A 144,179-nucleotide genomic window follows, 5' to 3' on the forward strand; every position below is an offset into this window, starting at 1 on the left:
CTTACATAAAATTCAAAGACGCTTTCTTGTCCCAGATTTTTTTTAATGCTGAAGAGATGGCAATTAGTAATTGAAGGCATAACGGTCCTATAGGATATTTACCTATATGACTGGTGGACATTATTTCATCCATCCATGTCCCTAAAGCACATTTCATTGGAAATATTATCCAAGGATACATACTGTAAATTCACAACTGATTCATAGCTCCCTGTAAGTTTCATTCTGACCTTGTCACATATGTGTCATCAAAGATATATTAGTGACTTTTCAGATAAGCTCTTCACATCAAGATGGTGATGTTAGAAAATCTGGTATAAATGGAATTTCACAAATTCCAAATTAGGAATGATTTTTCATTTTTAATGTTTCTTTTTTCTTTTTTTGAGAGAGCCCGAGCTGGGGAGGGGGGAGAGAGTGGGAGATACTGAAACTAAGGCAGGCTCGAGGCTCTGAGCTCTCAGGACAGAGCCTGACGCAGGGCTCAAACTCATGGACTGCAAGATCACGACTTGCGTCAAAGTCGGACGCTTAACCGACTAAGCCACCCAAACGCCCCAGGAATTATAGTTGATTGGCAAAGAAGGAGAAAGTAAAAATAGTGTAAAGGATGTCTATTTTTAATTGAAATATTGTTCACACATTTGTTGTATGAGTTTTAGGCATACATTGTAGTCATTCCATATGTCTATAAATTATATTGTACTTAAGCACAAGTGTAGCTATCCTGTGAAAGCCTGCAACACTACTATTACAGGATTGACTCCATTGCATTGGCTGTCCCTTGTATCCCTAGGACTCATTCATTCCATAGCTGATGCCGGTATCTCTCTCAAAGGTGTTCATTTTTATCTAACCTAAGTATTTTGGTGGTAAACACAATTACCACTTGCTCAGCAAGTGTAAATTGGCGGTCTATTTTTCTGTGAACATTGCTTAAAACACTACAAATGATGTCATTACGTTAATAAATTCGGTTTCATTCTTCACTCACAAGAAAGGAGTAGGAAAGATTTCTTTGTGTCCCAGGCCCTGTCATTAAAACCTTTCCCAATGGGGAGAACAGGTTTAGTTGCCCAGGCACCTTCAGTGTCTCAGCTGAGTGACCAGGGCCTTCCACATTGCAAAAATGCCCATGATGGCCAACAGAGAGAGCTCGAGCACCGCAGACCCGGAGAGGCGGGTTTCTCTGCCCAGGCAGTGACGGCCAGCAGAGGGCGCAACATCGGCTTTTCTGACCCAGAGCACCTCAGAGCAGGAAGGGCGTTGATTGCTCCCAGAGTACTCAGGGCCTCTGCCACTGCCTCAGTACAGAGAGCAGAGCTGCATTTCCAGCAGGTTGTGCCGCCCGCCCCAGGGGAGATCTTGGGAGCTTTGTAGCAACTTGGCATCTCCTGAGTCGCCAGAGAGAATTTGCCTTATTGTACTGAGTGCTGAGGAGTGGGCGCTGGGTGGCTTCCCTGGGCAAGCTGGTTGCTGAGCTGCACAGGCCCTTGCATTTTCTGGGCTGTTCCCGTGTTTCATTCCTCCCCTTCCCGGACAGTATTTGAACAAGACATATTTTACTAAAGGTCTCGTGGATTGCGGAGCCCCACGACATCACCTCATCGATGCAGTCGATGGTTTGTTCCAGATTCAGGCTTGTTTCCGGGAAGAAACCCTGACAGAAATTCAGAAGAATGGGAGCTGCATTCCGTTAGGACATGAATACATGAAATGCTCGTCTTGGGAACTCCTAGAAGAATGAGCTGGGACCCACTTTCCGAGTCCTGCTAGAACCAGTGACCGAGGTAAGGGCACAAACTGTCCCCCACATCATACATGCCTTTTAAAAAGTTTCATGGTTATTTTTCCAACCTAATTAAGTGATTGCAAACTACAGAAAACCTGGTAGGTACCTGTCATTAACGTACGTTACCTTTATTTTAAATTGCAGTGAGTAAAGTTACAGTGTAATATTAGTTTCAGGTGTAAAATATAGAGCAACCCTTCCACACGTCATCCGGTGCTCATCCCAGGTGTACTTCTTAATCCCCAGCAGCTGTTTCACCCATTCCCCACCTTGCTCTGGAAGCCCTGTTTGTTTCCTAGTTAAGAGTCTGTTTGTCACTGTCTCCTCCCCGCCCCCCCCCCCCCGCGCTTTGTTTTGTTTTATTTCCATGTGTTAGTGAAATCATCTGATATTTGTCTTTGTCTGAAAGGCTTATTTCACTCAGGGTAACATTCTCTTGCTCCATCCAGCTCACGGCAAATGGCAAGATTTCATGTTTTTACGGCCTAGTAATATTACATTCCATATACCACATCTCAATTTATTCATCAATTGATGGATACTTGGATAGTTTCTGTAATTTGGATGTTGTAGGAAATGCTGCTGTAAACATCATGGTGCATGTATCCCTTTGAAGATTTTGTATTCTTTGTGGAAATACCTTGGAGTGAAATTGCTGGATCGTAAGGTACTTCCTTTTCCAGTTTTTTTTTTTTTTTTGAGAAATCTCCATAATGTTTTCCATACTGGCTGCACCAGTTTGCATTCTTACCCACAGTGCAAGAGGGTTATTCTTTCCCCACATCCTTGGCAACACCTGCTGTTTCATCCTTCATTGATTTTCGTCATTGTGACAGATGTGATGTGTTATCTCATTGTACTTTTGAATTGTATTTCCCTGAAGATCAGTATTGTTGAGTATTTTTTCATGTGTCTCTTGGCCATGTATATGTCTTCCTTCGGGAAATGTCCATTTTTGTCTTCTTCCCATTTTTAATCAGATTTCTCATTTTTTGGGTGCTGTATAACTGTATATATTTTGGGCACTAACCCTTTATCTGATGTCGTTTGCAAATATCATTCTGTAGGTGTTTTAGTTTTGTTGATTATTTCCTAGGTGACGGAAGGTTTTAATTTTTATGAAGTCTCATTATTTTTGCTTGTGTTTCCCTTACCTCTAGAGATATATCTACAAAGACGTTTGTACAGGCAATGTCAAATAAGATACTACCCGTGTTATCCTCTGGGATTTTTATGGTTTCGTGTTTCACATATAGGTCTTTATCCATGTTGGATTTATTTTTGTGTATGTTGTAAGAAAGTGGTCCATTGTTGTTTTTGTTTTGTTTTGCAGGATGCTGTCCAGTTTTTCCAAAACCATATGTTGAGGAGCCTTTTTTTAAGTTTATTTACTTATTTTTGATAGAGAGAGCATGAAGAAGAGGGGCAGAGAGAAATGGAGACAGAGAATCCCACGCATGCTCTGCACTGCCCTGAGATCATAACCTGAGCTGAATTCACAATCACACGCTTTGTTGACTGAGCCACCCCTGTGCCCAAGACTATCTTTTTTTCCATTGGATGTTCTTTCCTGCTTTGTTGAGAATTAATTGACCATATAGGTGTGAGTTCATTTCTGCATTTCTATTCTATTGATCTATGCCTCTTTGTGGTGGTGTTGTGGTTGTTGTTGTTGTTGTTTTGCCAGTTCCATACTGTTTTGATCAGTATAGCTTTGTAATAGAACCTAAAGTCTGGAATTGTGATGTCTCCAGCTTTGCTTTTCTTCTTCAAGTTTGTTTTGGCTGTATGGGGACTTTTGTTATTCCATACAAATTTTGAGATTATTTGTTCTTGTTCTGTCACAAATGTTTTTGTTACTGTGATAGGGATTTCATTATATGTGTAGATTGTTTTGAGGAGTGTAGACATTTTAACAGTATTTTGTACTTCCCATCCATGAACATGAAATGTATGTCCATTTCTTTGTGTCTTCTTCCATTTATTTCATCAATGTTTCATAGACTTTAGAGTACAGGTCTTTCAACTCTTTGGTTAGGTTTATTCCTGGTTTCTTGTGGCATTTGTGAGCCTGTCAATGGGATTGATCCCTTACTTTCTCTCTGTGTTAATTCATGATTTGTGTTAGAAATGCAATACATTTATGTAGCTTGATTTCTGTATATTGTGACTTGTGGAATTCATATATCAATTCTAGCAAGTTTTAAGGGAATCTTTCATGTTTTTTATAGAACACATCATGTCAGTTCCAAATAGCGAAAGTGCTACATCTTCCTTGCCGATTTGGATGGCTCTTATTTCTTTTTGTTGTCTGAGTGCTGTGGTTAGGGTTTCCAGTACTATGTGGAATAACAGTGGTGAGAGGGGTCATCCCTGTTTTGTCCCTGACCTTGGAGGAAAAATTTTCAATTTTTCCCCATTGAGGTGAGATGAGCTGTGGGTTTTTCCTAGATGACCTTTATTATGTGCAGGTAGGTTGAGTCTCAATGTACTTTGCTGAGGGGTTTTATCATGAATGGATGTGACATTTTGTCAAATAGTTTTCCTGCATCTGTTGAAAGCATCGTATTGTTCTTATCCTTTCTTCTATTACTGTGGTGCATCATGTTGATTGATCTGTGAATGTGGAACCACCCTTGCAGCCCAGGAATATATCCCACTTGATTATGGTAAATGATTCTATTAATGTATTGGTGACTTTAATTTGAAGGTATTTTAATAAGAATTTCTGCATACATAGTCGTCAGGCTATCGGGCTGCAGTTTTATTTAAAAATTTTTTAAACATTTTTTAAATGTTTATTTCTTTCCTTTGAGTACATAAAAGTGAGGGAGGGGCTCAGAGATAGGGAGAGAGAGAATCCTGGTCATGCCCTACACTGTCATGGCAGGGTCCAACATGGGACTCAAACCCACGCACCGCAAGATAATGTCCTAATCCGAAATTAAGAGTTGAACAGTAAACAGCCCGAGTCACACAGGCGCCACACCAGTTTTCGGTTTTAGTGGAGGCTTTATCTGGTTTTGGTATCAGGGTAATGATGGCCTCTTAAGATGAAATTATAAGTTTTCCTTCTTTTTTATTTTTCGTAATAATTCGAGGAGAATACATATTACCTCTTTCTTAAATGGATGGTAGAATTCATTAGTTAAACCATCTGGCCCAGAACTCTTGTGTTGGGGGAGATTTTTTTATTACTGATTTGATTTCTTTCTGTTTTCAGATTTTATGTATCTTCCTGTTTCAGTTTTGGTAGTTTGTGTGTTTATAGGAATTTGTCCATTTTTCTCAGAATTTCCAATTTGTTGCATATAGTTGTTCATAATATTAACTTCTAACTGTATTTTTGTGGTGTGGACTGTTATTTCTCCTTTCTTATTTGTGATTTTATTTATTTGAGTCCTTTCTCTCTTCTTACTCAAAAGTCTGCCTAGAAGTTTTCATGTTGATTACTGTTTTCAAAGAACCAGCCCCTGGTTTCATTGATTTTGTCTAGTGTCTTTTTGGTTTGAATATCCCTTATTTCCCTGTGAATCTCTATTACTTCCTTCCTTCTGCTGTTCTTCTTCTGATATGTGACCTAGAATATGATCAATTCTGGAGAATGTCCCATGTGCGCTTGAAAAGAATATGTACTCTGCCATTTTAGTATGGAGTGTTCTAAATATATCTGTTAAACCCATCAGGTCCAGTGTGTCATTCAAAGCCATTGTTTCCTTGTTGATTTTCTGTTAACAGCTTCTGTCCATTGATGTGAGTGATGTGCTAAAGTCCTCTACTATCGTTATATTATAAAAAATGAGTTCCTTTATGGTGGTTGTTAAATATTTTATATACTTAGTGATCGCATGTTGGGTGCATCAAAATTTACAATCATTGGATCTTCTTGTTTCATTGTCCCCTTTAGTATGAGATAGCGTCCGTCTTCATCTCTTGTTATGGCTTTATTTATTTATTTATTTATTTATTTACTTATTCATTTATTTATTTATTTCTTTTAATTTAAGTCATAGTTGACATACAGTGCATTCTCGGATTCGGGAGCAGAATTTGGTGATTCATCCCTTACATACAATACCCAGTGCTCATCACAACAAGTGCTCTCCTTAATACTCATCTGACATCTAGCCCAGCGCTGACCCATTTCCCTCCATCAACCTTCGTTTTTTTTCTCTAACATTAAGAGACTCATGTGGTTTGTTACCACTCTTCTTGTTTCCTTCCCCCTTCTCATGTTTTCATCTGTTTTGTTTCTTCAATTCCACATGAGTGAAATCCTATATTTGTCTTTCTCTGATTGACATATTTCACTTAGCATAATACATTCTAGCTCCATCCACATCATTGCAAATGGCAAGATTTCATTCTTCTTGAAGTTGAGTTATATTTCTTTGTATATACATGTTTGTATATATGAACGTACACATATGTGTGTATATATATATATATATATATATATATATATATATATATATATATGCGTATACATACATACACACACACACACACACACAAACCGCTTCTTTATACCTTCATCAGTTGATGGATACTTGGGCTTTCTCTGTAGTTTGGCTACTGTTGATAATGCTGCTATAAATACTGGGTTCATGAAATGTCACTATTAGGTATTTACCCAAAGTGTACCAAAATAGAGTCTCGGTTTTTAAGGTTATTTTGCCTGATATAAGTATTGCTACTGGCTTTCTTTTGACATTATTGGCATAATAAATGTTTCTTTATTCCCTCACTTTAAATCTGAAGGTGACTTAAGTCCAAATAAATCTTTGTAGACAGCATCTAGATAGGTGTTGTTTTTGTTTGTTTGGTTTGTTTTGTCCATTCTGACGCCCTATCCAATGTCTTATGATTGGAGCATTTAGTCCATGTACATTTAGAGTGGTTATTAATAGGTATATATTTAGTGCCATTCTTCTAGTTGTTTTGCCATTGTTTCTTGGTGTTTTCTCTGATCCTTTCTTGTCTGTAACACTTTTAGTCCTAGATATCCACTCAAAGAGCCCGATTTAAATATTCTTTTCTTTTGACTGGTAGTACATTTCTTTACTTCTTTTTAATATCTCTCTTTTTTTTAATTTAAGCTCAAGTTAGTTACTTTATAGTGGAATACTGTTTCAGCAGTAGAATTTAGTGATCCATCAAGTACAAAATATACGCAATACTCATCCCAAGTGCGCCCGTAATGCCCGTCACCCATTTAGCCCATACCCCTATTCAATAACCCTCCTGGAACCCTGAGTTTCTTCTCTGTATTTAAGAGTCTCTTATCGTTTGACTCCCTCTCTGTTTGTATCTTATTTTTGCTTTCCTTTCACTACGTTCATCAGTTGTATTAAATTCCACAGATGAGAGAAATCATATGATGTGTGTCTTTCTCTGACATATTTTGCTTAGCATAATCAAGTCGGGTTCCACCCATGTTGTTTCAAAGAGTAAGATTTCATTCTTTTTGATCGCCGAGTAATATTCCATTGTATGAATATACCACATCTTCTTTATCCATTCATCTGTCAATGGTCATTTGGGCTCTTTGCATAGTTTAGCTATTGTTGATAATGTTGCTATAAACATTGCAGTGCATGTGCCACTTCGACTCAGCGTTAGTGTATCCTTTGGATAAACACGTGGTAGTGCAATTGCTGGGGCCTAGTGTAGTTCTATTTTTAGTTTTTCTGACAAATCTCCATACTATTTCCAGAGTGGCTACACCACTTTGCATTTCCACCAGCATTTCAAAAGCGTTCCCTTTCTCTGCATCCTTGCCAAATCTGTCTTTTTCGGAGATGTTAATTTTAGCCATTCTGATAGGTGTGAGGGGATATCTCATTGTGGTTTCGATTTGTATTTCAGTGATAACGAGTGAGATTGAGCATCTTTTCATGTGTGACCAATCTGAATGTCATCTTTCTTAAAGTGTCTCTTCACGTCTTTTGCCCATTTCTTCACCGGATTATTTGGTTTTTGGGCGTTGAGTGTGATGATTTTTTATAGATTTTGGATACTAATCCTTTATCTGATATGTCACCTGCAAATATCTTCTCCCATTTCATTCAGTGGCCTTTCAGTTTTGCTGATTGTGTCCTCTGCTGTGCAGATGCTTTTTATCTTGAGGTCCCAAGAGTTCATTTTGGTTTTTATTGCCCTTGCTTTGGAGACATGACAAGCAAGAAGTTGTTGTGGCCAGTATCAAGGAGGTAGATTGCCTGATTTCTCCTCTAGGATTTTGATGGTCCCTTTCTTACATTTATATCTTTCATCCATTTTGAGTTGTGTGTGTGTGTGTGTGTGTGTGTGTGTGTGTGGTTTAAGAACATATTCCAGGTCCAGTCTTCTCACTGTCCAGTTTTCCCAGTACCATTTGCTGAAGAGACTTTTGTTTTTCCATTGGATACTCTTTCCAGTGTTATCAAAGATTACTCGGCCATATGTTTGAGGGTCCATTTATGGGTTCCCTATTCCATTCCATTGATGTCTGTATCCGTTTTTGTGCCCGTACCATACTGTCTTGATGATTGCGGTTTTCTAATACAACATAAAGTCCAGATTTTAATGCCTCCAGCTTTGTTTTCTTTTTCAACATGACTTTGGCGATTTGGGGTCTTTTCTGGCTCCCTACAAATTTTAGGGTTGTTTGTTCTAGTTCTGTGAGAAATGCTGTTGTTATTTTGATAGGCATTGCATTGAATGTGTCGATTGCTTTGGGTGGTATTGACATTTTAATAATATTTGTTCTTCTCATCCATGAGCATGGAATGTTTTTCCATTTCTTTGTGTTTCTTGCATTTCTTTCATAGATGTTGTATGGTTTGTTCCTTTATTTTTTTAATGTTTGTTTATTTTTGAGAGAGAGAGAGAAAGTGAGAGCACATGAGCAGGGGAGGGGCAGAAAGAGAGAGAGAGAGGGAGACACAGACTCTGAAGCAGGCTCCAGACTCCGAGCGGTCAGCACAGTGCCCATCACGGGACTCAGACCCACAAATGAGGGATCATGTCCTGAACCGAAGTTGGCACTTAACCGACTGAACCACCCAGGCGCCCCTCTATTGTTTAAGTGTACTGATCTTTTACCTCTTTGGTTATGTTTACCCCTGGGTATTTGATGGTTTTCAGTGCAGTTGTAAAGTACATCAATCCTTGATTTCTCTCTGCTGACTCATTATTGGTGTATAGAAATGCAGTCAACTTCTGTATATTGATTTTATATCCTGAGACTTTCCTGAATTCCAGTATCAGTCCTAACAGTTTTTCCATGGAGTCTTTTGGATTTCCTTGGAAACTATCATGTCTGTGAAGAGGGAAAGTTTGACCCTCCTTGCCAATTTGAACGCCTTGTATTTCTTTTTGTTGTCTGCTCGCTGAGGTTAAGACTTCCAACAGTTTGTGGAATAATAGTGGTGAGAGTGGACATCCCAGTCGTGTTCCTGACCTTAGGGGGAAAGCTCTCAGTTTTTCCTCAATGAAGATGATATTAGCTGTGGGACTTTTGTATCTGGACATACTGATATTCAGACAAGATCTTTCTATCCTTCCTTTCATGAGTACTTTTTTTTTCATCAAGAAAGGAAGCTGCATTGTGTCAAATGCTCTTTCTGCATCTATTGAGAGGATCATATGGTTGTTATCCTTTCTTTTATCAATGTGATGTATCACATCAGTTGATTTGCAGATATTGAATTCGTGGTGCATCCCAGGAATAAATCCAATTCATTGTGGTGAATAATTATTTGTATGTATTGTTGGATCCGGTTCACTACTTTTTGTTGAGAATTTTTGCATCCAGGTTCATCAGGGAAATTGGTCCATAGTTTTCTTTTCTGGTGGGGTCTTTGTCCAGTTTGGACTCACGGCCAAGAAGGCCTCATAGAATGAGTTTGGACGTGTTCCTTCCATTTCTCTGGCCATGACCGTATCTTTTTCTTTCATTTGGGATGCATTCCTCTTTTCTTGGCATCTTGGCTGAGTATTTGCCTTCTCTGTGTTACAAAAGCTCATTATGTTAGCTGCCTGTGAGATGAATGGCTTTATGAAAAGGAGGTCATCTAGTGTCCAGGGCCTGACCATCAGGGAGTGTCCGTGGTGTGTGTTGCATACACTGTTTTGTGTTCTGGCTGCACTGTCCTTCAGGCCAGTTGTATGGACAATGTATGGTCCTTGGCCAGAATGTGCTGAGTTTTATCTAGGTCAGCTCCGATCTGCTTCTTAAGTGAGACTTGAAATGACTGCCACTCGAAGTGAAGCTCTGCAGAACTGTCTGGTCAAGAGAGGTGATGTGGTCATGGGCTTCCGCTGGTCTCCTGGGGGAAGGGATCACCTACATTGGGACTGAAGCAAGCCTGATTGACCTAGAAGGCCAGTCTCACCAGAGCACAGGAATGTGGGGTTGATGTAAGGATGTTAGGCAGCCAGTGTGGGGATGACATTGTTTCCAGCAGATGGCTCTGTGTTTATGCTGTGGGGAAGAGGAGGAAAATGGTCCCACACACCTCCTCTGTCCTAGCTCCTTTGTCCCCTTGTTGTGAACACTGCCTCTCAGGGATGCTCTCCATGATGAGTGTATAATCGCCCCACTGCATGCACCAGGCGATGTACAGGTCACTGTTTCCATACCATCTGCCTGTAAGTAGCTTGCTGCCTTCTCTCAAGGATTAGGCCAGTGCCCTCAGGGCTGTATCCCAGCCAAGCCTGCTAACCTTTGAACCTCCACATTCTCGGGGTCTGGATCGCTTGGTTAAGTGTCTGAGTCTTGATCCTGGCTCAGATCATGACCTCGTGGTCATGGGCTTCTCTCTCTCCCTCTATTCCTGCCCCTCCCTTGCATGTGCTCTCTTTCTCTCTCTCTTTCTCTCTCTCTCTCTCTCAAAATAAATAAACTTAAAACAAATTTAGTGGCATGGAATACTTTATTTAGGCGAGATTTCCTCCCTGAGGGAATGGCGGGGGTCTGTCAGTTAAATTTCCAGCAATGACTAGGAATTTCATTGCTGACTGGTTAAAGGTTACATTCCTACAGGAATGAATTTAGGGATAGTGACATGAGGCCTTAACGTAAGTAACTCCATGATGGTCCTGTGAGTTTTCTTTACATTCCAAACCCATATTTTTGCACATCAATTTTTTTTATTAAAAACATAACCCTAAATCATATTTTAGCCATCTACTGCCAGCCCGATGATCATATCCTGTAAAACTGTGACCATCTCCTAATCATAGATGAAGATCAACTCTGTGGCTCTAAGATTTTTTGACTCTAAATTACATTGATGTATGTTACTTAGATCTTTGTGAGTCTAAGTTACCGCTGGCCTCCTGAAATCTTTGACCCAGGGACACCCAGCCAGGTTTCTGAGCCATCACTTAGGCACAGAAGCACCCTTTCCAAGTCACCTCTTCCTAAAGTGTGTCTTTCCCTCTGGTACTTCTGGGTCTTACCCTTTTGCAGATCACATGCTGTGATGGACATCCCCTCATGAAAACCTGTCAAAGTGGGTGAGAAAAACCTGCTTGCCTGTGACTGCCACTTCATGGTCACATCTTTTCCTTCTGAAACCCCTTGAACACCCTATCATTCTTCCAGACTTTGAACATCTCTTTGATTTGGAAATATTTCATTCTCTTGTATTCCTGCTAAAAATATGCGTGAAAATATTAAAGCAAGGATTCTTTACAATAAGTGAGCCAGTCACAGTGATCCATCTGGCCGTGTGTACGTATGTTTTCTTTTTTGGACACTCTTCAGGCATGATGTGAAGTACATCCTGTAAAATCTGAGTATCCTTCATTATCTAGGATAACCGCCTTTATGGAAAGCCATTTAATGACATGTTCATTCAAGATCCGAAAAACACTTAATTGACATACCACATAATACAGTGGTGTCTACATACGTTATTATCTTAAAATATGTAAAGTGGATGTTTCTATGAAGCGTATATCATGCATTCAGTTTTCTGTACCATGAATGCTATTATTTAAATTACACAATAGTAAGAACAACAAGACTAGGTACATGGCCATCACTAGTAACTAATACTAGAACTAGTCATATAATATTAGGTGTGAAAACATAAAACCATGATTACTACTAATATTTTCAACCGTGGTGGGCTTCTAGTTACCAGAAAAATGGGGAAGATATTATTGAGTCTCCACACACATCAGAGTGTTTTCTGACTATTGATGTCCTCTAAGTCGATACATGATCACAATCAATATCCCAAAGAGATATGGTAGTATTAACTAACTTTATATTTGTATTCAGATTGCTTCAGTTTTAACCTCTTCTGTCCCAGACTCATCCCAGCTGGCACATTACAGTCATCCTGTCTCCTTCGGCTCCACTTGGCCATGACAATTTTTAGATTTTTCCATATTTTTCATGATCTGCAAAGTTTTGAGGGTACGTTTGTAGAATGTATTTTGTAGAATGATCTTTGGTTGGGATATGTCTAACGTTTGTTCAAATGCTTAGGCTGACTACTGTGTTTTGGAGCAGAAGATCCAGAGGCATAGTTCCATCCATAATTATCACTTCACATAAAGGTTGTTTACTCTGAAGATTTGGGTCTTTTGTGGTTCTGTACAAATTTTAGGACTGTTCTAGTTCTATGAAAAATGTTGTTGCTATTTTGAAGGCGATTGCATTAATTGTGTCAGTTGCTTTGGGAAGTATAGACATTTCCATGAAATTTGTACTTCCGATCCATGAGTATGGAATATCCTTCCACTTTTTTGTGTCATCTTGTATTTCTTTCATCACTTTTTTATAATTTTCAGAGTATAGGTCGCTCACCACCTTGGATAGATTTATTCATAGATACCTTATTATTTGGTGTACAACTGTAAATGGGACTGTTTTCTTAATTTCTCTCTCTACTGATTCGTTATTGTCTAGAAATGCAACAGATTTCTGTGCAATGATTTTGTATCCGGTGACACTGCTGTATTCATTTATCACTTCTAGCAGTTATTGGGTGGACTCTTTGGGGTTTTCTATATATAGTGTCATGTAATCGGCAAAGGGTGAAAGATTCACTTCTTCCAGATTTGGATTAGTTTTTCTTTTCTTCTTTTCTTTTCTTTTCTTTTCTTTTCTTTTCTTTTCTTTTCTTTTCTTTTCTTTTGTCTTTTCTTTTCTTGTCTTTTACTTTACGTTGTTTTGTTTCGTTTCGTTTTGTTTAGTTTCATTTCATTTGATTTATCTGCTGCCTGTAGCTTGGACTTCCAGTGCTATGTTTATTAAAAGTGGTAAGAGTAAACATCCTTGTGTTTTCCCTGACCTTATAGGAAAAGCTCTCAGATTTTCTCCATTAAGGTTGATTATAGCTTCAGGGTTTTCATAGAAAACATTTATTGCATTGATGTATGTTCTCTGTAAACCTACTTTAGGGGGTTATAATCATGAATGGATGTTGTAGTATGTCAAATGCTTTTTCTTCATGTATTGAAATGACCGTATGGTTCTTTTCTTTTAATGTTTATTACTTTTGAGAGAGACAGAGTGTGAGCAGGGAAGGGGCAGAAAGAGAGTGGGAGACACAGACTTCGATGGAGGCTCTTGGCTCTGAGCTTTCAGCACAGAGTCTGATGTGGGACTTGAACTCCCGAATCATGGGGTCATGACCTGAGCTGATGTCAGACTGCTAAAGGATTGAGCCACCCAGGTGCCCAGATCATATGGTTTTTATCCTTTCTCCTGTTGATATATTGTATCACATTGATTTGCAAATACGGAACCACCCTTGCAGCTTGGAAATAAATCCCACTTAATTGTGGGATATATTTACAGTTGTTATATCTCCTTTTGGACTGTACCCTTTACTGTTCTATAACGTCCTCCTCTGTCTCTTGTTATGTACTTTGTTTTAAGTGTATTTTTTCTGATACAAGTATTGCTACTCTAATTTTTTTTTTCATCCGTTCTTACACCCTATGTCTCTAGATTGGAGCATTCATTCCATTTACCTTCAAAGAAATGGTTGCTATGTATGTATGTATGTATTGCCATTATATTACCTGTTTTCTTGTGGTTTCTAATGATTTTCTCCGATCCTTTCTTGTCTGTCTTTCATGTTTTGCTTATTTTCTTTAGTGAAGTATTTTAATTTATTTATCTTTATTCTTAGCATATTTGTGACTGGTTTTTGATATATGGTTACTGCTGGGTTATTTACATAACCTCTTCTGCGTTTAGCAGTTTGTACTAAGCTGATGGTCATTTACCTTGAAACCCATTATGTTCTTCTCCCTAGGTTTTTGGTAGATGTTATTATATTTCAAATCCATATCTCTGAGTTCCTTAACAATTTTTTACAAAAATATTCATGTTTTACTTGATTTGTGTCTTTTACCTCTATAGTGTCACTTTTGGTCTCTCCTTTCCACTCAAAGAGTCCCTCTTCATATTTCTTGCAGGACTGATTTAGTGGTACAAACACCTTTAGTTTTTGTTTGGGAAAGTCTGTGTCTCCTTCCATTCTGAATGATAGACTTGCTGGATAGAGTATTCTTGGCTGCTGATTTTTCCATTCAGCACTTTGAATATGTGATGTCACTTGCTTCTCGCTTGCCAAGTATCTGTTCAGAAATCTGGTAGCTAGCCTTCTAAGTGAAGGTCTCTTTGTGTTGCTGCATTTAAGAGTTTTTCTTTATTGTCACTGTAATTTGCAAGTTTGCTTACAATATGTCTGGATGTTGGCCTGATTTTGTTCGTTTCGATGTGAATTCTCTAGCCTCCCGCATGGGGATGTTTGTTTCCTCCCCCAATTAGGGCATTTTTCAGCTATTGTTTCCACAAATAAATTTTCTGCCGCCTTTTCTCTTTCTTCTGAGACTCCTACAATATCAATATTGTTATCTTTGCTGTAGTCACTGAGGTCCCTTAGTCTCATCTCACGTTGCAGAATTCTGTTCTCTCTCTTTGGTTCAATGTGATTAATTTCCATTACTCAGTCTTCGAGGACACTGGTTTGCTCCTCTGCTTCTTCCATCCCTTTGTTAGTTCCAGCAAGCATGTCTCTCCTTTATCGTGTCCTCAATGTCTACTGTACTATTTCTTATCTCTAGTCAGTCTCACTCTTCTACTCATTTCACAACTCTAATGAGTACCCTTATGATCATTGCTTTCAAATCTGTATCAGGTATGTTACCTACATCTCTTTGGCTTAGATCTCTGGCTGTGACTTTGACTAGGTCTTTCATTGTGGATAAACATCTCTGTGTGTCCATTTTGTCTGTCTCTCTGTCTCTATTTGTCTGTGTTAAGAAAGTCAGCTGTACCTTCTGCTCTTGAAACTAATAACGTGATGAAGAAGAGGTCCTGGAGAACTCAGCAGTGCACATCTCCGTTTATAGGACCTGGACCTTCAGGAGGCTATCGTATAGGTACTGTTCACAGCCTGCTGCTGTGTCTGGGTTACTTTTCCTGTCAGTGCAGGTGTCTGCACTGACTGCGTGCTGTTTTGGGCTGTGCTTTGTCTCAGTGGTGTTAGTGGGACCCAGGCAGGCCAGCTGTGGGGTGGTATGTCCGCTGGATAACTTGGGCACACGGCAGGAGTGTTAGCAAAATTTCACAGGGCTACAAGTCCTATGCCAGATTTCCCGATGTCCTTTGGTGTCTGGGGGCTGTGGCCCAGCGGTGGAAGCTAGGGGCTTGAGGATATGCACAGAGCATGTCTGTGCCTGGGGACATGTGGCTTAGTGAGACAGATGAGGGTGCCTGGATATGTACAGCTGGGTGAGGTGCAGATGCGCACAGCATGTTGTGGCAGCTATGCATGCAGCTTGTCAGACAGGGTGCCCTTGTGGTTTGAAAAATGTTTGCCCTGAGACCAGCAGGCTTGGTTTGGTGCGTCCCCTAGTGAACCCTTGGGCCTGGTGCGCTGCTAATGGGTTAGTTAGCAAGTGTCTGTGCAGCCTCACCCTCTTGTGGGTGCTTCTATGCTTATTCTGGGAGGCTGGGGGAGAAGAGTGGTGCCTGTGAGCTCCTTCATTGTTGGAGAAGTCCTCCAACACACTCCAGAATCAGCATGAATACATCTGTCTCCTGTTTCCTCGGCATTGTGTAAAATGCCATGTTTACATTGCCTCTCTACACATGCAGGGATATGGCTATCACTCATCCTCCTGGATCTCCAAGTGCTGGGTCAGCTGACCTCCAAACCTCCTGTATCTGAACACAAAGGCATTCAGCCACTCTAAGTTTTAATGCCCAATGTTATGGAGATTAGTCTTCCCTGTATGACCTCCCTGGTGTGAGGGCTCACTTTTTCTGCCCCTTCTGCAGGCAGACAGCCTCCACCTTTCTGACATTCCTAACCTTTCTGATGCAGCTTCTCTCTACTTCGGTGTGGAGTTTGTTCTGCCAGTCTTTGGGTCGCTCTTTGGTTCATGGACTTGAATGTGGATGTTATGCAGTTGAAAATATGGGACAGGGTGAGCTCAGGGTCCTCTTACTTTGCTATTATTAATTTTTTAAATGTCTTATTATTTTGGATTTTTGAGACATGGGAAGACAAACTCATATCACACATGCACTTCAGGATTGGAAAGGAACTTTCCCACATTTGCTTCTATTATTTTATGTTTTGAAACTCTCTTTAATGAGATATGATTACATATAACGAACCTCAAGTTAAAGGGTATACTTTGATGAGATTGAGGGTACAGGACCATGGGTACAGCACCATGAAATCATATGGTTTCTCCCTAAACCTTCCATCATGATCCCTTTGTGTCTAATGCTAATGTTGCTTTTGAAGTAAGGACTACTTTTTTTTCCACGTTTTCACATATTGCCCAGGTGTCTGAAAGCTGGCATTGGGGTATCTCCTTTTCCGATAGTCTATATTCCCATAAGTTTTGAAGTCGGTTTACCTTTGGACTTTTACTTCTATTGTATCTCTCTGTATGTTCACATGCTCTCGTTGCAATACTTTAATGATGAGGTCTTCATCATCGCTTTAATTTTCACTAAATGGTATGAGCTGCATTTCCACTTATGACAGAAGGCACAGGCTTCCTGTGATATGTATTCAAGAGCAAGGCAGATATCCTGAGCACTTGAGCTGAGAATGTCACCCTGTCTTTTTGCCAGCCCTCTTCCCTTCCCTGCGAGACAAGAATCTCCTTTTGTTCACACAGAAATGTGGGTGAAGTCAGTAGAAAACGTTGCCTTCTCTCCTCTTCCCTTTATATCTCAAAATCCTTGCCACTATCTTCTGCCTTTCCCTTTCTCTGACTCATTCTCTCAGGCCCACTGTTCCACTCCAGCCATGATCAGGGTGTCCTCCAGCTGCTGGCCTCTGCCCTGTCCATCCCTCAGTGAGAAATCTGGAGTAGGATTATGCATTTCACAGGACTGATCAAGAAATATGTGATCCTCAGAGCCCTCCTGCACAAGGTTGCTGTCGTGGAGACATGGCATCCTGGGTGAGGATCTGACGCCATGTGTGGCCCCCTCACTCATCTCCCACAGTCACTGCTGGTCCCTGATCCTTACCCACCATTAGAAATCAGCCATATGCTAGGGTCAGGTACCTGTCTATCTGACCCCAAGCACCAGGAGTCAGTGAATATTTCTAAAATAAATGAGCACAAGCACCCCATGCATCTAGATATAGGAAGTTACCATCACCCCAGAAAACTTCTCGGGCTCCTCTGCAAAAAGGGCGATCTTGCTACTATCCTCCATCACTGCAATTTCTGCTAGTTTGTTACCTGTGTGTATAGGAACCGCACTGTGTGCATTCGAAGGGGGGTGAGAGTAGGTCCTCCTAGAAGCAAACACTGAAACAGAGACAGAACAGTAAAAGTACTATTAAGGGATACTAAGAAAAACAAAGTGGAGAGCGCAGGGTGAGCAGAGAAAGCATGCGGGCAGATCTGACACATTTTTAAGATATATAATCACCATACTCTGTCACCTCACACAGTCCTCTTCAAATTTCAAAATAGTTGTCGTATAAGACAGTGAGATTTACGAGATTTGGGGTTATTTCCCTATGGTCTTATGTTTTCCTATATGCATTCCCTCTTCGGTACTTAATCTGTGGCCTCAGATGAACACTTTAGTGTGTGGATGCATCTGCAAGTCTATATGTAATGGAATATGATTGTCTTCAGATCTCAGATGTAGAACTCTGATATACACATTCTCATAATTATCTTTTTCTTTCTTTGCCTGGTAAGGCCTGAATCTTAATAGAATAAGTGTGCCGTTGTCTTCTTTAAAGTGGCGATCCCCAATCCCTGGGCTGAGGCATTAACCGTCTTAGTTTAATGAACTTCTGTGACCATCTTTTTTTGATGATCATTTGTGTGGAGATATCTTTTTTTTTTTTTTTTTTTTAAATTTTTTTTAACGTTTATTTATTTTTGAGACAGAGAGAGACAGAGCATGAACGGGGGAGGGGCAGAGAGAGAGGGAGACACAGAATCGGAAGCGGGCTCCAGGCTCTGAGCCATCAGCCCAGAGCCCCACGCGGGGCTCGAACTCACGGACTGTGAGATCGTGACCTGAGCTGAAGTCGGACGCTCAACCGACTGAGCCACCCAGGCGCCCCTGTGTGGAGATATCTTAATTGAAACTGTGAGAAGGGTGAGTGGACATTTCCCAGACATTTTGCAGATGCATTCTGTATTCAATGTCTTCTTTTCATTATGTCCTTAGAAACAAATATTACCCCTCTTTCACAGATAACCCATCTCAGGCTCTGTGTAGGTCCCACTGATAATTGGTGTTCTGGCTGAGATAACAGGAACACAGGGAAACCCTCGGGATATTGTGAAAGAAGTTTAAGGAGATAGATGCAAAGCCGTAGTCAGGTTATGTCAGGGGTCCAGCAGGGGTGGCATCTGGGCATCCCTGAATTGTAGGTTTACCCAGGCTAAAGGCCAATGCAGGCACTCAGCTGATCTAGATCCTGTCTTCACTTTTAGTCTCACTGAAGGATATGAACTTAGGCAGACAAGCATTTCCTTAAGACCAAGTTAAATTTCCTATATATCCAGGGCATTTTTTCACCCATAAATATCCAGAACCTTCAGACAACGCAGGGAGACAACAACCTTTTTAGATGATCACCTGGGTGCACTTTGACAAATATGACATTTTGTAGAGGAATCTTGCATTGTGCACTGAGAGTGATCCCACATAGTAGCTCCGTGTGGAACTCATGCTCCCTGCTCAGGCTGTGGTCAGGAATGGCCTGCAACTGCATCTCACTGAATCCAGTACCCTCCCCTCTGCACTTCCTCAAACTCTGCTTACTGTCCTCTAATTTCTCAATTTTCTATTCCTGTGTGATTCAAGTTTCTCCCACTCCTTCACTGGTGCTTCCATTATGGTGACTGCAAGGTCTGTGTCATATAATGCATGTGCCCCATTTCACACAGGACACCTAAGGCACCTACACTTAGTGGTGCATCTCATCCTTTGCAGAACTCAAAATATTGTGTCTGTAAAATATGCACCAGTACGCCCGATACATCTGTCTTTGTGTAAAAATCCTCTTTTTTTTTGACAGGAGAAACCTATAGCTGACCTCATTACGGGGAAATGATACAGTCCATTGAACATATGTCCTGAGAAACTTGAGATATGTTACAAAGTCCTCAGGCAGTTTTGCAGTTGAATTTCCAAGCCCTAACAACCATCTCTACATTTTTCCCACAAAGTGTTTCACGAAGTAGATGAATATGCTTTAGAAATCCCTAACCACTTCAGTTTATCTACCCAAATAGAGGAGGCAGAGGATGGGGGGGGGGTAGTTCATAGCCCATGACTGGTGATGAAGGACTTTCCATGGGGTTAGGGTTAGGGGTTAGGGTTAGCGGTTCGGGGTTAGGGTGAGGATTAGGATTAGATGGTTAGATTTAAATGTTAGGATTAGGGTGAAAGTTAGGTTTAGGGTTTAGGGGCTAGGGTTGGGGTGATGGTTAGTGTTAGGGTAGGGCTTAGGTGTTAGTGTTAGTATCAGCATTAGCTTCAGGGTTAGGGTCAAGGTCAGGGTAGTGTCAGGGTCAGGGGATAGGGGTTAGGATTTAGGTTTTATTGTTTAGAGTTTAGGTTTTAGGTATTGGGTTAGGTTTTAGGTTTTCGTGGTTATGTGTTAGTGGTTAGGTTTTAGGGTTATGGTCAGGGTCAGTGTTTGGTTTAGGGTTAGTGTTTAGGATTTATGGTTTACGGATTAGGGTTAGAGTTTAGTGTTCAGGTCTAGGGTTTAAGTTTATGGTTACAGTTAGGATTTGGATTAGGATTTGGGGTTTAGGGTTCAGCGTTTCGGTGTAGGGTTTAGAGTTAGTATCATTGTTGCGGTTCGGGTTAGGGTAGGTCAGTGCCATGGTTTGTGTTAGGGATAGGATTTAGGGCTATGATTCAGGTTAGGGTTTGTGTTTGGGTTAGGGTTAGGAATAGTAGTTAGGATTAGGTCCTAGCACATTGCAGGGACTTATCCCACAGCATTGCAGTTGTCTCCCCAAAGGGCTGAGTAGAGGTTCCAAGGTCAGTTTCCTGTCAGGATTAGTCTTTTGGTTCCAATCCAGACAACTGTATGGGAGAATGTTCTAGCAGGCCTCAGGAATATTCTCAGGCAGCTGCAGCCAGCTTTTGCAAATGACATGGTGATGTTCCAGGTTCTAAGCCAAGTGATCCTGCACCACTCCTGTACCTAGGGCGTGGTTTTGTCATACTTTGTTATTGGGTCTGCATGGGTAGAGAGCCTTAACTAGGGTTATGGTTTGTTACACGGACGCCGCCAGGGCGTAAGCGACTCTAGTTTCGTGATCTCCCTCTAGGGCTGAATTGCGGACCCATGCGACGTTGCTTCTCAACTGTAGGGTTAGGGTTGAGATAGTGTTAGGATTCGGTTGAGGGTTCTGTTAGGTTTAGGCATAGGTTTAGGGTTATGTTCCAGGAGATCTAGTCGCTGATACCAGAGCAGTGCAGTTGTTTCCCTGAAAGTCTAATTTGAAGGAACAATGGAGGGTGCCGATTAGGATTAGTCTTTGAGTTCCAAGGCTAGACAACTGTATGGGCCACCAGTCAGGTAGGCCTCTGGAAATCTCTCTGGAGCTCCAACCGGTCCTTCAAAAGGACATAGTATATTATGTGTCCTATGCGGAGTGATGCTGCACCGCTTGTGTTCCCCAGGCATGTGGTGTTGTCATACGTTGTTATTGGGTCTAATAGCGAGAGAGCCTTATCTAGGGTTAGGGTTGGGACCAGTGACGTTTCCAGCTCCAAGTGAAACCAGTCTTGTCATCTCCCTCGAGGTCTGAAGTGAGGGCCAATATGACGATGCAGAGCTATTGTAGGGTTTGGGCTCGAGTTAGGTTCGGTTTCAGTTGAGGTTTCTGATTAGGGTTAGAAGTAGGGTTCGGGGTTTGTTCCCAGGAGGTTCAAGGCGCTAAACACATAGCAGTGCACTTGTCTCCCTGAAGGGCTGAGTTGAGGGCACAAGGGAGGGTGCCGGTCAGGATTTGTCTTTGGGTTCCAAGGCCAGACAATTCCATGGGCCACTGGTCGGTTAGGCCTCAGGAATACTTTCGAGCACCTGAATCCCAGCCTTGGAAATGACATGGTGATGTTCCAGGTTCTATGTGGAGTGATCCTGCACCGCTTCTGGACCCCAGGCACGTGGTGTTGTCAGATTTTGGTATTCGGTCCCCATGGGAAGAGAGCCTTAGCTAGGGTTAGGGTTTGGTCCAGGGACATCACCAGAGCTGAAGCAACTCCCGTCTCGTGATCTTCCTCGAGGGCTGAAGTGAGAGCCTAGGTGATGGTACGGGTCAAGTGTACGGTTAGGGTTCGAGACTAGGTTAGGTTTTGGTTGGCAGTTCTGGTTGGGGTTAGGGTTATGGTTAGGTCCCAAGAGGCTCCAGGCACTGAACCTACAGCAGTGTGGTTGTCTACCCAATGGGCTGAGTTGAGGGCTCAAGGGAGGGTGCTGGTCAGGATTAGTCTTTGGGTTCCTATTCCAGATATCTCTATGGGCCACTTGTTGGGTAGGCATCAGGATTCCTCTCAGATAGCTGAAGCCGGGTTTTGGAAACGACATGGTGATGATCCAGAGTATATGTTGAGTGATCCTGCACCATTTCTGCACCCCAGGCGCTTGGTGTTGTCAGACTTTGGTATGAGGTCCCCACTGGGAAAGAATCTTAGCTTGTGATAGGTTTCGGTCTAGGGACGTCGCCAAGGCCAAAGCCACTCCAGTCTTGTGATCTCCCTCGAGGGCTGAAGTGAGAGCCCATGTGACGGTGTGCTCAATGTAGGGTTAGTTTTCGAGTTAGGGTTAGGTTTTGCTTGAGAGTTCTGGTTAGCATTAGGTCCCAATAGGCTCTAGGCGCTGAAGCCACAGCAGTGCAATTGACTCCCCGAAGGGCTGAATTGAGTGCACAAGGGAGGGTGCCCTCAGGGTGAGTCTTTGGATTCCAAGGCCAGACAACACTGTGGGCCAGTGTTCGGGTAGGCCTCAGGAATACTCTTGGACAGCTGCCACCGGGACTTGGAAATGACATGGTGATGTTCCAGATTCTATGCTGAGTGATCCTGCACCGCTTCTGGACCATAGGCGCGTGGTGTTGTCACTTTGGTATTGGGTCCTTATGGGAAGAGAGCCTTAACTAGTGTTAAGGTTCGGTCCAGAGACAACACCAGGGCCAAAGCGACTCCAGTCTCGTGATCTCCCTCAATGGCTGAATTGAGGGTCCATGCAACAGTGTGAGTCATGGGTTTGGGTCGAGATACCATTAGGTTTCTGTTGAGGGTTCTGGTTAGGGTTAGGGTTAGGTCCCAGGATTCTCCCTACACTGAACCCACAGCAGAGCAGTTGTCTCCCTGAAAGGCTGAGTTGAGAGCACAAGGGAGGGTGCCGCTCAGGATTAGTCTTTGGTCCCAGACCATACAATTCTATGGACCACTCATCAGTTAGGACTCAGGAATGCTCTTGTGCACCTGTACTCAGGCCTTGGAAATGACTCGGTGATGTTCCAGTTTCTATGCCGAATGATCCTACATCGCTTTGGCCCCCAAGCACATGCTGTTGCGAGATGTTGGTGGGTCCCCATGGGGAGAGAGCCCTAGCTAGGGTTAGGGTTCAGTCCAGGGATGTCCCCAGATGCAAAGCGACTCAAGTCACGTGATCTCCCTCGAGGGCTGAAGTGAGGGCCCATGTGACGGTGCGGGTCAAGTGTAGCATTAGGTTTCAGTTGAGGGTTCTGGTTAGGAATAGTGTTAGGTCCCAGGAAGCTCCTGGCACTCAGTCGACAGCAGTGCAGTTGTCTCCCCGAAGGGCTGGGTTGAGGGCACATGGGAGGATGCTGGTCATTTTTAGTATTTCCGTTCCAATTCCAGACAACTGTATGGACCATTGGTCATGTAGGCCTCAGCAATCCTTTCGGAAAGCTGCAGCCGGGCCTGAGAAACAACATGCTGAGGTTCCAGGTTCTATCCGGAATGATCCTGCACTGCTTCTGGACCCCAGGCGTGTGGTGTTGTCAGACTTTGGTTTTGGGTGCCCATGGGTAAGAGCCTTAGCTAGGGTATGGTTCCATCCAGGGTTGTCGCCAGGCTGAAACAACACCACTGTTGTGAATTCAATGGAGGGCTGATGTGTGGCTGTGAGTCTGCTGCAGAGTTAGTGTGCTAGATACAGTTAGGTTTAGGGTGAGGGTTATGTTTCGGTTCACCGTTAGGGTTAGGTCCCAGGTGAGTGAAGGCAGTGACTCTACAGCAAAGCAGTTGTCTTCCTGAAGGCCTGAGTGCAGTACAGAAGGGAGGGTTTTCGTTAGCATTAATCTTTGGGTTCCAAAGCCAGACAAACATATGGCCCACCCTTCGGTTAGGCCTCAGGATTCTTCTCGTGCAGCTGCTGTCGTGCTTTGCATATGACATGGTGATGTTCCACGTTTCATGCCTAGTATTTATGCACCGATTCTCGATCCCATGTATGTGCTGATGTCAGACTTTGTAAATGAGTCCCCATGGGGATAGACACTTAGCTAGGGTCAGGGTTCAGTATAGGGAAGTCGCCAAGTCTGAAGCGACACCAGTGTTTTGAATTCCATGGAGGGCTGAAGTGAGGGCACATACGCGGCTGTGAATCTGGTTTAGAGTTAGTGTGCTAGATAGGGTTAGGTGTAGGGTGAAGGTTGTGTTTAGGGTTATGATTAGGGTTAGGGTTAGGTCTCAGGAGGCTCTAGGCACTGAACCCACAACAGTGGTGTTGTCTCCACGAAGGGGTGAGTGGTGTCCCCAAGGGAGGGTGTCAGTCAGGACTAGTCTTTGGGTTCCAAGGCCAGACAAATGTAAGGGTCACCCTTCAGGTAGGCCTCAGGATTCGTCTCGTGCAGCTGCAGTCGCGCTTGAAATGAGATAGTGATGTTCCACATTCCATGTCGAGTATTTGTGTACAGATTCTCGAAACCGTGTGCATACTGTTGTCAGACTTGGAATTGGGTTCTGACGGGGAGAGAGCCTTACCTAGGGTTTGTGTTAGGTCCAGGGAAGTCAGCAGGAGTGAATTGACTCCAGTTTCGTGATCTTCCTCGAGGACTGAATTGAGGGCCCATGCGACAGTTCGGGTCAAGTGTAGGATTTGGGTTAATGTTAGGGTTAGGTGTAGGGTGAAGTTTATGGTTAGGGTTACGTTAGGGCTAGGGTTAGGTCCCAGGAGTCTCTAGGCACTGTCCCCACCGCAGAGCAGTTGTCTCCCCGATGGGTTGGGTGGAGTACACAAAGGAAGGTGTCAGTCAGGATTAGTCTTTGGTTTCCAATGCCAAACAAATATTTGTCAAGCTTCATATAGGCCTCAGGAATCCTCTCGTTCAGCTGCAGTTCCGCCTTGAAAATGACATAGTGATTTTCCACGTTCCATGTCAAGTATTTCTGCACTGATACTCGAACCTATGTGCGTGCTCTTGTCAGACTTTGGAATTGGGTCCCCATGGGGACAGAGCCTCAGTTAGGGTTAGGTTTCGGTCCAGGGATGTCACCATGGCAGAAGCCATAGCAGTTTTGTGAATTCCATGGGGGGCTGAAGTGAGGGTACGTGCGTGACTATGGGTCTGGTGTAGCTTATTGAGGTTGATAGGGTTAGGTGTTGGGTAAGGATTATGTTTAGGATTAGGGTTAGTTTTAGGTCCCAGAAGACACCAGACACTGATCCCATAGCAGAGCTGGTGTTAACTCGAAGGGCTGAGTGGAGTACACAAGGGAGGGTGCCGGTCAGGATTAGCCTTTGTCTTCCAAATCCAGAGAAATCTGTGTGTCACCCTTCGTGTAGGACTCAGGAAGCTTCTCGTGCAGCTGCAGTCGCGCTTTGGAAATGACATGGTGATGTTCCACGTTCCATGCCAAGGATTTCTGCACTGATTCTCGAGCCCATTTGTGTACTGTTGTCAGACTTTGGAATTGGGTCCCCGAGCCTTAGCTAGCATTAGGGTTTGGTCCAGGGAAGTTGCCAGTCCTGAAGCAACTCCATTTTCGTGATCTCCCTCGAGGGCTGAATTGAGGGCACATGCGAGGGTGTGGTTCAATGTAGGGTAGGGTTAGATATAGGGGAAGGTGTAGGGTGAGGGTAATTGTTAGGGGTACAGTTAGGGTTATGGTTTGGAAATAACATGGTGATGACATATATTCCATGCCAAGTATTTCTACACCTGTTTTCGAACCTTGTGTGTGCTATTGTCAGATTTTGGACTTGTTTCCCCATGGGAGAGACACTTATATAGGTTTAGGGTTTGGTCCAGGAATGTCACCAGGGCCAAAGCAACTCCAGTGTTGTGAATTCCATGGAGCTCTGAAGTCAGGGCACATGCGCAGCTGTGGGTCTGGTGTAGACTTAATGAGATAGATAGGGTTCGGTGTAGGGTGATATTTATGGTTAGGGGTACTGTTAGTTTTAAGTTTAGGTCCCACGAGACTCCAGACACTGACCCCAAACAGAGCAGGTGTCAACCTGAAGAGCTGAGTGTAGTACACAAGGGAGGGTGCCCGTCACTCTTCGTATTTGGGTTCCAAGACCAAACAAATGTATGGGCCACCCTTTGGGTAGGCCTCAGGATTCCTCCCGTGCAGCTGCAGTTGCACTTTGGAAGTGACATGGTGATGTTCCAAGTTCCATGCCAACTATTTCTGGACCAATTCTTGAACCAGTGTGAGAGCTGTTGTCAGACATTGGAATTGGGTCCCAATGCATACAGAGCCAGAGCTAGGGTTAGAGTTCGTTCCAGCGGTGTGGCCATGGCCGAAGAGACTCCAGTGTCATGATCTCGCTGGAGGGCTGAATTGAGTGTCCATGCGAGTGTGCAGGTCAAGTGTAGTGTTTGGGTTAGAGATAGGGTTAGGTGTAGGTTGAAGTTTACGATTAGGGTTATGATTAGGTCCTAACCCAGCAAGCTCCAGGCACTGAATGCACAACAGAACAATTGTATCCCCGAAGGGCTGAGTGTAGGACACAAGGGAGGGTGCCTGTCAGGATTAGTCTTTGGGTTCCAAGGCCAGGCATATGTATGGGCCACCCTTCGGGTAGGCCTCAGGAATCCTCTTGTGCAACTGCAGTCGTGCTTTTGAAATGACATGGCTATGTTCCATGTTCCATGCTGAGTATTTTTGCACCGATTCTCGAATCCTTGTGGGTGCTGTTGTCAGATTTTAGAATTGGGTCCCCATGGGGAGAAAGCCTTAGCTAGGGTTAGGGTTCAGTCCAAGGAAGTCGACAGGGCTGAAGCGACTCCAGTCTAATGATCTCCCTCGAGGGCTGTGTTGAGGGCCCTAGAGCAGGTGGGGGTCAAGTATAGGGTTCAATTAGAGATAGGGTTAGGTGTAAGTTGAGGGTTATGTTTAGGGTTATGGGTAGGGTTAGTTTTAGGTCCCAGGAGGCTCCAGGCACTGAACCCACAACAGTGCAGTTGTCTCCCCGAAGGGCTGGGTGGAGTACATAAGGGAGCCTGCCGGTCAGTATCAGTTCATTAGATCCAAGACCAGAGAGATGTTTGGGCCACCCTTGGAATAGGCCTCAGGAATCCTGTCGTGCAGCTGCAATCACATCATGCAAAAGAAATGGTGGATGTTCCATATTCAATTCCGGGTATTGTTGCACCGATTCTCGAACCCGTGTGCGTGCTGTTGTCAGACTTTGGAATTGGGTCTCCATGGGGATAGACACTTAGCTAGGGTAAGTGTTCGGTACAGGGAAGTTGTTAAGGCTGAAGCGACACCAATGTTGTTAATTCCATGGAGGTCTGAAATGAGGGCACATGTGCGGCTGTGGATCCGGTTTACTTTTCATGTGCTAGATAGGGTTAAGTGTAGGGTGAAGGTTAGGGTTATGTTTACGGTTAGTGTTAGGTCCCAGGAGGCTCTCCATCCATGTAGTTTCAAATGGCAAGATTTTATTCTTTTTATGGCTAAGTAATATTCCAGGGTGTGTGTATGTATGTATGTATGTATGTGTATACACACACACACGCACACACACACATATACATACCGTGTGTGTGTGTGTGTATGTATGTCTGTATCCATTCATCCATCGATGGACATTTGGGCTTTTTCCATACTTTGGCTATTGTTGATAGTGGTGCTATAATCATGGGGGTGCATGTGTCCCTTCAAAACAGCACACCTGTGTCCCTTAGATAAATGCCTAGTATTGCAATTGCTGTGTCGTAGGATAGTTCTCTTTTTAGGTTTTTGAGGAGCCTCTGTACTGTTTTCCAGAGTGGCTGCAGCAGCTTGCATTCCACTATTCATTGTTCAGTAGGATGTTCTTTATTCTACAAGTATTTGTTATCTTTCCAAATTTTTTCTGGTGGTTGATTTCGAGTTTCATAGCATTGGGGTCTGAAACTGTGCACGGTTTGATCTCTATCTTTTTGTACTTGTTGAGTACAAGTAAACATAAAATTATTTATGTTTACTTATTTTAGAGAGAGAGACAGAGCATGAGCAGGGGAGGGGCGGAGAGAGAGGGAGACAAAGAATCCGAAGCAGGCCTCAGGCTCTGAGCTGTCAGCACAGAGTCCGACACAGGGCTCAAACTCACAAACCATGAGATGACGACCTGAGCTGAAGTCAGATGCTTAACTGAATGAGCCTCCCAGGCACCCACTTTAATGAAATTTTAAATGACACCGTTCAAAGTGCACTTGCTACCTTGCAAACTCAGAGAGAGAGAAAGAAATGTGAAGAATCAGGAAGTGGTTAAGAGTTGGCTGCTGAGTTTTACCGTAATTTGGCTTTGGAGGGTTTTTGTTCATTGGGTGAAGTGAGCACAGCATATTTGCCTGCCATTTACCACAGTAGACAATGGGCCTCTGGGAGCCAAAACTCTTTCTGACCAATGAGTTGGAATTTTAGTAGGACCGCCAAGATGAGATTTGCTATTTCAAGGACTAGGAGTTATCTTTTATTTTCACAACTAGGTAATTATCACATCATTCAACTTTGCCCTCCAAGATATGTAGAAAATACCCAAATATAGTTAAGAGAGAAAGGGTGATAGCCAAAGTGTATAATCCTTTCCCTTTAAAAAATATGTTTAAATTATGCTTTATGATTTTTTTTTAATTTTAGTGAGGGGCATGCAAGTGGGGGAGAGGGGCAGAGGGAAAGAGAGACAATCTTAAGCAGGATTCACACTTAGTGTGGAGCCCAACACAGGTCTGGGTCACATGATCCTACAATCATGACCTGACCAAAATCAAGAATCTGATGCTCAACTGACTGAGCCACCCAGGTGCTCAATAGTCTCTTTCTCTCTCAATGCTGAATAGTAAATTTTCAACGTGAATGGGGATAAACATGCATGCATACATACATACATACATACATACATATGTATACCACTAAGAAAGCCATGAGTTGTTAGACATGAACTATTTTCCATCATCTTTGTCTTCTAGTTATATTCATGCCTCAAGGTGTTTTTTGATTGCAATGCACGATCTTGCTGTGTGAGGTACAAATTGTTGTGTGATCAGTTTTCCGTGAAAGTCTTTCCTCATATCTGTCTTAACCACAAGATGCAAATGTCGAATTCAAGGATGTAGAGCTAAGAGCCTTCAGGTCCAATAACTGTCAACTAGAAGTTATATTTTCTGTTGGGGAGAAATCCCCATATGATGGCAATGACTTTGCATTGGTAAGGGAAAGAATACTTTCATGCCTTCGTGGTTCTTGCCTTTTTTCTGTCTCACCAAAATCAAGACTCAGGTCATGTGCACGTTTATCAAGAAAACACCTTTTTTTTTTCCAGAAAATAAAAACGCCCTGGAAGACAAGTGTGATGCATTGAGGTCTTTGAAAGCCACAAAGGAAGCAAAAGTCAAAAGCTGAAGGAGAAAGCACATAACCTGGAAGAATTCTATGAACAAAGAAAAGTGCCTACAAAAAAGTAACATGGGGGCGCTTGGGTGGCTCAGTCGGTTGAACGTCCAAATTCGGCTCAGGTCATGATCTCACGGTCCATGAGTTCAAGCCCCATGTCGGGCTCTGTGTTGACAGTTCAGAGCCTGGAGCTTGCTTTGGATTCTATATCTTCCTCTGGCCCTACCCAACTCGCACTCTGTCTCTATCAAAAAATGAATAAACGTTAAAAAAAAATTTAGAAAAGTAAGATGTTCATGTGAGAACTGTCACAAGGACCGGATTGTATGGGAGAACATGGCAGCCAGTAGAGATAATTGTATTTCTTTTGGAACTGGGTCCAGAGTATTTTTGCCCAATGCATTCAGTAGTATTGGACCTTCCCTTCCTACCTTGCTTTCTGTAATGTAACCTGCATTTTCCTTTCTGTCCTAAGTGCTTGCCACACATTGTGTCATGTTTTGGGGGTGGAAGAGGGAAGGTACCATCATTAATAACTTTAATACCTGGATCCACTCTGGATCCACCTACACTGTCCTACAGGTTTCAATCGCCTCACACTGTTTTGTCACCCAGCAATTAGGTCATTTTTCTTCAGGACCAGACATGGGTCAAAAATGTGTGGGGAAAAAAATGAATTATCTTGCTGCAGAAACAATGCAAGTTGCTTTCTGGAAAGTGCGTAGGGGTACCAGCAGTACTGGATCCCTGCATCCATTCTGCCAGTGAGATTGCTCACTGCAGACCCAATCCCTAAGAAAGTCAAGTTGTTTCCTGTCCCCTGATTTTTTAAGTGTAACTCTTCTGAGTCTTGGCCAAAGCCCGCAGCTTCACTAGGGCTCATCTTTGCTGGCCGCCCCTGAACTACACTTGTTTACTTCTAAGTCTGTGCCCATAAAGTTGTTCAGCTTCTTTGCCATTCAAATGTATGCCCCCCACCTCAATGATGAGTCCTAGGGAGTTTGGGTCCAACTGCCAGGCTGGCTTTGTCCTGGGCTTCCTTCTTCTCCATCTTGGTCTTGTGTGTCTTTGTGGGGTTGTCAGACACTTGGTGCATTCGGTAACATGTTTCCTCCTTTGTACAGTATTTCCTTTTGTTCTCAGGAGGAGATGCGGGACTTTAAAGTCCCTCACTCGTTTTGGAAAATGAAGTCTTCTCTTCCCTGGAGACTCACCTTATATTTGTCCTTCCCACAGCTGGGGTTGGGGCTTGCTCTGTCTCACTGGCATCTTGGTTTTGTTAACTCGTAAGCACTTTCTGTGAGTGGGTGCAGCACCCTGACCACCTGTCTATCTTCAACCCCTTACAACAGAGCCACTCCATTACAACCACTCCAGCAAGCATTTGCCGAAGGACTGCCTGAGAGGCCAGAAGTAAATGCATGTGCCTTTCTCTGTCTAGTGCTTTTGTGTCATTTTCTAAGAGATTTTCAATTTTGCATGTGATTCTTGAGTACATCAAGTGTCAAGTTGAAACCATCTCAATCAACACCACAAAGAAAATAGTCTGAGGGTAACACAGCAACCCAGCCTTGCCAAGCATTGCCTTTTGCTGCCTTCATTATCAATGGAATGAGTCTTGTTAAAGTAGATTTGGCTCCATGAAGCTGAGAGTTTTCCACCTGAAATCTCTTTCCTGGAAGTAATCCCAGACTGTGTGACAGTTCATATCATGTTGTACGTCAGGAGATGATGTTGTTCTAAGATTGGCCTTTTGAAGGTGGAGGCACGGGTTGCAGTCCTGAACTCTAGCGATGTCTGGGAGTGAGCTGCAATGTTAGTGAAACCATATTCTGGAAGGTCGTCTTTCAGGTGATTGCCTGTGTCATGGTACAACTTTTGGACTGAGAATCAGGGCTCCCCATGGAGGTGTAAGACTAGTGATGATCCCCTGCTTCATCCTAATGGGTACAGTTGGTCAGATATGGTTTTTCACTCACTGATGAAATGAGTCTTCACCATCTCAAACAAAAGACCAACTCTGGGAAGGCACAAAGTACAATGTTATTTGATGACTTTATGATAAAGGAGAGGAAACGAGAACTAGAAAGACAGTTCCAATAGTAGAGACGTGGCAGTAGACAGAAGTTGAATTTTCTTGAACTTAAATGGGGTGTTCACTTCATTTCTCTGATTGGGTTGTCAGTCTGTGCATTTATGGGAGAAGTGGGGGAAGGGATATTTGCATAGGACTTCAAGAGTGCTGGGAGGTAAAAAGGGAGAACCTCTGGACCTTGTTCCTGACTGTGTATGTATCTTTCCCATCATAGGAAGCTGAAAATGACACTGTGAACTGGTGGCAAAGAAGAATCAGCTGGCAGCTGCAGGTAAAATTTGAAAATAGCTACTTAAGGGGCGCCTGGGTGGCTCAGTCGTTTAAGCGTCCAACTTCAGCTCAGGTCATAATTTCACAGTCCGGGAGTTCGAGCCCCGTGTCAGGCTCTGTGCTGACAGATCAGAGCCTGGAGCCTGTTTCAGATTCTGTTACATCTCTCTCTGTCCCTCCCCCGCTCATGCATGTGCTCACTCTCTCTCTGTCTCAAAAATAAACATTAGGAAAAAAAAGAAAATAGCTACAGAAGAAATAAACAAGTGCAAGTGAGTTCAGCTAGTAATTACCAGCAGCTCATGAAACCGCTGTTCATTTTTTGGTTTTTAATCTTTGTGCAGTGTTTAAAGTCAACATATGCATAGAGTATTAACAGATAAAAAAGGTAAGTTTAGAAAGAATAAAACAATTAAGTTTCTAAACATTTGCAGATCTCAAGTAGTGGCCAGACTGTGTGGAAACTTTGTCCATGCTAACATTCCTCGGAGGTGGTGTCAATTGTCATCATATGTAGGAAAGCAGTGTGTCATACAATGAATCATACCCATCAACGTGGTAGTGCCATTTCATGGCCCTCATCTTTGCAACCCTGGGAAACATGGTGAGGATATAAGTTATAGAAGAATAAATCTTTATGATAAAAGACACTTGTCACATGATGAGTTAGAGAAAGATTGAAAATGGGAAGGAATTCTATGAACTGTGAACCCTACAGGCATGGAATAACGAGTAAGGAAAAGATGTAACAATAGCTTTGATCCTACTGGTCATTGATAATCATGTGCAAAGTGTTTCATGTGTAAGAATAAATTGTATCCTGGGACAAATATGAGGTTGTTGGGAACGTGGACAGCTTATTTAAAATCATACCCAATATCGGGCCTTATTTGACAAGAGCAATTGTAACTCACAGGCAACAAATTGAACAAACACGGGAACAGCTGCAGCAGGCAGAGCTCCCCTTTAGATACCAGGTAACCTGAGTTCTGCCTGACATACTGAACCCTTAGCGCCTCACGCGGGTGAGTGTAGTGGCCCTTGGAATCCCTGACCACGGGCTTTTCATTGTTGGCTTTTTCAGCTTGCAGTTCATGAGAAGAATGCTCAGGACAACTAGGTAAGTGTTTTCTTGTTTCCTCCTCTTTCTTTGGTGCATAGTGTGGCACCACCTTCCGACTGAAGGTGGATGTGTTTTTTCTCCCCCAGATCAAGACTCAGATCTGGGACAGGGAGATGGCGGAGCACGGCAGGGAGGTCGCTTACTTGAAATACAGGTGTGGTCATTTGACTTGCGTTTTTATGGGTGTTTCCAGGGATGACGCCTGCACTGTTTGTTGTCTAGTAGACGACGCGGTGTTGCAACTCTTCTAGAAGTCCATTATTTTTCTGTATCCAAGACTGGACGGGATGGAAGCAAAGAGGCTGCCTGAGGGATACATGAGGCAGAAACCAATCACTGCAAGAACCCTCCACGGAGAGGTAAGGAGCACGTTGTGATGTGCCGCAGTCTAATTTCTGCTGTGCAGCCTGTTCCTGTGTGTGATCATCGTGTGGTCTGGAAAGAATCACAAGCAGTCAGGACGGCAGGTGGTCTGAAGGGGTGACAGAAGGGTGTTCTCCTCTGGTGCCGCAGACAGTGAGGCACTTGTCCCTGTGACTGGTGGAGCTCATGCCCCTCCTCTGACGGTGACCCTCCCACCTCCTCTAACATCCCGGTGTCTGAAGAGCCTGGAAACCTTCTTCCCACCCGGACACAATACGAAGACTTTAGTTTATTTGAGGAGAAGGTCATTTATTCACTAGTTTTAACAGTCTTTCTTTTTGTTTGTTTTGCGAACTGTAGCCCTACATCCCTCATTTCAAGTTCCATAAAGCTTAGCTTAGTCCTCTGATGGTATCAGTGCAACTCTGCAGCTTCACTGCTAACTTCTGACAGTTTTCCTTTTCTCGATAGTGTCAAATTAGTCTTTCCTTATATACTAACTGCTCTCATGTGGAAGGCAGCTTGTAGATAAGCTGGGAGATTGAACAATTTGCCTGAAGCCTGAAGAAATGCACCCTTCTTGAGGACTCATTGAGGATATACACCAAACCAGTATTCTCAATGTTATTCTTTTTTGTTAATTTTATTTATTTTGAGAGACGCATAGACAGAATGCCAAGCAGGTGCCACACTGTCAGTGAGGAACCCAATGCTGGGCTTGAATTCACAAGCTGTGAGATCGTGACCTGAGCCAAAATTAAGAGTTGGATGCTGAATCCAAGCATCCTCAGATTAATTCTTGATCTGTAATGGAATCGTGATTTCCCATGATGTATACTGAGAAAACTGTTTTACTGGTGAATTCTAAATTGCTAGTTTGCCTGGCCTGTCCACAGTTATGTGATTAATTATGAAACAACATGAACTAGGGCACCATGAGGCCTTTATCAAGGTGAGGGGACGGTTCTCCCCCTTATCCTTGGGGACCTGACCATAGGGAAAAGTTTAAGATATTTGAGGAATGAGTTGAGGGATTGCTTTCATTCCGCACAGTCCTCTAAAAGCAGAATAAACCTCTGTCCCTTCTAGGGTCTTTAGTAGATCGAGAAACTGCTGAAACCTTTGTGGGTTACAGTGGCTCTGACGGTACCAAGAATGCATACAAGGACAAGGTAAATGCCAGGGCCATTCTCAGTTGTAACTCTTTTGGGAAACCCTCATCTTTATGTACAGCATGCTCCCCGGCCTTGTCTCATTTTGCGTGTTGTGTGATATGTCTGTTTGTACTTTCTTTTCCAAATGCACACTCATAACCCAGGAGCCCACAGGCTTCTCAATTTTTAATCTGTCAGCTTTCTGTGGTAAGTTTAGAAGCCAAAAGCGCTCAGAGACTGAGTACCTTAAGGTTTTTCCATGAGTTTCAGGAAATAATGAGAGGAGGATGACTGCACACTCCAAACAGAGGTCTCCCGGCCTGGGTGATGCCTTCCAGACCTCACCTCTGTGGGAACAGTGTGGCTGCTGTGTCTTCCTTTCTTGATTCTGGCTAGGAGATGAACCGGTTAGAAACGACATCATGACTCCAACTTTTTATTATGTGCCCTGTGCCATTTAGAGTGGTCATAGAGAAAGCCAATGTCATCACCTTTCTGTCTTTGTTGGTAAATGACTTGTCTGGAATCCTCCAGCTATACCTTAGGTAAAAAACAATTTGCACACTGTGTCCTTCAGTTGTGTTTCTATGAGCAGTTTCTGGTTGTGTCCCCAGTCACTGTTAGAGCTGATATAATCTCATGACACATACCAGTTTTATACCAAAACACTTGCATGAAATCTGTTATGTGAATTTCTCCCTCTTTTTTTCCGTTGCACATAACTACTCTGTGTCCTTTAGTATGCTTAAAGTCAGAATTCCCTATGAATTAAGATGAACACATCTGAACTTTGTAGACATTCACCACAAGTAACTCGTTCTTCACAGAAGACTCTCATTCCCCTGCAAGATTCCAGGCATCCTCCACTCCCCAGAGGTCTCCAAGGCCTTTGACAACACTTCAAGAGGGAAGACTCCTTTCTCAGGGAGAGGACCAGAGGAGGCACAGTGAGGGTCCGGCTGCAGAACGTTTTGCCAGGAGTGGCTGTGATTCCATGAGCAGAATATGAGTCGTTTATTCCCAATCATTTTTTTTGTGTTCTTAATATAGCAAAAGCAGAGCATCTGGAGTCGCCGTAGAGGAGGGATGCAGGGTGAACCTGGACATCGATGGCTGCCTGTCGGGAGAATGCTACTTCATTAATCTGTAGTTACTTCTGTTAACCCTCTAGGACAGGACCCTTGCCATTTTACTTCCGCAGACATGGGCAATGATGTGTGGTGGCAATAGGTTAACCTCTTGCATCTACTACCCCAAGCTGTAGGTGGTATCCAGTGGCAGGGACAGACTTTTCAGGTACTGATGCTACTCTCTTGGGTCCTGGTGGTAGAGAGATGGCAGGTGCTGACACCTTCTTCTCTGGGTTACAGCTGCTTTTGGTATTGGTTCTCTTGTCTGGCATATGGATGTAGCTGTCACTTCTGTTCTGCAGGGCAGTCTGGATCCTGGGGACCTCCTCCGTTAACTGGATGATTCTGCATGCCCTACCCTAGACATGCCCCGCCCCCATGGACTATTAGGCACGTCCACCTCCTGAACCTTAGTGGCCCTGAGGCCACCCGGAACCCCTCCACCTGCAACACTTGGTAAGATGATCTAAGCACTAGGATTTGACTCTAAAACACGCTCACCTTATTTTGTTGCTGTTAGGTCTTGGGCCAAGGTGCAGAGGCGGTACCACAGACCATTGTGATGCAAGGGGAATGTGTCTGCTGCCATTACCATATTCCTCAAGTTGCTCAGGATCTCATCTTTGTCCTTTCCCCCACCATGGGTTGGTACAGGCATCTCTTGTGGAAAAGGAATGGGGCCGTATGCAGAAAAGCAGACACAGCGCTTCAGCAGAAATGCCCTGTACACAGTCCACTTGCTGGGATCTGTGAGGCATGAGGCACAATGTAACGTACGTCCATCTAGTTGTGCTCACAGCCATCCATAGTTGTTCTATGAGTGATGAATACATCTGAATCAGGGCTTTTAGGAGTCTTCATCAAGTTATAAGGGATGGTTCTTCAAGTTCTTTTTGGGTATCACCGGAGGCATGTGGGACACCCTGTGCATGTAATTTGGGATCTCACTGGGACAAAGAGTTTAAGTTGACGGAAGTATGAGGGGAGGGTTTTTTGTTTTGTTTTTGACCTCCAAACACTCTACTCAAGTCAGAATAAACCTCCATCCCTTCTAGAGCAGGTCCAGAAGTAGGTGTCACAACCAAGAGTGACATCGACACTGGCTCTGCCAAAACTACCAAGAAGCACAAAGTAAATACTGTGGCCATTTTCAGTTCTAAGTCTTTACGGACCGCCACATCTTTCTGTACAGGACACACTCCTGTCATTGTCTCTGGTTTGTGTGGAGTATGGCCTGTCTGCTGTTTTTGTTTTTTTGTTTTTTTTCCCAAATGCAAAACCTTTATCACCGAGTCTATGGGATTCCCTATTTTCCAGCTGGCATCTCTTTGTGGTAACTTTAGAAGCTAAGCGTGCTTAAGGGTGAGAACCATAGGGCTTTTCCAATGTGTTCCTGGAATAAATCAAGGAGGATGACACCACACTCCACTTGGAAGTCTCCTACCTTGCCTCATTCTTTGTGGATCTCCTCAATGTGGAATCATTGCTCTTGCTGTTTCTTCCTCTCCTGTTTCCTTCTATTGAGGGTTTTAACGTGCTCAGAAAAATCTGTGGGTATCCTTACAATTTGAAAATGCAAACTGCCTTCACTCCAACTTATATTTTTGTATGTGTCATTTACAATGGTCTTAGACAAAGTAAATTTCATACCCATCAGCATTTTGGTAAACATGCTGTCTAGAGTCCCTTCAGGTGTGCCCTGGGCACAAATATCTGAACTATAAGAGGTGGCATATTTGCCATAGAAAACATGCACTGAAACTTAAGTTGTGAAGAGAAAAAATCCAAAATTACCTGTGTGTCAAGTCCCCACGGTGTCCTTCACTTGTGTTCACATGAGCACATTCTCTCGTGTCCTGTGTCACAGGTACAGCTAAAACATGGAAACTTACACCAGACATCAAAGTGCATTTGTGTTAATTTTGTCTTTTAGAATTTCAGCTCATTTTTCCAGAGGACACAATTACCCTGCAGAGTGTACTGCACTTAAGCTGAGAAGTACCTCTGAATTCAAATAAATTACCTGAACCCAACTAACATGTATAGGCTACCTGTTTCTCTAAGAGCATGCTTTCCCAGGTCCTCTACAGGCCCTCACTGTGCCCATGGATAGCACTTCCAGAGAGGAGGAGATCCCATTGTCGGGACAGTAGTTTGGACACAGGCAGGGGCTTAGAGGCAGAACTTTGAGCCACGAGGGCTATGATTCCATGTGTGGACACTGGCTTTGTCATTCCTTCTCATTCTGTAGTTCTTCACATACACAATAAACAGCCTCTGTGGTGGAGGGGATGAAGGGTGGAGTGTGATCCTGGACATAGTTGACTTCCTATCTGGAATATGCTACTTTGTTAATTTAGTATTCAGCCTATAAATCTTCTAGGAAAAGGACGCTTGCTGTTTCTATGTTTCCAGACACGTGGGGACATTAGTTTACCCCAATCACATCCTCTTCCCACCCCAAAGCTGTAAGTGGAACCCAAAGTATGGGTAGAGATTTTGGCACTGATGCTGCCCTCTTGGAACCTGGTGGTGGGGAATCTAGTAGGATATGAGCACCGCTGCTTTGGGTTTCCGCTTTTTGCTGGTGTTGGTGCTCGGTTCTGTCCTATGAACACACCTCTCATTTCTTTTCCGCAGGCTATTTTTTATGCAAGAGTCCTGGTCCTTTCCCAGGATTGCCTTGCAGGCTGTACCCTGTGGACCACCCTTCACCACCAGTCATGGGCTATAGGCCACATCCCCCTCCTCCACCTACTCTCTTTGTTAAGATGACCTGAACTGGATGAGTGGCTGGTAAAGTATATTCATCTTCTTCATGATTGACTTTGTGGCAACGATGTAGAGATGGTTGTGAGTCTTGGCAATCCAACTACAAACTGCCTGAGGACACTGTAGCATATCTCAAGTTTCTCAGGACATACATACAATGGGCAGTGTCATGTCCCTGTAATACAGTGAGCTATACGTTTCTCTTGTCAAATGAAAGAGGATTTTTTACACAAAAGCAGACGTATCAGCAGTACTGGGGCGTATGTTGGAGACACAATGTGTTGGGTTCTCTAACTTTTAGAGCATCAGGTGTCCTGCGTGAAAGAGGGACATTCATTAAACGATGCAGACCTTGTGATCACCATGATGGAAACACCAGTGAAGGATCCAGTGCAAAACCGGGGGAGACTTGAATCATACAGGAATAGAAGGGAAGTTGAGCACAAGAAGCAGAGTTTGAGGAGGTGCAGAGGGGAGGGTGTTGGGGGTCAGTGAGATGCAGCTGGAGGTCATTCCTGGCCACAGCCTGAGCAGGGAGTGTGAGGTCCATACAGAGCTGCTATGTGGGACCGCTCTCAGTGCACAATGCACTGTTCATCTCCAAAATGTCAGTGTGTTGCCAAAGTGCACGCAGGTAATCACCTAAAAAGATTCTTGTCTCCCTGGATTTTCCTGAAGGTTGTACATATTTGTGGGGGGAAAAGAGCCCTGGAGATATGGGGAATTTAACTTGTTCTTATGAAAATGCTGTATGCCCAAGTTCATATCCCTCAGTGAGACTAAAAGTGGAGACAGTTTCTAGATCAGCTGAGTCATCCTACAATTCAGGGCTGGCCAGATGCCACCCCTGCTGGACCCCTGTCATCACCCTGACTACAGCTTTGCATCTCCTCAAACTTCTCTCACAATATCCTGAGGCTTTGCCTGTGTTCCTGCTGTCTCAGCCCTAATAACAGTTCTCAGTGGGACCTACACAGAGCCTCAGCTGTGTTATCTGTGAAAACAGGGGTAATATTTGTTTCTAAGAACAAGAGAAAAAGAAGACATTCAGTGTATAAAGCATCTGCAAAATCTCTGGGAACACGCTTCTCACAGTTTCAGTTAAGATAGCTCCACACAATGATCCTCCAAAAAAGATGGCCACAGGAGTTCATTAAACTAGGACTGTTAACAACTCAGCCCAGGGAGTGGGAATCGCGGTTTTAAAAAATAAGACAATGTCCCTCGTTTTTCTATTAGAATTCGGGCCCTGCCACACAGTGAAAGAAAAGCTAATTATGAGAATGTGTACATTCAGAGACCTAGATCTGAAGACAATCATTTTCTATTACACATAATCTCACAGATGCCGCCACACACTACAGTGTTCGTCTGAGGCCACAGCCACAGATAAACTACAGAAGACAGAATGCATGTAGGAAAACATAAGATCACAGGGAAATAAACCAAAATCTCTTTGCCTTGTAGGACAACTCTTTTGAAATTTGAAGAGGACTGTGCATGGTGACAGACTATCATGTTTGTATATACATTTTAAGAATGTGTCAGATCTACCTGAATGCTTTCCATGCCCATCCTGTCCCCTCCACTTTGTCCTTCCTACTGTCCCCTAATCCACCTTTCATCGTTATGTCTCTGTGTCAGCGTCTGCTTCTAGGACCATCTACTCTCACTCCCCATTGTTGCACACAGTGGGGTTCCTGTACACACAGGTAACAAAGTACCGGAAATGGTGGAGGGAGTTTTCTGGGGTGATGGGACCTTCCTATATCTAGGTGCTTATGCTCATTTATTTTGGAAATATTCCCTGAGTCCATGATGCCTTCGGGTCAGATAGGTATCTGTCCTTAGGAAATGGCTGAGATCTAATGGTGGAGAAGGATGAGGGACCAGCAGTGACTGTGGTAGAGGAGTGAGGGTCAGACCCATGCCCAGGATGCCAGGTGTTCACAGACAGCACCACGTGTAGGAGGACTCTGAGGAGCAGAGATTTCTTGATCAGACCCATGGACTACATAATCATCCTGCAGTTTCCTCACTGAGCGATGGCCAGAGCAGAAGGACAGCAGCTGGAGGACACCCTGATCATGGCTGGAGTGGAGCAGTGGGCCTGGGGGATTGAGTCAGGGAAAGGGACAGGCAGAAGGCAGCAACAGGGAGTTTGAGAGACAAAGGAAAGAGAAGAGAAGGGACCCTTCTCTGCTGACTTCACCTACATTTCTGTGTGACCAAAATGAGACGCTTGTCTCCCAGGGAAGGGAAGAGGGCTGGCAAAAAGACAGAATGACATACTCAGCTCAAGTGCCCAGGGTATCTGCCTTGCTCTTGAGTACCTAACACAGGAAGCACGTGCTTTCTGTCATGATTGGAACTGCAGCTCGTACCATTTAGTGAAAATCTATCCAATTATGCATCCCTCAGCATTAAAGTACTCCAACAAAATTAAGTGAACAGACTGAAAGATACAACACAGGATAAAGTCCAAAGGTAGAATGACTGCAATACTTTCGGGCATACAGTCTATCAGAAAAGGAGGTAGGTACCCTAGTGCAGGCCTTCAGACACCTGGGCAATATGTGAAAATGTAAAAAAAAAAAAAAAAAAAAAAAAAAAAAAAGTCCTTACTCCAAAAGCAACATTAGCTCTAGACACAAAGGGATCATGATTTAAGGTTTAGAGAGAAAGCATGTGACTTCATGGTGCTGTATCCAAGAGATCAATTCTCATCCAATTATACCCTTTAATTTGAGGCTCTTTGTTATATGTAAATTATACCTCATTAAAGAGAGTTTCAAAGCACAAAATACTAGAAGCAATGTGGGAACGTTCCTTTCAAATCCTGAAGTGCATGGGTGAGATGAGTCTGTCTACCCATGTCTCAAAAATCCAAAATAATAAGACACTTAAAAAATTAATAGCAGACTAAGCAGACCCTGAGCTCACATTGTCCCATGTTTTCAACTGCATAACATCCACATCCAAGTCCATGAACCAGAGAACGATCCAAAGACTGGCAGAACAAACTCCACACCTAAATAGAAGCTGCATCAGAAAGGTGGAGTCTGGCTGCCTGCAGAAGGGGCAGAAAAAGTGAGCCCTCACACCAGGGAAGACTTATCTCCATAACATTGGGCATTAAAACCCAGGGGGGCTGAATTCCCTTGAGTTTAGATCCTGGGCTTTGGAGGTCAGCTGACCCAGCACTGGGTGATCCAGGAGGATGAGTGATAGCCAGGTCCCTGCCTGTGTAGAGAGGCAACGTAAACATGGCATTTCACACAATGCTTAGGCCACAGGGGACACATGTATTCATGCTGATCCTTGATTCTTGTCTCAGCTGGCCTGCCTGGGTCCCGCTGACACTACTGACAGCAAGCACAGCCCACAACAGGCACGCATTCAGTGCAGACCTCCGCACTGAAAGGAAAAGTAACCCACCACAACAGCAGGGAGTGAGCAATACCCATACGATATCCTCCTGAAGGTCCAGGTTCTATAAACGGAGATGTGCACTGCTGAGGACTCCAGGACCTCTTCTTCATAACGGCATTAATTTCAAGATCAGAACGCACAGCTGACTTTCCTAACACAGAGAAATGGAGCCAGAGAGACAGACAAAATGGACACACAGAGATGTTTATCCACAGTGAAAGACCTAGTCAAAGCCACAGCCAGAGATCTAAGCCAAAGACATATAAGTAACATACCTGATACAGAATTTAAAGCAATGATCATAAGGATACTCACTGGAGTTGTGGAATGAGTAGAAGAGTGAGACCCCTGACAGAGGTAAGATATAACATAGTTACACACTGAGGACACAATAAAGGAGAAACATGCTTGCTGGAATGAACAGAGGGATGGAAGAAGCAGCCGAACAAACTAGTGACCTCGAAGACTAAGTGATGGAAATTAATCACACTGAACCAAAGAGAGAGAACAGAATTCTGCAACGTGAGACAAGACTAAGGGAACTCAGTAACTACAGGAAAGATAATAGTATTCATATTGTAGGAGTCCCAGAAGGAAGAGAAAATGGGGAAGAAAATTTATTTGAGGAAACAATAGCTGAAAACTTCCCTAATTGGGGGAGGAAAACAAACATCCACATCCAGGAGACTAGAGAACTCCCATCAAAATCAGGCCAACACACAAACCTATTGTAAGGAAACTTACAAATTAGGGTGAGAGTAAAGAAAAACTCATAAAAGCAGCAAAACAGTCCTTAACTTAGAAGGGAAGACCCATGAGGCTAACTACATATTTCTGAAAAGAAACTTGGCAAGCCAGAGTGACATCACATATTCAAAGTGCTGAATGGAAAAATCAGCAGCCAAGAATACTCTATTCAGCAAGGCTATCTTTCAGGATGAAGGAGACACAGACTTTCACAAAGAAAAACTAAAGGAGTTTGTACCACTAAACCAGTCCTGCAAGAAATATTAAGAGGGATTCTTTGAGTGGAAATGAGAGACCAACAGTGACAGTATAGAGGTAGAAGACAAGTTCAAGTAAAAAATGAACATTTCTGGGAAAAAATCAGTTAAAATACTCAGAGAAATGGATCTGAAATATAATAACATCTGCCAAAAACCTAGGGAGGAGAAAGTAATGGGTTCAAAGGTAAATGACCATCAACTTAATACAAACTGCTAAATGCAGAAGAGGTTATATAAACACCTAACAGTAGCCATATCCTAAAACCAGTCATAAATATGCTAAGAATAAAGAAATCAAAATGTATCACTAAAGAAAATAAGCAATACATGAAACAAAGGCAAGAAAGGATCAGAGAAAATCATTAGAAACCACAACGAAACAGGCAATAAAATGGCAATACATATATACATAGCAATCAATTTTGAAGGGAAATGGAGTGAATGCTCCAGTCTAGAGAGGTAGGGTCTAAGAATGGATGACAAAACAAAACAGATTCTGATGCCTACAAGTGACCCACTTTACACCTCAAGAATGATAGGATAGCGAAACATCACACAAATGAATGTCAAAAGAAAGCTGGGGTGGCAATATTTGTATCAGAAAAAATACACTCAAAAAAGTACATAACAAGAGACAGAGGAGGACAGTATAGAACAGTAAATGGTACAATCCCAAAAGAAGATATAACAACTGTAAATATATCCCACAATTAAATGGGATTTATTCCCGAGCTACAAAGGTGGTTCAATATTCGCAAATCAATCAATATGATACAATACATCAACAGGAGAAAGGATAAGAACCAGATGATCAGGAAATCCGGGTGGCTGATCCTTTAACAGTCTGAAATCAGCTCAGGTCATGACTTCATGATTCCTGAGTTCAAGTCCTGCGTCAGACTCTGTGCTGAAAGCTCAGATCCAAGAGCCTCCTTCGACTTCTATGTCTCCCTCTCTCTCTGCCCCTCCCTGCTCACGCTCTCTCTCAAAATTAGTAAACGTTAAAAGAAAAGCAGCATACAGTCATTTCAATACATGCAGAAAGGAACATTTGACAAAGTACAACATCCGTTCATGCATGTAACCCCCTAAAGTAGGTTTACAGGAAACATACATTAACATCATAAAGGTTATCTATGAAAACCCTGCAGTTATAATCAAGCTTAATGGGGAAAATCTGAGAGCTTTTCCTGTAAGGTCAGGAAGAAGACAAGGATGTTTACTCATACCACTTTTAGTAAACAAATTACTGGAAGTCCTAGCCACAGCCAGCAGACAAACAAAATGAAACTATTTGCAGATTACATGACACTATATATAGAAAACCCCAAAGAGTCCACCCAATAACTGCTAGAACTGATAAATGAATTCAGCAATGTCACAGGATGCAAAATCATTGTACAGAAATCGGTTGCATTTGTAGACCATACAGAAGCAGTAGAAAGAGACATTAAGAAAACAGTCCCATTTACAGTCATACAACAAAAACAAGGTATCTATAAATCTAACCAAAGTGATGAGCGACCTATACTCAGAAAAGTATAAAACAGTGATGAAAGAAATGCAAGATGACACAAAGAGATGGAAGGACATTCCATACCCACGGATCAGAAGTACAAATATAGTGAAAATGTCTATGCTTCCCAAAGCAATTGACAGAATTAGTGCAATTTCCATCAAATTACCGACAGCAGTTTTCACAGAACGACAATAGTCCTAAAATTTGTATGGAACCAAAAAAGACCCCAATCTTCAGAATAAACAATCTTTATGTGAAGTGATAATTATGGATGGCACTATGCCTCTGGATCTTCTGCTCCAAAACACAATAACTCTGGCTTAAGCATTTCAACAAACGTTAGACATATCCCAACCAAGGATCATTCTACAAAATACATTCTACAAACGTACCCTCAAAACTTTGCACCTTATGAAAAATATGGAAAAATCTAAAAATTGTCATGGCCAAGTGGAGCCTAAGGAGACAGGATGACTGTAATGTGCCAGCTGGGATGAGTCTGGGCTAGGAGAGGTTAAAACCGAAGCAATCTGAATAGAAATATAAACTTTACTTCATACTACCATATCTCTTTGATACATTGATTGTGATCATGTACCAACCATTATGACATCAATAGTGAGAAACAGTCTGATGTATGTGGATACTCAGTATTATGCTCCCAATTTTTTTTGGTAACTAGAAACCCATCATGAAAGAATAGATTATTAGTAATCATGGTTTTTCTACACATAAGATTACATAACCAGTTCCAGTATTAGTTACTAGTGATGTACATGTACCTATTCTTGTTCTTACTATTGTTTAATTTAAATAATAGCATTCATGGTACAGAAAACTGAATGCATGATAAACACTTCATAGAAACATCTACTTTACATATTTTAAGATAGTAACGTATGTATATACCACTCTATTATGTGGTATGTAAATGTTTTTCTGATCTTGAACGAGCATGTCATTGAATGGCTTTCCATAAAGGTGGTTATGCTAGATAATGAATGATACTCAGATTTTATAGGATGTACGTCACATCATGCCTGAACATTGTCAAAAATAAAAACATACACGCGGCCAGATGAAGCATTGTGACTGGCTCACTTATTGTAAAGAACCCTTGCTTTACTATTTTCACGTATATTTTTAGCAGGAATACAAGAGAATCAAGTATTTCCAAATCGAAGAGATATTCAAAGACTGGAAGAACGATAGGGAGTTCAAAGGGTTTCAGAAGGATAAGATGTGACCATGAAGGGGGAGTCACAGGCAAGCAGCTTTCTCTGGTCCACACTGACATGTTTGCATGAGGATATGTGACTTGCCAAAGGGTAAGTCCCAGAAGTACAAGAGGGAAAGACAACGCTTTAGGGCGGGGTGACTTGGAAAGGGTGCTTCTGTGCCTAAGTGATGGGTCAGCAACCTGGCTGGGGGTCCCTGCGTCAAAGACTTCAAAAGGTCAGCAGTAACCTATACTCACAAAGATCTTAGTAACATAGATCAAAGTAACTTAGAGCCACAAAGATCTTAGAACCACAGAGTCGATCTTCACCTATGATTAGGAGATGGTCACAGTTTCACAGGATATGATCTTTGGGCCGGCAGTAGATGCCTAAAATATTATTTAGGGCTATACATTTAAGGAAAAAAATGTATGTGTAAAAATTTGGGTTTGGAATGTTAAGAAAAATCACAGGCCCATCATGGAGTTACTTACGTTAAGGCCACATGTCACTAAACCTAATTTCATTCCTGTAGGAATGTAACCTTTAACCAGTCAGCAAAGAATTTCCTAGTCAGTGCTGGAAATTTAACTGATAGATCCCTGCCATTCCCCTCAGAGAGGCAGTCTTGCCTAAATAAGGTATTCCATGCCACTATTTTTTTTTTAAAGTTTATTCAAGTTAGAGACAGGGAGCACATGCAAAAGAGGGGCAAGACAACAGGGAAAGACAGAATCCCACAACCAAGAGGTCATGATCTGAGCCATGATCAAGAGTCAGACACTTAACCAAGCCATCCAGGCACCCTGAGAATGTGGAGTTTCAAAGGTTAGCAGTCTTGGCTGGGATACAGCCATGAGGGCACTGGCCTACTCCTGAAGAGAAAGCGCAAACAACTTGCAGGCAGATGGCATTGAAACAGTGATCTGTACAACACCTGGTGCACACACTGGGGGAGATTATACACTCATCGTGGAGAGCATCCCTGTGAAGCAGTGTTCACAATGAGGGGACAAAGAGCTAGGACAGAGGAGCTTCGTGGCGCCATTACCCTGCTCTGCACACCCCCCACCCCCAGCAAGAAAATCACAGAGCCATCTGCTGGAATCAAGGCAATCCCCACACTGGGTGTCTAAGCTGCTTACGACAACCCCAACTTCCTGTGTTCTGCCGAGACTGGGCTTCAAGGTCATTCAATCTTGCTTCAGTCCCAATGGAGCTGGCCCCTTCCCAGAAGACCAGGGGAAGCCCATGACCATATCACCTCTCTTGACCAGACAGTTATGCAGTGCTTCACTTCTAGTGGCAATCATTTCAAGTCTCACTTAACAAGCAGATCGGAGCAGACCTAGATAAGTCTCACAACATTCTGGCCAAGGACCATACATTGCTCATACAACTGGCTTGAAGGATAGTGCAGCCAGAACACAAAACAGTGCGTGCAACACACACCACAGACACTCCGTGATGTGCCAGGCCCTGGACACTAGATGATCTCCTCTTCATAAAGCCATTCATCCCAGAGGCAGGTAACATAATGAGCTTTGGTAACAGAGAAGGTAAATACTCAACCAAAATGCCAAGATAAGAGGAATGCATCCCAAATGAAAGAACAAGATAAGGTCATGGCCAGAGACATGGAAGGAACATTTCCAAACTCATTCTATGAGGCCGGCATGGCCTTGAGTCCAAACTGGACAAAGACTCCACCGGAAAGGAAAACTACAGACCAATTTCCCTGATGAACCTGGATGCGAAAATTCTCAACAAAAAGTAGCAAACTGGATCCAACAATACATAAAAAGGATTATTCAGGACAATGAGGTGGATTTTATTCCTGGAATGCACGTTAGATTCAATATCTGCAAATCAACTGATGTGATACATCACATTGATAAAAGAAAGGATAACAACCACATGATCCTCTCAATAGATGCAGAATAAACGTTTGACAAAATGCACCAGCATCCTTTCTTGGTGAAAAAAAAAAACCTCATGAAAGGAGGGATAGAAGTATCATTCCTCAACATGAGAATATCCAGATATGAAAGTCCCACAGCTAATATCATCTTCAGTGGTGAAAAACTGAGCTTTCCCCCTAAGGTCAGGAACACGACGGGGATGTCCACTCTCAGCACTGTTATTCACCATGCTGTTGGAAGTCTTAGCCTCATCAATTAGACATCAAAAAGAATACAAGGTGTCCAAGTTGGCTAGGTGGAATCAATCTTTCCCTGCTCACAGACACGATACTCTCCGTGGAAAATCTGAACGACTCCACCAAAAAACTTCTTGGATTGATACAGGAATTCAGGAAAGTATCAGAATATACAATCAATATGCAGATGTTGATTGCATTTCTATACACCAGTAATGAATCAACAGAGAAATCAAGGAATTGATGTCATTTACAACTGCACTGAAAACCATAAAATACCCAGGGATAAACCCAACCAAAGAGGGAAAAGATCAGTACAGTTAAAACAATAGAGGGTCTCCTGGGTGGCTCAGTCGGTTAAGTGCCGTCTTCGGTTCTGGGCATGATCCTGCATTTGTGGGATTGAGTCCCTTGACGGGCTCTGTGCTGACAGCTCAGAGTCTGGAGCCTGCCTCAGAGTCTGTGTCTCCCTCTCTCTCTCTCTTCCCTCTCCCCCCGCCCCCCCACCGCTCATGCGCTCTCACCTGCTCGCTCACTCTCTCAAATATAACTAAACATTAAAAAATTAAAAGAACAAACCATACAGCGTCTATAAAAGAAGTTGAAGAAGACACAAAGAAATGAAAAAAAAATCCCATGTACATGGATTAGAAGAACAAATATTGTTAAAATGTCAATACTATCCAAAGCAATCGACAAATTCAATGTAATTCCTATCAAAATAACACCAGCATTTTTCACAGAGCTAGAGACAACAATCCTAAAATTGTATGGAACCAGAAAAGATCCCAAAGAGCCAAAGTAATGTTGAAAAAGAAAAACAAAGATGGAGACATTACAACTCTGGACTTTATGGTGCATTAGAAAGCCGCAGTCATCAAGACAGTATGGTACGGGCACAAGAACAGACACATAGATCAAAGGACCAGAATATGGAACCCAGAAATGGAGCCTCAAACATATGGCTGAATAATCTTTCACAAAGCAGGAAAGAATATCCAAAGGAAAAAGAAGAGTCTCTTCAGCAAATGGTACTGGGAAACCTGGACAGTGACAAGTATGAACCTGGACTATGTTCTTAAACTTCCTCTCTCTCTCTCTCTCTCTCTCTCTCTCTCTCTCTCTCTCTCACACACACACACACACACACACACACACACACACACACACACACCTCAAAATGGATGAAACATCTAAATGTAAGACAGGAAACCATCCAAATCCTAGAGGAGAAGACAGGCAACCTACCTCTTTGATCCTGACCGCAACAACTTCTTGCTTGTCATTTCTCCAGAAGCAAGGGTAATAAAACCAAAATAAACTATTGGGACCTCAAGATAAAAAGCTTCTGCACAGCAGAGGAAACAATCAGGAAAACTAAAAGGAAACTTAATGGAATGGGAGAAGATATTTACAGGTGACATATCAGATAAAGGGTTAGTATCCAAAATCTATCAAGAACTTATCACACTCAACACCCAAAAACCAAATAATCCAGAGAAGAAATGGGCAAAAGACATGAAGAGACACTTTAACAGGACATCCAGATTGGTCACATGTGAAAAGATGCTCAACCTCATTCCTCATAAGTGAAATACACATCAAAACCACAATGAGATATCCCCTCACGCCGATCAGAATAGCTAAAATTAACATCTCAGGAAACGACAGATGTTGGCAAGGATGCAAAGGGAAAGCTTTTGCAATGCTGGTGGGAATGCAAAATGGCGTAGCCACTCTGGAAAATAGTATGGAGATTCGCTACAAAAACCAAAACTAGAACTGCACTAGGACCCAGCAATTGCACTACTAGGTTTTTACACAAAGGATACATTAATGCTGACTCCAAGTGGCACATGCACTCTAATGTTTATAGCAGCATTATCAACAATAGCTACATTATGCAAAGAGGCCAAATGACCATTGACAGATGAATGGATAAAGAAGATGTATATTCATACAATGGAATATTACACGGTGATCAAAAGGAGTGAAATCTTGCTATTTTCAACAACGTTTAGTGAACTGGACTTTATTATGATAAGCAAAATATGTCAGAGAAAGACACACATCATATTAAATTCCACAGATGAGAGAATTCATAACACTAAAGAACGTAGTGAAAGGAAAGCAAAAATAAGATACAAACAGAGATGGAGTCAAACGATAAGACACCGTTAAATAGAGGGAAGAAGCTCAGGGTTCCTGGAGGGTTACTGAATAGGGGTATGGGCTAAATGGGTGATGGGCATTAGAGACAGCACTTAGGATGAGTACTGGATATATTTTGTAATTGACGGATCACTAAATTCTAATCCTGAAACTGTATTCCACTATAAGGTAACTAACTTGGGCTTAAATTTTAAAACAGAAAAAAATATTAAAAATAAGTAAAGAAATATACTACCAGTCAAAAGTAAAGAATATATAAATCGGGCTCTTTTAGTGGAAATGAAAGACCAAAATTGTTACAGACAAGAAAGGATCAGAGAAAAAACATCAAGATACAATGGTAAAACAACTAGTAGGGCAGTAAATATATACCTATCAATAATTACTCTAATGTAAATCGATAAATGCTCCAATCACAAGACATTGGATAGGGAGACAGAATGGACACAAAAAAAAAGAAAAGAAAAGAAAAAGAAAAGAAAGAAACAAACAAACAAAAAAACCAAGGCCTATCTAGGTGCTGCCTACAAAGCCTTATTTGGACTTAAGTCACCTGCAGATTTAAATTGAGGGAATGAAAAAACATTTATCATGCCAATAATATCAAAAGAAACCCAGTACCAATACTTATATCGGGCAAAAAAACTTTAAAATTGAGACTGTAGTTTGGTACCCTTTAGGTCAATACCTAGTAGAAAATTGCATGCACCCAATATTTATAGCAGCTTTATCAACAGTAGCTAAATTATGGAGAAAGCCCAAGTATCCAACAAATGATGAAGGTATAAAGAAGTTGTGGGGTCTGTGTATGTGTGTGTCTGTGTATTCACGTATATGCACGTGTGTGTGTGTGTGTGTGTGTGTACGTGTATATATTCATACATACATACATACAGACATACGTATATACAATCAAATATGTCTCAGCTTCAAAAGGAATGAAATCCTGTCATTTGCAACGATGTGGATGGATCTAGAATGTGTTATGCTAAGTGAAATATGTCAATCAGAGAAAGACAACTATATCATTTCACTCATGTGTAATTGAAGAAACAAAACAGATGAAAACATGGGAAGGGGGCAGGAAAAGAGAAGAGTGGTAACAAGCCACATGTGTCTCTTAATGATAGAGAAAAAAAAGTGAAGATTCATGGAGGGAGATGGGTCAGCTCTGGGCTAGATGGGGGACCTGTATTAAGAAGAGCACTTGTTGTGATGAGCACTGGGTGTTGTATGTAAGGGATGAATCACTGAATTCTACTCACGAATCCGAGAATGCACTGTATGTCAGCTAAGACTTCAATTTAAAAAATAAATAAAGCTGTAACAAGAGATGAAGACGAACACTATCTCATACTAAAGGGGATAACCAAACAAGAAGATCCAATGATTGTAAATTTTGATGCCCCCAACATGCAACCACCAAGTATATAAAACATTTAACAACAACAATAAAAGAACTCATTTATAATAATATAACGATATTAGAGGACTTTAACACATAACTCACATCGATGGACAGAACCTGTAAACAGAAAACCAACAAGGAAACAATGGCTTTGAATGACACACTGGACCAGATGGGTGTAACAGATATATTCAGAACACTCCATACTAAAATGACAGAGTACACATTCTTTTCAAGTGCACATGGGGCATTCTCCATAATTGATCACATTCTAGGTCACAAATCAGGCCTCAACAGGTACCCAAAGGCAGAGATCAGACCAAGCATTTTTTCTGACCACAAAGCTAAGAAACTTGAAGTTAACCACGTGTGCGCACGCACACACACACACACACACACACACACACACACACACACACTAAGGGGGAAAGGCCACAATTAAAGCGAGGTTAAATAACATGCTACCAAATGAATGGGTCAAACAGGAAATCAATGAGAAAATACACCGAAACTAATGAAAATGAATATACACTGGTAAAAGTATTTGGAATGCGGCAGAAGCAGTCTATGATGGAAGTATATAGCAGTACAAGCCTACCATAAAGAGCAAGAAAAATCCCAAACAATCCTAACTTATAACTAAAGGAATGAGAACAACAGCCCAAGGAAGGAAATAATAGAGATTAAGGCAGAAATAAGGAATATAGAAACCAAAAAGACACTAGAGCAAATCAATGAAACCAGGGGCTGGTTCCTTGAAAACAGTAATCAACATGAAAACCTCCTAGGCATACTTTTCACAAAGAAGAAGGAAAGGACTCAAATAAAATCACAAATAACACAGGAGAAATAACAGTCAACACCACAAAAATACAGTTAGAAGATAATATTATGAAAATCTATATGCAACAAATTGGACACTCTGAGAAAAATGGAACAATTCCTAGAAACACACAAACTACCAAAACTGAAACGGAAAGATACATAAAATCTGAAAACAGAAAGAAATCAAATCAGTAATAAAAAATTTCCCCCCAACACAAGAGTTCAGGCCCAGATGGCTTCACTAATGAATTCCACCATCCATTTAAGGAAGAGATAATATGTATTCTTCTCGAATTATTACAAAAATTAAAAAAAGAAGGAAAACTTACAAATTCATCTTATGAGGCCATCATTACCTTGATACCAAAACCAGTTAAAGCCTCCACTAAAAATGAAAACTGCCGGGGCTCCTGTGTGGCTCGGTGGGTTTGGTGTCCAAATCTTAATTTTGGATTAGGACATTATCTTGCAGCGCATGGATTCGAGTCCCATGTTGGACCCTGTGCTGACAGTGTGGAGCATGGCCAGGATTCTCCCTCTCCCTGTCTCTCTGTCCCCCCCTCACTTTTATGTACCCTATGTCTCTAAGTAAATAAATACTTTAAATATGTTTTAAAAAATTTAAATAAAACTACAGACCAATATCCCGATGAATATGTATGCATAAATTCACATCAAGATACCTTCAAATTAAAGTCAATAATACATTAATAGAATCATTTACCATAATCAAGTGGGATATATTCCCGGACTGCAAGGGTGGTTCCACATTCACAGATCAATCAACATGATGCACCACAGTAATAGAAGAAAGGATAAGAACAATATGATGCTTTCAAGACATGCAGGAAAACGATTTGACAAAATGTCACGTACATTCACGATAAAGCCCCCTAGCAAGTATATTGGTACTCAGCCTACCTGCACATAATAAAGGCCATCTATGAAAAACCCACAGCTCATCTCATCCTCAATGGGGAAAAATTGAAATTTTTCTTCCAAGGTCAGGGACAAGACGGGGATGATCCCTCTCACCACTGTTATTCCACATAGTACTGTAAGTTATAGCCACAGCAATCAGACAACAAAAAGAAATAAGAAGCATCCAAACTGGCAAGGAAGAAATAGAACTTTCACTATTTGGAAATGACATGATGCTCTCTATAGAAAACATGAAAGATTCCCCTCAAAATTGTTAGAATTGATACATGAATTCAACAAATCAAAATATACAGAAATCAATGTACATAAATCTATTGCATTTCTGTAGACAAATAATGAATTAACAGAAAGAGAAAGTAAGGGGTCAATCCCATTGACAGGTGCACCAAATACCCCAAGATACCTGGAATAAACCTAACCAAAGAGGTAAAAGATCTGTACTCTAAAGGCTTTGAAACACTGATGAAAGAAATGGAAGAGGACGCAAAGAAAAGGAAATACATTTCATGTTCACGGACAGGAAGAACAAAATACTGTTAAAAGGTCTACACTCCACAAAACAATCGACACATGTAAGGAAATCCCTATCACACAAACAAAACATTTGTCACAGAACTAGAACAAATAGTCCCAAAATATGTATGGAGTGACAAAGACCCCAAACAGCCAAAAGAAATTGAAGACCAAAACTAAAGCTGGAGACATCACGCTTCTAGACTTTAGGTTATATTACAAAGCTGTACTGAACAGAACAGTATGGTACTGGCAACCAACAACAACAACAAAAACATAGACGCAGAGACCAATAGAATGGAAACCCAGGCATGAACTCATACATATATGGTCAATTAATTCTCAACAAAGCAGGAAAGGATATCCAATGGGTAAAAAAGATACTCTTGGGACACATGTGTGTCTCCACAGCGTGTGACTGTGGATTCAGCTCCAACCATGATCTCAGGGCAGTGCAGAGCATGCGTGGGATTCTCTCTCTCCATTTCTCTCTGACCCTCTTCTGCATGTTCTCTCTCTCTCTCTCTCTCTCTCTCAAAAATAAATACATAAACTTAAAAAAAAGTCTCCTCAACATGTGGTTTTGGAAAACTAGACAGCAACCTGCAAAACAAAACAAAAACACAACCGGACCACTTTCTTACAACATACACAAAAATAAATCCAACATGAATAAAGAACTATGTGTGAAACCTGAAACCATAAAAATCCCAGAGGATACCTAACACAGGCAGTATCTTATTTGACATTGGCTGTACAAACATCTTTGTAGATATATCTCCTGAGGTAAGGGAAACACAAGCAAAAATAATGGGACTTCATAAAAATAAAAAGCTTCTGTCACAAAGGAAATAATCAACAAAACTAAAACACCTACAGAATACTATTTGTAAACGACATCTGATAAAGGTTTACTGTCCAAAATACATAAAGTTATACAGCACCCAAAAACTGAGAAATCCAATTAAAAATGGGCAGATGACACGAATGGACATTTTCCCAAGGTGACATAAACATAGCCAAGAGACACATGAAAAGATGCTCAGCGTTACTCGTCTTCAGGGAAATACAATTCAAAAGTACAAGGAGATAACACGTCACATCTGTGAAAATGACTAAAATCAATGAATGATGAGACAGCAGGTGTTGGCAAGGATGTGGGGAAAGAGGAACCCTCTTGCATTGTGGGAAGGAATGCAAACTGGTGCAGCCACTCTGGAAAACAACATGGAGATTCGTCAAAAAAAAAAAAGGAAATAGAACTATGTTACGATCCAGCAATTTCACTACGAGGTATTTACAGAAAGATTACAAAAATAATTCTTCAAAGGGATACATGCACCATGAGTTTACAGCAGCATTTTCTACAAAAGCCAAATTACGGAAACTGACCAAGCATCCATCAACTGATGAATAAACTGAGATGTAGTATATGGAATGTAATATTATTTAGCCATAAAAAACATGAAATCTTGTCATTTTCCAAGAGGTGGATGGAGAGAATGTTATGCTGGGTGAAATAAGCCTGTCAGAGAAACACAAATACCAGATGATTTCACTAACACATGGAAATAAAACAAAACAAAGTGGGGGGGGGGAGGAGACAGTGACAAACACTCTTAACTAGAAAACAAACTGAGGGGTTCCACAATGAGGTGGGGGAATGGATGAAACAGCTTCTGGGGATTAGGAAGTGCACCTGGGATGAGCACCAGGTGACGCATGGAAGTTGCTCTACATTGTACACCTGAAACTAATCATACACTGTATGTTTACTAAGTGCAATTTAAAGTAATAGATATCAGAAGGTTAAGACACCTACCTACGGGGTTTTCTGTAGTTTTCAATCACTTCATTAGGTTGGAAAAATAACCATAAATTTTTTAAAAAACATGTATGTTGTGGGGGACAGTTTGTGCCCTTACCTCGGTCACTGGTTCCAGCAGGACTCGGAAAGTGGGTCACAGCTCATTCTTCTAGAAGGTCCTGAGACAAACATTTCGTGTATTCAAGTCCTAATGGAATGCAGCTCCCGTTCTTCTGAATTTCTGTCAGTGTTTCTTCCCGGAAACAAGCCTGAATCTGGAACAAACCATCGACTGTATCTATGAGGTGATGTCGTGGAACCCTGCAATCCACAAGTCCTTTAGTAAAATACGACTTGTTCAAATACTGTCCAGGAAGTTGAGGAATGAAACACGGGAACAACCCAGAAAATGCAAGGGCCTATGCTGTTTTGCAACCATCATGCCCAGGGAAGCCACCCAGCGCCCCCTCCTCAGCACTCAGTACAACAAGGCAGCTTCTCTCTGGCGACTCAGGAGATGCCAAGTTGCTGCAAAGCTCCCAAGGTCTCCCCTGGGGCGGGCGGCCGAACCCGCTGGAAACACAGCTCTGCTCTCTGTCCTGAGACAGTGGTAGAGGCCCTGTGTCCTCTGGGAGCAGCAGCAGCCCTTCCTGCTCTGAAGTGCCCTGGGTCAGAAAAGCTGATGGTGCGCCCTCTGCTGGCCATCACTGCCTAGGCAGAGGAGGCCGCCCCTCCGGGTCTGTGGTGCTTGAGCTCTCTCTGCTGGCTACCATGGGAATTCCTGCAAAGTTGAAGGCCTTGGTCGCTCAGCTGAGGGACTGAAGGTGCTCTGGGCAACTCCGCCTGTTCTCCACAATGGGAAGGGTCTTAGTGACAGGGCCTGGGACACAAAGAAACCTTTTCCTTCTCCTTTTTTTTGAGTGAAGAATGAAACAGAATTTATTAACATAATGACATCATTTGTAATGTTTTAAGCAATGTCCACAGAAAAATACACGGCCAATTTACACATGCTGAGCAAGTAATTGTGTTTACCACCAGAGTATTTAGGTTAGATAAAGAACTGACACCTTTGAGAGAGAGATAACTGCTTCCAGCTATGGAACGAATGAGTCCTAGGGATACAAGAGATAGCCAATTGAATAGAGTTAATCCTGTAATAATACTGTTGCATGCTTTCACAGGATAGCTACACTTGTGCTGAAGGACAACATAATTTATAGACATGGAATGACTACAATGTATGCCTAAAACTAATACAACAAATGTGTGAAGAATATTTCAATGAAAAGTTGACATCCTTTTACATTTAAAAATGAAACTCTAAGAAGAGGGAAAGAAGGAAATTATAATGATAAAAGGTATAATCCAACGAAAGATACAACAATTGTAAACATACATGTGCTCAACCTGAGAGAATCCAATACACAAAACACTGAAAACCTAAAGGAAAGAATTGATACTCATACATACATAGAAGGGCACTTTAACACTGCAAAGACATCAAGGGAGATATCATTCCACCAGAAAATATACATTTGTACATTTTCTAATAACAGCATGCACATGGGTTCCAGAATTGATGAAGAAATACTCGACATGGAACGTGGAATATCACCATGTCATTTCCAAAGCGAGACGGCAGCTGCACGAGAGGATTCCTGAAGCCTACAGTAAGGGTGGCACATACATATGTCTAGCCTTGGAACCCATAGAATAATCTTGACCGGCACACACCCTTGTGACTCCACTCAGCCCTTTGGGGATACACCTGCTCTGCTCTGGGGTAACAACCCGGAGCCTCCAGGGAGCTAACCCTAAACCTAATGGTAACCCTAACCAGAATACTCACCCTACACCTAACCCTATATATCACACTAACTTTACAACAGATCCATGCCGGAACATGTGCCCTCATTTCAGCCTTCCATGGAATTCAAAACACTGATGTTGCTTCGACCCTGGCGACTTTCCTGGACCGAACCATAAACCTCTGACAACATCACGTGGCTGGGGTCCAGAAGCAGTAAAGGGTCACTCGGAATGGAACGTGGAACCTCACCATATCATTTCCCAGGCCCGGCTGCAGCTGCCCGAGAGGATTCCTGAGGCTTAACCTACGGGGGGCCATATATTTGTGTGAAATTGGAAGCCAAAGACTGGTCTTGATTGGCACCCTCCCTGTACCCTCTACTCAGACCTTCGGGGAGACCACTGCACAACTGTGGGTTCAACGCCTGGAGAATCCTGGGACCTAACCCTAAGCCTAATGCAACCCCTAAACGGAAAGCTCCACCGAAGTCTAAGCCGACCTCGAACCCTGACCCTATACTTGAGACCCACCGTCACATAGGCCCTCACTTCAGATCTCGAGGGAGATCATGAGTCTCGGGTCACATCGGTCCTGGTGACGTCCCTGGAACGAAACCTAAACCTACCTAACGCTCTCTCACCATGGGGACCCAATACTACAGTCTGACAACACCATGCACCCGGGGTCCAGAAGCGGTGCAGGCTAACTCGGCATCGAACCTGGAATGTCAACATGCATTTCCCAACCCGGCTACAACATCCCGAGAGGATTCCTGAGGCCTCCCAGAACATCGCACAGAGAGGTTGTGGCCTTGGAAGCCAAAGAGTGATCCTGACCGTCACCCAACCTTCTGCCCTAATCTCAGAACTCCGTGGAGACAACTGGCTTCTGAGGGTTTGGCACCTGGAGACACCAGGGACCTAACGCTAATCCTAACCCCACTCCAAAAGGGGACCCTCCAACAAAAATAAAGAGGAGCTAGAACCCTACCCTACACATGAGCAGTCCCATGTAATGGGCCCTCACTTCAGCCCCGGAAGGAGATCACGATCCAGAGTAGCTTCAGCCCTGGCGGCGTCCCTGGACCGAATCCAAACACTAGCTAAGGCTCTCTCCCCATAGGGACCCAATTCCAACGTCTGAGAAGAACAGGCGCCGGGGGTACATAAGCAGTGCAGGCTGACTCGACATGGAACCTGGAAGCTCACCATATCGTTTCCCAGGCCCGACTGAGGTGGACCGAGAGGATTCCGGAGGCCTCCTGGACCAGGGGGCAATCACATGTGTGGCCTTGGCAGCCAAAGACGGACCCTGACCGGCACCGTATCTTGTGCCCTCAACTCAGCCCTTCGGGGAGACCACTGCCATCCTATGGGTTCGGCACCTGGATGCTGGGACCCAACCCTAACCCTAACTCTACCGCGAACCTGGACTCTCCACCGAAACTTAACCCTGCCTCGAACCCTAACCCTGCAATTGAGGCGCCTTGCTGCATGGGCCATCACCTCATCCCTCGAGGGAGATCACGAGACCGGAGTCGCTTCGGCCCTGGCGACGTCCCTGGACCGAACCCTAACCCTAGCTAAGGCTCTCTCCCCAATAGGACCCAATGCCAACGTCTGACAACACCACGCGCCTGGGGTCCGGAAGAGGTGCAGGCTGACTCGGCATGGAACCTGGAAGCTCACCATGTCGTTTCCCAGGCCCGGCTGCAGCTGCCGAGAGGATTGCGGAGGCCTCCTCAACAAGGGGCCCAAACACATGTGTGGCCTTGGCAGCCAAAGATGGATCCTGACCGGCAGCCTCCCTTGTGCCCTCAACTCAGCCCTTGGGGGCGACCACTGCCATGCTGTGGGTTGGGCCCCTGGAGCCTCCTGGGACCTAACCCTAACCCTAACCCTAACCCTAACCCCGAACCGGGACCCTCCACCACAACCTAAGCCTGCCTTGAACCCTAACCCTGCTATGGAGCCGCCTTCTGGCATGGGCCCTCACTTCAGCACTCGAGGGAGATCACGAGACTGGAGTTGATTCAGCCCTGGCGACGTCCCTGGACCAAACCCTAACCCTAGCTAAGGCTCCCTCCCCATGGGGACCCCATGCCAAAGTCTGACAACACCACGCGCCTGGGGTCCATAAGCCGTGCAGGCTGACTCGGCATGGAAGCTGCAAGCTCACCATGTCGTTTCCAGGCCCGTCTGCAGCTGACCGAGAGGATTCCGGAGGCCTCCTCAAACAGGGGCCGATCGACGTCTGCGCCCTTGGCAGCCAAAGACGTATCCTGACCGGCACCGTCCCTTGTGCCCTCAACTCAGCCCTTCGGGAAGACCACTGCCCTGCTGTGGGTTCGGCGCCTGGAGCCTCCTGGGACCTAACCCTAACCCTAACCCCACACCGAACGGGGACACTCCACCGAAACATAAGCCGGCCTCGACCCCTAACCCTGCACTTGAGCCGCCTTGCTGCATGGGCCCTCACTTCAGCCCTCGAGGGAGATCACGAGACCGGAGTCGCTTCGGCCCTGGCGACATCCCTGGACTGAACCCTAACCCTAGCTAAGGCTCTCTCCCCAAGAGGACCCTATGCCAACGTCTGACAACACCACGCGCCTGGGGTCCGGAAGAGGTGCAGGCTGACGCGGCATGGAACCTGGAAGGTCACCATGTCGTTTCCCAGCCCGGCTGCAGCTGCCGAGACGATTGCAGAGGCCTCCTCGACCAGGGGAACAAACACGTGTGTGGCCTTGGCAGCCAAAGACGGATCCTGACCGGCATCCTCCCTTGTGCCCTCAACTCAGCCCTTGGGGGCGACCACTGCCCTGCTGTGGGTTGGGCCCCTGGAACCTCCTGGGACCTAACCCTAACCCTAACCGTACCCCCAAACGGGACCCTCCACCACAACCTAAGCGTTCCTCGAACCCTAACCCTGCTATGGAGCCGCCTTCTGGCATGGGCCCTCACTTCAGCCCTCGAGGGAGATCACGAGACTGGAGACGATTCAGCCCTGGCGACGTCCCTGGACCAAACCCTAACCCTAGCTAAGGCTCCCTCCCCATGGGGACCCCATGCCAAAGTCTGACAACACCACGCGCCTGGGGTCCAGAAGCCGTGCAGGCTGACTCGGCATGGAAGCTGCAAGCTCACCATGTCGTTTCCAGGCCCGTCTGCAGCTGACCGAGAGGATTCCGGAGGCCTCCTCAAACAGGGGCCGATCGACGTCTGCGCCCTTGGCAGCCAAAGACGTATCCTGACCGGCACCGTCCCTTGTGCCCTCAACTCAGCCCTTCGGGAAGACCACTGCCCTGCTGTGGGTTGGGAGCCTGGAGCCTCCTGGGACCTAACCCTAACCCTAACCCCACACCGAACGGGGACCCTCCACCGAAACCTAAGCCGGCCTCCACCCCTAACCCTGCACTTGAGCCGCCTTGCTGCATGGGCCCTCACTTCAGCCCTCGAGGGAGATCACGAGACCGGAGTCGCTTCGGCCCTGGCGACGTCCCTGGACCGAACCCTAACCCAGCTAAGGCTCTCTCCCCAAGAGGACCCTATGCCAACGTCTGACAACACCACGCGCCTGGGGTCCGGAAGAGGTGCAGGCTGACGCGGCATGGAACCTGGAAGGTCACCATGTCGTTTCCCAGGCCCGGCTGCAGCTGCCGAGAGGATTGTAGAGGCCTCCTCGACCAGGGGCCCAAACACGTGTGTGGCCTTGGCAGCCAAAGACGGATCCTGACCGGCATCCTCCCTTGTGCCCTCAACTCAGCCCTTGGGGGCGACCACTGCCCTGCTGTGGGTTGGGCCCCTGGAACCTCCTGGGACCTAACCCTAACCCTAACCTTACCGCCAAACGGGACCCTCCACCACAACCTAAGCGTTCCTCGAACCCTAACCCTGCTATGGAGCCGCCTTCTGGCATGGGCCCTCACTTGAGCCCTCGAGGGAGATCACGAGACTGGAGTCGATTCAGCCCTGGCGACGTCCCTGGACCAAACCCTAACCCTAGCTAAGGCTCCCTCCCCATGGGGACCCTATGCCAAAGTCTGACAACACCACGCGCCTGGGGTCCAGAAGCCGTGCAGGCTGACTCGGCATGGAAGCTGCAAGCTCACCATGTCGTTTCCAGGCCCGTCTGCAGCTGACCGAGAGGATTCCGGAGGCCTCCTCGAACAGGGGCCGATCGACGTCTGCGGCCTTGGCAGGCAAAGACGTATCCTGACCGGCACCGTCCCTTGTGCCCTCAACTGAGCCCTTCGGGAAGACCACTGCCCTGCTGTGGGTTCGGCGCCTGGAGCCTCCTGGGACCTAACCCTAACCCTAACCCCACACCGAACGGGGACACTCCACCGAAACCTAAGCCGGCCTCGACCCCTAACCCTGCACTTGAGCCGCCTTGCTGCATGGGCCCTCACTTCAGCCCTCGAGGGAGATCACGAGACCGGAGTCGCTTCGGCCCTGGCGACATCCCTGGACCGAACCCTAACCCTAGCTAAGGCTCTCTCCCCAAGAGGTCCCTATGCCAACGTCTGACAACTCCACGCGCCTGGGGTCCGGAAGAGGTGCAGGCTGACGCGGCATGGAACCTGGAAGGTCACCATGTCGTTTCCCAGGCCCGGCTGCAGCTGCCGAGACGATTGCAGAGGCCTCCTCGACCAGGGGAACAAACACGTGTGTGGCCTTGGCAGCCAAAGACGGATCCTGACCGGCATCCTCCCTTGTGCCCTCAACTCAGCCCTTGGGGGCGACCACTGCCCTGCTGTGGGTTGGGCCCCTGGAACCTCCTGGGACCTAACCCTAACCCTAACCGTACCCCCAAACGGGACCCTCCACCACAACCTAAGCTTTCCTCGAACCCTAACCCTGCTATGGAGCCGCCTTCTGGCATGGGCCCTCACTTCAGCCCTCGAGGGAGATCACGAGACTGGAGTCGATTCAGCCCTGGCGACGTCCTTGGACCAAACCCTAACCCTAGCTAAGGCTCCCTCCCCATGGGGACCCCATGCCAAAGTCTGACAACACCACGCGCCTGGGGTCCAGAAGCCGTGCAGGCTGACTCGGCATGGAAGCTGCAAGCTCACCATGTCGTTTCCAGGCCCGTCTGCAGCTGACCGAGAGGATTCCGGAGGCCTCCTCGAACAGGGGCCGATCGACGTCTGCGCCCTTGGCAGCCAAAGACGTATCCTGACCGGCACCGTCCCTTGTGCCCTCAACTCAGCCCTTCGGGAAGACCACTGCCCTGCTGTGGGTTGGGAGCCTGGAGCCTCCTGGGACCTAACCCTAACCCTAACCCCACACCGAACGGGGACCCTCCACCGAAACCTAAGCCGGCCTCCACCCCTAACCCTGCACTTGAGCCGCCTTGCTGCATGGGCCCTCACTTCAGCCCTCGAGGGAGATCACGAGACCGGAGTCGCTTCGGCCCTGGCGACGTCCCTGGACCGAACCCTAACCCAGCTAAGGCTCTCTCCCCAAGAGGACCCTATGCCAACGTCTGACAACACCACGCGCCTGGGGTCCGGAAGAGGTGCAGGCTGACGCGGCATGGAACCTGGAAGGTCACCATGTCGTTTCCCAGGCCCGGCTGCAGCTGCCGAGAGGATTGCAGAGGCCTCCTCGACCAGGGGCCCAAACACGTGTGTGGCCTTGGCAGCCAAAGACGGATCCTGACCGGCATCCTCCCTTGTGCCCTCAACTCAGCCCTTGGGGGCGACCACTGCCCTGCTGTGGGTTGGGCCCCTGGAACCTCCTGGGACCTAACCCTAACCCTAACCTTACCGCCAAACGGGACCCTCCACCACAACCTAAGCGTTCCTCGAACCCTAACCCTGCTATGGAGCCGCCTTCTGGCATGGGCCCTCACTTGAGCCCTCGAGGGAGATCACGAGACTGGAGTCGATTCAGCCCTGGCGACGTCCCTGGACCAAACCCTAACCATAGCTAAGGCTCCCTCCCCATGGGGACCCCATGCCAAAGTCTGACAACACCACGCGCCTGGGGTCCAGAAGCAGTGCAGACTGACTCGGCATGGAAGCTGCAAGCTCACCATGTCGTTTCCAGGCCCGTCTGCAGCTGACCGAGAGGATTCCGGAGGCCTCCTCGAACAGGGGCCGATCTACGTCTGTGGCCTTGGCAGCCAAAGACGGATCCTGACCGGCAGCCTCCCTTGTGCCCTCAACTCAGCCCTTGGGGGCGACCACTGCCCTGTTGTGGGTTGGGCGCCTGGAGCCTCCTGGGACCTAACCCTAACCCTAACCGTACCCCCATCCGGGACCTTCCACCACAACCTAAGCCTGCCCCGGTCCCTAACCATGCTATGGAGCCGCCTTCTGGCATGGGCCCTCACTTCAGCCCTCGAGGGAGATCACGAGACTGGAGTCGATTCAGCCCTGGCGACGTCCCTGGACCAAACCCTAACCCTAGCTAAGGCTCCCTCCCCATGGGGACCCCATGCCAAAGTCTGACAACACCACGCGCCTGGGGTCCAGAAGCGGTGCAGGCTGACTCGGCATGGAAGCTGCAAGCTCACCATGTCGTTTCCATGCCCGTCTGCAGCTGACCGAGAGGATTCCGGAGGCCTCCTCGAACAGGGGCCGATCGACGTCTGTGGCCTTGGCAGCCAAAGACGGTTCCTGACCGGCACCGTCCCTTGTTCCCTCAACTCATCCCTTGGGGCCGACCACTGCCCTGCTGTGGGTTGGGCGCCTGGAGCCTCCTGGACCTAACCCTAACGCTAACCCCACACCGAACGGGGACCCTCCACCGAAACCTAAGCCGGCCTCGACCCCTAACCCTGCTATGGAGCCGCCTTGCTGCATGGGCCCTCACTTCAGCCCTCGAGGGAGATCACGAGACCGGAGTCGCTTCGTACCTGGCGACGTCCCTGAACCGAACCCTAACCCTAGTTAAGTCTCTCTCCCCAAGAGGACCCTATGCCAACGTCTGACAACACCACGCGCCTGGGGTCAGGAAGAGGTGCAGGCTGACTCGGCATAGAAACTGGAAGCTCAACATGTCGTTTCCCAGGCCCGGCTGCAGCTGCCGAGAGGATTTCGGAGGCCTCCTCGACCAGGGGCCCAAACACGTGTGTGGCCTTGGCAGCCAAAGACGGATCCTGACAGGCACCCTCCCTTGTGCCCTCAACTCAGCCCTTGGGGGCGACCACTGCCCTGCTGTGGGTTGGGCGCCTGGAGCCTCCTGGGACCTAACCCTAACCGTATCCCCATCCGGGACCCTCCACCACAACCTAAGCCTGCCTCGGACCCTAACCCTGCTATGGAGCCGCTTCTGGCATGGGCCCTCACTTCAGCCCTCGAGGGAGATAACGAGACTGGAGTCGATTCAGCCCTGGCGACGTCCCTGGACCAAACCCTAACCCTAGCTAAGGCTCCCTGCCCATGGGGACCCCATGCCAAAGTCTGACAACACCACGCGCCTGGGGTCCAGAAGCGGTGCAGGCTGACTCGGCATGGAAGCTGCAAGCTCACCATGTCGTTTCCAGGCCCGTCTGCAGCTGACCGAGAGGATTCCGGAGTCCTCCTCGAACAGGGGGCGATCGACGTCTGTGGCCTTGGCAGCCAAAGACGGATCCTGACCGGCACCGTCCTTTGTGCCCTCAACTCAGCCCTTCGGGAAGTCCACTGCCCTGCTGTGGGTTCGGCGCCTGGAGTCTCCTGGGACCTAACCGTAACCCTAACCCCACACCGAACGGGGACCCTCCACCGAAACCTAAGCCGGCCTCGACACCTAACCCTGCGCTTGAGCTGCCTTGCTGCATGGGCCCTCACTTCAGCACTCGAGGGAGATCACGAGACCCGAGTCGTTTCGGCCCTGGCGATGTCCCTGGACCGAACCCTAACCCTAGCTAAGGCTCTCTCCCCAAGAGGATCCTATGCCAACGTCTGACAACACCACGCGCCTGGGGTCCGGAAGAGGTGCAAGCTGACTCGGCATGGAACCTGGAAGCTCACCATGTCGTTTCCCAGGCCCGGCTGCAGCTGCCGAGAGGATTGCGGAGGCCTCCTCGACCAGGGGCCCAAACACGTGTGTGGCCTTGGCAGCCAAAGACGGATCCTGACAGGCACCCTCCCTTGTGCGCTCAACTCAGCCCTTGGGGGCGACCACTGACATGCTGTGGGTTGGGCGCCTGGAGCCTCCTGGGACCTAACCCTAACCCTAACCGTACCCCGAACCGGGACCCTCCAACACAACCTAAGCGTTCCTCGAACCCTAACCCTGCTATGGAGCCGCCTTCTGGAACGGGCCCTCACCTCAGCCCTCGAGGGAGATCACGAGACTGGAGTCGATTCAGCCCTGGCGACATCCTTGGACCAAACCCTAACCCTAGCTAAGGCTCCCTCCCCATGGGGACCCCATGCCAAAGTCTGACAACATCACGCGCCTGGGGTCCAGAAGCGGTGTAGGCTGACTCGGCATGGAAGCTGCAAGATCACCATGTCGTTTCCAGGCCCGTCTGCAGCTGACCTAGAGGATTCCGGAGGCCTCCTCGAACAGGGGCCGATAGACGTCTGTGGCCTTGGCAGCCAAAGACGTATCCTGACCGGCACCGTCACTTGTGCCCTCAACTCAGCCCTTGGGGGCGACCACTGCCCTGCTGTGCGTTGGGCGCCTGGAGCCTCCTGGGACCTAACCCTAACCCTAACCCCACACCGAACGGGCACCCTCCACCGAAACCTAAGCCGGCCTCGACCCCTAACCCTGCGCTTGAGCCGCCTTGCTGCATGGGCCCTCACTTCAGCCCTCGAGGGAGATCACGAGACTGGAGTCGATTCAGCCCTGGCGATGTCCCTGGACCAAACCCTAACCCTAGCTAAGGCTCCCTCCCCATGGGGACCCCATGCCAAAGTCTGACAACACCACGCGCCTGGGGTCCAGAAGCAGTGCATGCTGACTCGGCATGGAAGCTGCAAGATCACCATGTCGTTTCCAGGCCCGTCTGCAGCTGACCGAGAGGATTCCGGAGGCCTCCTCGAACAGGGGCCAATCGACGTCTGTGGCCTTGGCAGCCAAAGACGGATCCTGACCGGCACCGTCCCTTGTGCCCTCAACTCAGCCCTTCGGGAAGACCACTGCCCTGCTTTGGGTTGGGCGCCTGGAGCCTCCTGGGACCTAACCCTAACCCTAACCCCACACCGAACGGGGACCCTCCACCGAAACCTAAGCCGGCCTCGACCCCTAACCCTGCTATGGAGCCGCCTTGCTGCATGGGCCCTCACTTCAGCCCTCGAGGGAGATCACGAGACCGGAGTCGCTTCGGCCCAGGCGACGTCCCTGGACCGGACCCTAACCCTAGGTAAGGCTCTCTCCCCAAGGGGACCCAATGCCAACGTCTGACAACCCCACGCGCCTGGGGTCCGGAAGGGGTGCAGGCTGACTCGGTATGGAACCTGGAAGCTCACCATGTCGTTTCCCAGGCCCGGCTGCAGCTTCCGAGAGGATTGCGGAGGCCTCCTCGACCAGGGGCCCAAACACGTGTGTGGCCTTGGCAGCCAAAGACGGATCCTGACCGGCAGCCTCCCTTGTGCCCTGAACTCAGCGCTTGGGGGCGACCCCTGCCCTGCTGTGCGTTGGGCGCCTGGAGCCTCCTGGGACCTAACCCTAACCCTAACCGTACCCCGAACCGGGACCCTCCACCACAACCTAAGCCTGCCTCGAACCCTAACCCTGCTATGGAGCCGCCTTCTGGCATGGGCCCTCACTTCAGACCTCGAGGGAGATCACGAGACTGGAGTCGATTCAGCCCTGGCGACGTCCCTGGACCAAACCCTAACCTTAGCTAAGGCACCCTCCCCATGGGGACCCCATGCCAAAGTCTGACAACACTACGCGCCTGAGGTCCAGAAGCGGTGCAGGCTGACGCGGCATGGAAGCTGCAAGCTCACCATGTCGTTTCCAGGCCCATCTGCAGCTGACCGAGAGGATTCCGGAGGCCTCCTCGAACAGGGGCCGATCGACGTCTGTGGCCTTGGCAGCCAAAGACGGATCCTGACCGGCAGCCTCCCTTGTGCCCTCAACTCAGCCCTTGGGGGCGACCACTGCTCTGCTGTTGGTTGGGCACCTGGAACCTCCTGGGACCTAACCATAACCGTAAACGTACCCCGAACCAGGGCCCTCCACCAAAACCTAAGCCTGCCTCGAACCCTAACCCTGCTATGGAGCCGCCTTCTGGCATGGGCCCTCACTTCTGCCCTCGAGGGAAATCACGATACTGGAATCGATTCAGCCCTGGCGACGTCCCTGGACCAAACCCTAACCCTAGCTAAGGCTCCTTCCCCTTGGGTACCCCATGCCAAAGTCTGACAACACCACGCGCCTGGGGTCCAGAAGCGGTGCAGGCTGACTCGGCATGGAAGCTGCAAGATCACCATGTTGTTTCCAGGCCCGTCTGCAGCTGACCGAGAGGATTCCGAAGGCCTCCTCGAATAGGGGCCGATCGACGTCTGTGCCCTTGGCAGCCAAAGACGGATCCTGACCGGCACCGTCCCTTGTGCCCTCAACTAAGCCCTTGGGGGCGACCACTGCCCTGCTGTGGGTTGGGCGCCTGGAGCCTCCTGGGACCTAACCCTAACCCTAACCGTACACCGAACCTGGACCCTCCACCACAACCTAAGCCTGCCTCGGACCCTAACCCTGCTATGTAGCCGCCTTCTGGCATGGGCCCTCACATCAGCCCTCGAGGGAGATCACGAGACCGGAGTCGCTTCGGCCCTGACTACATCCGTGGACCGAACCTTAAACGTAGCTAAGGCTCTCTCCCCAAGTGTACCCAATACCAACGTCTGACAACACCATGAGCCTGAGGTCCGGAAGAGGTGCAGGCTGACTCGGCATGGAACCGGAAATCTCATCGTTTCGTTTCCCACGCCCGGCTGCAGCTGCCGAGAGGATTCCGGAGGCCTCCTCGAACAGGGTATCAATCCTTTGTGTGGACTTGGCAGCCAAAGACAGATCCTGACAGGGACTGTCCATTGTGACCTCAACTCAGACCTTCAGGGAGACCACTTCCCTGCTGTGGGTTCGGCGCCTGGAGCCTCCTGGGACCTAACCCTAACCGTAACCCTACAGCGAACGGGGACCCACCACCGAAACCTAACCTGCCTCGACCCCTAGCCCTGCACTTGAGCCGCCTTGCTGCATGGGCCCTCACTTCAGCTCTCGAAGTACAGCACGATACCGGAGTCTATTCGGCCCAGGCGACGTCCCTGGCCCGAACCCTAACCCTAGCTAAGGCTCTCTCCACAAGGGGACCCAGTGCCAACGTGTGAGAACACCACGCGCCTGGGGTCCGGAAGAGGTGCAGGCTGACTCGGCATGGAACCTGGAAGCTCACCATGTCGTTTCCCAGGCCCGTCTGCAGCTGACCGAGAGTATTCCGGAGGCCTGCTGGACCAGGGTCTCAAACACGTGTGTGGCCTTGGCAGCCAAAGACGGATCCTGACCGGCAGCCTCCCTTTTGCCCTCAACTCAGCCCTTCGGGAAGACCACTACCCTACTGTTGGTTCGGTGCCTGGCGCCTTCTGGGTCCCAACCCTAACCCTAACCGTATCCCGAACCGGGACGCTCCACCGCAACCTAAGCCTGCCTCAAAACCTAAGCCTGAAATGGAGCCGCCTTCTGGCATGGGCCCTCACTTCAGCCCTCGAGGGAGATCACGAGACCGGAGTCGCTTCGGCCCTGGCAACGTCCCTGGACCAATCCCTAACCCTAGCTTAGGCTCCCTCCCCATGGGGACCAAACTCCAACATGTGAGAACATCAGGCGCCTGGGGTCCAGAAACGGTGCAGGCTGACTCGGCATGGAACCTGGAAGCTCACCATGTCGTTTCCCAGGCCCGGCTGCAGCGGCCCAAGAGGATTCCGGAGGCCTCCTGGACCAGGGGCCCAATCACTTGTGTGGATTTGGCTGTCAAAGACAGTTCCTGACCTGCACTGTCCCTTGTGCCCTCAACTCAGCCCTTCGGCGAGACCACTGCCCTGCTGTGGCTTCGGCGCCTGGAGCCTCCTGGGACCTAAACCTAACCCGAACCGTACCCCGAACCGGGACCCTCTACCACAACCTATGCCTTCCATGAACCCTAACTCTGCTGTTGAGCCGCCTTGCTGCATGGGCCCTCACTTCAGCCCTCGAGGGAGATCATGCGACTGGAGGTGCTTAGGCCCTGGCGACGTCCCTGGACCGAACCCTAACCCTAACCTTAAACCTATCCCATAACGGGCCACTCCACCGAAACCTAAGCCTGCCTCGAACCCTACCCTGCACTTGAGCCACCTTGATATTTGTGCCCTCACTTCAGTCATCGAGGGAAATTTTGAGACTTGAGTCGCTTCGGCCCTGGTCACGAATCTGGACCGAACCCTAACCCTAACTAACTCTCTCCCCATGGGGATCCAATACCAATGTCTGACAACACCACGTCCCTGTGGTCAACAAGCAATGCATGGTCACTCGAATTGAACCTGAAGGCTCACCATGTCGTATCCCAGGCACGGTTGCATGTGCCCAAGAGGATTTCTGAGGCCCTTCCGACCATGGGCCCATCGACGTGTGTGGCCTTGGCAGCCAAAACTGATCCTGACCGGCACCCTCCCTTGTGCCCTCAACTCAGCCCTTCGGGGAGACCACTGCCCTGCCATGGGTTCGGGGCATGGAGCCTCATGGGACCTTCCCCTAACCCTAACCCTACACCAAAACTCGACCCTCCACTGAAACCTAAGGGCGCCCTGAACTCTAACCCTACATTTGAGACGCCTGGTCGCAAGGGCCCTCACTTCAGCGATCGAAGGAGATCATGATTCCAGAGTCACTTTGGCCAATTCGACGTCCTTGCTCTGAACCATAACCCTAGCTAAGGCTCTCTCCCCATTGGGACCCAATAACAAAGTCCAACAACATCATACACCTGGGGTCCACAAGCGGTGGAGGCTCATTTTGCATGGAACCTGGAAGCTCACCATGTTGTTTCCCTGGCCCGGCTGCATCTGCCCTAGAGTATTCCTGAGGACTCCCGACCAGGGTCCCATCGACGTGTGTGGCCTTGGCATCCAAAGACTGATCCTGACCGGCACCTCCGTTGTGCACTCCACTTAGCCCTTTGGAGAGACCACTGCCTTGCTGATGTTTTGGCGCCGGGGCCTCCTGGGACTTAACCTTAACATTAATTTTGCCCAGAGACAAGACCCTCCACCAAAAACTATGCCGGGCTCGAACCCTAACCCTAGAGTTGAGCTGCCCCTTCACATGGGCCCTCACTTCATCCATCGAGGGAGATCATGACACTGGAGTCACTTCGGGTATGGCGACGTTCCTGGACCGGACACTAACCCTAGCTAAGGCTCTCCTCCATGGGGACCCAGTACCAAAGTCTAACAACACCACGTGCATGAGGTCCACAAGCTGTGCAGGCACACTTGCCATGGAACCTGGAAGCTCACCATGTCCTTTCCCAAGTGTGGCTGCAGCAGCCCGACAGATTTCCTGAGGGCTCCCCGACCAGGGGCCCATCAACTTGTGTGGTGTTGGCCGCCAAAGACTGATCCTGACCGGCACCCTCTCTTGTGCCCTCAACTGAGCCCATCGGGGAGACCAGTCCCCTGCTGTGGGTTCGGCGCCTGAAGCCTCCAGGGCCTAACCCTAACCCTACCCACAAAAGGGACCTCCAGTGAAACCTATGGGGTCTTCCTAACCTAACCCTACACTTGAGCCGCACCGTCACACATACCCTCACTTCCCCCCTCAAGGGAGTTCACGAGATCGGAGACACTTCAGCCCTAGTGACGTCCCAGGACCAAACCCTAACCCTAGCTAAGGCTCTCTCCCCATGGGGAACCAATACCAAAGTTTGACAACACCACGCGCCTGGGGTTCACAAGCGGTACAGGCTAACTCGGCATGGAACCTGGAAGCTCACCATGTTATTTCCCAGGTCCGGCTGCAGCTACACAAGAGGATGCCTGAGGCCTCCCCGACCAGGGGCCATCGACGTGTGTGGCCTTGGCAGCCAAAGACTGATCCTGAAAGGCACTCTCCGTTGTGCCCTCAACTTAGACCTTCAGGGAGACCACTGACTTGCTGTGTGTTAGGCTCCTGGAGCTCCTGGGATCTAAACTTAACCCTAACCGTACCCTTGTCGGAACCCTCCACCGAAACCTCAGTCGTCCTCGAAACTTAACCCTCCACTTGAGCCGCCCCGTCGCATGGGGACTCATTTCAGGCCTTGAGACAGATCGCCGGACCAGTGTGGCTTCGGCCCTGGTGACGTCCCTTGACCGAAACCTAACCCTAGCTAAGGCTGTCTCCCCATGGGGACCCAATCCCAACGTCTGACAACACCACAAGTCTGGGGTCCAGAAGGTTTGCAGTGTCACTCGGTATGGTATCTGGAAGCTCACCATATCGTTTCCCATGCCGGTTACAGCTGCCAAAGAGGATTTCTGAGGCTTCCTCGACCAGGCGCTCATAGAGTTGTGTTGCCTGGAAGAACAGAGTCTGATCCTGCCCGGCACCCTCCCTTGTGTCCTGAACTCAGTCCTTCGGGGAGAACACTGCACTGCTCTGGCTTCAGCACCTGGCGCCTCCTGGGACCTAACCCCAACCCTACCCTTAATCGGACCCTCCACCAAATCCTAAGCCGGCCTTGAACCCTAACCCTTCGTTTTAACCCCCCTCGCATGGGCCCTCACTTCATCTCTCAAGGGAGATCTCAAGACTGGAGTCGCTTCAGCCCTGGCTACGTCCCTGGTCCAAACACTAACCCTAGCTAAGCCTCTCTCCCCTTGGGGACCCAGTTCCAAGGTCTGGCAACACCATGTGCCTGGGGTTCCAGAAGCGGGGCAGTGTCACTCGGCATGGTGCCTGGAACCTCACAAAGAGGTTTTGCAGGCCCGGCTGCAGTTGTCTGACAGAATTCCTGAGGCCTACCCGACCAGTGGCCCATAGAGTTCCGTGGCCTTGGAAGCCAAAGACTGAACCTTACCGGCCCTCTCCCCTGTGCCCTCAACTTAGCCCAATCGGGAGACCACTGCCCTGCTGTGGGTTCAGTACCTGGAGCCTCTTGGGTCCTAAACCAAACTCTACCCCTAACCTGAATCCTCAACCGAATCCTAACCCGATCTTGAAACCTAATCAAACACTTGACCCCCGCTGTCTCCTGGTCCTTTACTTCATTCCTCTAGGGAGATCAAGAGACTGGAGTTGCTTTGGCCCTGGCAACGTCCTGGACCGAAACTTAACCCTAGCTCAGACTCTCTCCCAATGGGGATGTAAGTAACAAAACATGAATCGTCTATGAGAAAAATTGAAGAAACCCAAGGAATGGAAAACATTCCATGCTCACGAATTAGAAGAACAAACTTTGTGAAGATGTCAATACTACCAAACCAATCGACACACTCAATGCAATCCCTATCAAAATAACACGAGCTTTCTCCACAGAGCTAGAACAACCCTAAAATGTGTAAGGATCTAGAAAAGATACCAAAAGCCAAAGTCATGTTGAAAAAGAAAACAAAGGTGGAAACATAACTATTTTGGATTTGTGGTGTATTAGAAAGCTGCATTCATCAAGACAGTATGTACAGGCACAGAAACGGAGACAGACGTCAATGGAACAGAATATGGAACCCAGAAATATACCCTCCAACATAGTGAGTAATCTTTGTTAACACAGAAAGAATATCCAATGGAATAAGAGTCTCTTCAGCAAATGGTACTAGGAATACTGGACAGTGAGAATGATGAACCTGGACACTTGTCTTAAACGACACACATACACACTCACACACACACACACACACACACAGACACACACACACACCTCAAAATGGATGAATGATCTAAATGTAAGTCAGGAACCATCAAAATCCTAGAGGAGATAACAGGCAATGTACCTCCTTGATCCTGGCCGCAGCAACTTCTCGCTTGTCATGTCTCCAGAAGCAAGGGCAATAAAAACCACAATGAACTATTGGGTCCTGAAGATAAAAAGCTTCTGCACAGCAGGGGACAAAATCAGCCAAACTAAAAAGCAACTGAATGAAATGGGAGAAGATATTTGCAGGTGACATATCAGATAAAGGGTTAGTATCCAAAATCTATACAAAAACATATCACACTCAACACCCAGAAACCAAATAATCCAGTGAAAAAATGGGCAAAAGACATGAAGAGACACTTTAAGAAAGATGACATCCAGATTGGTCACACATGAAAAGATGCTCAATCTCACTCGTCATCACTGAAATACAAATCAAAACCACAATGAGATATCCCCTCACCCCTATCAGAATGGCTAAAATTAACATCTCTGGAAACGACAGATGTTGGCAAGGATGCAGGGAAAGGGAACCCTTTTGCAATGCTGGTGGGAATGCAAAGTGGTGTAGCCATTCTGGAAAATAGTATGGAGATTCGTCACAAAAACAAAACATAGAACTACACTAGGACCCAGCAATTGCACTACTAGGTATTTATCCAAAAGATACATTAACGCTGACTCGAAGTGGCACATGTACTCCAGTATTTACAGCAGCATTATCAACAATAGCTAAGTTATGCAAAGAGCCCAAATGACCACTGACAGATGAATGGATAAAGAAGATATGGCATATTCATACAATGGACTATTACTCGGCGATCAAAAAGAATGAAATCTCGCTATTTGCAACAACGTGGATGGAACCGGACTTTATTAAGCTAAGCAAAATGTGTCAGAGAAAGACACACATCCTATGATTTCTCTCCTATGTCGAATTTAAAAAAAACTGATGAACATAGTGAAAGGAAAGCAAAAATAAGATACAAACAGAGAGGGAGTCAAATGATAAGAGACTGTTAAATAGAGGGAAGAATCTCAGGGTTCCTGGAGAGTTACTGAATAGGGGTATGGGCTCAATGGGTGATGGGCATTAGGGGTGGACCTTGGGATGAGTATTGGGTATATTTTGCACTTGATGGATCACTAAATTCTACTGCTGAAACTGTATTCCTCTATAAGGTAACTAACTTGGGCTTAAATTAAAAAAAAAAAGAAATATTAAAAATAAGTAAAGAAATGTACCACCAGGCAAAAGAAAAGAATATTTAAATCGGGCTCTTGAGTGGAAATGAAAGACTAAAAGTGTTACAAACAAGAAAGGATCAGAGAAAACATCAAGAAACGATGACAAAACAACTAGTAGAATGGGACCAAATATATACCTATCAATAATCACTCGGAATATAAATGGACTAAATGCTCCAATCAAAAGACATTGGATAGGGCGTCAGAATGGACAAAACCATCAAACAAACAAACAAACAAAAAACAATGTCTATCTAGATGCTGCCTACAAAGCCTTATTTGGACTTAAGTCTCCTGCAGATTTGAAGTGAGGGAATGAAGAAATATTTATCATGCCAATAATGTCAAAAGAAAGCCAGTAGCAATACTTATATCAGGCAAAATAAACTTTAAATCCGAGACTCTACTTTGGTACCCTTTGGGTAAATACGTAATAGTGACATTGCATGCACCCAATATTTATAGCAGAATTATCAACAGTAGCCAAACTATGGAGAAAGCCCAAGTATCCATCAACTGAGGAAGGTGTAAAGAAGTTGTGGTGTGTGTGTGTGTATATATACGTATGTATATGCATATGTACATATGTGCGTGTTCATATATACATACATACGTATATACAACGAAATATAATTCAGCTTCAAGAAGAATGAAATCTTGCCATTTGCAACGATGTGGATGGAGCTCGAATGTATTATGCTAAGTGAAATATGTCAATCAGAGAAAGACACATATATGATTTCACTCATGTGGAATTTAAGAAACAAAACACATGAAAACTAGGGAAGGAGGTAGGAAAAGAGATGCGTGGTAACAAACCACATGAGTCTCTTAATGTTAGAGAAAAAAAGTGAAAGTTGATGGAGGGAGATGGGTCAGCGCAGGGCTAGATGGAGGATGAGTATTAAGGAGAGCACTTGTTGTGATGAGCACTGGATGTTGTATGTAAAGGATGAATCACCGAATTCTACTCCTAAATCTGAGAATGCACTGTATGTCAACTAAGACTTAAATTAGAATAAATAAATAAATAAATAAATAAATACATACATACATACATACATACATACATGAAGCTATAACAAGAGATGAAGACAGAAACGATCTCATACTAAAGGGGACAGCCAAACAAGAAGATCCAATGATTGTAAATTTTGATGCACCCAAGATGCGATCACCAAGTATATAAAACATTTAGCAACAACCATAAAGGAACTCATTTATAATAATATGATGATAGTAGAGGACTTTAACACATCACTCCCATCAATGGACAGAACCTATAAACAGAAAGTTAACAAGGAAACAATGGCTTTGAATGACACACTGGACCAGATGGGTTTAACAGATATATTCAGAACACTCCATACTAAAATGGCAGAGTACACAATCTTTTCAAGCATACATGGGGCGTTCTCCAGAATTGATCATATTCTAGGTCACAAATCAGGCCTCAAGAGGTACCCAACGACAGAGATCAGACCAAGCATCTTTTCTAACCACAAAGCTAGGAAACTTGAAGTCAACCACAAAAAAAGGGCTGGGGGGGGGGGGGAAGGCCACGAACAAAGGGAGGTTAAACAACATGCTACTAAATGAATGGGTCAGACAGGAAATCAATGAGAAAATACACTGAAACAAATGAAAATGAAAATGAAAATACACTGGTAAAACCCTTTGGAATGCGGCAAAAGCAGTCCATGATGGAAGTATATAGCAATATAAGCCTACCTTAAAGAGCAAGAAAAATCTCAAACAATCCTAACTTACACCTAAAGGAATGAGAAAAACGAGCAGCAGAAGGAAGGAAATAATAGAGTTTAGGGCAGAAATAAGGAATATAGAAACCAAAAAGACACTAGACCAAATCAATGAAACCAGGGGCTGGTTCTTTGAAAACAGTAATCAACTTGAAAACCTCCTAGGCAGACTCTTCACAAAGAATACAGAAAGGACTCAAATAAATAAAATCACAAATAAGAAAGGAGAAATAACAGTCAACACCACAAAAATACAATTAGAAGATAATATTATGAACAACTACATGCAACATATTGGACACTCTGAGAAAAATAGACAAATTCCTAGAAACACACAAACTACCAAAACTGAAACAGGAAGATATCTAAAATCTGAAAACAGAAAGATACCACATCAGTAATTAAAAAAATCTCCCCCCAACACAAGAGTTCATGGCCAGATGGCTTCATTGATGAATTCTACCATCCATTTAAGGAGAGGTAATATGTATTCTCCTCGAATTATTACAAAAAATAAAAAAAGAAGGAAAACTTACAAATTCATCATATGAGGCCATCATTACCCTGATACCAAAACCAGATGAATCCTCCACTAAAACCGAAAACTGCAGCAGCACCTGTGTGGGTCAGTCGGTTTACTGTCAACTCTTAATTTTGGATTAGGACATTATCTTGCGGTGCGTGGGTTCGAGTCCCACGTTGGGCCCTGCCATGACAGTGTGGGGCATGGCCAGGATTCTCTCTCTCCCTGTCTCTCTGCCCCTCCCTCACTTTTATGTACTCTATCTAAGGAAAGAAATAAACATTTAAAACAATGTTAAAAATTTTTTAAATAAAACTGCAGAGCAATAGCCTGATGACTATGTATGCCGAAATTCTCATTAAAATACCTTCAAATTAAAGTCAACAATACATTAATAGAATCATTTACCATAATCAAGTGGGATATATTCCTGGGCTGCAAGGGTGGTTCCACATTCACAGATCAATCAACATGATGCACCACAGTAATAGAAGAAAGGATAAGAACAATAGGATGCTTTCAACAGATGCAGGAAAACTATTTGATAAAATGCCACATCCATTCATGATAAAAACCCTCAGCAAAGTACACTGAGACTCAACCTACCTGCACATAATAAAGGTCATCTAGGAAAAACCCACAGCTCATCTCATCCTCAATGGGTAAAAATTGAAAGGTTTTCTTCCAAAGTCAGGGACAAGATAGGAATGACCCTCTCACCACTGTTATCCCACACAGTACGGGAAACCCTAACCAGAGCACTCAGACAACAAAAAGAAATAAGAGGCATCCAATTCGGCAAGGAAGAAGTAGCACTTTCGCTATTTGGAACTGACATGATGTGTTCTATAAAAAGCATGAAAGATTCCCTTAAAAATTGCTAGAATTGATATATGAATTCGACAAGTCACAATCTACAGAAATCAAGGAACATAGATGTATTGAATTTCTAACACAAATCATGAATTAACACAGAGAGAAAGTAAGGGATCAATCCCATTGACAGGCTCACAAATGCCACAAGAAACCAGGAATAAACCTAACCAAAGAGGTGAAAGACCTGTACTCTAAAGGCTATGAAACACTGATGAAATAAATGGAAGAGGACACAAAGAAATGGACATACATTTCATGTTCATGGATGGGAAGCACAAAATACTGTTAAAATGTCTACACTCCTCAAAACAATCTACACATATAATGAAATCCCTATCACACTAACAAAAACATTTGTCACAGAACAAGAACAAATAATCTCAAAATTCGTATGGAATGACAAAAGTCCCCAAACAGCCAAAACAAACTTGTAGAAGGAAAGCAAAGCTGGAGACATCACAATTCCAGACTTTAGGTTACATTACAAAGCTATACTGATCAGAACAGTATGATCAGTATGGCAGTACTGAACAGTACTGACAAAACAACAACAAAAAATAACAACAACAACAAACTCATACGCATAGATCAATAGCATGGAAACCCAGAAATAAACTCACACCTCTATGGTCAACTAATTCTCAACCAAGCAGGAAAGAACATCTAATGGAAAAAAAGATAGTCTTGGACACATGGGTGGCCCAGTCACGAAAGCGTGTGATGGTGGATTCAGCTCAGGTCATGATCTCAGGGCAGTGCAGAGCATGCGTGGGATTCTCTCTCTCCATTTCTCTCTGCCCCTCTTCTGCATGCTCGCTCTCTCTCTCTCTCTCTCTCTCTCTCTCAAAAATAAATACATAAATTAAAAAAAAGGCTCCTCAACATATGGTTTTGGAAAAACTGGACAGCAATCTGCAAAACAAAACAAAAACAACGGACCACTGTCTTACAACATACACAAAAATAAATCCAACATGGACAAAGACCTATACGTGAAACCCGAAACCATAAAAATCCCAGAGGATAACACGGGTAGTATCTTATTTGACATTGCCTGTACAAACGTCTTTGTAGATATATCTCTAGACGTAAGGGAAACACAAGCAAAAATAATGAGACTTTATAAAAATTAAAACCTTCTGTCACCAAGGAAATAATCAACAAAACTAAAACATCAACAGAATGATATTTGCAAACGACATCGGATAAAGGGTTAGTGTCCAAAATATATACAGTTATACAGTACCCAAAAAATGAGAAATCTGATTAAAAATGGGCAGAAGACAAAAATGGACATTTCCCGAAGGAAGACATATACATGGCCAAGAGACACATGAAAAAATGCTCAACAATACTGATCTTCAGGGAAATACAATTCAAAAGTACAATGAGATAACACATCACATCTGTCACAATGACGAAAATCAATGAAGGATGAAACAGCAGGTGTTGCCAAGGATGTGGGGAAGAATAACCCTCTTGCACTGTGGGTAAGAATGCAAACTGGTGCAGCCACTCTGGAAAACAACATGGAGATGTCAAAAAAAAAAAACTGGAAATAGAAGTACCTTACAATCCAGCGATTTCACTACAAAGTATTTCCACAAAGAATACAAAATCTTCAAAGGGATACATGCACCGTGATGTTTACAGCAGCATTTTTTACAAAAGCCAAATTACGGAAACTATCCAAACATCCATCAACTGATGAATAAATTGAGATGTGGTATATGGAATGTAATATTATTTAGCCATAAAAACATGAAATCTTTTCATTTGCCACGAGGTGGATGGAGAGAGAGAATGTTATGCTGGGTGAAATAAGCCTGTCAGAGACAGACAAATACCCAATGATTTCACTAACACATGGCAAGAAAACAAAACAAAGGTGGGGGGGAGGAGACAAACGGACTCTTAACTAGGAAACAAACTGAGGAGTTCCACAGCGAGGTGAGGGAATGGGTGAAGCAGCTGATGGGGATTAAGAAGTGCACCTGGGAAGAGCACCGGGTGACCTGTGGAAGTGTTGCTCTATATTGGACACCTGAAACTAATATTACACTATTTCTTCACTCACTGGAATTTAAATTAAAAGATAACATAAGGTTAATGAGACTTACCTACCAGGTTTTCTGTAGTTTTCAATCGCTTCACTAGGTTGGAAAAATAACCATGAAAATTTTTAAAAAGCATGTATGATGTGTGGGACAGTTTGTGCCCTTACCTCCGTCTCTGGTTCCAGCAGGACTCGGAACATGGGTCCCAGCTCATTCTTCTAGAAGGTCGTGAGACGAGCATTTCATGTATCCACGTCCTAATTGAATGCAGCTCCCGTGCTTCTGAATTTCTGTCAGGGTTACTTCCCGGAAACAAGCCTGAATCTGGAACAAACCATCGACTTCATCTATGAGGTGATGTCGTGGGACCCCGCAATCCACAAGTCCTTTAGTAAAATACGTCTTGTTCCAAAACTGTCCGGGAAGGGGTGGAATGAAACACGGGAAGAGCCCAGAAATTGCAAAGGCCTGTGCAGCTCAGCAACCAGCTTGACCAGGGAAGCCACCCGGCGCCCCCTCCTCAGCACTCAGTACAACAAGGCAGCTTCTCTCTGGCGACTCAGGAGATGCCAAGTTGCCATAAAGCTCCCAAGGTCTCCCCTGGGGCGGGTGGCAGAACCTGCTGGAAATGCAGCTCTGCTCTCTGTCCTGAGGCACCAGCAGAGGCCTGAGTCCTCTGAGAGCAATCTAAGCCCTTCCTGCTCTGAGGTGCCCTGGGTCAGAAAAGCAGATGGTGCGCCCTCTGCTGGCTATCACTGCCCAGCAGAGGAACCCGCCCCTCGGGGGTCTGTGGTTCTTGAGCTCTCTCTGCTGGCCACCATGGGAATTCCTTCAATGTGGAAGGCCCTGGTTGCTCAGCTGAGAGACCGAAGGTGCTCTGGGCAAGTAAGCCTGTTCTCCTCGTTGGGAACGTTTTAGTGACAGGGCCTGGGACACAAAATCTTTTCCTTCTCTTTCTTGTGAGTGAAGAATGAAACCGAATTTATTAACGTAACGACATCATTTGTAATGTTTTAAGCAATATTCACAGAAAAATAGACCACCGATTTACACATGCTGAACAAGAGGTAATTTTGTTTACCACCAAAATACTTAGGTTAGATAAAGAATGGACACCTTTGAGAGAGAGAGATACCGGCGTCCAGCTATGGAGTGAATGAGTCCTAGGGATACAAGGGACAGCCAATGGAATGGAGTCAATCCCGTCATAATATCGTTGCATGCTTTCACATGATAGCTACACTTATGGTTGAGTACAACATAATGTATAGACATATGGAATGACTGAAATGTATGCCTAAAACTAACACAACAAATGTGTGAACAATCTTTCAATTAAAAATAGACATCCTTTACACTATCTTTAATTTCTTCTTCTTTGCCACTAAACTATCCTTCCTGGGGCGCTTGGGTGGCTTAGTCGGTTAAGCGTCCGACTTTGACTCAAGTCATGATTTTTCAGTCCATGAGTTTGAGCCCCACATCAGGCTCTGTTCTGAGAGCTCAGAGCCTCGAGCCTGCCTCATATTCGGTGTCTACCACTCTACCCCCCTCCCCAGCTCGGGTTCTCTCAAAAAAAGAAACATTAAAAACGAAAAATCATTCCTCATTTAGAATCTGCGAATTTCCATTTATACCAGATTCTCTAACATCACCTTCTTGATGTTGAAAGCTTATCTGAAAAGTCACTAATAATATCTTAGATGAAACATATGTGACAAGATCAGAATGCAACTTCCAGGGAGCTACACATCTGTTGTGAATTTACAGTGCGTATCCTTGGCTAATATTTCCAATGAAATGTGCTTTAGGGATACGGATGGATGAAATAACGTCCATCAGTCATATAGGTCAATTTCCTATAGGACTATTATGCCTTCAATTACTAATTGCCATCTCTTCAGAATTAAAAGAAAGCTGGGTCAAGAAAATGTCTTTGAATTTGATGTAAGAGAAGACTATGGTGTTTTAAAGGGTCCACCTACCTTCTCGATTCCTCAGATTGGTTGTGGAGAGAAGGATAGCAACCTATGATTTGGATGCACACCGCTAGTCCCAGAGGGAGGATATGTATCTTATTGACAAATATTTTTTTTTAATCAATATTACTAGTCCACCTCTGCCTGGTCCAGACTTCAGGACCTGGGGGCAACACAATGCCTGATGCCTGGGTTCAGAACTTGAGGAAGGCCAGCTGGTGGGGGAGGGGGGAAATCCAACAGAGCCTGGGGCAGTGAGGGAGATGGCCCTGGGACACCTCCCCACAGGGCAGGCTATGGAGTTTACCTGCCAAAGAGCAGCACACTCTCCCTCAAGACATCCCTCTCCATGACAGAACGTGAGGCTGAACCTCACAATTCCAGAAGAAATGAGGGCTACCCATCTTTTCAATTCCAATGGCCTCTGCAGAACTTGGACCCAAGGATGTTGGAGTCTTGGGGCCACGGAACTCTGATGCCCATGATAGAAGCCCTTTCTGCCCCAGCACTCAGAGCCACTTCATACATCCCCTCTCCCCTGGCCCATCTAACCCTGTCCACATACCCAGACCAGGTCTCTACTTTCCTTCTTGTACTTCCTCTTTGTCTCTGTTTCTCTCTAACCACATCTCTCTCTATTTCTTCCTTTCACTCTCTAGGGAGCGGTGTATTATACGGTGCCAAACTTTGTTGTTATACATGGGAATATCCAATTCTCCCAGCACCAGTTATTCAAAAGACTACTCTTCTCCACTGTGTACTATTGACTCCCTTGTCGAATGCTAGGTGACTGTGATGCATGGGTTTAGTTTGGGCTCTCAATTTCTGTTGCATTGTCTTGTGTGTGTGCTTATGCCAGTGACATAATTGATTTCTTTGTGTTAGAATGACGCTTGAAAGCAAGAAGTGTGATGCCTCCTGTTTTGTTCTTTGTTGCGTTGGCTACTTGGGGTCTTTTTGTGGTTCCAAATAAATTTTAGGATATGATTTTCTAATTGCATAAAAATTGCATCGGAGTCTTGATAGAGATTGCACTGAATCTCTAGATGGCTTTGGGTAATATGGACATTGTATCTGTATTAATTCCTCCGAAAGTTGGACATGGGATGGCTTTTCACTGACTTGTGTGTTCTCCCCTTTCTTTCACCTTTCAATTCAAGAAATTGAATTTCTTCCATTCCTGCACACAGGTTTTATAGTTTTCTGTAAAGAGAGTTTCATTTCCTTGGCTAAATGTATTGCTATAATTTTTATTGTTTTTGATGCTCTTGTAAATGGGATTGTTTTCTTTACTTCTTCTTAGATAATTGGGTTAGTGTATAGGAATGATACAGAATTTGATATGGTGACTTTCTAGTTTGGAACTTCACTGCATTTCTTGGTTAGATATTAACAGGTTATTTTACATTACATTTTTTTATTTCAGTCCTTTACCTTGTTTACAAAAAACATGTTATTTGGAAATAGCTGACACACTATGTTACATTAGTTTCAGATGAACAACATAGTGATTGGACAAATGCATACATTCTGCTACGCTAACACAGGTGTAGCTATCGTCTGTCACCATGCATCACTACTCCAGTACCATTCTCTATGTCCCCTATGCTATATCTTCTAGCTGTGATTCATTCATTGCATCACCAGAAGCCTGCATCACGCAATCCCCTTCACATATCTAGGGCATCCTTGTCTTGTGCCTGATCTTAGTGGAAAATCTTTCACAATTTCACTACTGAGTATGATATTAACTGTGGGCTTCACATACATGGCCTTTCTTATGTTGAGATATGTTCCTTCTACACAGAATCTTAAAGAGATTTTTAGCACAAATGGATACCAAATTTTCTCAGAACGGTTTTTCTGTGTCTATTGACATCATCACATGAGTTTTCTTTTTCTTTTTTAACATGTACTTATTTAGTTTAGTTTAAATGTATTTATGTATTTCTTTAGTATTTATTTTTTGAAGTTTTTATTTAAATTCCACTTGGTTAACATACAGTGTAATGTTAGCGTCAGGTATAGAATGTAGTCATCCATCACTTACATACAACACCCAGTGATCCTCACTACTAGTGCCCTCCTTAGCCCATCACCCATTTAACCCATCCCCTTACCCACCTCCCTTATAGTAACCCTCCGTTTCTTATTTATAATTAAGAATCTTGTTTCTGGTTGATTTTCTTTCATTCAATTATGTGAGGGGTCCTAGTGATTGATTTGCATTTCTGAAACATCCTTCCTTTGCAGGGAAAAAAATCCTTCATCACGGTCAATGATCCTTTTAATGTGCTGCTGAATTTGGTTTGCCTGTCCATTATTGGGAATCATTCATCTATATTCATCACGGGCATACTGGCCTATAGATTTCTGTTCAGGTAATATCCTTCTCTGGCTTCCTACCAGGGTAATTCCAGTGTCATGAAATGAGTTTGGTGGTGTTCATTCCTTTTCAGTCTGAGAGAGGACTGCTGTTAGTTCTTCTACAAACATTTGGTCAAATTCACCAGTGAATCCACCTGGTCCTGGGCTTTTCTTCCCTGGGAGAACTTCGATTACTGATCCAATTTACTTGCATTGGTTATCTTCTTGTATTGATACAGTCTTCCTTTAATGGGTCTGTGCAAACCTTCTATTTCTTCCTGGTACAGTCTTGGTAGGTTGTGTGTTTCTAAGAACCTATCCATTTCTTCTAGGCAGGCGGTTTGCTGGCATCTAATTTGGCCATAGTCCCCTCTTTGTCTCCTTTATGTTTCTTCGGTATAAGGCGTAATGTCTTCTCTTTTATTCATAATTATTTTGAACTGCGTACTCTCTGTGTCTTGGCGTAGTCTATGTGTAGTCTTGACAATTTTGTTTCACTCTTCTGAAAACCCCTGTTGGTCTTCTTCATATTTTCTCTTGACTTCATGGTCTCAGTTTCATTGGTTTGCACTCTCGTATGGATTACTTTCTCCCTTTTGAGTACACTGTACATAGATTGTTGTTTTTTTCTAGTTCTTTGAAGTTAAAGGTAGGTTGTTCATTTGACTCCCAAATCTATCCTCCACGCATGCAAATCCAGTGGCTCATCAGAGAACCTTCAATAGGTCTTTTCTGTCCTATTTCTCATTTTCAGAACTCCGAGAAATTAGAATCAGAAAATTTATTTGAAGACACAATAGATGAAAACTTCCCTAGTGCGGGGAAGGAGACAGATCCAGAAGCAGGAGGCACAAAGAACCCCCAATATATTCAACAGAAGCAGATCCACACCAAGTCATATAGTAATGAAAACCCAAAATAGCGTGACAAAGAAAAATTTTCAAAGCAGGAAAACAAAAGATGGCATTTACCTACAAGGGAAACCCCATAAAGTTATCACTGGATGTTTTTCAGAAGAAACTTTGAAACTGTTAGTGACCAGCATGGTGTGGTAAAGATGCTGAATGGAAACATGTGCAGCCAAAGAGAGTCTATCCAGCAAACTATCATTCAAATGGGAGGAGAGATCAAGAGGTTCCCAAATAAATACTCAGCGAGCTCAACACCGACAAACCACCCCTGCAAGAAATGTTAAAGGGGACTCTTTAAGTGGAAAAGAAACACTGAAAGTGACCATAGTAAAGGGCGAAATGCAGAAGCAATAAAAAGTTGTATATCTGTAAAACATCAGTCAAGGTATTCATGATAGTAAAGGTTTTGAAAGAGGAAAACTACATAGCTATAACACGGGGAGGAGAGGAGTAAAGAACCGGTTCAAACTTAAGCAACTATCAACTTAATATAGACTTCTATATGCAGAAGTGGTTAGGTACAAACCTCATAATAACCATAGAACAAACACCACTAATACATATGCAGAGTATAAAGACAAGCAATTTCAACTGTGAAATTGTGATGAAACCCAGCAAACCAAAAAAAGAGAAAGAGAAGAAAGGATCAGAAAAATTCAGAAACAACCAACATCAAGTAGTAATAGGACACATACATGTCTATCAATTACTTGGAATGGTAACAAAATAAATGATCAAATCAAAGGCACTGGGTGCCAGAGAGGGGCAACTGGATGGCTCCATCGCTTGAAATTTAGACTCTTGATTTCGACTTAGGCTATGATCCCAGGATCATGGGATTGAGCCCCAATTGAGCTCTGCACCGAGCATGTAACTTGGGGAGGATTAATTCTCATTCTTATTCTCTCTCTCCCTCTTTCTCTCTTTGTCTCTCTCTTCCCCCATTCCCCCCACCCCGCCCTACCATGCCTGTGCTCACTCTCTTCATAATAAAAAGCACTGGGTGATAGAATGATTACAATATAGGACCCATCTATTTCCTACCTAGAAAAGACTAGTTAAGGAACAAAAGCATCAAAAGAAAACTGCAGTAGCTCTACCTATATCAAACAAAATAGATTTAAAAATAAAACGGTAACAAGAGACAAAGAAGACACTATACTAATAAAAGGTACCATCCAGCAAAATGATGGAACAATTGTAAACATACAAGCATTCAACCTGAGAGCATCCAAATACACAAAACAGTCCAAAACTAAAGTAAAGAATCGATAGTCATACCATCATAGTAGGGCACTTTAACACCCCAATGACATCAATGGAGAGATCATTCCATCAGAAAATCAACAAGGAAGTAGTGACTTTGAATGATAGAGTAGACCAGATGGACTTAACCGATATATTTTAGACATTCCATCCTAAAACAGCCCAATACACATTCTTTTCATGTGCACATGGAACATTCCCACACTCGATAAAAATTTAGGTCATAAAACAAGCCAAAACAAAATCAAATTGATCGACGTCATACCATTTGTCTTTTCAGACTAGAATGCTATGAAAGTAGAAGACTACAACAAGAAACAAAAATCTGGAAAAGGAACAAAACATGGAAGTTAAATAACATGCTACTAAACAATCAATTGTTCAACCAAAAATCAAAGACAAAATCCAAAATGGCATGGAAACAAAAGACAATGAAAACACAGCAATCCAAACTTCTGTAAAGCAGGAAAACTGGTTCTAACAGGGAATTTTACAGCAATACATGTCTGCCTCAAGAAAAAGAAAACCCTGAAATAAACTCCATGAGCTTATAATTATAAAAGCCAGACAGAGGACAACAAACACTACCCCCAAAGAGAAGAATGATGAAAATAATTAAAGGCAGAGGAGAAATAAATGATATAAAGATTAAAAGGATGCACCCCAAGGACCAAAATTGGATGAAGCAGTAAGTGAAATCCTACCACACCGAGAGAGGGCAGGGTGATGGCGTGAAACACTCCACACCCAAGCTGGAAAGGGGCGAGGCAAAAACAATCTCCAGTGCAGGAAGACAGGGGCGATATAATGAACACAATCCCTCAGGATGGAGGGCGGTGTCCACACATGAACATCCTCCCACTACATTTGGGAGTGCAAACATGACCTACTTCTTGCTGTAGCCCTAACGCTAACACTAACACAAATCCCAGACCTAAACCTAGCAGCTAACGCTAACCATGGTACTAACTCGAAACCCTGCCCCTATCCCTAGGTCTAAACACAACCCTAACCCAACCGAACTGTAAAAGTATACATATCCCGTACTCACCCTAACATTCTTGCCAGAATCCTACAACTCTAATCCTAAAACCCTAACCCTAATGTTCTAACTCTACCTGCTAACACTAAAATTATAAACCCAAACACTAACACTAACCCTAACCATAAAATCCTAACACTAACCCAAACGCTAACCCCTGATCCAATCCCCTAACCCGTAAGCGAACCAAAGTCCTAGACCTAGATCTCACCTTATCCCTAAAACTAAGGCAAACCCTAACACTAACGCTAACACCTAATCCTAACCCTACCATCTAACCCTAACCCTAACTCTCAAACCCAAACAATAACCCTAAACCTAAGCCTAATCCAAGTCCAAAGCTGACACCTAAACCTAACTAACTCAAAACCCTAACCCCTAACCATAACCCTAAACACTAACCATAATCCTAAACCCCACCCTAAAGCATAAACCTAATTCTAGCCCCTAACACTAACACCTAACACCAACCCTAACCGTAACCCTGACCCCTAACACCGAACCCAATCCCAAAACCCAAGCCAACACACACGACACACAGGAATGGTGTCACCTCGGCACTGGTGAAGTCCCTGAACAGAACATTAACCCTAGTTAAGGATCTCTCTGGATGGGGACCCAATACCTATCTCTGAGAACACCACGAACAAATGGCCCAAAGTGGTGCAGACTTACTTGGCATGGAACATCAAACATCATCATGACATTTCCAATGCCCTCATGATGCTGCACAAGGGGGTTGATGAAGCCCAACTGAAGATGCCACACACAGCTGGCCCTGGCTCACAAAGACTAAGCCTGAACAGCCCGCTCCAATGAGGCCTACACTCAATCCTCTGGGAAGACCACTACCCTGCAAGAGTTTCAGCGCTTGGAGCTTCGTGGGACCTAACCCTAACCTTAACTGTGACCCTCACATACCGCTCAAACTAAACCTCACCCCAACTCTAAACCTAACCCTACACATGACCCGCACCCGCACATGGACCCTCATCCAGACTTCCAGGGTGATCATGGCAATGGTGTCGCTTCGGCCCTGGCAACGTCCCTGGACCAAAACTTAACCTTGGCTAAAGCTTTCTCCTAATGGGGACCCAATTCCTAAGTCTCAGGACATGACGGACATGGGCCCCAGAATTGGAAGAGGATTACTCAGCATGGAACCTGGAATATCACAATTTCATTTCCAAAGACTAGAAGGAGCTCCACAGGGGACTTCTTGAGGTCTAACCGAGGAGTGACCCTGGCACCCAAAACTCAGCCTGACTGGGACCCTCCTTAGATCCCTCTACTCAGCCCTGCGGGGGGACAACTGCCCTACTGGGGGTATAGTGCCACGAACCTCCTGTGCCCAAGCCCTAATCTTAACAGTGACCCACAGTATATACGTGAACCTAAACCTCACCTCATCTTTAACACTCACCCAAAACCTGACTCGCACCATGCATGTGCCCACACATCATCGATACAGGGAGATCACAGGACTGGTGTCACTTCAGCCCTGGAGATTTCCCTGGCACAAAACCCAAACGGAGCTGAGGCTATCTCCACATGGGGACTGAATACCACAGTATGACAAGAGCACACACACTGGGTTGAGAAGCGGTGCAAGATAATTCTGTGTGAAACGTGGAACATCACCATGTCATTTCCAAAGCATGGCTTCTGATGCACAGGAGGAATCTTGAGGCCTACATCCTGAGTGCAAAAATAGATGTCTGGCCTTGGACGCAAAGACTAATGCTGATCAGTACCCTTCTGCACACCAGTCAGCCCTTCGGGGAGACAACTGCACTACTGTACAATAAGGGCTTGGAAATGCTTGGGCACTACTCTTACCCCTAAACAGAACTGTAAACTTAACCCTAAACCTAAACCTAATACAAACTCTCACACTAACTCTACACCAGACCGACAACCGCCCAAGTGCCCACATTTTAGCCCTCCAAGGAACTCATGTGAATGGTGTTACTTTGGCCCTGGTGATGTACCTAGACTGAACACAAACCGTAACTGAGGCTCTCTCCCCATTAGGGACTTAACACCAAAGTCTGACAACACTACGCGCCTGGGGTCCAGAAGCGGTGCAGAATGCCTCAGCATAGACCAGGAACCTCACCATATCCTTTGACACAACCGGCAACAGCTTGCCGAGAGGATTCCTGAGGCCTACCCGACCAGGGGCCCATAGAGTTGTGTGGCCTTGAAAGCCAAAGACTAGTCCTGACTGGGACCCTCCCGTCTGCAATCAAATCACCATTCGGGGAGACAACTACCCTGCTGTGTGTTCAGTATCTGGAGCCGAACAGGACTTAACAAAAACACTAAACCTACAGAACCCTAACCAGAACCCTAAACCAAATATAACCCTATATAGGACACTAACCCTACATTCCCCAAGTAACATGGGCCCAGAAATCAGCCCTCCAGGGAGATCACAAGACTGGAATCGCTTCGGCCGTGGTGACATCCTTGGACTGAATCCTAACCCTAGCTAAGGCTCTCTCCCCATGGGTACCCAATACCAAAGTCTGACAACACCATGCACCTGGGGTCCAGAAGCGGTGCAGGCTCACTCGGCATGGAACCTGGAAGCTCACCATGTCTTTTCCCAGGCCCGGCAGCAGCTGTCCGAGAGGATTCCTGAGACCTCCCCGACCAGGGGCCCAAAGACGTGTGTGACCTTGGCAGCCAAAGACGGATCCTGACCGGCAGCCTCCCTTGTGCCCTCAACTCAGCCCTTCGGGGAGACCACTGCCCTGCTGTGGGTTCAGCGCCTGGAGCCTCCTGGGACCTAATACTAACCCTAAACCTATCCCAAAACGGGACCGTCCACCGAAACATAAACCGGCCTCGAAACCTAACCCTACACTGGAGCCGCCCCGTCGCAGGAGCCCTCAATTCAGCCCTCAAGGGGGATCACGAGACTGGAGTCACTTCGGCCCTGGCGACGTCCCTGGACCAAACCCTAACCCTAGCTGAGGGACTGTCGCCATGGGGAACCTATATCAAAATCTGAGAACACCGCGCGCCTGGGGTACATAAGCGATGCAGGCTGACTCGGCATGGAAACTGGAAGCTTACCATGTTGTTTGCCAGGCCCGGATGCAGCTGCCCGAGACGATTCCGGAGGCATCCTCGACCAGGGGCGCATCGACGTGTGTGGCCTTGGCAGCCAAAGACGGATCCTGACCAGCACCATCCCTTGTGCCTTCAATTCAGCCCTTCGGGGAGAACAATTCCCTGCTGTGGGTTCGTCGCCTAGAACCTCCTGAGACCTAACCCTAACCCTAACCCTACGTGAAACCGGGACAGTCCACCGAAACATAACCGGGCCTCGAACCCAAAACGTACACTTGAGCCTCCCCGTCACCTAGGCCCTCACTTCACCCCTCGAGGGAGATCACGATACTGGAGTCGCTTCGGACCTGGCGATGTCCCTGGTCCGAATTCTAACCCTAGCTTAGGCTCTCTCCCCATGAGATCCCAATACCAGAGTCTGGCAACACCATGCGCCTGGGGTCCACAAGCCGTGTAGGCTCACTGGACATGGAACCTGGAGGCTCACCATGTCCTTTCCCAGGTCCGGCTGCAGGTGCCCGAGACAATTTTGAGGCATTCCCGACCAGGTGCCCATCGACGTGTGTGGCCTTGGCAGCCAGAGACCGATCCTGACTGGCACCCTCCATTGTACCTCAACTCAGCCCTTCGGGGAGACTATTGCCCTATTGTGGGTTTGGTGCCTGGAGCCTCCTGGGACCTAACCCTAACACTAACCCTACCCTGAACTGGGAACTTCCACTGAAACCTAGGCGGACCTCGAAACCCAACGCTACACTTGAGTCACGCTTTCGCATGAGCCCTCATGTCTGCCCTCGAGGGAGATCACGAGACCAGAGTCGCTTCAGCCCTGACGACGTCCCAGGACTGAACCATAACTCTAGCAAAGGCACTCTTCCCGGGGGACCCAATACAGAAATCTGATAACACCACGCGCCTGGGGTGCACAAGCGGTGCAGGCTTACTCGGTATGGAACATGTAAGCTGACTATGTCGTTTACCAGGCCCAGCTGCAGCTGCCCGAGAGGATTCCTGAGACCACACTGACCAGGGGCCCATCGACGTGTGTGGCCTTGGCAGCCTAAGACTGATCCTGACCGGCAACCTCCCTTGTGCCCTCAACTCAGCCTTTCGGGGAGACAACTGCCCTGTGTGGTTTCAGAGCTGGGAGCCTCCTGAGACCTAACCCTAACCCTACCCCGAACCCGGTCCCTCCTCCGAAACCTAAGCCAACCTCGATCCCTAACCCTACACTTAAGCCGCCTTGTCGCATGGACCCTCACTTCAGCCCTCGAGGGAGATCAAGAGAACTGAGTCGCTTCGGCCTTGGCGACTTCCATGGACCGAACCCTATCCCTGCCTATGGTCTCTCCCCATGGGGATCCAAAAGCAAAGTCTGACAACACCACGCGCCTGGGGTGCACAAACAGTGCAGTTTCACTCGGCCTGGAACATGGAAGCTCACCATGTCTTTTCCAAGGCCCAGCTGCAGCTACCCGAGAGGAGTCCTGAGGCCTCCCGACCAGGGGCCCATCAACTTGTGTGCCTGTGGCAATCAAAGACTGATCCTGACTGGCACTCTCCCTTGTGCCCTCAACGCAGCCCGTCAGGGAGACCACAACCCTGCTGTGGGAACGGTGCCTGAAGCCTCCTGGTACCTCACCCTAACCCTACCACGAACAGGACCCCCACACCGAAACCTAATCTGGCCTCGAACCCTAACCTACACTTGAGCCACCCCGTCACATGGGCTCTCACTTCAGCCCTCGAGGGAGATCACAAGAACGGACTCGCTTCGGGCCTGGCGACATTCCTGGACCTAACCCTAACCCTATCTAAGGCCCTCTCCCCATGGGGACCCAATACCAAATATGAGAACACCACGTGCCTGGGGTCCAGAAGCAGGGCAGGCTCACTTGGCATGGAACCTGGCATCTCACCATGTCGTTTCCCAGGCCTAGTCACAGCTGCCCAAGGGTATTCCTGAGGCATCTTCGACCAGGGGCCCATCGACTTGTGTGGCCTTGGCAGCCAAAGATTGATCCTGATCGGCACCCTCTGTTGTGCCCTCAACTCAGCCCTTTGGGGAAACCACTGCCCTGCTGTGGCTTCGGCGCCTGGGGGCCCCTGGGAACGAACACTAACACTAACCCAATTCCGAACCGGACCCCTCCACTGAAACCTAAACCGGCCTCAAACCCTAACCCTCAGTTGAGCCGCCCCTTCACATGGGCCCTCATTTCAGCCCTCGAGGGAGATCATGAGACCAGAATCGCATCAGCCCTGGCGACGCCCTGGACAGAACCCTAACCCTAGCTAAGGCTCTCTCCCCATGGGGACCCAATACCAAAGTCTGACAACACCATGCGCCTGGGGTCCACAAACAGTTCAGGCTCACTCGGCAAGGAACCTGGCAGCTCGCAATGTCATTTCCCAGGCCCGGGTGCAGCTGCCCGAGAAGATTCCTGAGGCCTCCCTGACCAGGGGCCCATCGACGTGTGTGGCCTTGGCAGCCAAACACAGATCCTGACCTGCACCCTCCCTTGTTCCCTCAACTCAGCCCTTCGGGGAGACCACTGCCCTGCTGTGGGTTCAGGGCCTGGAGCCTCCTGGGACCTAACACAAACACCAACCCTACTCTGAGACGGACCGTACCAGACTGTGGGTAAGAATGCAAACTGGTGCAGCCACTCTGGAAAACATCATGGAGAATCTCCAGAAAATAAAAAAAATAAATAAAAATAAAAATAAAAACTGGAAATAGAAGTACCTTACAATCCAGAAATTTCACTACAAGGTATTTCCACAAAGAATACAAAATCTTCAAAGGGATAAATGCACCGTGATGTTTACAGCAGCATTTTCCACAACAGCCAAATTACGGAAACTTCCCAAGCATCCATCAAGTCATGAATAAATTGAGATGTGGTATACGGAATGTAATATTTAGCCGTAAAACCATGAAATCTTGTCATTTGCCATGAGCTAGATGTAGCGAGAGAATGTTATCCTGGGTGAAATAAGCCTTTCAGACAAAGACAAATACCAGATGATTTCACTAACACATGGAAATAAAAGAAAGCGGGGGTAGGGGAGAGGAAACAGTGACCAACAGACTTTTATCTAGGAAAGAAACTAAGAGTTTCCAGAGAAAGTTGGAGAATTGGTGAAACAGCTGCTGGGGATTAAGAAGTGCACCTGGGATGAGCACCAGGTGATGTGTGGAAGGGTTGTTCTCTATTGTACACCTGAGGGTAATACTACACTGTATCTTTACTCACTGGAATTTAAATTAAAGTCATCGTACATTAATGACTGGTACCTACCAGGTTTTCTGTATTTTGCACTCACTTCACTAAATTGGAAAAACAACCATGAAATTTTTTAAAAAGCATGTATGATGTGGGGGAAAGTTTGTGCCCTTACCTCGGTCTCTGGTTCCAGCAGGCCTCGGAAAGCGGGTCCCAGCTCATTCTTCTAGGAGTTCCCAAGACGAGCATTTCATGTATTCATGTCCTAAAGGAATGCAGCTCCAATTCTTCTGAATTTCTGTCAGGGTTTCTTCCCAGAAACAGCCTGAATCTGGAACAAACCATCGATTTCCTCGAAGAGGTGATGTCGTGGGACCCTGCAATCCATGAGACCTTTAGTAAAATACGTCTTGTTCAAATACTGACCGGGAAGGGGAGGAATGAAACACGGGAACAGCCCAGAAAATGCAAGGGCCTGTGCAGCTCAGCAACCAGCTTGCCCAGGGAAGCCACCGAGCGCCCAGTCCTCAGCACTCAGTACAATAAGGCAAATTCTCTCTGGCGACTCAGGAGATGCCAAGTTGCTATAAAGCTCCCAAGGTCTCCCCTGGGGCGGGCGGCACACCCTGCTGGAAATGCAGCTCTGCTCTCTGTACTGAGGCAGCGGCAGAGGTCCTGAGTCCTCTGGGAGCAATCAACGCCCTTCCTGCTCTCAGGTGCCCTGGGTCAGTAAAGCCGATGTTGCGCCCTCTGCTGGCCATCACTGCCTGGGCACAGGAATCCGCCCCTCCGGGTCTGTGGTGCTCGAGCTCTCTCTGCTAGCCATTATGGGCATTCTTGCAATGTGGAAGGCCCTGGTCGCTCAGCTGAGACACTGAAGGTGCTCAGTGCAACTAAATCTATTCTCCACATTGGGAAAGGTTTTAATGACAGGGCCTGGGACACAAAGAAATCTTTTCCTTCTCCTTCCTTGTGAGTGAAGAATGAAACCGAATTTATTAACGTAATGACATCATTTGTAATGTTTTAAGCAATGTTCACAGAAAAATAGACCGCCAATTTACACTTGCTGAGCAAGAGATAATTGTGTTTACCACCAAAATACTTAGGTTAGATAAAGAATGAACACCTTTGAGAGAGATACCGGCATCAGCTATGGAATGAATGAGTCCTAGGGATACAAGGGACAGCCAATGTAAGGGGTCAACCCTGTAATAATACTGTTGCATGGTTTCACAGGATAGCTACACTTGTGCTTAAGTACAATATAATTTATAGACATATGGAATGACTACAATATATGCCTAAAACTCATACATCAAATGTGTCAACAATATTTCAATTAAAAATAGACATCCTTTACACTATCTTTAATTTATCCTTCTTTGCCAATAAACTATAATTCCTGGGGCGCTTGGGTGGCTTAGTTGGTTACGCGTCTGACTTTGACGCAAGTCGTGATCTTGCAGTCCATGAGTTTGAGCCCTGCGTCAGGCTCTGTTCTGAGAGCTCAGAGCCTCGAGCCTGCCTCAGATTCAGTATCTCCCACTCTGCCCCCACTCCCCAGCCACGGCTCTCTCAAAAAAAAAAAAAAAGAAAAAAGAAACATTTAAAAATGAAAAATCATTCCTAATTTGGAATCTGTGAAATTCCATTTATACCAGATTCTCTAACATCACCATCTTGATGTGGAGGGCTTATCTGAAAATTCACTAATAATATCTCTGATGACACATATGTGACAAGGTCAGAATGAAACTTACAGGGAGCTATGAATCAGTTGTGAATTTATAGTATGTATCCTTGGATAATATTTCCAATGAAACATGCTTTAGGGACACGGATGGATGAAATAATGTCTACCAGTCATATAGGTAATTACCGTATAGGACCATTATGCCTTCAATTACTAATTGCCATCTCTTCAGAATTAAAGGAAAGCTGGGACAAGAAAATGTCTTTGAATTTGATGTAAGAGAAGACTAGGGTGTTTTAAAGTGTTCACTTACCTTCTGGAATCCTCAGATACTTGTGTGGAAATGAGGATAGCAACCCACGATTGGGATGCAAACCGCTAGTCCCAGAGGGAGGATATGGACTTTATTGTCATTTTTTTTTATCAATATCAGCATTCCACCTCTTCCAGGTACAGACTTCAGGACCTGGGAGCAACATGATGCCTGATGCCTGGGTTCAGAACTTGAGGAAGGCTAGCTGGTGGCGGAGAGGGGAAATCCAACAGGGCCTGGGGCAGTTAGGGAGATGTCCCCAGGACACCTCCCCACAAGGCAGGCTTGGAGTTTACCTGCCAAAGAGCAGCACAATCTCTTGCCTGAGTCACTCCTAGTGACTGAAGTAAAAGTCACACTCAGTGTCTGCAGTTACTCCTAGTGACGGCAGTCGTCATTCCCAGTGACTGAAGTCGGCACTCCCAGTGCTGAAGGAACTGCAAGGGAAGGACGGAGAGACAGGAGACACAGAATCCCAAGGAGCATCCAGGCTCTGTCGCCTCAGCACAGAAATTCCAGGGAAACGTCAGAGAGAGAGGGAGACATAAAATCCCATGCAGCCTCCAGGCTCTGTGCCACGAGCACCATGCCTCCAGGTTCTGTGCCTCGAGCACCGGGCATCCAAGCTCCGTGCCACGAGCACCAGGTTTCCAGGTACGGTGCCGCAAGCACCAGGCCTCCAGGATCTATGCCACGAGCACAGATCCTCCAGGGTCTGTGCTGCGAGCCCAGAGGCTCCAGGCCCTGAGCCGCTCACCATGGAAGACTGCACTCCCCATGCCTGAAATGCACAGGCACACTCTGAGGATGCATGCTATGCCTGAGAGTAGTCTCTCTGTCTCCTTGAGTTCCCTGTGCATGATGGGCCACCCCTTGTTGAAAGACACATATACTCTCCTTTCCGGAATGGCACAGGAGCTCGCCGTCCTGAAGTGTGCCCCATGCCTCAAAAAGCTCCCAGTGCCTGAAGGCAAGCCCCTTGACTCAAGGCGCTCCCCTTGACTCAAGGGCACAGGCACTCCCTGAAATAGTCCCATGCCTGACTGCACACCCCTTGCCTGAGGGTGCCCTGAGCCTGATGGCGAGCACAGTGCCTAATGGCGCGCCCCGTGCCTGAAGAGCACAGAGGCTCCCCTTGCCTGAAGTCACGCCCTGTGCATAAAGCAGCTCACTGTACCTGAAGGTGCACCCAGTGCCTGAAGACAAGCCCCATGGTTGAAGGTGTGCCCCATGACTCAAAACGCTCCGTGTACCTAAAGCCGCCCCCTGTACCTGAGAGAAAGGAGTCACAGAATCCTAAACACCCTCCACACCCTGTAGACTCAGCTCAGAAACTCCCGGGGAAGGTCTGAGGAATGGGAGACACAGAATCCCAGGCCCCCTCCAGAGGCTGTGCAGCGAGCACAAAATCCCAAGCGAGACACAAGCGAGAATCCCAAAGAATCTCCAGACCATGTGGTCTCAGGTTAGAACCTGCCAGGATAGGTCCGAGGGATGTGAGACACAGAATCCGAAGCAGGCCCTGCGAGCCCCGAGCCTCCTGGCCCTGTGTCACTTACCATGGCTGACGGCATTCCCCTTTCAGGGAGCTGAAGCCGCCCCATGGACCTGAGAGAAAGGAGTCACAATATCCCAAACAGCCTCCAGACCCTGTGGTCTCAGCTCAGAAAGTCACGGGGAAGGTCCAAGGGATGGGAGACACAGAATCCCAAGCAGCCACTCCAGGGGCTGTGCAGCGAGTAAAAATCCCAAGCGAGACACAAGCTAGAATCCGAAAAAGCCTCCAGACCCTGGGGTCTCAGCTCAGAAACTCCCGGTATAGGTCTGAGGGATGTGAGACACAGAATGGGTTGCGCCCCTATGAGGCCCAGATCTTCAAGCCAGAGTCACTTACCATGGCGTACCATGGCTGAAGCCGCTCCCTGTACCTGAGAGAAAGGAGTCACAGAATCCCAAACAGCCTCCAGAACCTGGGGTCTCAGCTCAGAAATTCCCGGGGAAGGTCCGAGGGATGGGAGACACAGATTCCCAAGCAGCCCCTCCAGGGGCTGTGCAGTGAGCACAAAATCCCAAGTGAGACACAAGCTAGAATCCGAAAAAGCCTCCAGACCCTGGGGTGTCAGCTCCGAAACTCCCAGTATAGGTCCTAGGGATGCGAGACACAGATGGGTAGAGCCCCTGTGAGCCCCGGGCCTCCAGGCCAGAGTCACTTACCATGGCTTACCATGGCTGAAGCCGCTCCCTGTAACTGACAGAAAGGGGCCCAGAATTCCAAACAGCCTCCAGACCCTGGGGTCGCAGTTCAGAAACTGCCAGGGAATGTCCGAGAAATGGGAGACACAGAATCCCAAGCAGCCCCTACAGGGGCTGTTCAGCGACCACAAAATCCCAAGCGAGACACAAGCTACAATCCCAAAAAGCCTCCAGACCCTGAGGTCTCAGCTCAGAAACTCCCGGGATAGGTCTGAGGGATGCGAGACATTGAATCCCAAGCAGCCACTGTGAGCCCTGGGCCTCCAGGTCCTGAGTCACTTACCATAGCTTACCATGGCTGAAGCCGCTCCCTATACCTGAGAGAAAGGGGTCACAGAATCCCAAACAGCCTCCAGACCCTGGGGTCTCAGCTCAGAAACTCCCGGGGAAGGTACGAGGGATGGGAGACACAGAATCCCAAGCAGCCACTCCAAGGGCCGTGCAGCGAGCACAAAATCCCAAGCGAGACACAAGCTAGAATCCGAAAAAGCCTCCAGACCCTGTGGTCTCACCTCAAAAACTCCCAGGATAGGTCCGAGGAATGCGAGACACAGAATGGGTAGCGCCCCTGCAAGCCCTGGGCCTCCAAGCCAGAGTCACTTACCATGGCTTACCATGGCTGAAGCCACTGCCTGTACCTGAGAGAAAAGGGTCACAGAATCCCAAACAGCCTCCAGACCCTGGGGTCGCAGCTCAGAAACTCCCGGGGAAAGACCGAGAAATGAGGGACACAGAATCCCAAGCAGCCCGCCCAGGGGCTGTTCAGTGAGCACAATATCCCAAGACACACACAAGTTACAATCCCAAAAGTCCTCCAGACCCTGTGGTCTCAGCTCAGAAACTCCCAGGGTAGGTCCGTGGGATGCGAGACACAGAATCCCAAGCAGCCACTGCGAGCCCCGGGCCTCCAGGCCCTGAGTCACTTACCATGGCTCACCATGGCTGAAGCCGCTCCCTGTACATGACAGAAAGGAGTCACAGAATCCCAAACAGCCTCCAGACCCTGGTGTCTCAGCTCAGAGTCCCGGGGAAGGTCCAACGGATGGGAGACACAGAATCCCAAGGAGCCCCTCCAGGGGCTGTGCAGCGAGCCCAAAATCCCAAGCGAGACACAAGCGAGAATCCCAAACAGCCTCCAGACCCTGTGGTCTAAGTCAGAAATCCCCGGAATATGTCCGAGGGATGCGAGACACAGAATCCATAGCAGCCCCTGCCAGCCCCGGGCCTCCAGGTCCTGAGTCACTTACCATGGATGACGGCATTCCCTGTCAGGGAGTTGAAGCTGCTTCCTGTACTTGAGAAAAGGGAGTCACAGGATCCCAAACAGCCTCTAGACCCTGTGGTCTCAGCTCAGAATCTCCCGGGGAAGGTCCGAGGCATGGAAGACACAGATTCCCAAGCAGCCCCTCTGGGGGCTGTGCAGCAAGCCCAAAATCCCAAGCGAGACACAAGCGAGAATGCCAAAAAGCCTCCAGACCGTGTGGTCTCAGCTCAGAACCTCCTGGGATTGTTCCGTGGGATGGGAGACCCAGAATCCCAAGCAGCCGCTGCGAGCCCCGGGACTCCAGGTCCTGAGTCACTTACCATGGCTTACCATGGGTGAAACCGTTCCCTGTACCTGAGAGAAAGGAGTCCCAGAATCCCAAACAGCCTCCAGACCCTGGGGTCTCAGCACAGAAACTGCCAGGGAAGGTCCCAGGGATGGGAGACAAAGAATCCCAAGCAACCCCTCCATGGGCTGTGCAGCGAGCATAAAATCCCAAGCGAGACACAAGCTAGAATCCCAAAAAGCCTCCAGACCCTGTGGTCTCAGCTTAGAAAGTCTCGGGATAGGCCCGAGGTATGCGAGACAGAGAATCCGTGGCAGCCGCTGCAAGCCCCGGGCCTCCAGGTCCTGAGTCACCTACCATGGCTTACCATGGCTGAAGCCGCTCCCTGTACCTGAGAGAAAGGAGTCACAGAATCCCAACCAGCCTCGAGAGCCTGTGGTCTCAGCTCAGACACTCCTGGGGTAGGTCCGAGGGATGGGAGACACAGAATCCCAAGCAGCTGCTGCGAGCCCCGGGCCTCCAGGTCATGAGTCACTTACCATGGCTTACCATGGCTGAAGCCTCTCCCTGTACCTGAGGGAAAGGAGTCACAGAATCCCAAACAGCCTCCAGACCCTGTGGTCTCAGCTCAGAAACTCCCAGGATAGGTCCGAGGCATGCGAGACACAGAATCCGTAGCAGCCCCTGCGACCCCTGGGCCTCCAGGTCCTGAGTCAATTCCCAAGGCTGACGGCACATCCCGTCAGGTAGATGAAGCTGCTCCCTGTACCTGAGAGAAAGGAGTCACAGAATCCCAAACAGCCTCCTGACCCTGTGGTCTCACCTCAGAAACTCCCAGGGAATTTCCGAGGGATGGGAGGCACAGAATCCCAAGCAGACCCTCCAGGAGCTGTGCAGTGAGCACAAAATCCCAAGCAAGACACAAGCGAGAATGCCAAAAAGCCTCCAGACCCTGTGGTCTCAGCTCAGAAACTCCCGGGATAGGTCCGAGGGATGCGAGACCCAGAATCCCAAGAAGCCCCTGCTAGCCCAGGGCCTCCCTGCTCTGCTGGGCTGTGAGCCCAGGGCCTCCAGGCGCTGCTGGGCTGAGAGCCCAGTGCCTCCAGTCGTTGCTGGGCTGCTAGCCCAGGGCTCCAGGCGCTGCTGGGCTGCGCGCCCAGGGCCTGCAGGCTCTGCTGGGCTGCTAGCCCAGGGCCTCCAGGTGCTGCTGGTCTGCTAGCCCAGGGCCTCCAGGCGCTGATGGTCTGCCAGCCCAGGGCCTGTACGTGCTGCTGGGCTGCGAGCCCAGGGCCTCCATGTGCTGATGTTCTGTGAGCACAGGGGCTCCAGGCGCTGATGGTCTGCGAGCCCAGGGCTTCCAGGCGCTTCTGGGCTGCGAGCCCAGGGCTTCCAGGCGCTGCTGGGCTGCGAGCCCAGGGCTTCCAGGTGCTGCTGGGCTGCGAGCCCAGGGCCTCCAGGCTCTGGGCTCGCAGGCCAGAGCCGCTAGGCACAGGGCTCGTAGCCCAGGCCCTCCATGCGCTGGGCTCCTAGCCCAGGCCCTCCATGTGCTGGGCTTGCAGTCCACGGCCTCCATGTGCTGGGCTGAGAGCCCACGGCCTCCAGGAGCTGGGCTGAGAGCCCACGGCCTCCAGGCATTGGGCTGCGAGCCCAGGGCCTCCAGGTCCTGGGTCACTTCCCATGGCTGACTGCACTCCCCTTGCCTGAAATGCACAGGCACACTCTGAGGATGCACGCCATGTCTGAGGGTAGTCTCTCTGTCTCCTTGAGTTCCCTGTGCATGATGGGGCACCCCTTGTTGAAAAACACATGTACTCCACTTTCCTGAATGGCACAGGAGCTCCCCGTCCTGAAGCTGCGCCCCATGCCTGAAAAAGCTCCCAGTGCCTGAAGGCAAGCCTCATGCCTCAAGGGGCTCCCCTTGACTCAAGGGCACAAGTACTCCCTGAAGACTTGCCCCATGCCTGACTGCACACCCCTTGCCTGAGGGCGCCCTGTGCCTGATGGCGAGCACAGTGCCTGATGGCGCACCCTGTGCCTGAAGAGCACAGAGGCTCCCTTTGCCTGAAGTCGCCCACTGTGCGTGAAGCATCTCCCTGTACCTGAAGTTGCTCCAAGTGCCTGAAGACAAGCCCCATGGTTGAAGGTGTGCCCCGTGCCTCAAAATGCTCCGTGTGCCTGAAGCCGCTCCCTGTACCTGAGAGAAAGGGGTCACAGAATCCCAAACAGCCTCCAGAACCTGTGGTCTCAGCTCAGAAACTCCCGTGGAAGGTCCGAGGGATGGGAGACACAGAATCCCAAGCAGCCACTCCAGGGGCTGTGCAGCAAGCACAAAATCCCAAGTGAGACACAAGCAAGAATCCCAAACAGCCTCCAGACCCTGTGGTCTCAGCTCAGTATCTCCCGGGATAGGTCCGAGGGATGCGAGACACAGAATCTGTAGCAGCCCCTGCGAACCCCGGGCCTCCAGGCCTGGAGCTCGCAGCCCAGGGCCTCCAGGTCCTGAGTCCCTTACCATGGCTGACAGCACTCCCTGTGACTGGGTTCACTGCAGGCTGCCGTGTGGCGGGAACTGGGTTCACTGGGTGGTGCAGTGCTGCGGTCACTGCGTGAACAGGAGGGTGCAGTGCACTCTGTACTAGCTGCACTGGAAGCTACATTGCCGCGGGCACTGGGTTCACTGGAGGGTTCAGGGCCTGGCGGTCAGGCTTCACTGGAGTCTGCAGTGCTGCGGGCACTGGGTTCACTGGGGGCTGTAGTACCGCGGGCACTGGGTTCACTGCAGGCTGCAGTGTACCAGTCACTGAGATGAGTGGAGGCTGAAGTGATGCGGACATTGGGTTCACTTGATCTGTAGTGCCGCGGGCACTGGGTTCAAGGCTGGCTGCAGTGCCATGGGCACTGGGGTCACTGGAGGGTGCAGTGCCATGGTCACTGGAGGGTGCAGATCCGCAGGCAGTGGGTTCACAGCAGCCTGCAGTGCCACAGGCACTGTGTTCACTGGAGGGTGCATTGCCGCGGGCCCTTGGTTCACTGGAATGTGCAGTGCCACGGGCTCTAGGTTCACTGCAGGTTAAATGGCCGCGGGCACTTTGTTCACTGGAGGCTGCAGTGCCGCGGGCAGTGGGTTCCCTGTTGGCTGCAGTGCAGTGGGAACTGGGTTCACTGGAGGGTGCAGTGCCATGGGAACTTTATTCACTGGAGGCTGCAGTGTTGTGGGCACCGGTTCACTGCACGGTTCAGTGCCAGGGGAACTGGGTTCACTGGAGGCTGGAGTGCTTAGGGCACTTGGTTCACTGGAGGGTGAAGTGCCCCATGCATTGCGTTCACTGGAGGGTGCAGTGCAGCGGGCGCTGCCTTCACTGGAAGTTGCAGTGCCGCGGGCAGTGGGATCACTGGAGGCTGCAGTGCCGTGGGAACTGGGTTCACTGAAGGGTGCAGTGCCGCGGACACTCGGTTCACTAAAGGCTGCAGTGCCACGGGCACTGAGTTCACTGAAGGGTGCAGTGCGGCAGACACTGCCTTCACTGGAGGGTGCAGTGCCGTGGACAGTGGGTTCACTGGAGGCTGCTCTGAAGTGGGAACTGGCTTCACCTGAGGGTGCAGTGCACGGGCACTGGGTTCACTGCAGGCTGCATTGCGCCGGTCACTGAGATAACTGGAAGCGGCAGTGCTGCGGGCATGGGGGTCACTGGAGGATGCAGTGCGTCGGGCACTGGCTTCACTGGAGGCTGCAGTGCCGCGGGCACTGGGTTCACTGGAGGCTGCATAGAAGCGAGAACTGGGTTCACAGCATGGTGCAGTGCCGCGGGCACTGGGTTCACTGGAGTGTGCAGTGCAGCAGGCACTGCCTTCACTGGAGGCTGCAGTGTTGCGGGCAGTGGGTTCACTGGAGGCTGCAGTGCCGCGGGCACTGGGTTCACTAGAGGGTGTAGTGTCGCAGGCAGTGGGTTCACTGGCGGCTGCAGTGTCACGGGAAGTGGGTTCACAACAGGCTGCAGTGCCATGGGAACTGGGTTCACTGGAGGCTGCAGTGCCACAGACACTGGGTTCACTGGAGCATGTAGTGCCGCAGGCACTGGGTTCACTGCAGGATGCAGTGCCGTGAGCACTGGGTTCACTGGAGGGAGCAGTGCCACGGGGTCTGGCTTCACTGGAGGCTGCAGTGCTGCGGGCACTGTGTTCACTGCAGGCTGCATTGCCGCGGGCACTGGGTTCACTGCAGGATTTAGTGCCGCTGACACTGTGTTCACTGGATGGTGCAATTTCGCCGGCACTGTGTTCACTGGAGGCTGCAGGTCCGCGGGAACTGTGTTCACTGGTGCCTGCAGTGCCGCCGGATCTTTGTTCACTGGAGGCTGCAGTGCTGCGTGCACTGGGTTCACCGGAGAATGCAGTGCGGCAGGCACTGCCTTCACTGGAGTGTGCAGTGCCACGGGCAGTGGGTTCACTGGAGGCTACAGTGCAGTGGGAACTGGGTTCACTGCAGGCTGCAGTGCCCCGGCACAGTGTTCACAGCAGGATGCAGTGCTTCGGACACTTTTTCACTGGAGGGTGCAGTGCCGCGTGCACTGGGTTCAGTAGAGCCTGCAGTGCTGCCACCACTGGGTTCAATGATTGGTGCAGTGCTATGGGTACTGTGTTAACTGGCGGGTTCAGTGCACCCAGCATTGGCTTCACTGGAGGGTGCAATGATGCAGGATCTTCGTTCACAGGTGGCTGCAGTGCCGAGGGCACTGGGTTCACTGGAGGGTGCAGCGCCACGGCACTGCATTCACTGGAGGCTGCAGTGCCGCGGGCAGTGTGTTCACTGTAGGCTGCAGTGCCGCGGGCACTGAATTCTATAGAGGCTGCAGTGCAGTGGGAACTGGGTTCACTGGAGGGTGCAGTGCCGCGGACACAGGGTTCACTGCATGCTGCAGTGCACCGGTCACTGGGATAAATGGAAGATGCAGTGCTGTGGGCACTGGGTTCACTGGAGGATGCAGTGCAGCGGGCACTGGGTTCAATACAGGCTGCAGTGCCTCGGGCACTGGGTTCACTACAGGCTGCAGTGCCGCAGGCAGTGGGTTCACTTGAGGCTGCAGTGGTGCGCACCCTGGGTTCACTGGAGGGTTCAATGCCCCAGGCACGGGGTACACCGGAGGATGCAGTGCCTAGGGCACTGTGTTAACTGGTGGGTGCAGTGCCTTGGTCACTGCCTTATCGGAGGGTGAAGTGCCGCGGGGACTGGGTTCACTACAGGGTGCAGTGCCGAAGGCAAGCTTTCACTAGAGGGTCCAGTGCCACAGGCTCTGACTTCACTGCAGTGTGCAGTACCGCGGGCTCTGGGTTCAGTCGAGGGTGCAGTGCCACGAGCACTGTGTTCACTGGAGCCTACAGTGCCGTGGGCTTTGCGTTCACTGCAGGCTTCAGTGCCGCAGGCACTGGGTTCCCTGCAGGCTGCAGTGCCCCATGCACTGGGTGCACTGCAGGATGCAGTGCCGCGGGCACTTTGGTCACTGCAGGGTGCTGTGCCGTGGGCACTGGATTCAGTCGAGGGTGCAGTGCCGCGGGCCTGGGTTCACTGTAGGCTGCAGTCCAGTGGGAACTGGGTTCAATGGATGGTGCAGTTCTGCTGGCACTGCGTTAACTGAAGGGCGCAGTGAACCCAGCACTGGCTTCACTGGAGGGTGCAGTGCCACGGGCTCTGGGTTCCCTGGAGGCTGGAGTACCATGGGCACTGGGTTCACTGGAGGCTGCTCTGCCTCGGGCACTGGGCTCACTGGAGGCTGCAGTGCAGTGGGAACTGGGTTCACTGGAGGGCGCAGTGCACCCAGCACTGGCTTCACTGGAGGGTGCAGTGCCATGGGCTCTGGGTTCCCTGGAGGCTGGAGTACCATGGGCACTGGGTTCACTGGAGGCTGCTCTGCCTCGGGCACTGGGCTCACTGGAGGCTGCAGTGCAGTGGGAACTAGGTTCACTGGAGGGTGGAGTCCGTGGGCACTGGGTTCAATACACGCTGCTGTGCACTAGTCACAGGGATAACTGGAGGCTGTAGTGCTGCAGGCAGTGGCTTCACTGGAGGCTGCAGTGCTGCAGACACTGTGTTCACTGGAGGCTGCAGTGCCTAGGGCATTTGGTTCAATGGAGGTTGCAGTGTCATGGGCACTGGGTTCACTGGAGGATGCTGTGCCATGGACACTGTGTTCACTGGAGGCTGCAGTGCCGTTGGCACTGGGTTCACTGGAGGCTGCGATGTGGCGGGCCCTGGGTTCTCTGGAGGCTATAGTGCCGTTGGCACTTGGTTCACTGCAAGGTGCAGTGCCGCGGGCACAGGGTTCACTGAAGTGTGCAGTGCCGCGGGCTCAGGGTTCAATGGAGGCTGCAGTGCTGTGGGCACTGAGTTCACTGCATGTGCACTGCCTCGGGAACTGGGTTCACTGCAGGCTGCAGTGCCGTGGACACTGTGTTCACTGGAGGGTGCAGTGCCGCGGGCACTGGGTTCACTGGAGGCTGCAGGGCTGCAGCCACTGAGTTAACTGGAGGGTGCGGTGCACCCAGAACTGGATTCACTGGATGCTGCAGTGCCACGGGCTCTGGGTTCACTGCAGTATGCAGTGCCGCAGGCCCTGGGTTCATTGGGGGCTGCAGTGTCGCGGGCACTGGGTTCACTGGAGGTTGCAGTGACGTGGGCACTGGGTTCCCTGCAATCTGAATTACCGCGGGAACTGGGTTCATTGGAGGGTGCAGTGCTGCAGGCACTCGCGTCACTGGAGGCTGCCCTGCAGTGGGCTGACAGTTCACTCCAGACTGCAGTACCACGGGCAATTGGTTGACTGGAGGTTGCAGTGCCGCGGCACTGGCTTCACTGGAGGGTGCATTGTCACGGGGTCTGGGTTCACTGGAGGCTGCAGTGCCACGGACACTGTGTTCACTGGAGGCTGCAGAGTGGCGGGCACAGGGTTCACTGGAGACTGCAGTGCCGTTGGCACTGTGTTCACTGCAGGATGCAGTGCCGCGGGCAGTGGGTTCACTGGAGTCTGCAGTGCCGCGGGCAGTGGGTTCACTGGAGATTGCATAGAGGCTGGAACTGAGTACACTGCATGGTGCAGTGCCACAGGTCCTGGGTTCACTTGAGGGTGCAGTGCGGCAGGCACTGCCATCACTGGAGGGTGCAGTGCCGCGGGCAGTGGGTTCACTGGAGGGTGTAGTGCAGTGGAACTGGGTTCACTGCAGGCTGCAGTGCCGTGGACACTTTTTTCACCGGAGGGTGCAGTGCCCCGGGCATGGGTTCAGTAGAGTGTGCAGTGCCACGGGCTCTGGGTTCACTGGAGACTACAGTGCCGTGGGCACTGGGTTCACTGCAGGATGCTCTGCCTCGGGCACTGGGTTCACTGCAGGCTGCAGTGCCACGTGCAGTGGGTTCACTGCATGCTGCAGTGCCACTTGCAGTAGGTTCACTGGATCCTGCATTGCTGCGGGCAATGGGTTCATGCAGGCTGCAGTGCACCGGTCACTGGCATAACTGGATGCTGCAGTGCCACGGACACTGTGTTCACTGGAGGCTGCATTGCCGTGGACACTGGGTTCACTGGAAAGTGTAGTGCCGGGGGCACTGACTTCACTGGAGGCCCAGTGCCGTGGGCACAGTCATCCCTGGAGGCTCCAGTGCCACGGTCACTGAGGTCACTGGAGGCTCCACTGCCGCGGTCACTGGGGCTTCCTGTGCCCCAGTTCCGCTGGCACTGGAGCCTGGATGGGCTGCTTGGGATTCTGTGTCTCCCTCTCTGTTTTTCCCCGGTGGTCTCTGGTTTGAGCACAGACCTGGAGGCTGCATGGGATTGTGTGTCTCCCTCTGTCTCTGTCCTTCCCCAGGAGTTTCTGTGCTGAGACCACAGAGCCTGGAGGCTACTTGGAATTTTGTGTCTCCCTCTCTCTCTGTCCTTCCCCTCCAGTTCCTTCAGGCACTGGGATTGCCGACTTCAGGCTCTGGGAGTGACTTTGACTTCAGTCACTGGGAGTGACGTCAGGAGTGACTTAAGTCACTGGGAGTGACTTCGGGAGTGTTCCGTCAGTGGGAGTGTCTTCAAGAGGGTCTTCCGTCTCTGTGTGTGACTTCGCGAGGGACTTCCGTCACTGGGAGTGACTTCAGTCATTGGGGGTGACTGACTTCAGTCACTGGGCATGCCCTCAGGCCCTGGGCATGCCTGTGCCCTTCAGGCAGGGGGCTAGACTTCAGGCACAGGGTGAGAATTCAGGCATGGTGCAAGCCTTCATGCAAGGGGCGTGCCTGCAGGCACTGGGCGGGGCTCCATGCTTGTGGCAAGGCTTCAGGCACGGGGCTTTCCTTCAGGCACGGGCCTTGCCTGCAGGCAAGGGGCCTGAGTACAGGCACCTGGAGCTGTTTCAGGCAAGAGGCATGCCTTCAGGAACAGGGAGCGGCTTCAGGCACATGGAGCGTTTTGAAGCACGGGGCACACCTTCAACCATGGAGCTTGTCTTCAGGCCCTGGGAGCACCTTCAGGTACAGTGGGCGGCCTCATGCACAGGGTGCGACTTCAGGCACAGGGAGCCTCTGTGCTCTTCGGGCACAGGGCGCGTCATCAGGCACTGGGCTCGCCCTCAGGCACAGGGCGCCCTCAGGCAAGGGGTGCGCCGTCACCCACGGGGTGCGCCCTCAGAGAGCGCTTGAGCCTTCAGGCAAAGGGAATGCCTTCAGGAACGGGGAGTGCCTTCAGGCATGGTGAGTGGCTTCGGGAACGGGAGGCTCTGTGCTGCGAGCACCGGGGCCTGGAGCCTCGGTGCTGAGAGCACAGAGCCTGGAGGGGCTGCTTGGGATTCTGTGCCTCCCTCTCTGTCCTTCCCCAGGAGGCTCTGTGGTGAGAGCACAGAGCCTGGGGGCTGCATGGGATTCTGTGTCTCCCTCTGTCTCTGTCCTTCCCCGGGAGTTTCCGTGCTGAGGCCACAGAGCCTGGAGGCTGCTTGGAATTCTGTGTCTCGCTCTCTCTGTCCTTCCCCTGCAATTCCTTCAGGCACTGGGAGTGCCGACTTCAGGCACTGGGAGTGGGAGTGACGACTGCAGTCACTAGGAGTAACTTCAGACACCGAGTGTGACATTTCCTTCAGTCACTGGGAGTCACGATGACATCAGCAGCTGGATCAGCAGCTGGGAGTGGCTTTGACTTCAGTCCCTGGGAATGACTTCGGGAGTGACTTCCATCACTGGGAGAGGGACTTCGAGAGGGACTTCCGTCACTGGTTGTGAATTCGGGAGTGACTTCCGTCACTGGGAGTGACTTCGCGAGTGACTTCCGTCACTGGGAGTGACATCGGGGGTGACTTCTGTCACGGGGAGTGACTTTGGGAGAGACTTCCCTCACTTGGGAGTGACATAGCGAGTGACTTTCGTCACTGGGAGTGACTTTGACTTCAGTCACTTGGAGTGACTTTGGGAGTGACTTCGTTCGCTGGGCATGACTCAGTCATTGGGGGTGACTGACTTCAGTCGCTGGGCATGCCCTCAGGCACTGGGCATGCCCATGCAATTCGGGCACGGGGCGTGCCTTTAGGCGAGGGGCGTGCCTTCAGGCACTAGGCGGGGCTTCACGCACGGGGCAAGGCTTCGGGCACGGGGCTTGCCTTCGTGCAAGAGGCTTGAGTACAGGCACGTGGAGCTGTTTCAGGCAAGAGGCGTGCCTTCAGGAACAGGGAGTGGCTTCAGGCACTGGGCGCGCCCTCAGGCACTGGGCGCACTCAGCAAAGGGTGTGCCCTCACCCATGGGGTGAGCACTCAGAGAGTGCTTGTGCCTTTCAGGCAAAGGGAGTGCCTTCAGGAACGGGGAGTGCATTCAGGCATGGGGAGTGCCTTCAGGCATGGTGAGTGGCTTCAGCAACTGGAGGCTCTGTGCTGCCAGCACTGGGGCCTGGAGGCTCGGTGATGGGAGCACCGGGGCCTGGAGGGGCTGCTTGGGATTCTGTGTCTCCCTCTCTGTCCTTCCCCAGGAGTTTCTGTGGTGAGACCACAGAGCCTGGGGGCTGCATGGGGTTCTGTGTCTCCTTCTGTCTCTGTCCTTCCCCGGGAGTTTCTGTGCTGAGACCACAGAGCCTGGAGGCTGCTTGGAATTCTGTGTCTCACTCTCTCTATCCTTCCCCTGCAATTTCTTCAGGCACTAGGAGTAACTTCAGACACTGGGTGTGACTTTGACCTCAGTCACTGTGAGTGACTATGACATCAGCCACTGGGAGTGGCTTTGACTTCAGCCCGTGGGAGTGACTTCAGTCCCTGGGAGTGACTTCCATCACTGGGAGAGGGACTTCGAGAGGGACTTCCATCACTGGGAGGGAATTCGCGAGTGACTTCCACCACTGAGAGTGACATCGGGAGTGACTTCTGTCACGGGGAGTGACTTCGGGAGAGACTTCCCTCACTGGGAGTGACATAGTGAGTGATTTCCGTCACTGGGAGTGACTTCGGGAGAGGCTTCCGTCACTTGGAATGACTTTGGGAGTAACTTCCTTCACTGGGAGTGACTTTGGGAGTGACTTCATGTACTGGGCATGACTCAGTCATTGGGGGTGACTGACTTCAGTCACTGGGCATGCCCTCAGGCACTGGGCATGCCTGTGCCATTCAGGCATGGGGCAAGCCTTCAGGCATGGGGCGTGCCTTCAGGCAAGGGGTGTGCTTTCAGGCACTGGGCGGGGCTTCATGCATGGGGCTTGCCTTCAGGCAAGGGGCTTGATTAGAGGCACATGGAGGTGTTTCAGGCAAGAGGCATGCCTTCAGGCAAAGGGAGTGGCTTCAGGCACACAGAGCGTGGGGCTTGTCTTCAGGCACTGGGAGCCCCTTCAGGTACAGTGAACGGCTTCATGCACAGGGCGCGACTTCAGGCACGCGGAGTTCTGTGCTCTTCAGGCACAGGGTGCGCCATCAGGCACTGGACTCGCCATCAGGCACAGGGCGCCCTCAGCACGGGGTGTGCCGTCAGGCATGGGGCACGACTTCAGGGAGTGCCTGTGCCCTTGAGTCAAGTGGAGTGTTTTCTGGCATGGGGCTTGCCTTCAGGCATGTGGAGCATCTTCAGGCATGGGGCCCGTCGTCAGGCACAGGGAGCTCCTGTGCCATTCAGGTAAGGGGAGCACATGTGCCTCTCAACAAGGGATGCCCCATCATGCACAGGACACTCATTGAGACTCAAAGCATACCCTCAGGCATGGGGTGCACCCTCAGAGAGTACCTCTGCCTTTCAGGCAAAGAGAGTGCCTTCAGGCGCAGGGAGTGGCTTCAGGAAGTGGAGGCTCTGTGTGGCGAGCACAGGGCCTGGAGGCTTCATGGGATTCTGTCTCCCTCTCTCTCTGTCCTTCCCCAGGAGGCTCTGTGCTGAGACCACAGAGCCTGGAGGCTGCTTGGAATTCTGTGTCTCCTTTTCTCTGTGTCCTTCCCCTGCAGTTCCTTCAGGCACTGGGAGTGCCGACTTCAGTCACTGGGAGTGACGACTGCAGTCACTAGGAGTAACTGCAGACACTGAGTGTGACTTTGACTTCAGTCACTGTGAGTGACTATGACATCAGTCACAGGGAGTGACTTTGACTTCAGTCACTGGGAGTGACGTCAGGAGTGACTTCAGTCACTGGGAGTGACTTCTGGAGTGACTTCTGTCACGGGGAGTGACTTCGAGAGGGACTACCGTCACTGGGTGTGACTTCGCAAGGGACTTCCATTTCTGGGAGTGACTTTTCCAGTGACTTCCGTCACGGGGAGTGACTTCGGGAAAGACTTCCCTCTCTGGGAGTGACTTTGGGAGTAACTTTATTTACTGGGAATGACTTTGACTTTAGTCACTGGGAGTGACTTTGGGAGTGTCTTCATTCATTGGGCAAGACTTCAGTCATTGGGAGTGACTGACTTCAATCACTGGGCATGTCCACAGGCACTGGGCATGCCTGTGCCCTTCAGGCAGGGGCTAGCCTTCAGGCACAGGTGAGAATTCAGGCATGGGGCAAGCATTCAGGCATGGGGCAAGCCTTCAGGCATGGGGCGTGCCTTCAGGCAAGGGGTGTGCCTTCAGGCACTGAGCAGGGCTTCATGCATGGGGCAAGGCTTCAGGCACCAGGCTTGCCTTCAGGCAAGGGGTTTGAGTACAGGCACCTGGAGCTGTTTCAGGCAAGAGGCATGCCTTCAGGAACAGGGAGCAGCTTCAGGCACAGGGAGCGTCTTTAGGCACGTGGCGCACCTTCAACCATGGGGCTTGTCATCAGGCACTGGGAGCACTTTTAGGTACAGCGAGCGGCTTCAGGCACAGGGTGCGACTTAAGGCACGGGGGAGTCTGTGCTCTACAGGCACGGGGCGCCCTCTGGCCAGGGGTGCGCTGTCAGGCATGGTATGCGCCTTCAGGGAGTGCCTGTGCCCTTCATTCAAGGGGAGCGCCTTCAGGCATGGAACATGCCTTCAGGCACATGGTGTGCCTTCAGGCACTGGGCGAGGCATCATTCATGGGGCGCTGCTTCAGTCAAGGGGCTTACTTACAGGCAGTGGGCTTGCCTACAGGCATGTGGAGCTCTATCAGGCATGGGTCGTGTCTTCTGGAACAGGGAGTGGCCTCAGGCACAGGGAGAATCTTCAGGCAAGGGGTGCACCTTCAGCCATGGGGCTTGTCTTCAGGCACAGGGAGCAGCTTCATGCAAGGGGTGCGCCTTCAGGCAAGGGGAGCATCTGTGCTCTTCAGGCATGGGGCATGCAGTCAGGCATGGGGCGACCCATCAGGCATAGGGAGTGGCTTCAGGCATGGTGCATGGCTTCAGGCATGGGGTGTGGCTTCAGGCAAGAGGAGGTCCTGTGCCATTCAGGCAAGGGGGGCTCCTGTGACTTTCAGGCACAGAATGCCCCATCCTGCACAGGGAGCTCAGTCAGACTCAGGGCATGCCTTCAGGCATGGGGTATGCCTATAGAGAGTGCTGGTGCCTTTCAGGCAAGGGGAGTGTCTTCAGACAAGGGGAGTGCCTTCAGGCATTGGAGGCTCTGTCCTGTGATCACAGAGCATAGGGTTTCTGTGCTGGGAGTACAGAGCCTGGAGGAGCTTCTTGGGATTCTATGTCTCCCTCTTGGGAGTCCCTTGGGACTCTATGTCCTTCCCCAGGAGGCTCTGTGGTGAGAGCACAGAGCCTGGAGCCTGCTTGGGATTCTGTGTCTCCCTCTCACTCTGTCCTTACCCTGGAGTGTCTTCAGGCACTGGGAGTGCCATTTTCAGGCACTGGGAGTGATGACTGCAGTCCCTGTGACTGGAGACTGCAGTCACTGGGAGTAACTGCAGACACTGAGAGTGACTTTGACTTCAGTCTCTGGGAGTGACTATGACATCAGTCACTGGGAATGACTTTGACTTCAGTCACTGGGAGTGACTTCAGGAGTGACTTCAGTCACTGGGAGTGACTTCGAGAGGGACTTGCCTCACTGAGAGTGACTTCGGGCGTGACTTCTGTCACTGGGAGTGACATCTGGAGTGACTTCCGTCACTGGCAGTCACTTCAGGAGTGACTTTCATCACTGGGAGTGACTTCGAGAGGGACTTCCCTCACTGGGAGTGGCTTTGGGCGTGACTTCTGTCACTGGGAGTGATATCTGGAGTGACTTCCGTCACTGACAGTCACTTCGGGTTGACTTTCATCACTGGGAGTGACTTCGGGAGAGACTTCCGTCACTGGGAGTGACTTTGGGATGACTTTCTTCACTGGGAGTGACTTTGTCTTCAGTCAGTGGGAGTGACTTTGACTTCATTCCCTGGGAGTGACTTTGGGAGTGACTTCATTCAATAGGCATGACTTCAGACATTGGGAGTGAATGACTTCAGTCACTGGGTGTGCCCTCAGGCACTGGGCATGCCTAACCCTTCAGGCAAGGGGCGAGCCTTCAGGCATGGGGCGAGCCTTCAGGCAGGAGGAGCCTTCAGGCAAGGGGCCTTCAGGCAAGGGACAAGCCTTCAGGCAAGGGGTGAGCCTGCAGGCATTGGATCTGCCTTCAGGCATGGGACATGGCTTCATGCTCAGGGCATGGCTTTAGGCAAGGGGCTTGCCTTCAGGTAAGGGGCTTGTCTTTAGGCATGGGGCATGCCTTCAGGCCCTGGGCATGCCTTCAGGCACAGGGAGCGGCTTCAGGCAAGGGGCTTGTCTTCAGACATGGGGAGCGGCTTCAGGCATGGGGTGTGCCTTCAGGTACTGGGAGCGTCTGTGCCCTTCAGGACACGTTCCGTGGAAAGTAAGGCTGTACCACTTCTGGCCCCACATGTGTGTGGTCATATCAGATTTAGGAATTTTGTCCTCATTGAGAGAGAGAGAGAGAGAGAGAGAGAGGGAGAGACAGACAGAGAGAGACAGAGAGAGAGAGAGAGAGAGAGAGAGTGAGAGAGTGAGAGAGAGAGAGAGTGTCTTAGCTAGTGTTTGGGTTTGGGCCAGGGACTTAGATAGGGCTGAATGGACAGGAGACCCATGATCACCCTGGAAGGCTGCAGTGAGGGCCCATGCACTAATGCGTGTAAGGTTTAGGATTATGGTAAGAGTTGGTGTGAACTTTAGGTTGAGGGGTATGGTGCAGGTCAAGGTTACTGTTAGGTTTAGGTCCCAGGAGGTTGTAGGCGGTGAACCCCTAGCAGTGCAGTGGTCTCCACATAGGGTTGAATGGAGACTGCATGAAAGCCTCTAGTTCAGGCTTCGTCTTTCCATGCCAGAGCCAGCCTCCCGTGTGTGCCACTCTTCTGTTGGGCCTCAGCACCCTCCTTGTGAAACTCCATGCCAGCAGTGGAATTGACATGATGATGTTCCAATTCCATACCGAATAATACTTCAGGGGTCTGGGCCCTATGGGCGTGATGTTCTCAGAATTCGGAACTCGATCCCCATTGGGAGAGAGCCATCGCTAGGGTTAGGGTATGTTCCAGCGACATAAGCACGGCTGAAGCGACACCAGTCCCTTGAGCTACATGGAGGGCTGAATAGGGCGCATGCACAGGTGCAGGTCAGATGTAGGGTTACGGTTAGAGTTGGTGAGGTTGGTGTGTATAGTTATGTTCATTGTTTTAGTTCTGTTCATAGTTATGTTCATGGTGAGGTTGGTGTGTATAGTTATGTTCATTATTGGGTTTGGGGTTAAGTCCTAGGTGGCTCCAAGCGATAAATGAACAGCAATGCAGTCAGCTTCCTGGAGGGCTCAGTGGAGGGCATATTGCAGGTTGTCCGTCATGCTTAGTCTTTGTTTGTCAGGGCAAGCCTCCATCGTGGGCCATTCTTTGATTGAGCCTCAGCAACTACTTCTGCAGCAACATCTGGGCTTTGGATATTACATGATGATATTCCACATTCTACGCTGAGTAATACTCCTCCTCCTCTGGACTCCATGTGTGTGGTATCCTCAGACTAAAGAATTGAGTCACCATCAGGAGAGAGCCTTAGTTTGAGTTAGGGTTTGCTTCAGGGCCATAAGCAGCGCTGAAGCAACACTACTCATGTGATCTACATGGGGTGTTGTATGAGGGACCATGCGCACGTGAGGGTCTGGTGTAGGATTAGCGTTAGAGTTGGAGTGAGGTTTAGGTTGAGGAGTACTGCGAGGGTCATGATTAGGGTTAGGGTCCAGGAGGCCCTAGGTGCTGAAACCCAAGCAGTGCAGTGATCTCCCTGGAGGGCTGAGGGAGGTCGCATTGGAGGGTGCCGGCCAGGCTTAGTCTTTCGGGGCTAGGGCCAGCCTCGGATATGGACCACACTTTGGTTGGGCCTCAGCAACCCCCTTGTGCAGCTCCCTCTGGGCTTTGGAAATTACCTGGTCATGTTCCACGTTCCATGCCGAGGAATCCGGCTCCTCTTCTGAACCCCACGTGTGTGGTTTGCACAGAAGTAAGTATTGGGTCACCATGGGGAGACAGCCTAAAATGGAGTTAGGGTTCAGTCCAAGGACATAAGCAGGGCCGAAGCGACAGCAGTCCCGTGATCTCCCTGGAGGGCTGAAGAGAGGGTCCCTGAGAGGGTGCAAGTCAGTTGTAGGTGATGTTTAGAATAGGGGTGATGTTTAGGTTGAGGGGTACTTTGAAGGTCATGGTTATTGTTAGGTCTCACGAGGCTCTAGGTGCAACAACCCCAGGAAGGATGTGGTCTCCCAGAAGGGCTGAGTGGATCCCACATGGGATTGTGCTGATCAGGCTTTGTCTTTGTGTGCCCGATCAAGCCTCTCGTGTGAGTCACTCTTCAGTGTGGCCTCAGGAACCCCCTTGTGCAGCTCCTTATGGGTAATGGAAATGACACGATTTGCTCCAAGATCCATGCCGAGGAATCCTGCAAAGCTTTGGGCCCCATGTGTGTGGTCTCTCAGAGTTAGGCATTGGATCCCCATCGGGATTCAGCCACAACTAGGGTTAGGGTTCGGTCCAGGGAGGTAAGCAAGGCTGAAGCAACAGCAATCCCATTACCTACATGGAGGTTTGAATGAGGGCCCATGAGCGGGTGAGGGTCAGGTGTAGGGTGTCAGGTGAAGCCTTAGAGTTGGGGTAAGGTTGAGGTTGAGGAGTATGTTGATGGTCACGTTTACGGTTTGGGTTAGGTTCCAGGAGGTACGAGGTGCTGTACCCCAAGCAGTCCAGTGGTCTCACTGGAGGAATCAGTGGAGGGCAAATGGTAGGTTGCTGCTCAGGCTTAGTCTTTGGGTGCCGAAGCCAGCATCAGTTGTGGGGCAATGTTCAGATGGGCCTCAGCAAACCCTTTTTGCAGCTTCCTCTGGGCTTTGTAAATTACCTGTCGATGTTCCACGTTCCGTGTGAGTAACACTGCAGCACTTCTGGGCCCCATATGCATGGTGACTGAGACTTAGGAATTTGTTCCTCGATGGGAGAGAGCCATTACTAGGGTTAGGTATTGGCCCAGGGATGTAGATAGGGCCAAATCCACATGAGTCCGTGATCATTCTGGAGGACTCCATAGGGCCCATGCTTGGGGGCAGGTCATGTGTAGGGTTAGCGTTAGAGTTGGTGTGAAGTTTAGGTTGAGGTGTATGGTGAGGGTCAAGTTTAGTGTTAGTGTTAGGTCGCAGGAGGTTCCAGGCAGTGAACGCCTAGCAGTGCAGTGGCCTCCACAGAGGGCTGAGTGGAAGCTGCATGGAAGTCTACAGCTCAGACTAAGTCTTTGCGTCCCAGAGCAGCATCCTATGTGTGACACTCTTCAGTTGGGCCTCAGCAACCTCCTTGTGCAGCTCCATCCCAGCAGTGCAAATGAAATGATGATGTTCCAATTCCATCCTGAAGAATACTGCAGGGGTTTGGACACTATGTGCATGGTGTTCTCAGAGTTAGGAACTGGATCCCCTTTGGGGGAGAGTCATAGCTAGGGTCAGGATTCGGTCCAGGGACATAAGCAGGGCCGAAGCAACACCAGTCCCATTATCTACATGGAGGGCTGAATGAGCACCCATGCAGGGGTGCAGGTCAGGTGTAGCGTTACCTTTAGAGTTGGGGTGAGGTTGAGGATGATGTGTATGGTTCTTGTCAATATAATGGTTAGGTTTTGTCCCAGGTCCTCCAGAAGCTGAAGCACCAGCAGTGCTGGTCTTCCTGCAGGGTTCAGTGGTGAGCACATAGGAGGGTGTAGGTCATGCTTAGTCTTTGAGAGCCAGGGTGAGCCTCCTTTGTGGGCCACACTTTGGTTGAGCCTCAGGAACCGCTTCTGAAGCAACATCTGGGCTTTGGATATTACATGGTGATATTCCACGTTCCATGCCGAGGAATCCGCCTCTTCTTCTGGAAGGGAGATATCCTCAGACTTAATAATCGGGTCACCATCTGGAGAGAGCTTTAGATAGAGTTGGGTTTCAGACCAGGGCCATAAGGAGGGCCAAAGTTACCCCATTCCACTTACTTCCATGGGGTGATGAATGATAGCCAGTGTGCAGGTGAGGGTCAGTTGTAGGGTTAGTGTTAGTGTAGGAATGAGTTTGAGGTTCAGGGTATGGTGAGGGTCACGGTTAGTGTTAGGGTTAGGGCCCAAGAAATTCCAGGTGGTGAACCCCTAGCATCGCAGTGGTCTCCACGGAAGGCTGAGTGGTGGCTGCATGGGAGCCTTCAGTTCAGACATTCTTTGTGTTTCAAGGCCAGCCTCCCATGTGTGCCACTATTCATTTGGGTCTCAGCAACCTCCTCAGGCAGCTCCATCCGAGAAGTGGAAACGAAATGATGATGCTCCAATTCCATACCGAGTAATACTGTAGGGGTTTTGACCTATATGCGTGGTGTTTCAGAATTAGGACCTGGATACCCATTGGGAGAGAACCACGGATAGGGTGAGGTTCTGTCCAGGGACATAAGCAGGGCTGAAGAGACACCGGTCCTGTTATCTCCATGAGGGCCTGTATGAGGGCCAATGCACGGGTAAGGGTCAGGTGTAGGGTTAGCATTAGCGTTGGGGTGAGGTATAGGTTGAGTAGTATGGGGAGGGTCATAGTTGGCATTATGGCTAGGTTCCAGGAGGCCCAAGGTGCTGAATCCAAGGCAGTGCAGTTGTTTCCCTGGGGGACCCAGAAGAGGGCGCATGGGAGGGTGTCGGTCATGCTTATTCTTTGGGTGCCAAGGCCAGCCTCTTGTGTGGGTCACTCTTCGGTTGGTCCTCAGCAACCCCCTTGTGCAGGTCCCTCTGGGCATTGGAAATGGTATGGTGATGTTCCCCGTTCCATGCCAAGTAAGCCTGCACCGCATCTGGGCCCCATGTACGTGGTTTTCTCCGAGTTAGGAATTGGGTCCCCATCGGGAATGAGCCATAGCTAGGGCAAGGGTTTGATCCAGGGACGGGACGTAAGCAAGGCTGAAGAAACAACAATCCCTTTACCTCCATGGAGGGCTGAATGAGGGCTCATGCACGGATGCGGGTCATGTGTAGGGTTAGCGTTAGACTTAGGGTGAGGTTCCAATTGAGGAGTATGGAGTGGGTCATGAATAGGGTGAGGGATAGCTCCAAGGAGTCCCCAGATGATGAACCCCATGCAGTGCAGTGGTCTGGGAGGGCTCAGTGGAGGGCACATGGGAGGGTGCTGGTCAGGTTTAGTCTTTGGTTACTGGTGCCAGCCTTGCATGTGGGCCACTTTTGGGCCTCAGCAAGCACTTTGGCACCTCCCTCTGGTATTTGGACATGACATGGTGGTGGTGCATGCTCCATGTGGAGTAATCCTGCACCGCTTCTGGGCCACAGGTGCATGATATTCTCTGCATTAGGAATTGGATCCCCATCGGGATAGAGAAATAGGTAGGATTACAGTTAGATCCAGGGACATAAGCAAGGCCGAAGAAACAACAGTCCATTTATCTCCATTGAGTATGAATGAGGGCCATGCGCGGTAGCAGGTCAGGTGTAGGGTTAGTGTTAGAATTGGGGTGAGGTTTTGGTTGAGGAATACAGCGAGGGTTATGGTGAGGGTTAGGGGTAGGTTCCAAGAGGCGCTTAAGTGCAGAAACCTAAGTAGTGCAGTGGTCTCCTAGAGGGTTGAGTGGAGGGTGCAAAGGATGGTGCCATTCCTTCTTAGTCTTAGGGTGTCAAGGCCCTCCTTGGGTGCAGGACACTCCTTAGTTGGGCCTCAGCAGCGCCCTTGTGCAGCTCCCTCTGAGCTTTGGAAATGACATGGTGATGTTCCAGGTTCCAAGCCGAGTGATTTACACCATGAGCGTGCTGTTGTCAGTCATTGGAATTGGGTTGCCATGAGGAAGGAGACTTAGCTAGGGTTAGGGTTCAGTGCAGTGACATCACCAGGGCAGAGTGACTCCAATCTCATGAATTTCATGGAGGGCAGAAGTGAGAAACCTTGCGAGGGTACCAGTCTGGTTTAGAGTTAGTGTGAGAGATAGGTTTAGGTTTAGGTTGAGTGCTAGGGTCAGGGTTCTGGTTAGGGTTGGGGATAAGTCCCAGGAGGCTCCAGATGCTGAACCCACAGCAGTGCAGTGGTCTCCCCGAAGTGTGGACTGGAGTACACAGTGAATGCTGCGGGTCAGGATTAGTCTTTCGGTTTCCAGGCCAGACAACTGTTTCTGGCACTCTTTGGGTAAGCCTCAGGAATGCTCTCAGGCACAACGGAGGCTGCCCGTCCGGATTAGTCTTTGGGTTCCAAGGCTAGACAAGTGTATTGGACACTCTTTGGGGGAGACCTCGGGAATTCTCTTATGCAGCAGCAGCCGGGCTTTGGAAATGACATGGTGATGTTCCACGTTCCACGCCGAGTAATCCTGCACTGCTTCTCAACCCCATGTGCATTCTGTTGTCAGACATTGGAATTGGGTACCCATGGGGAGTGAGTTTTAGCTAGGGTTAGGGTTCAGTGCAGGGATGTGGCCAGGGCCAAAGGACTCCACTCTCGTGATCTCCCTCGAGGGCTGAAGTGAGGGCACATGTGCTGGTGTGGGTCTGGTGTAGAGGTATTGTGAGATATATGGTCAGGTGAGATTGAGGGTTATGCTCAGGGTTATGGTTAGGGTTAGGGTAGGTCAAAGAAGGATCCAGGCGCTGTACCCACAGCAGTGCAATTGTTTCCCCGAAGGGCAGAGTCAGTGCACAATGGAGGCTGCTCGTCAGAATTAGTCTTTGGGTTCCAAAGACGGACAACTCTATAAGGTCTGGTGTAGATAGGTGGGTCCAGTGTGATAGAAAATGTTAGATTTAAGTTGAGGGTTATGGTTAGGTTTAGAGTTAGGTCCCAGGAGTCTCCAGGCGCTGAACCACAGCAGTGCAGTTGTCTCCCGGAAGGGTTGAGCGGACTGCACAACGGAGGCTGCGGGTCAGGATTAATCTTTGGGTTCTAAGGACAGACAACTGTATCTGGTCTGGAGTAGATAGATGTGTCTAGTGTGAGTGATAGGGTTAGGTTTAGGTTGAGGGTTAGCATATGGTCCTGGTTAGCATTAGGGTTAGGTCCCAGGAGGTTCCACGCACTGAAACCACAGCGGAGCATTTGTCTCCCCGAAGGGCAGAAGGGAGTACACAAAGGAGGGTGCTGGTCAGGATTAGTCTTTTGGTTCCAAGGCCAGACAACTGTATGGGCCACCCATCGGTTAGGCCTCAGGAATCCTCTTGTGCAGCTGCAGCCGCGGTTTGGAAATACATGGTGATGTCCACATTCCATGCTGAGTGTTCATGAACCGTTTCTGGTCCTGGTGTGTGTGCTGTTATCAGTCTTTCGATATGGATCCCCATGGGGAGAGGGCCTTAGGTTTATAGTTTTAGATTTAGCGGGTAGAGTTAGAGCATTAGGATGAGTGTTTTAGGGTTAGAGTTAGAGGCTTAGGGTTAGAGAGTTAGGGTCAGGCTAGGGTTAGTTCGGGTTATGTTTACGTTTACGGTTAGTTAGAGGTAGGGCTATGTTTAGGGGAAGGGTGGCGGCAGGATTTAGCATTAGGGTTATGGTTAGGGTTAGGTGTTATGTTTAGGTGGTGGGATTTTGTTTAGTGATAGGTTTAGGAGTTGGGCAAGGAGTAGGTCATGCTTGCACCCCTACTTTGAGCGGGAAGGTGTTCATGCGTGGACACCACCCTCCATGTTTGAGGGATTGTGTTCTTCTATCACCCCAGTCTCTCTGCAGTGCAGGTTGTTCTTGCCTCGCCCATTCCAGCTTTGCTCTGGAGTTTTTCACACCATCACCCCACACTCTCTCGGTATGGTAGGATTTCACGTACCACCCAATCCTTTTTGGTGCATGGGTTGTGTTCACACATGCAACCCTCCACACCTTCTGCTTGTGATGGTGTCACCCATGAGCCTCACCACTCCTTAGATTGGGATTACTGATGCCAGTATTAAATCTGATACTGATGCCAGTATTAAATCATGAATATCTATTTTCACTTTCACAACTGAAAAAGTAGGCGTTTCTTAAGGTAAGGTTTATGTTTAGGATTAATGTTAGGTGTCAGTTAAGGTTTAGCGCATGGTGCAATCCCCCTCGGTGTTGGATGGCTTCCCGATTGTGGCACATCTGCTTCCCTTTATCCACGATGTAGCAGTGATAGTCCTTTTAATTCAGATGTTTTCCTTGGCACCTGGATGTTTCTGAGTTAAGCGTCCCACTTCGTCTTGGTTCATGGGCTCTCGGTTTCTGGTTTGAGCCCTGAGTAGCTTCTGTGCTGATGGCTCTGAATCTGGAGCCTGCTTCAGATACTATCTCTCTCTCTCTCTCTCTCTCTCTCTCTCTCTCTCTCTCTCTGCCCATGCCCCACTTGTGTTCTTTGTGTCTTTCAAAAATTAATGTACCTAAAATCATTTTCAATCCGATGTTTCCTGGATGGCTCTTTTTACTTTCATTGCTGAAGAAGAAGGCGTCTGTCTCATTCATTGTTCTTTTGTTATCTTTGGCATAGCTGACAACATATACGACATTTCCCCAGCCAGCATCGGGGATGCTCAGCATTTCTTCTACCAGCTGGACACCTCTCATCCACTGTAACACTGCATTCCTCTAGAGCATCCCACATGCTCTCGGAAACTGGACTGTAACTGTGGATGGTAGCACTGTCCCATAGTTTTCTGATGGTATTTCAGGAGGTTCTTCATTCGCACCTTTGGTTACCTGAGTGTCTTCTGACATCTCTCGTATTTCCACTAGGCCGCTGCTATGATGCTCAACAGGGAACCCGAAGCACACAGGGATTCAGGGGCAGACCAACTACTGCTTGGCTCCCACAAATGGTCACCTTGGAACTCTTTATGGAAGAGGAGAAAACACCCACCACCACCATTTCATAACCCTGCACCGAATGTGGAGACAACAATCACCCACCCCCAAAAGGAAACTCTAGCAGGGTACATGTATCAAACCTAAGGTGTTGGTTATGTACTTTGGATCAATAAGGGAGGTTATACTTTTGACTGGTAAGTGTACATCTAAATCCCTCAGAGAGGATATTCTCTGAGGTCACCCCAACCTAAATTGTTGGCCCATGGGGAGATGTGTTGTCCCTATTGACTGTATTGATGTTGTCTCTGTAGGCCAGTGAATTAAAGCTCCATAGGGTCTTATCCTGTTCTTGCCTCTTCACGGGAAGGTCCATTTCACTGATTGAAAGAGACAGCAAGGGAGTAGTGTTGCCACTATTAAATCTGACGTTTCATGAATGAGTCTTTTCACTTTCATGGCTGAAGAAGCAGCATCTCTTATGATGAGGGTTTGGGTTTGGATTACCCTGATGATTAGGGTAAGGGTTAGGTCATGCTTGCACCCCCCGTTTTGGCAAGGGAGGAAGGTCACACCTGACCCCCACCACCCTCCTTGTGGAAGGGTGTTCAGGCATGCAGCCTGCCTCCCTTCCACAAGGGAGTAGTGATGCCACTACTTAATGTGTTGTTTTATGAATGGCTCTTTTCACTTTCACAGCTGAAGAAGCAGGCATTTCTTAAGGTAAGTGTTATGGTTAGGATTGCCGTTCATGGTTCGGGTAAGGGATAGGACATGCCTGCACCCTCCCTTGGAGTGGGAGGGCATTCACACATGAGCCACGCCCCCCTCATCTCGGCAGGGTGTTCACCAATAGGAACCAGTCCCCTTCAGCGGGGGGGATGTTGATGTATGCGCCTGCACCCATCTCGTGTGCGAGGGTGTTCATGGGTGGACACCACAACCCTTGGCGAGGGAGGGCATTTGTCCATGCACCATGCCCTCCTTGGCTCAGGAGGTGTTCACGCATGAGCACAGTGCCCCCTTGGCTTGGGAAGGTGTTCAGGTAAGTGCATGAACCTGCCCCCCAGCATGGGAGAGGGTTCACGCATGTGCCCTCCCCCCTCAGGTGCTGGAGGGGGTCACTTGTGCACAGCACCACTACTCAGCAAGGGAGTAGTGATGCTACTATTAAATCTGACGTTTCATGGACGGCTGTTTTCACTTTCACAGCTGAAGGAGCATGTATCTCTTAAGGTCAGGGGTAGGGTTAGCATTACAGTTAGGGGTTAACATAAGGGCTAGGTCATGCTTGCTCTCCCCCCTCAGCATGGGAAGACTTCACGCATTACCCCACTATCCTGAGCAAGGGAGAGTGTTCACCCTTTCACCCCAACCCCTGAGAGTGGTAAAATATTGAAGCACGTCCTCCACTCCACTTCTGCTGGGGAGGGCTTTCACACATGCGTAGATCCCCCCTTCGGGACAGATTGTTCACATATGTGCATGACCACCTGTCGGGTCGGGAGGGTGTTCACTCATGGGCACACCCTACCTCTGCATGGGAGATGGTTCATGCGTGTGTCTTGCTCACCTCAGCAGGGAGGGTTTTTACGCATGTGCACAGCCCCACCTTGGTGTGGGAGGAGGTCACCCATGCAGATTGCCACTTTTCAATGAGGGAATAGTGATGCCATTATTAAATGTGACGTTTCATGAATGGTTATTTTCAATTTCACAGCTGAAGTAGCAGACAACTCTTAAGGTAAGTGTTCGGGTTAGCATTACCATTAACGGTTAGGGTAAGGGTTAGGTCATGCTTCCACACCCACCCCCTCGTCCCTAGTGTGTATTCACGCAATAGCACCGCCCCTCAGTGTGGGAGAATATTCGTGCGTGTGTCCCGCCCCCTTCAGCGTGGGAGGGTGTTCACACATATGCCCCATCCTCTTCAGCTTGGAAGTGCGTTCACGCATTCTCACATTTGCACCACCCGTCCCAAGTTGAGGGAGGGTGTTTCCACATGTGCCCTGTCTCCCTCGGCATGGGAGGTGGTTCACACATGCTCTTCATCCCCTGGGTAATGGAGGGTGTCACCCATGAACAGTGCCACCCCTCGGAGAGGGAGTACTGTTGCCACTATTAAATGTCACCTTTCATCAATGATTCTTTTCACTTTCACAGCTGAAGAAGTATGCATCACTTAAGGTAAGGGTTAGGGTTAGCATTACATTTAGGCTTTAGGGTAAGGTTTAGGTCATGCTTGCTCCGCCCCTCTGCGAGAGGTGTTTCACTAATACTCCCTGCCCCCTTTGGCACAGATGGGCACAGCCCTCTGTCCGTGTAGAATGGTGTTCTCACGCACAACCCTCCTTGGCGATGGAGGGCTTTTATTCACACACCCTGCCCCATTAGTGCGGGAGTTTGTTCTCACGTGTGTAAGGCCCCCCTCCTGGAGGAAGGGCGTTCACCCATGTGCACCATCCCCCCACTTTGGCATGGGAAGGTGTTGACCTATGTGACGTGACACGTCAGCATGGGGGAGTATTCACGCATCTGCCCCGTCCCCCTCTGCCCGGGAGGGTGTTCATGCATGCGCACAGCCACCAGTCAGTGAGGGACGGTATTCATGCATGCGCACAACAACCCCTCCATGAAAGAGGGCATTCACATATGCGCCATGCATCCCTCAACAAGGGAATGGTTCAAGCATGTGCCCCATACCCATTTTGGCACGGGATGGTGTTGACCTATGCACCTTACCCCCTCAGCGCTGGAGGGTGTTCATAGATGTGCACAGCCCCCGTTATGGCGGAAGCGTGTTCACACTTCTGAACAACCCCGGCTAGGGGAGGGATGCCATTCGCACGTGGGCCCCGCCCCATACCACTGGGTGCTGTTCACACATGTGCACAGTTCTCCCTACTGGTGGAAGAGTGTTCACACATGCACAAAACTCCTGCTCCAAGAGGTAGGGCGTTTCCACATGAGCACAATCCCCATCAGTGAGGGAGGGCATGCATGCATGCTCCTTACCCACTACCGCAGGAGGCTGTACAGGCATGCGCACAGCCCCCCCCCCCACTGGTGTATGTTCATGCATGCACACAGCCACCCTCAATGAGGGAAGGCGTTTGCACATGCGCCCCCCTCCCCTGGGCAAGGAAGGGTGTTCAGGCATGCACAGAACCACCACCTCAGCCAGGGAGGTCGTTGGTGCATGCACCCTGCCCCATTTAGCACAGGAGGTGGTTCAGGCTTCCGCCTGGCCCCCTGTCAGCATGTGAGTCGGTCACCCATGCACAGCGCCACCCCTCAGGGAGGAAGTACTGATGTCACTATTGAATGTGATGTTTCATGAATGGTTCTTTTCACTTTCACAGCTGAAGAAACACGGCCAGGGAGGGCGTTGACGTATGCTCCCCGCTCCCCTCGCCAGGATGGTGTTCACGCATGTGCAAAGCCCCCCCCTCCTTGCCAAAGGGGCTTCAGGCATGCCCATAACCCCCGCTCTGTGAGGCAGACCATTTGTACAGGCACACAACCCTCCCTCAGCAAGGGACAATGTTCATGCTTGGCCCCACTCACCTCAGTGGGAAGGGTGTTCACACATAACACATAACCCCCCTCAGCATTGGAGGGCATTCAAACATGTGCCCCACCCCACTTGACACCAGAGGTGGTTCAGGATTCTGCCTTGCCCCTGGTTGGTGTGTGAGATGGTCACCCATGCACAGTGCCACCTTTTAGGGAGAGAGTAGTGATGTCACTATTAAATGTGATATTTCACGAATGGTTCTTTCACTTTCACAGCTGAAGAAACACACATCTCTTAAGGTAAGTGTTAGGGTTGGCACTGACATAAGGCGTAGGGTAAGGCTTAGGTAGTACTTCCTCCACCCTGGGTATGAGAGGTTTTCAAGCATTAGCGTCCCCCCCCTTTGGACAGGAGGGGGTTAACACATGCGCCCTCTCACATCAAGGGAGGGGGTCACCATTGCGCCACTGTCTCTGCAATGGAGGGGTGTCACTCATGTTCTTTCCCACACCTTGGCACGGGAGGGGATCATGCATGTGCCCCTTCTGCACCCCTTCTTCAGCGATGTAGCCTTGATGTTTCTTTTAGGCCAGACGTATTTTGCACTGCCTCAGCCGCTCAGTGGATTAAGTGTCCCACTTCAGGTCATAGTCTCACAGTTTGTGGTTTCGAACCCTCGCTTCACCTCTATGCTGATGACTCTGAACATGGAGCCTGCTTCAAATACTGTGTCTCACTCTCTGTCTGCCCCTTCCCCACGTGTGTTCTGTCTCTGTCTGTCTGTCTCTCTCTCTCAAAAAACAGTGAAGCTAAAAACATTTTAAAGCAGCTCCATCAGTCTACTTGTCTTCTTGCTCTATTCCCGCCTCTTCATGGGAAGGTCCATTTCACCGATTGGAAGAGACAGTAAAACCCTCGTGTGGTCATTCAAATGAGTCACTATTTAGGAAACAAGTGATTATGCTACTTTTCCACGGTCAGGATACCATGGCCATTTCATGAATGTCCCTAGGCAGGCGGGGCCTCTAAAACTAGAAATGCTAGAGGTGATTTTACTGGTAAGCAGGTGGGGTTTGTGTTCACTGAGTTACTTTTACTTCCTTTCATCTTTCCTTGATTGCCTATCTGTGTTGGGTCAACAATTGGTTTGGTATTGACTTTACAGTTAGGTTATTTTTATCTCATGGTTAACTATCCATGGTTATCCGCTCTGATAGAGCTTAAGCAAGTACAAATATTTCGTGTTGCACATACTAGCATTATTGTTTCCTGTGCACCTGCAGCTGTTTCTCCCGGCCCACGGGGAGCAATCACTTCCCATCCAGCACCACCTGCTTTGTCTTCCTATGCCTAGCAGCGCACGTGCTGGTGCCTGCAGAACTTCCCTTGTTTGTCTGTCAGCTGAGTCTGAATGGGCTTCCTCTCCCACTCATCCCTATTTCTCATCTCTTTAATGGATGACACACATCGCTGAAGGTCACAGTGAAGTCTCAAACTTCAGTATGTGGATTACGTGGCACCATTTTACAGTCTCACTTGATTACCCCCTTTCTTTAAAAATTACTTCCTTCCTCCTCCCACCGTCTGGGCCGCTGCTCACCAGTGTCTGTGTTGGTAGGTCCTCATCTTCCTCCTGACCCCCATCTGCTTTCCATCCGCCCTTACTCTGGGGTGATCTCAGCCAGCCTCAGGCTTCTATATGCCAGCATCTGGGGCCTCTAAGTCTTTATGCGCTGCCCACAGCTGTTCATGACTCCAGACACCTGACTCCAGCTGTGCACCACACAGGTGCTACCCTCCCCAGACTCTGCTACCTCCTTGTAGGCCTCTCCTATTCCCCTCCCCTTTTTTACTGGGCTGCTGACACACTGGCCCCTCCCTGTTCCCTGAGCTTGTCAGGCACATACTCCTGCATCAGGTCTTTGCACTCACTTTGCCTCGCTCTGTCGGGGATATACTTCCACGTGTCAACAAGACATACTCCCTCATTTCCGTCATAACCTTGCTCTGACATCACCTGCTCAGTGGAGTCTCTGCTAGCTCTCTATATAAAACTGAAAACTGTTCCTTCTCCGACCTGAACACCCGATATCCCTTCCCTGCATTCTTTATCTTCCTGGCCCTTGGCACCATCTGTTTTTCTTTCTTGCTTGCTGGATGTCGCCTCCTGCAGTCCCTGCCAGATTGTTGGCTCCATGGGGCCCAAAGACCAAACTCTCTTTGTTTAGGGCTGGTTCCTTAGGGCCCTCGAACAGTGCCTAACTCCTTCAAAGGCTCACACACCATTTGCTGAGCAAGTAAATATTAGGATTTCGTATTATCCTGCTGGGCCCGCCATCACAATGTACCACAGACTGGGTGGCTTAAGCAACAGAAATTGATTTATTTATTTTCTCACACTTCAGATCAAGGTGTGGCCAGGGTGGGTGTCCTCTCTCCATGACTGGTGGATGTTCTCCTTCCCACTGTCTTCACGTGGTCTTCCTTCTGTGTGTGTAGTTGCCCACTCTCTTCCTATAGGACACCGGTTATCAGACTAGAGTCCCTCCCCGCAAATGAGCTCATTCGACCTCCACTTTACCTTTCAAGATCTGGTATCCAAGTACAGTCCCATGGGTAGTTAGGACTTCAATGTATGGATTTTTGGGGCAAATCCATTCCATAACAGGTTTCTGTCTGTTGTACCTAGTCACTACCTACACGGGTTTTTTTTTTTCTCTATGCCCTTGTGCCCATTATTTGCTCACACAGTGCTAATCCCAGTTTGCCCTTAGCCCAAGTTATAACTCTGTTTGTTAATTTATTTGTATAGGCTTGCATCTTTCCCTTTATCAAATGGAAAACTGTTGCCAAAGCAGTTATTTTATGTTTTATAGGAAAACTAATCTTTTATGTCCTTACTGCATTTATGTTATATCCTATTCACTTTTGTTTAATGCTATTTGTGTGTGTGTGTGTGTGTGTGTGTGTGTGTGTGTGTTTGCAACTAAGTGAAATGTGCAATATTTGGTCATTTAAATAGATTCACTAATTTAGGCAAAGTCAGCTATAAACAAATGCAATACATTATGTCCAAAGTAGTCAAGCAGATTTTGCATCATGAGTAAAAGTTGCTTTATCTTAAATGAATTTGCTTTTCTCTTTTATTTTTAACAAGCCAAGTCCAAGGTGAATATATTCTTTCTGCTCACCTTGAGGCAGGGCAAGAGCAGATTTGTGTCAGAGCGCACTGTCCGTATTTATGAGAAACTAGGGAAATTAAGAAAGCCACTTAGGTACAAATCTTAGTGGGGACTCATGACTGACAGCTTTTCAACAATATTCTGTTGGGATGTCTTTTATTTACTGGGTTAATTTTTTTTAATTTTTAGTTAATTTATTTTTTAAATTTACATCCAAGTTAGCATAATGTGGAACAATGATCTCAGTAGTAGATTACTTAAAGTCCCTTATCCATTTAGCACATCAGCCCTCCCACAGTCCCTCCAGTAACCCTGTTTATTCTTCACATTTAAGAGGGTTTTTTTTATGTTTTTGTCCCCCTCCATGTTTTTATATTATTTTGCTTCTCATCCCTTATATTCATCTGTTTTGTATCTTAAAGTCCTCATATGAGTGAGGTCCTATAATATTTGTCTTTCTCTGACTAAATTCCCTTAACATAATACCCTCTAGTTCCATCCATGCAGGTTAAATGGCAACATTTTATTTTTTTTGGATTGCTAAGCAATACCCTATTGTGTGTGTGTGTGTGTGTCTGTGTGTGTACACCACATCTTCTTTATCCATTCATCCATCAATGAACATTTGGGTTTTTTCTATACTTTAGCTGTTGTTGATGGTGCTTCTGTAACTTTGGGGTTCACTTTTCCCTTCAAAATAGCACATCTGTATCATTTGGATAAATACCTAGTAGTGCAACTGCTGGGTTGTAGGGTAGTCCTCTTTTTCATTTTGTGAGGAACCTACCTACTGGTTTCCAGAGTGACTGTGCCAGTTTGCATTCCCGCCAGCAGTGCAAGAGTTCCTCTTTCTCCGCTTCCTCACCAACATCTGTTGTTGCCTGAGTTGTTAGTGTTAGCCATTCTCACGGGGTGAGGTGTTATCTCATTGTGTTTATGATTTGTACTTCCATGATGATCAGTGATGTTGAGCATTTTTTCATGTTTCATTTGGCCATGTGAATGTGATCCTTGGAAAGTGTTTGCTCATGTCTTTGCTCATTTCTTCACTGGATGACTTGTTTTTTGGGTATTGAGTTCGATATGTTCTTTATAGATTTTGTATACTAATCCTTTATCTCATATGTCGTTTGCAAATATCTTCTCCCATTCTGTTGGTTGCCTTTTAGTTTTGCTGATTGTTTCCTTCACTGTGCAGAAGCTTTTTATTTTGATGAGGTCCTAATCGTTCATTTTTGCGTTTGTTTCCCTTGCCTCTGGAGACTTGTTGACTAAGAAGTTGTGGAAGCAAACATCAAAGAGGTTTCTGACAGCTTTCTCCTCGAGGGTTTTGATGGCTTCCTATGATACATTTAGGTCTTTCATCCATTTTTGAGTGTCTTTCATCCATGTTGAGTGTGAGAAAGTGGTCCAGACTCATTCTTCTGTATGTCGCTGTCCAGTTTTCCCAGCACTCTTTCTGAGGAGACTGTATTTATTCCATTGGATATTCTATCCTTTTTGTCAAAGATTAGTTGGCCATAGGTTTCTGGGTCCATTTCTGTGTTCGTATTCTCTTCCACTCATCTGAGTGTCTGTTCTTGTGCCAAGAGCATACTGTCTTGGTGATTACTGCTTTGAATACAGCTTGAAGTCCAGGATTGTGATGCCTCCTACTTTGGTTTTCTTTTTCAAGATAGCCTTGGCTATTCGGGGTCTTTTCTGGTTCCATACAAATTGTAGGATTCTTTGTTGTAGCTCTGTGAAGAATGATGGTATTATTTTGATAAGTATTGTGTTGACTATGTAGATTGTTCTGGGTACTATTGACATTTTAACAATATTTGTTCTTCCTATCCAGGAGCATGCAATATTTGTCTTTTCTGTGTGTTTGCCATCTGCAATTTCTTTCATAAGCTTTCTGTAGTTTTCAGTGTATAGATTTTTCACCTATTTGGTTAGATATTGCTAGGTATCGTATGGGTTTTGGTGCAATTTTAAATGGGATCGATTCCCTGATCCCTCTTTCTCTTGCTTCATTGTTGGTGCATAGGAATGCAACTGATTTCTGTGCATTGATTTTGTATCCTGCCACTTTGCTGAATTCCTGTATTATTTCTAGCAGTTTTTTGTTGACTATTGTGGGTTTTCCACATAGAGTTTCATGCCATCTATGAAGAGTGAAAGGTTGAGCTCCTCCTGGACGATTTGGATGCCTTTTATTTCTTTGTGTTGTTTGATTGCTGAGGCTAATACTTCCAATATTATGTTGAATACCAGTGGCGAGAGTGGACATCCTTGTCTTGTTCCTGACCTTAGGAGGAAAGCTCTCAGTGTTGCCCCTTTGAGGATGATATTAGCGTCGGGTCTTTCTTTCATATATGCCTTTTATGATCTCGAGGTGTGATCCTTCTATCCCTACGTTCTTGAGGGATTTTATCAAGAAAGGATGCTGTATTTTGTCAAATGCTTTCTCTGCATCTATTGAGAGGATCATGTGGTTCTTGTCCTTTCTTTTATCGATGTGATAAGTCACATTGATTGTTTTGTGGATATTGAACCCGATTTGCATTCCAGGTATAAATCCCACTTGGTCGTGGTGAGTAACGTTTAAATGTATTGTTGGATCTGGTTGGTTCATATCTTGTGGAAGATTTTTGTATCCATGTTCATCATGAAAATTTGTATATACTTCTCCTTTTTAGTGGGTCTTTTTCTGGTTTTGGAATCAAGGTAATGCTGGGTTCAGAGAAAATGTTTGGAAGTTTTCCTTCCATTTCTTTTTTTGGGACAGCTTCAAGAGCATAGGTGTTAACTCTTCCTTAAATGTTTGGTAGAATTCCCCTGGAAAGCCATCTGGCCCTAGGCTCTTTTTCTTGGGAAATTTTTGATTAGTAATTCAATGTCTTTACTGATTATGGGTGTGTTCAAATTTTCTATTTCTTCCCGTTTCAGTTTTGTTAGTTTATATATTTCTAGGAATTTGTCTGTTTCTTCCAGATTGTCCATTTTATTGGCATATATTTGCTGATAATATTCTCTTATTATTTGTATTTCTGCTGTGTTGGTTGTGACCTCTCCTCTTTCTTTTGTGATTTTATTTCTTTGGGTCCTTTCCTTTTTCTTTTTGATCCAACTGGCTAGTGGTTTATCAATGTTATTAATTATTTCAAAGAACAAGCTTCTGGTTTCATTGATCTGTTCTACTGTTTTGTGTGTGGGTGGAGGGGGGTTATTTGTTGTTGTTTTTTTCTGTGTGTGTTTTTGTTTTTCTTTTCAGTTTCGATAGAATTGATTTTTGCTGTAATCTTTATCATTTCTTGTCTTCTGCTGGTTTTGGTTTTATTTGTTGTTCTTTTTCCAGCTCTTTAAGGTATAAAGTTGGGCTGTGTATCTGAGACCTTCGTACCTCTTTTGGAAGGCCTGGATTGCTGTAAACTTCCTCTTATGACTACCTTTGCTGAATCCCAGAGGTTTAGGGGTGTGGTGTTATCCGTTTCGTTGGCTTCCATGTCCTTTTTTTTTTTTTTTAACATTTATTTATTTTTGAGACAGAGAGAGATAGAGCATGAAGGGGGGAGGGTCAGAGAGACAGGGAGACACAGAATCTGAAACAGGCTCCAGGCTCCGAGCCATCAGCCCAGAGCCTGACGCGGGGCTCCAACTCACATACCGCGAGATCGTGACCTGAGCCGAAGTCGGACGCTTAACCGACTTAGCCACCCAGGCGCCCCTTCCATGTACTTTTTAATTTTCTCTTTAACTTCTTGGTTCACCCATTCTTTCCTTTTTTTTAATTTTATTTATGTTTTAAAATGTACATCCAAATTAGTTAGCATATAGTGCAACAATGATTTCATGAGTATATTCCTTATGCCCCTTACCCATTTAGCCAAACCCCCTCCCACATCCCATCCAGTAACACTCTGTCCTACATAGTTATGAGTCCATTCTGTTTTGTCCCACTCACTATTTTTATTTTATTTTTGTTTCCCTTCCCTTATGTTCATATGTTTTGTCTCTTAAAGTCCTCATGTGAGTGAAGTCATGTGATTTTTGTCTTTCTCTAATTTCACTTAACATAATACCCTACAGTTCTAACCACGTAGTTGCAAATGGCAAGATTTCATCATATGTATAAGTGATATATATATCACTTATATTTATCACTATATATATATATATCACTTCTTTATCCATTCTTCCATTGGTGGACATTTGGGCTCTTTCCATACTTTGGCTATTGTTGATAATGCTGCTATAATCATGGGGGTGGTGCATGTGTCCCTTCAAAACAGCACACCTGTATCCCTTCGATAAATGCCTAGCAGTGCAATTGTCGGGTTGTAGGATAATTCTGTTTTTAGTTTTTTGAGGAACCTCCATACTGTTTACAGAGTGGCTGCACCAGCTTGTATTCCACCATTCATTCTTTAGTAGTATGTTCTTTAGTCTCCAAGTGTTTGTTATCTTTCCAAATTTTTTCTTGTGGATGATTTTGAGTTTTATAGCATTGTGGTCTGATAATATGCACGGTGTGATCTCGAACTTTTTGTACTTGTTGAGGGCTGATTTGTTTTCCAGTATGATATCTATTCTGCATACGTTCCATGTGTCCTGGAGAAGAATGTACATTCTGCTGCTTTAGGATGAAATGTTCTGAATATAACTGTTAAGTCCATCTGGTCCAGTGTCTCACTCAAATCCATTGTTTGTTTGTTGATTTTCTGTTTAAATAATCTTTCTGTTGTCATAATGGGGTGTTGAAGTCCCATACTATTATGGTTTTATTATCAATGAGCTTCTTTATACTTGTGATTAATTGATTTATATCTTTGGGTGCCTTCACATTGGGAGCATAAATGTTTACAATTGTTAAGTCTTCTTGGTGGATAGACCCCCTCAATATGATACAACACACTTATTCATCTCTTGTTACAGTCTTTATTTTGACGTCTAGATTGTCTGATATGAGTAAGGCTACTCCGTCTTTCTTTGGCGATCATTAGTATGATAGATGGTTCTGCAGCCCCTCACTTTCAATCTGAAGGTGTCTTTAGGTCTAATATGCGTCTCTTGTAAACAGCATATAGATGGATCTTGTTTTTTTCCCCCACCCTGTTACCTTGTGTCTTTCGATTGGAGCATCTATGCCGTTGACGTTTAGAGTGAGTACTCACAGATATGAGATTATTGCCATTATGTGTCTTGTAGCGTTGGATTTTGTGGTGGTGTTTTTTTGTGCTATCCAGTCTTTGGTACTTTTGGTGTTTTTTTATTCTTTTTATTTTATCTTTTCTCCCCTCAGGGAGCCCCCCTGAAAATTCCTTGAGGAATTGCTTAGTGGTCACGAACTCCTTTAAGCTTTATTTGTCTGGGAAACTTTTAATCTGTCCTTCTATTTTGAACGACAGACTTGCTGGATAAGGAATTCTTGGCTGCATAGTTTTCTGATTCAGCACATTGAGTATATCTTGCCACTCCTTTCTGGCCTGCCAAGCCTCTGTGTGTAGGTCTGCTGCAAACCTGATCTTTGTTGTCTTCCCTTGTTGGTCAAGGACTTTTTTCCCTGGCTGCTTTCATGATTCTTTCCTTGCCTGAGTATTTTGTGAATTTGAATATGATATTCCTTTTACTGGTGGATTTTTGTGGAATCTTATGAGAGTCCTCTGTGCTTCCTGGACTTTAATGTCTGTGCCTTTTCCTAGGTAAAAAAAAATATATATATATATCCGCTATGATTTGCTGACTTAACACTTCTATCGCTTTGTCTCTCTCTTCATCTTCTGGGAGCCCTCTGATTCTGATGTTGTCCTTTTTAATGAGACAGGGTTGGGTGTAGGTTGAGGGTTAGGGTTAGGGTTAAGGTTAGGGTTAGACTTAGGACCCAGGATGCTCCAGGCACTGAAACCCCAGCAGTGCACTTGTCTCCACGAAGGGCTGAGTGGAGTACACAAGGGAGGGTACCAGTCAGGATTAGTGTTTGGGTTCCAAGACCAGACAACTCTATGGGACGTTCTTCAGGTAGGCCTAAGAAATACTCTCTTGTAGGCACACTCGCGCTTTGGAAATCACATGGTGATGTTTCAGGTTCCATGCCAAGTGTTTCTGCACCTATTTTCGAACCCGTGTGCGTGTTGTAGTCAGACTTTGGAATTGGGTCCCATGGGGAGAGAGCCATAGCTATGGTTAGGGTTCGGACCAGGGACATCGACAGGGCTGAGACGACACCAGTATCATGAATTCCATGGAGGACTGAGGTGACGGCACATGCACAGCTGTGGGCCTGCTGTAGAGTTAGTGTGATAGATAGGGTTAGGAACAGGTTGAGGGCTAGGGTTAAGATTACGGTTAGGGTTAGGGTATGTCCCAGGAGACTCCAGGCACTGACCCCACATCAGAGCAACTGTCTCCCCGAAGGGCCGAGTGGAGTACACAAGGGAGGATGCAGGTCAGGATTAGTCTTTGTGTTCCAAGTCCAGACAAATGTATGGGCCACCCTTCAGGGAGGCCTCAGGAATTCTCTTGGGCAGCTGCAGCCAGGCCTTTGAAAGGACATGGTGATGTTCCAGGTTTTTTGCCGAGTGATTCTGTACCGCTTCATGCACCCAGACTCGTGGTGTTTTCAGACTTTGGTATTGGGTCCCCATGGGGGGAGACCTTAGCTAAATTTAGGGTTCGATTGAGTGACATCACCAGTGCCGAAGCGAATCCAGTCTTGTGATCTCCATGGAGGGTTGAAGTGAGGGCCCATGTGAAGGTGCAGGTCATGAGTAGGCTTTGGATTGAGATAGGGTTAGGGTTTGTTGAGAGTTCTGGCTAGTGTTAGGGTTAGGGTTAGTTTCCAGGGGGATCCAAGTGCTGACCCCACAGCAGTGCAGTTGTCTCCCTGAAGGGATGAGTGAGGGTACAGTGGATCGTGCTCGTCAGGATTAATTTTTGGGCTCAAAGGCCAGACAACTGTATGGGCCACTGGTCGGGTAGGCCTCAGGAATTCTCAGGGGCAGCTACAGTGGGGCTTGGAAAAAACATAGTGATGTTCCAGGTTCTATGCCAGGTGATCCTGCACCGCTTCAGGACCCCAAGTGTTGGGGTTGTCAGACTTTGGTATTGGGTACCCATGGGGAGAGAGCCTTAGCTAGGGTTAGGGTTTGATCCAGGGACATCGCCAGTGTTGATGAGACCAGTCTCGTGACCTACCTCGAGGGCTGAAGTGGGGGCCCATGTGACGGTGCGCTTCAAGTGTAGGGTTAGAGTTCGAGATAGTGTCTGGGTTCGCCTGAGGGTTCTGGTTAGGGTTTCTGTTAGGTTTAGGTCTCAGGAGCCTCTAGACACTGACCCCAAGGCAGTGCAGATGTTTCCCCGAAGGGCTGAGGTGAAGACACAAGGGAGGGTGCCGGTCAACATTAGGCTTTGGGTTCCAAGGCCAGAAAAATGAATTGGCCACCCCACAGGTAGGCCTCAGGAATCCTCTCATGAAGCTGCAGTCGCGGTTTGCAAATGACATGGTGAATTTCCATGTTCCATGCCGAGTATTTCTGCACTGATTGTTTATCTCATGTGCGTGCTGTTGTCAGACTTGAAATTTATTCCACATGGGGAGAGAGCCTTAGCTAGGGTTAGGGGTCGGTCCTGGGAAGTCACCAGAGCTGAAGCTACTCCAGTTTCATGATCTTCCTAGAGGGCTGAGTGAGGGCCCATGCGAAGTTTCAGGTGAAGTACAGGGTTAGAGTTAGAGATAGGGTTAAGTGTAGGTTGAGGGATATGGTTTGGGTTTCGGTTTCAGTTAGGGTTAGGTCCCAGGAGGCTCCAAGCACTGATTCCACAACAGTATTGTTGTCTACCTGAGGGGCCGAGTGGTGTCCCCAGGGAGCGTTCAGTCAGGATAAGTCTTTGGGTTCCAATTCCAGACAAATGTATGGGAGACACTTCGGATAGGCCTCAGGAATCCTCTCGTGCAGCTCCAGTCGTGCTTTGGAAATGACGTGGTGATGTTCTACATTCCGTGTAGAGTATTTCTACACTGATCTCGAAACCGTGTGTTTGCTGTTGTCAGTTTTGGAATTGGTTCCCACGGGGTTAGCGCCTTAACCAGGGTTAGGGTTAGGTCCAGGGAAGTCGGCAGGGCTGAAGCGACTCCAGGTTCGTGATCTCCCTCGTGGGCTGAATTGAGGGCCCAGCAATGATGCGGGTCAAGTGTAGGGTTAGAGTTCAAGATAGGATTAGGTTTCGGTTGAGGGTTCTGTTTAAGATTACGTTTAGGGTTAGGGTTAGAATTAGGTCCCAGGAGGCTCCAGGTAATGAAAGCACAGCAGTGCAGTTGTCTCCCCACTGGGCTGAGTGTACAAGGGAGGGTGCTAGTCAGGATTATTCTTTTGGTTCCAAGGCCTGACAACTCTATGGGTCACTGGTGTAGTAGGCGTCAGGAATCCTGTCAGGCAGCTATAGCCAGGCCTTCGAAAGCACATGGGGACCTTCCAGGTTCTGTCCTGAGTGATCCCGCACCGCTTCTGGAGCCCAGGCATGTGGTGTTGTCAGACTTTGGTATTGGGTCCACATGGGGAGAGAGCCATAGCTATGGTTAAGGTTCTGTCCCTGGACGTCGCCAGGTCTGAAGCGACTCTGGTCTCGTGATGTCCCTCCAGGGATGAAGTGAGAGCCCATGCGACGGTGATGGTCAAGTGGAGCGTTAGTGTTTGAGATAGGATTAGGTTTCGGTTGAGGGTTCTGGTTAGGCTTAGGTTTAGGGTAGTGTTAGGACCCAGGATGTTCCAGTCGCTGAACCCACAGCAGTGCAGTTGTCTTCCCGAAGTAATAAGGTGAGGGCACATGGTAGGGTGCTGGTCAGGATTAGTCTTGGGCTTCCAAGACCACACAACTCTTTGGGCCACTGGTCAGTGAGGCCTCTGGAATCCTCTCGGGATGCCGCAGCCGGGTCTTTGAAAGGACGTGGTGTTGTTCCAGGTTCTATGCCGAGTGATCCTGCACCACTTCTGGACCCCAGGTGCATGGTGTTGTCACACTTGGTTTTGGGTCCCCATGGGGAGAGAGGCTTAGCTAGGGTTAGCTAGGGTTAGGGTTTGGTCCAGTGACATCGCCAGGGCTGAAGCAACTCCAGTCTTGTGATCTCCCTCGAGGGCTGAAGTGAGGGCCCATGCGACGGTGCGGGTCAAGCGTAGGGTTAGGGTTACAGATAGGGTTAGGTGTATTGTGAGGGTTATGTTTAGGGTTAGGGTTAGGTCCCAGGAGTCTCTAGACACCCCACAGCAGAGCAGTGTCTCCCCAAAAGTCTGAGTGGAGTACACAATGGAAGGTGCCTGTCAGGATTAGTTTTTTGGTTCCAAGGCCAGACAATTATATGGGCCACCCTTCGGTTAGGCCTAAGAAGTCCTCTAGTGCAGCTGTCATAGCTCTTTGGAAATGACGTTGTGATGTTACACGTTCCATGGCGAGTATTTCTCCACCGATTCTTGAACGTGTGCGTGTTGTTGTCAGACTTTGGAATTGGGTCCCCATGGGAAGAAAGCCTTACCTAGGGTTAGGGTTCGGTCCAGGGACATTGCCAGGGCCAAAGTGACACCAGTGTTGTGAATCCATGGAGGGTGACATGAGGGCACATTCATGGCTGTGGGTCTGGTATAGAGTTAGTGTGATAGATCGGGTCAGGTGTAGGGTGGGTTATGGTTAGGGTTATGGTTAGGGTCAGGGTTATGTCCCAGGAGCCTCCAGGTACTGAACCCACAGCAGAGGAGTTGTCTCCCTGAAGGTTTCAGTGGAGTACACAAGGTAGGGTGCCGGTCAGGATTAGTCTTTGGGTTCCATGGCCAGTCAAATGTATGGCCCACCCTTCTGGTGGGGCTCAGGAATCCTCTTGTACAGCTGTCTCCCCGAAGGGCTGAGTGGAGTACACAAGAGAGGTTTCCAGTAAGGATTTGTCTTGGGTACAAAGTCCAGACAAGTGTATGGAATGCTCTTCTTGTAGTACTCATAAATCCTCTGTTGTAGCTGCAGTCGTGCTTCAGATATGACATGGTGATGTTCCATGTTATGTGGAGTATTTCTGCACCGATTCTGGAACCCATGTACGTGCTGTTATCAGACTTTGGAATTGGGTCTCCATGGGGAGAGAGCCTTAGCTAGGGTTAGGGTTCAGTACAGGGACGTCAGGGCCGAAACGATACCATTCTCGTGAATTCCATGGAGGGCTGAAATGTGGGCACATGGGCGGGTGTGGGTCTGGTTTAGAGTTAGTGTGAGAGTTCGTGTTAGGTTTAGGTGTAGCGTTAGGGTTACGTTTCTGTTTATGGTTGAGATTAGTTCCCAGGAGGTTCTAGACCCTGAACCTACAGCAGTGCAGTTGTTTCCCGGAATGGCTGACTGGAGTGCAGAAGGAAGGGTGCCGGTCAGCATTAGTCTTTGCGTTCCACGGCCCCACACCTATATCCGCACTCTTCGGTAGGAATCCTCCTGTGCATCTGAAGCCCTGCTTTGGAAATGACATGGTGATGTTCCACGCTTCACACATAATTATCCTGCACCGCTTCTCAACCAATTGTGCCTGCTCTTGTCAGACTGTGGAAATTTGGTCTCCATATGCAGAAAGCCTTAGCTACAGTTAGGGTTTTGGCCAGGGAAATCTCCAGGGCTGAAGTGACACAAGTTCTGTGATCTCCCTGAATCGATGATATGAGGGCACACGCATGGTGCGAGTCAGGTGTAGGGTGAGTGTTAAAGATGAGGTGAGGTTTAGGTTCACGTGTATACTGTGGGTCACTGTTAAGATTAGGGCTTGGTTGGGGCGCCTGGGTGGCGCAGTCGGTTAAGCGTCCGACTTCAGCCAGGTCACGATCTCGCGGTCGGTGAGTTCGAGCCCCGCGTCAGGCTCTGGGCTGATGGCTCGGAGCCTGGAGCCTGCTTCCAATTCTGTGTCTCCCTCTCTCTCTGCCCCTCCCCCGTTCATGCTCTGTCTCTCTCTGTCCCAAAAAAAAAAAAAAAAAAAAAAAACGTTGAAAAAAAAAAAAAAAGATTAGGGCTTGGTCACAGGAGGCTCCTGGCACTATACCCCCAGTAGGGCCATTGTCACCCCACAAGGCTGAGTAGAGGGGTCTAAGGAGGTTCCCAGTCAGGCTGAGTTTTGGGTGCCAGTGCCACTCCTCGGTTAGACCTCAAGAAGTCCCCTGTGGAGCTCCTTCTGGTCTTTGGAAATGACATTGTGATATTCCAGGTTCCATGCTGAGTAATCCTCCTCCGCTTCTGGGCCCCAAGTCCGTCATGTCCTCAGACTTGGGAATTGGGTCCCCATTAGGAGAAAGCTCTTGCCAAGGTTAAGGTTCGTTCCATGGATGTTGCCAGGGCCAAAGCGACACCAGTGCCATGATCACCCTGAGGGCTGAATGAGGGTCCATGCACGGGTGCGGGTCATGTGTAGGGTTAGGTTTAGAGTTGGGTTGAGGTTTAGTTTGAGCGGTATGTGAGTGTCACAGTTAAGGTTAGGGTTAGGTCCCAGGAAGCTCCAAGCGCTGAACCTCCACTGGGTAGTGGTCTCCCCAGAGGATTGTGTGTGGGCCTCATCAGAACGGGCTGTTCAGACTTAGTCTTTGTGTTCCAGGAGCAGCCTCGTGTGTGTGCCATCTTCAGTTGGGCCTCATCAGCCCCCTTGTGCTGCTCCATGCGGGCATTGGAAATTTCATGATGATGTTCGATGTTCCATTTCGAGTAATTCTGTACCGCTTTGGGCCATTTGTTTGTGGTGTTCTCAGAGATAGGAATTGGGTCCCCATCTAGAAAGATTCTTAACTAGGGTTAATGTTCTGACCAGGACTTCACCAGTGTGTATGTGACACCATTCCTGTGTGTCGTGTGTGTTGGGTTAGGGTTTGGGATTGGGTTTGGTGTTAGGGTTATGGTTAGGGTTGTTGTTAGGGCTTACTGTTAGGGGTTAGAGTTAGGTTTATGCATTAGGGTTATGTTTAGGGTTATGGTTAGTGTTTAGTGTTATGGTTAAGTGTTAGGTTTAGGCATTAGGTTTGGGCTTGGGTTAGGCTTAGGTTTAGGGTTATGGTTTGGGTTTGAGAGTTAGGGTAATGGTTAGATGGTGGGGTTAGGGTAAGTTGATAGCATTAGTGTTAGGGTTTGCGTTAGGTTTAGGGATAAAGTGAGGTCTAGGTCTAGGACTTGGGTTCGGGTTATGGGTGTGGAGATTCGATTAGCGGTTAGCGTTAGGGTTAGTGTTCGAGTTTTATGGTTAGGGTTAGGGTTAGTGTTAGGTGTTATAATTTTAGGGTTAACGGGTAAAGTAGAGCATTAGGGTTATGGTTTTAGGGTTAGAGTTATATGGTTAGGGTTAGAGGTTTAGGCACAAGGTCACAGTTAGTTCAGGGATTGTTTACTTTCTCAGTTCGGTAGAGTTAGGTTTGGGTTTAGGTTTAGGGATAGGGACAGGGTTTAGTATTAGGGTTATGGTTAGGGTTAGCTGTTATGTTTAGGTGTTGGGATTTGGGTTAGTGTTAGGGTTAGGTCAAGAACAAGAATTAAGTTATGTTTGCACTCCCACTTGGAACGGGGAGATGTTTATGCATAGACATCGACCTGGATCTGGGAGGGAGTGTGTTCAATCTTTTCGCCCCTGTCTCTCTGCACCGGAGGTTTTTTTGCCTTGCCCCATTCTTGCTTGGCTCTGGACTGTTTCACATCGCCACCCTGCCTCTCTAGGTATGATAGGATTTCACGTACTGCCTCATCCGTTTTTGATGCATCGGGTGCATAGTTTTAATCTCTATATCATTTGTTTCTTTTTTGATTTTAATTATTTTCTTCATTCTGTCCTTTGTGAGTTTTGTTTGTTGTCCTTTGTCTGGTTTTTATTTTATAAAGTTATGGAGTTTACTTCAGTGTTTTTTTTTTTGTTGTTTCTTTTTGCCTGAAGCAGACTTGTATTGTTATAAACTTCCCTGTTAGAACCAGTTTTCCTGCTTTACAGAAGTTTGGATTCTTCTGTTTTCATTTTCATTTGTTTCCATGTTTTTTTTTATTTTCTCTTTGATTTGTTGGTTGAGCCATTGTTTGCTTAGTGGCATGTTAACTTCCATGATTGTGTGCCTTTTCCAGAGTTTTTTTTCTTGTTGTAGAGTTCTAGTTTCATAGCTTTGTGGTCTGAAAAGACACATGGTATGGTGTCAATCGGTTTGATTTTGTTTTGGCTTGTTTTATGACCTAATATCGAGTGTGGGGAATGTTATGTGCACGTGAAAAGAATGTGTATTGTGCTGTTTTAGGATGGAATGTCTAAAATATGTCGGTTAAGTCCATCTGGTCTACTCTATCATTCAAAATCTCTACTTCTTTGCTGATTTTCTGATGGAAATATCTCTCCATTGATGTAATTGGGGTGTTAAAGTGCCCTACTATTATTGGATGACTATCAATTCTTTAGTTTTGGACTGTTTTGTGTATTTGGATGCTCTCAGGTTGAGCGCACATATGTTTACAATTGTTCTATCTTTTTTTTTCCATTTTTTTAAATTTATTTTTTATTTTTTAATATATGAAATTTACTGTCAAATTGGTTTCCATACAACACCCAGTGCTCATCCCAAAAGGTGCCCTCCTCAATACCCATCACCCACCCTGCCCTCCCTCCCAACCCCCATCAACCCTCAGTTTGTTCTCAGTTTTTAACAGTCTCTTATGCTTTGGCTCTCTCCCACTCTAACCTCTTTTTTTTCCCTCTTCCCCTCCCCCATGGGTTTCTGTTAAGTTTCTCAGGATCCACATAAGAGTGAAACCATATGGTATCTGTCTTTCTCTGTATGGCTTATTTCACTTAGCATAACACTCTCCAGTTCCATCCGTGTTGCTACAAAGGGCCATATTTCATTCTTTCTCATTGCCATGTAGTACTCCATTGTGTATAGAAACCACCGTTTCTTTATCCATTCATCAGTTGATGGACATTTAGGCTCTTTCCATCATTTGGCTATTGTTGAGAGTGCTGCTATAAACATTGGTGTACAAGTGCCCCTATGCATCAGTACTCCTGTATCCCTTGGGTAAATTCCTAGCAGTGCTATTGCTGGGTCATAGGGTAGGCCTATTTTTAATTTTTTGAGGAACCTCCACACTGTTTTCCAGAGCGGCTGCACCAATTTGCATTCCCACCAAGCGTGCAAGAAGGTTCCCGTTTCTCCACATTCTCACCAGCATCTATAGTCTCCTGATTTGTTCATTTTGGCCACTCTGACTGGCGTCAGGTGATATCTGAATGTGTATTTCCCTGATGAGGAGCGACATTGAGCATCTTTTCATGTGCCTGTTGGCCATCTGGATGTCTTCTTTAGAAAAGTGTCTATTCATGTTTTCTGCCCATTTCTTCACTGGATTACTTGTTTTTCGGGTGTGGAGTTTGGGGAGCTCTTTATAGATTTTGGATACTAGCCCTGTGTCCGATATGTCATTTGCAAATATCTTTTCCCCTTTCCGTTGGATGCCTTTTAGTTTTGTTGGTTGTTTCCTTTGCTGTGGAGAAGCTTGTTATCTTCATAAGGTCCCAGTAGTTCATTTTGCTTTTAATTCCCTTGCCTTTGGGGATGTGTCAAGTAAGAAATTGTTACGGCTGAGGTCAGAGAGGTCTTTTCCTGCTTTCTCCTCTAGGGTTTAGATGGTTTCCTGTCTCACATTCAGATCCTTTATCCATTTTGAGTTTATTTTTGTGAATGGTGTGAGAAAGTGGTCTAGTTTCAATCTTCTGCATGTTGCTGTCCAGTTCTCCCAGCACCATTTGTTAAGGAGACTGTCTTTTTTCCATTGGATAATCTTTCCTGCTTTGTCAAAGATTAGTTGGCCATACGTTTACAATAGCATCCAAAACAATAAAATTTATTGGAATAAATTTAGCCAAGGAGGTGAAAGATCTCTACAGATAACTACAAAACCTGTGTGCAGAAATGGAAGAAATTCAATTTGCATGGAAGAAACAGAACACACAAGTCAGTGAAAAGCCACCCCATGTCCATCTGTAGGAGGAATTAATACAGATACAGCGTCCATACTACTCAAAGCCCTCTAGAGATTCAGTGCTATCTCTATCAAGACTCCGATGCAATTTTTATGCAATTAGAAACACATACCCTCAAATGTATTTGGAGCCACAAAAAGACCCTAAGTAGCCAATGCAAGAAAGGACAAAATAGGAGGCATCACACTTCTCGATTTCAAGCTTCATTCTAACACAAAGAAGTCAGTTATGTTACTGGCATAAGCACACACATAAGACAATGGAATGGAAATTGAGAGCCCAATCTAAACCCGTGCGTGCACAGTCAACTAGTATTTGACAAGGGAGTCAAAAATACACAGTGGAGAAGAATAGTCTCTTGAATAACTGGTGCTGGGAAAATTGGATATTCACATGTACAAGAATAAAGGTTAGCACTGTATGTTACACCACTCCCTAAAGAGTGAAAGGAAGAAACATAGATGTGGTTAGAGAGAAACAGTGACAAAGAGGAAGTACAAAGAGGAAGGTAGACACCTGCTCGAGGTATGTGGATGGCATTAGATGCGTCAGGGGAGAGGGGATGTATGAGATGGCTCTGCGTGCTGGGGCAGAAAGGGATTGTATCGTGGGCATCAGAGTTCCATGACCCCAAGACTCCAACATCCCTGGGTCCAAGCTCTGCAGAAGCCATTGGAATTGAACAGAAGAGTATCCCTTATTTCTTCTGGAATTGTGAGGCTCAGCCTCATGTTCTGTCATGGAGAGGGATGTCTTGAGGGAGATTGTGCTGCTCTTTGGCAGGTATACTCCAAGTCTGCCTTGTGGGGAGGTGTCCTGGGGCCATCTCTCTCACTGCCCCAGGCCCTGTTGGATATCCCCTCTCCCCCACCAGCTGGCCTTCCTCAAGTTCTGAACCCAGGCATCAGGCATCATGTTGTCCCCAGGTCCTGAAGTCTGTACCTGGCAGAGGTGGACTGCTGATATTGATTTTTAAAAATTGACAATAAGGTCCATAT

Source organism: Neofelis nebulosa, chromosome 6, assembly GCF_028018385.1.
Source record: "Neofelis nebulosa isolate mNeoNeb1 chromosome 6, mNeoNeb1.pri, whole genome shotgun sequence".
Taxonomy (NCBI): Eukaryota; Metazoa; Chordata; class Mammalia; order Carnivora; family Felidae; genus Neofelis; species Neofelis nebulosa.